Source organism: Magnolia sinica, chromosome 12, assembly GCF_029962835.1.
Source record: "Magnolia sinica isolate HGM2019 chromosome 12, MsV1, whole genome shotgun sequence".
Lineage (NCBI taxonomy): Eukaryota > Viridiplantae > Streptophyta > Magnoliopsida > Magnoliales > Magnoliaceae > Magnolia > Magnolia sinica.
Window position 1 is genome coordinate 83,271,194 of NC_080584.1, and position 144,179 is coordinate 83,415,372.

The 144,179-nt window shown below is 39.8% G+C and overlaps 8 protein-coding genes across 8 annotated transcripts in view; 4 read left to right on the forward strand and 4 right to left on the reverse strand.

Annotated features, from left to right (window-relative positions):
• Positions 1–5,021, reverse strand: part of LOC131221927 (uncharacterized) — a 13,828-nt gene extending 8,807 nt beyond the window's left edge. Inside the window, exon 1 of the mRNA XM_058217233.1 lies at positions 4,638–5,021. Coding sequence (XP_058073216.1) covers positions 4,638–4,889 — 252 coding nt within the window. The 5' untranslated portion in view covers positions 4,890–5,021. The remainder of the gene's footprint in view (positions 1–4,637) is intronic.
• A 7,483-nt stretch (positions 5,022–12,504) lies between these two features.
• On the reverse strand, positions 12,505–29,465 carry LOC131221931 (uncharacterized). The gene is made up of 6 exons (XM_058217235.1): positions 29,098–29,465; positions 18,739–18,918; positions 17,144–17,225; positions 15,176–15,283; positions 14,089–14,247; positions 12,505–13,005 (listed from the first exon to the last, which is right to left on the reverse strand). Exons 1-6 carry the CDS (start codon positions 29,347–29,349, stop codon positions 12,809–12,811), a joined length of 978 nt encoding a protein of 325 aa, XP_058073218.1. The 5' UTR covers positions 29,350–29,465; the 3' UTR covers positions 12,505–12,808.
• A 12,195-nt stretch (positions 29,466–41,660) lies between these two features.
• Positions 41,661–44,050, forward strand: LOC131221934 (uncharacterized). The gene is made up of 2 exons (XM_058217237.1): positions 41,661–41,901; positions 43,095–44,050. The coding sequence occupies exons 1-2, from the start codon at positions 41,661–41,663 to the stop codon at positions 43,883–43,885; spliced, it is 1,032 nt and encodes a 343-aa protein (XP_058073220.1). The 3' UTR covers positions 43,886–44,050.
• Positions 44,051–46,797: 2,747 nt separating this feature from the next.
• On the reverse strand, positions 46,798–50,718 carry LOC131221933 (receptor-like protein kinase THESEUS 1). Its single transcript, XM_058217236.1, has 2 exons — positions 50,447–50,718; positions 46,798–49,762 (listed from the first exon to the last, which is right to left on the reverse strand). The coding sequence occupies exon 2, from the start codon at positions 49,734–49,736 to the stop codon at positions 47,220–47,222; it is 2,517 nt and encodes an 838-aa protein (XP_058073219.1). The 5' UTR covers positions 49,737–49,762; positions 50,447–50,718; the 3' UTR covers positions 46,798–47,219.
• A 25,615-nt stretch (positions 50,719–76,333) lies between these two features.
• Positions 76,334–95,521, reverse strand: LOC131221935 (uncharacterized). Its single transcript, XM_058217238.1, has 3 exons — positions 95,347–95,521; positions 95,179–95,244; positions 76,334–76,635 (listed from the first exon to the last, which is right to left on the reverse strand). The coding sequence occupies exons 1-3, from the start codon at positions 95,389–95,391 to the stop codon at positions 76,588–76,590; spliced, it is 159 nt and encodes a 52-aa protein (XP_058073221.1). The 5' UTR covers positions 95,392–95,521; the 3' UTR covers positions 76,334–76,587.
• A 20,379-nt stretch (positions 95,522–115,900) lies between these two features.
• LOC131220341 (uncharacterized) lies at positions 115,901–116,311 on the forward strand. The gene has a single exon (XM_058215288.1). It carries the CDS (start codon positions 115,901–115,903, stop codon positions 116,309–116,311), a length of 411 nt encoding a protein of 136 aa, XP_058071271.1.
• A 3,855-nt stretch (positions 116,312–120,166) lies between these two features.
• On the forward strand, positions 120,167–121,078 carry LOC131220342 (peroxisome biogenesis protein 7-like). The gene is made up of 3 exons (XM_058215289.1): positions 120,167–120,336; positions 120,412–120,719; positions 120,834–121,078. The coding sequence occupies exons 1-3, from the start codon at positions 120,167–120,169 to the stop codon at positions 121,076–121,078; spliced, it is 723 nt and encodes a 240-aa protein (XP_058071272.1).
• Positions 121,079–126,554: 5,476 nt separating this feature from the next.
• LOC131220344 (peroxisome biogenesis protein 7-like) lies at positions 126,555–127,106 on the forward strand. The gene has a single exon (XM_058215290.1). It carries the CDS (start codon positions 126,555–126,557, stop codon positions 127,104–127,106), a length of 552 nt encoding a protein of 183 aa, XP_058071273.1.
• Positions 127,107–144,179: the final 17,073 nt, after the last annotated feature.

Below are 144,179 nucleotides of genomic sequence, written 5' to 3' on the forward strand. Positions count from 1 at the left end.
TATTACAAATCAATCAATAATGTATTTAAGATAATAAAAATTCCACCGACAAAGATTAGGTATAAAATAGCAAAAAACAAAATCTACTAAATACCCCTAAAATCTCCAATTATATCTTCCACATAGCCCCCTATTGTATACTTCAACAAATGGCAACTGTGATCTCTAATATTCAAGCTCCAAATTTAACAAGAAACAACCCAAAGTCAGCGCATGTTGGGCCCTATGTGGGCTGTGGACCTACATAGGGCCTACATCACTTTAGAATCTAAATGATTAAAAATTAGTCATACTAAAACAGAGTATATGGAGTGCAATATTAGTAAAAACAGGAGTGGAAACTAGGAATTCGTTATGATTATTGACCAAGAAGTATCTATAGACAACCCACACAGGATGAGCAACTTAATGTAAGGCCTGATGCGCATGAGGCTTTGATCCCCGCATCCCCAATTCCAACCCTCGAGAGCTGTACCCAAACCTTAGCCTGGCCTTACCCCAAGCCTAAGCCAAGTCCTACCTCACAACCTAACCCAAATCTAGGCCTAAAATAAGGCCCAAATTCAAGCCCAAACTCAGGCCTAAGATGCCTAGATACCCTTAAACCCAAACCACTCCAAAGACCAAAATTCCAAAGGGGTACTCAGGGTCTACCGGTGCTCCCAGTCAAATTTAGGAGCATTCGATGAGGTGGGTGGCGCATTATGTGCCGCTTGCCACATGGATGACTGCGCATTTTGAGGTGCGTTTAGGTGGAGGAGAGAGTTCTACCCCCACGGCCCCACCCAAGAGTGGTGCACCTGGACCCGAATAACCAAAATATCATTAGAACTGACCCTTTTACTCTCCATACCAAGGTATTCAAAATCGGTTACGTAATTGCCATAATGGCCCTTACATAATAGAAACGGTCATAACCGTTACACGTTATAGGGTCGAAACGACTGTTACAAAAAAACAAGCCATAAAATTCCTATAATGGCCTCGTAACAGCCCATAACAGACCCATAACGGTTTTGTAACAATTTTTTTAATAAAAAAGGGTCAGAACGGCTGTTACAACCCGTATCATAACAATAACGATGGTGACCGTTACAACCACTGTTAGCATTTTGGAACACCTCCATACCACACTCTTTAGCCAATGGGAGAATGCCATGTCACACCCTCATTCCCATAACCAATCACAAACCTCCACTTCATCTTTTTCTCCTAAACTTCACCCAAATCTCCAAAATGCCACCCACTTACAACTATAAATACCCATCCCCTCTTCATTTTATCCATCCATTACACACTCATTCTCTACACCACGTCCATGCCCAAGCCATCCCAACTGTCAAGTGCAGATCAAGCTTCCTCCTCAACCCTTGTGACACTCCATCCATCCACCACCCCCATAGCCCTCTTATTGAATACCCCAGGCTACTAATCAGCTACATTCATTAGATCCATCATTTCCATATCTAGCATTTGCATCATTGCATCTTTTCTAACCTCCCCTACTTCTCCAGTCTATTTGAGTGTATGCTCTAGGGCTTGCCAATCCACCCGGATCCTGCCACATCAAAAATTCAGATTGACTAGAACATTTCCTTTTCTTTCTCGTCTCTCATAGGTAAATGGGTGTTGGAGAATCGCTTGTGTTCAATCCCTCACTCTCACTCCTGAGTGGGACACTGCATCATGCATCATTCATTCAATTTTTCTTTTCTTTATCATCTTTCTCAGGGAAACGGGTCCTGGCAAATTGCCTGAGTTTGATCTCTCACTTCCACTACTGAGTTAGAGATTTCATTATGCATCATTCATCCTCATACATCATTCATTCATTTTTCTTTTCTTTTTCACCTCTTTCAAGTATGTAGGTGTCGGCAAATCATGTGTTTGATTTCTCGCTCCCAATCCTAAGTTAGACACTCATCATTTCTTTCATTTCCAGACATCTAAAAGTTAAGTCAATCAAATCCAATAAATCCCACAAAGTAAATATTGCACTTATGTGCGGGCGGAGAGGTGCCTAACACCTTCCTTCTCCGTCGCCGAGGTCCCTTGGATAGAATCTCAGGTTGTAGATTAGGAGTTGATGGGGACATCACATGCACATGCACACACGCGACGCCCCCTATGCATGCACGCAAGGAGGAGGGCCCCACCGTCGATCTGTCTCGATGACGATGTCCCGGGAGGGCTTCCTAGTTAAAAGACGAAATTTTGGTTCATTGAAGTGGGCCCGATAGTCAAGTAAAGCCCATTATGGGATCTCATGATCGGGGCCCGCTAGTCAGATTAAGTTCATATTTTAGGTTTTGCTTATTTATGTTATTTAGAATATCATGAACGCTTTAAATTTCTTTGATTAGTTTTTATTTTGGTTTACTTCATCACCAAGTAATAGGTTACGCACAAGGCGCGAGTTTTGGGGTATAAGGTTTTCTTATAAATAGGCATATCTTGTAGTTCTTTTGATTTATTGAAGTTTAATAAAAATTCCTGCAAGTTTTTTTTTCTCTCCGAGTTTCCGAGTTGTGGAAAAATTCAAGTGGGTGTGAAGCCCTCCCTTTTCGAATGGCTAACTACCGTGGTGCGAAGCCACATCTATCCCTATCCATCCCTACCTTCTTCCATCCATATATCTCACCTTCTACAACTGTCCTCGCCTCGAATTTATCAATTTTGCAGCGGATCTTCTCCCTACAGCCAGTTTTCAGAATTTGGCCCTGCAGGAGGGCTGAAACTTTGGCGGAGCACCGTGCACAGCTTGTAGCTTGGATCGCCCTGAAACTTTGGGGGTTTGGAGCCCACCCCTGGCCGACCAGGGCTAAGGAATCGGTTTCTGGGTGTGGGACCTGCTCACACGTGCAGCCGGCTAGTGCGCACGTGTGTCAGGCCCTGGCCTGCTGTCCGCTTGCGGAAATTATCTCCCGGTTTAGGTTTTCTCTTATTTCCCCCTTTTCATACTTATTTTCATAAACCCTAACCCTAGATTGCATTACCCTTAATTTATTTGCCTTTTTTTTTTACCTTAGGGTTCCTTGAGTTGAAATTAGTGAATCCCTTGGATTAGGGACTGATTATTGTGCATGTGTGGATGATTATTTCTTATTTTTGAGTATCGTTTGGTTCATAATTTTTATTGATTCAGCCCTAACATGTGTAGACCTAGACCCGCATAGATTCCTCTTAATTGAATGTTTGGACTTTCATGTGGGATATGGAATTTATGTAATTGTTTCTGAACTAACATGATCTTAAGCCTGAAATCTCGCACATCATATTTGAATTTCATGTCCTTCATCAGGAGTCATAATAAAGCAAGGGATCTTCGATTCTCTAGTTTTTAAAGATATTGTAGGGTCTAGCCGACTGTGGAAATCTGAGTTATTTAGCCAGTGGCAACTCTAAGTCAAATGTTTCATATCTCGAGTCAAACTACAAAAGCACAAGAACAAAAAGCTTGAAAAGGGCCCTCGTGAGTGCGATCCTATCGTCCGACATTCACAGCACTTTCAATATCTTGGGTAAATAGTTCATGAGAGTGGAGGGATTGAGAAGGATGTCGCCCATCAAATGAGTTCTATATGATTACCATGGACCAATCAAACCGAAGAGGAAATTTTATAGGATAGTTATATGACTAGCCATCCCTTGTGGGACAGAATGTTGGCTAGTTAAGGAAGAACATATTTATAGGATGAGTGTAGCTGAAATGAGGATGTTGAGAAGGATGAGTTGCAAGGCGAGGAGGGAAATAATCAGAAATGAATGCATTCGAGGAACTTAGGATAGCACCAAGAGGCAATAAGAACTGAACCGGTTAGGAGTGAATTGGTATAAGTTGAAGGCATTAAAAGGGTACATGGAAAGCTCAAAAGGACGTGGGTGGAGGTAGTAAGAAAGGACTTGATCAACTATTATCTAACTGAAGTTATGGCCATTGATCGAGTGGATTGGCGGAATATGTTTCGTATAACAGACCCAATTAGTTGTGATGAGGATGATGATGATAATAGTATTATTCTTGCTGCATTCTTCAAGACATATATTGAAACAAAACCATTCTCTATCATAGCTTCACCTAATGCTTGGTATTATACAATGCTCATCCAAGAGTGTGTACAGTACCTTCCGGTTTTCAGTTGGGAGCTACAGTTCAATGTTCCAAACAGCAGCTGTGATGAGGGCCACTGAGCCTGGATGGCCCATGCACCAAAATCTCCAGATTGGCCGATCTTGGATTCAGAAAAATTGGCCTTTTTCTAGCTGTGTGTGGCCATTCACTGCATCTCTTTTCTGAACCGTCCATGTGTGAGGCCACCGTATTGAATATTCACGATTCTTCAATCTACAAGATTTTTGGTGCATCAGCCATCTGAGATGGGCCCCTTAACATCAACGGTTTGGATCAGTGAAAGATGAGTTCCACTTGTACAAACCAAAAGCTCAATCTGAACCGTAAAAATATTCCGCACGAACTTTGTATAATATCTCCAACAAATTAATATAAATGAAAAGAACAGAATTCCAATTTTCGAATGGCATGCTGCGTCCTACCGCGGGCCCACCATATGAACTGCTCTGATCACAGAGGGTGGGTCCCACGGTTTGGTGACCGACCTGCAGCCATAAGAGAGTACCTGATCGCCGATCTTCCACCGGCTGACATCTTTCCCGACGGATTCAACGGTTCCAGAGCACTCAAGGCCCGGATACGGGCTCGTTCCCTTCGGAGGCGGATACGATCCCTTCCGCTGCAGCGTATCGGCCCGGTTCAACGCGGTGGCCTCGACCTTTATCAGGACCTCACCGTCTCCGATTTTAGGGTTTTCAACCTCTTGAATCTGGAGGACTTCCGGCCCACCGGGGCTCGTGATGACGACAGCCTTCATCTTTTCCGGCGAGATTGACAGAAAACAAGCGTTGGGATTAGTTCCGGAGGCCGAAATTCTCGCCTGATAGGATTTCCGGCGATCGGAATTTGAGAGGTTTGGGGGGGTTTTAAGGAACAGAGAGTGAGGAGCAAGGAGAGATGGGTCGGCAGGAAAGTCAGAAGCAGTTAAAATGATACTCTGGCCGCGGGTGACGGTTGATACGCTGGCACCAAGAACACGTGGCGAGTAAATTGTGTAACCCATAAAATCTAACATTCTTTTACGTAAATAAGAAGGGCATTTGATATTTTTCATTTTTAGTCGTCCAATGAATGCTCGCGGATTGGCTGGTGTACCTCACACCAGCTATATAACTGTTGTACTGACATCAGCAAGTTATGCGTGTCTGATCATGAGGCATGTGTTATATCCAGACCTTTCATCCATTTTAAGAGCTGGTCTTAAGGCTTGAGATGAAAAATAAGACATATCTAACCATCAAGTGAACCACACTGAAAAAAGCTACGGAGGATTGAACGTCTACCATTGAAACCCTTTTTGGGATCCCAAAAGTCTTGGATCAATATGAAATTTGTTTTTTCTCTTCATTCAGGTCCCTGTGACCTTATGAACAGATTGGATGGAAAATAAATGTTGTAGTGGGCCTTATGAATTGTTTAACAGTGAAAATCATTATCTCCAATGCTATAGGTGGTCCAGGTGATCGTAGGATATGATTCAGTTTTTGATAATGCTCTACAATTATCTCTAAAATTAGATAAAAGAAATAGATATAATAAATACATCACGGTGGGGCCCATCTAACTATGATCTACTTTAAACTGTTTGTACAACTCAGGAGCTCGAGGAGCGTGAGTGCTCGACTTCCCACAACACGTACGTACAGCAATTATATAGCTGGTGTAAATATGAATTCGGATGGGGACAGTGACCCACCGCTACCGACGCGGATGCGGTTTGGCACCAGCCAGCTAACTAACTGGTGTCAAAGCTATTTAGCCCAACCAGCCCAACCACAGTGTATGTGTTTTATCCGTGTTTATTCGCTCTAATTTATTTTAAGACATGAGCAATGAGTTGGATGCAAAGCTCCAGTGTGGCTCATTATATATATATGCCTCACGAGTTCCGCCCATGAGGTTGAGCTATGTGGGCTCCACCGTGATGTGTTTCGAACATCTACCCCGTCAGTCAGATGCACCATTCCATCGTGGGTGTAGGTCTCAAAAATCAACTCAATTCATGACTTGTGTAGGCCACACCACATACAGAAGTGGGGAGGGGCCGTGTACCATTAAAATATTCATAATCATTTTTTGGGCCCACCGAGATGTGGTTTGCAAATCCAGCCCATCCATTATGCGTGTCCCACTTGTATGAGGGTTCAGACCAAGTTTCAGTAGCATTAAAAACTCAAGTGGGCCCCACCAAGTGCCTTTATATGCTTTAACGGTATCTTCACATGATTTTAGATGGTATAACCCACCTGAGTTCCGTATACGATTGATTTTTTGGATATCCCATAACTTAGAGGGGACCCATCAAATGCATAATATTGATGGTTGACACGCATCACGGTGGGGCTCACACAGCTTGACTTGACAGGGGCCCACATAGCTCAACCTCATAGTACCTTTTCCCACATATATATATATATATATATATATATATATATAGATATATATATATATATATATATATATATATGAGTAATACTCACACATAACTAGTTGGACATTACATTTTCATCAAACTAGCCATGCATTTAATGAAAGTGATCCCTCTTAATTAATAAAAGTAATCACTTTCATCGCGTATTAATTTCATTTTGGCATGGAAAAGGGGTCATGCCTTGGGTGGGCCAATATTGTGTTAATGTAAAATCAACCTCAACCATACGTATGTCACCTCATATTAGATGAAGGTCTCAAATTTCAAACCCATCCTTTAGTTCGGGTCAACCATATGATTGGAAGCATTGTACATGAAAAGGTTCACCCATTAAACCATTTCTTTTGGTGTGGCTCACATAAACTATCTCCATTGGTGAATCAAGGGTTAGCCTAATTTCTTGATTCTGTGACTATAACTGGATTATAATGGTTGGAGTGGATCTCACATGCATATCAAAGTCGGCCCATAAAAATTCAGATGTGGGAGTCCATGTGGTACCTGTTCCCAACATACAGCCACTTGGCATAATTTAAGATGATAATCAATGCTCGTAATGCTGGGCAGAGAAGAGAAGTGACGTTATTTTGGTAATTAATCCTTGTGATGCCTGTGGAGAAGTGATTTAAACTTTGGAAAAGAGCGGCCCGTTCGGGTCAGCCCACCATAGTGTTAATTTGAAATCTACCCCGAACATCAGGTGGGTGACCTCACCTTACACCTAAGGTTCAAAAATCAAGTCCATCCTTTTTTCAGGTGGACCACGCAGCTGGAAATAGTTGATAAAGAAAAGCTCACCCTCCAAACTATTTACATTTGTGTGGCCTATTTGAAAGATATATGGAATTGAATTTTGGGCCCTAGGCCTAAGATTTAGTGTGGCATCTAATGAGTGGAGTGGATTTGATATAATCTTCATGGTGGACCCTATAAAAATCAAGGGTGGACGTCTCTATTCCAACTATTTTCCTCGGTGTAGTCCACCTTAATCACAGGTGGGCTTGATTTTTAAATTCTGTACCCGATGTAAGATTACACATCTAATGGTTGGAGTGGATCATACATACGCATCAAGGTGAGCCCCATAAAAAAATCAAGATAGTGCGTCCACTTAAATTCTTTTTTCCAATAAAAGTCGAAGTTGGAGTACTGTTTAATGTCCAGCCACCACATATCATCCAACCTTTTATGTAAATATGACATCCAATCCGTCTAAGAGATTGGTCCATTACAAGCATTACTTTTTGTAAAATACCACAACAACCATATATATAAGCCAGTAGGCTAAACCCAATTTGGTTGATTTTAATAGTGGGAATTTCTATCTTAACTATTGATTTAGAGTGGGTTGCATACAGTTTCACGGCGAAGATGGATTAGAAAAAGCCCAGTCGATGACAGAAGTGATTCGGACAGTCGGACCTTAGATCAGGAGTATCTCACAATCGGGACGAGTTATCAGGCATAAAATATATGATTTTGGAGTAGAACAGGCCACTTTAGCCGGCCAACCCCTTGTTTTTACTATAAATAGTAAGTTTTAGTTTAATTATAACTGTTTATCCGTTAGGCTTTAGGAGTTACGCTCAACGCGAAAAGAGCTTGGAAGAACAGCTTGGTGAAGCCAAATAGGACACTTGCTATTTTTAGTCGAAAACCTTGCACACTAGTAGACATCACGACCGTCTATAAATAGTAAGTTTACTATTTATAATAAATTGGTGAATTCTAAGAGTTTTAGTTGTAGTTTGCTTCTGATTTCTCTCCCATTACTTGGTATCCTTATTTAAAGGACTGTAAACTTGTTTATTTTATAGAATTTTATTTTCTATTTTGCTTGCTTTCTTTCTCATGAATTCGAAAAGCCTTCGTGAAGAGTCTAAAAAAGTTCCGTGGATTCGAAACAGTTATCCTCTCAAGGGAGACGGTGCTCAACCTCGTCACATTCATTCCTGTGTCAACTATCTACCATGGTGTAGCCCAATCAAGTGTTGAATCTACCTTACTTTTCATCCCTTCTCCAAACATGAGGTGGCCCATGTGATGGACGGGATAGATCTACTCCACATGAATTCTTTCCTTCTAGGTCTGCGAAAGCAACGGCCAGTTACCCTTAGGAAGGTCATGCAAACTTTATACTAATATTTGGGAAGAGGAGATGTGTGAAGGGAGAGTAAATGTATGATGGGCTATATGCTATTATAGATTTGGACCATCCAGCTCAAAATATCCATACATCAACATGCCAGGGGCAAAAAAGGAATTTGATGTTCTTATGATCAATCATGTCAAATACTTACGAAAAGTGTTGGTTTTTAATAAAATAGTCCAACGATCCAGATTTAACATGCATACGTGCTTTCCCTTGTACTTTCTTTACAAGTGTAATGTCTTAGTTTTTGGTACATAATTATCTTTAACGTGTCTTAACTGATGAATGGCCTAGATCTTTGACACATGAGTCACTTTACATGACCATGACAAGCATTCTAAAATCCCTCAGTGTAAGCACATGTATTATATAAAAGAGAAAGAGGAAATTTTCTTATTAAATGCATGGCTAGTTGGACGAAAATGCAATGCTCAACTAGTTGTGTGTAAGCATTGCTCTCTCTCTCTATATATAGAGTCATGCTCACCCATGCACCCATGCACATGGGCACATTTGCACACTTGTCATGGGTGTCTAATCTGAATGGTCCATGTGATGTGAAATCCCATAAAACCCCAAAGGACAAATTTTCAATCTAATCTAAAATTCTGATGGGCCATAGCAAAGAGAAAGGCAAATCAAGGGAGGAAACTATTTTCATTTTTCATGGCCCACCAAAGTTATGGATCAAAGTAAAACTTGGGCCTAGGGGGTTTCATGAGGTGCTTCTTCACATGGACGGTTCAGATTTTGGATCCACATCACGTACGATGGGTTATCAAAAAAGTTGGCACTAGTTCATATATATATATATATATATGGGAAAAGGTACTATGCGCTCGACCTCACAATAAGCTCCCGTGAGGTTGATCTGTGTGGGCCCCACCGTGATGCGTGTCAACCATCAACACCGTGCATTTGATGGGTCCCCTCTAAATTATGGGATATCCTAAAAATCAACCGTATAAGGAACTCAGGTGGGCCATACCATCTAAAATCATGTGAAGACACCGTTAAAACATATAAAAGCACTTGGTGGGGCCCACCTGAGTTTTGAATGCTGCTGAAACTTGGTCTAAACCCTCATCCAAGTGGGACACACATAATGGATGGGCTGGATTTGCAAACCATATCTCGGTGGGCCCAAAAAATGATTATAAATGTTTTAATGGTGCACGGCCCCTCCCCACTTCTGTATGTGGTGTGGCCCACACAAGTCACGGATTGACTTGATTTTTGAGACCTAGGCCCACGATGGAATGGTGCATCTAACCGATGGGGTAGATGTTCGAAACACATCACGGTGGGGCCCACACAGCTCAACCTTATGGGACGGACTCGCGAGGTCAAGTGCATAGTACCTTTTCCCAGCCAAACCACTGGTCGTGCTGGACAGAGGCCACCATAATGTATGTGTTTTATCCTGCCATTTATCTATTTTGCCATCTCATTTTAGGACATGAGCCTAAAAATTAGGTAGAGCCAAATATCAGGTGGACCATACCCACCATTAAAAACTTACTGGGGCCCACAAAAACTTCTTGTCGGACTCAGGTCAACAGCAACTGTCCATTGCCAACCCTAAGCTAGGTTCTTATAATAGAAGAATTTTGAAACACAGGCCATCAACAGCAAACATAAAATGGTTTTGGATCATTGAACCCCAGCCATAGTTTTAGACTCTGAAACCAGACTCTACTCAACAAAACTCAAAAGGGCTTTTCTTACAAAAGTGATATTTCCATTACCAATGAAACGAGTCCATGGATGACAAAAACAATATCAGTTTAGTTGGGGAAATGCAGTTAGAAACAGCTTCCACAAAGATAGTGGGACGCAATCTATCATCCCACTTCGAGAGATGCAGCTTCTGATCATAATCTTAATCAATGTCGTCGATTCAACCGTGGAATCACTCGTGCCCATGTTTGGGTATCATCCGCAGATGAAAAGATTCTACTTGGAGTCGTTTGGATGCCTGTAAATGGTTTAAGTGGTAAATGATTTATAAGTGTAAGTTATTCATAGCCTATATTGTTTATAGGTAAATGTATATTTGTGTTGAGATCAACTGTAAATTATTCTTGTAAATGGAGAGGCAATTTTTGAAAATATAGCCATTAGGCTACAAATGAAATCACAGCTTTTTTGCTTTGAAATCTAATGAGGTTGAAAGCTGTAAATAATTTGCAGCCTGTCATTTATAGGCATCCAAACATAGACTGTAAAACCATTTACCTGTAAATCATTTACAGTTAGCCTCATTTACAGGCATCCAAACAACTCCTTATATTCCATTCTTGTTTCAATTTGTATGGAATGGGAAATATCTGGCGATCGCTGTACCAAAATGAGAATTGAACAAAATGCAGCCCAACCCATCATTTTTGTGGAAGTCGAGCCGATTTGTACATCACACACAACTCAGATGGTCGGAGACATGAAATCCTCTTCGAAAAACAAAATTAAATTAAAAAAGCCATAAAAATAGAACGAACCGCAACTGGTTCAACTGGTTATTCTCCACATTTCTATTTTAGGTGACTGTTATGCGACATTGGCTGGCACTGAAGATAGACCCTACATCCTTTTATCAGGATCTCTCCAAAATCTCTAATACCATGTTTGACATCTATAGAACCACATCCAACTTCCAAAATCCATAGTTTAACCAGTTCGGAATGCGGGATTACGAGGTATTGAATTGCCTTACATGAAATTAACACCATTATTATACAATGATAATATGGCTGAACTACCATGGTCTTTTTACCATCCAATCTTGCATTTGGGATTTAATTCTTCCTTCGGGAAAAATACTGTTTTACATGAAACTAGCATTTGGTGGATACTAGAATTGTAATCAATGGCCAGATTTTGCAACTGATGTCGATCGCCTATATTTATATGCAACTTGAGTGTCACGTGTAAAGGGCACATATAGATGAATGGCATAGATAAAACACATGCATCAATGTGGGGCCCACAGCTTTAGTGAATTTCAAAATCCACCAGAAATTTGGTTGTATCGCTTATTGGGATTGGAAAGTCAAATACCTGAATTAATCTAATCCTTCCCATTGATTCCAAATACCAGATGGAACATAGATTGAACAACTGCAATTCCATACCACCTAATCCCACCAATCCCACATTCCAAACGAGCCTTAAAATCTTGAAGACTTGACTGGACTCAATATCAACTTGGCACATCACTCAATTAAGAGTCATGTTGAGTCTGGACTTAGGCTAGGTCACCAGCGAGTTTCACAGTGATTCTACTAGATTTCTGGCCGAGTTCATAGTTTCTAGCCGAGTCAAGCCACGAGTTTAACAACTACGTCAACGCCCTGGGCTCCAATATCCATCATCATAGCCTCTCCCTACTCCAATATCCATCATCATCATAGCCTTCTACCTGCAATTTGGATTGGGAGTCCACCTTTTAATGGTTGATTGGTAACATTTTTACCATCCAACAGACAACACAAACAAAGTGGGGCCCACCTCATGACAGGTAACTGCAGCCAGAGCTCCTTTTCTGGACGCAATGGGTTAGCATTACTTATCCATTTGTTGGAAAAGCATCGACATTATGCATGTGCGATGGATGGTCCCGATATCAGATTACAGTCAGCTGATATCTTTGTCTACGGTGGAAACACAAAAGTATATCTAAAAATGTCAGTTGAGTTTGGATGATCTTGGGAGTGAATAGGAAAGGAGGGAGAGAGAGAGAGAGAGAGAGAGAGAGAGAGAGAGAGAGAGAGTGTTTTGAAGAAAAAAGAATTTTGAAGAAAAAAGAGTTTTGTGTGTTAGGGCCACAATCCCTCACACACCTGTTATTATAATGCTAGAAATACAAAAACATACTCCACAAAAGCACACACCCAAAAACATGAAAAATACATACATCACTTGCACTCTCTATACTCTCCCCCTGTTCACTATAGTATTTCTGATTAATTGTATTCCATCTCAAATATTGTTGCAGAAGTCTTCATTTGAGATTTTGCAAATGAAGCTAAAATGCTTATGAACAGGTAGAAAACCATGCCAAGGTTATTGGGGTACCTCTGATATTCTTTTCAGATCATGGAATGAGCAGTATCTTGCCTATATGCTTGCTACTTTCCATTAGCCCATGGGCCTCTGCTGCTTTAGCCAATGGAAAAGACTTGTACACCACAGGCTTCACCTTGCCTGCTGCAATGGCGGGCCACACGTTCTTCTCCACCTCGCTGACAATCACCGCTTTGTTTTCAAGGCTTCTACTCCTCAATCCCCCGGCTGTATAGCATAACTAGTTTAGAATATCCAAATGGGCAAGGCTCCAACTTTCACATGCTGAGGATAATGCATGCCAATCCAGATTGTCAAAATGGTGGGCCCCAATGTGAATAGATCCCTATTTAGGAAATCTAGCTAGAATAGAGAATACTGTTTTATCAACCTTGTTCAGCTAAAGATGCGTTTGGATACAATATTGAATTTGGTTGCAATTAGTAGTCTAACAAAGTGAAAGTAGCTAGGGCCCTTCAATGGGTACCTGGACCCACAGCTACCTGATGAGCCCCGCCTGATTTTAACAGGTCTGGGTTCCATTTGCTGGGCCTGTTAAGAAAAAGAGTCAGGTTTCAGGTCTCACCTTTTGGACCCGTTAAGAATCAGGTCTAGTCGGCCAATGGTTGGGTCCATCATATCGAACCAATTAAAGTCAGGTTGTGTTGGGTCCAGGTCAGGTCCACCTAGTTTCAAATTTTAATTGTAAAATTATAAATATGCGTATATATATGTAATATATATTGATTATTCTAGCAAAAGAAATGAGGTTTCCTGAGCCACACACATGTAAGAGAGACCGTTTAAATACCACACAGATGTCAAATGGCACGTGTGCAATCAAATCAATCCATTGGGAGGGGTCCTAACCATGTAACTGCTCTTATTTGTCCCAAACCCAATTCAAAACCTAGATCCAAAGTCCCGATGGATACCCAAACTCAATCAAATCCAGGTCTAGGTCTTCAAGATCTAGACCCGGACCCAGCAAGACCCGAACCTAGTTAGCTTGGGTACGACTTACAAGTACCATACGAGCTGACCTGAACCCAACTCATTCACCACCCTAGAAGTTCCACAGAGACCATCAGATCCGGATTATAGTCTCCATGCTTGCCATTATATCAAAGGTCTGGTTTCCAAATGGCAATTATACTATAGGATAGTTAATGAATGTGAGGGCTACTTCTCATTATGAAATATGATTCCTAGGGAAAATAATATAAATTGTCAATTTTTTATTTTTATTTTTCCACTTGTGCATCCAAAAACAGCCCAAAGCAAACTCAAGAAGTGTTAATTCTTCAATACCTTGCACCGTAAGACGCCTTAGAAGCAAACATGAGAGGTTTACTTCTGTAGCCACACCACCCAAGAAGCCGATGATGAAAAGCCTTCCATCAACATTTAAGCTGCTGAGGTTTTGTTGGAAGTAAGGGCCACCAACATTGTCTAATATGACATCCACACCTGACATCAAATATTTAAATGTTTGAGACAATGTTGTTAAAATCCTACGATTTACGATCTACAATATATGATTTGAGTCAAATCATAAGCAAAATTATTTGAATTCCACCTCGAATCCCTTTTTATAGGAATCCTATGATTCTATAATTTGAATCTTACAATTTACGATTCAAATCCAGTTTTATGATTCTAATTATACTCATTCTCTTCTATTTTAAGCTTTGCTTGGCTTTCATTTTATGTTTTTAAATTGGTGGGGGCTTTAAGAATTGTATAGAAAAGGTGAAATATTTTATTTGTTCTTTATAAGATATTAAATGATATATATTCTCATCAATGTTAAATTATGGAGCTTTTGTTAAAATGATTTCCTACTTAACTGGTCAAAACACCAAATTGATGTATGACTTATCTAGAATATTTTCATGGATGGTTACGATCATGTTGACTTATATGTATTGTGGAATGATGTTTAGAAATGAAAATATCTTTTTTCATCGGTCAACAGTATTAAAGACCGCTTTTCCAACGTGATTCTGCACTCAAGAAAGGTAACAAGAACATAAATTATTAAAGAAACCTTGTATGTTTCTTAAGGGAATTCTTGAAAGACAAAAAATTAAAAGAAGGATAAGAATCCTTTTTTTACACTATCATGACATGGTGATTACTTGATGGTAAAAGGAAGATTGATGATGTTTTTTTTTTTTGAAAAAAAAAAAAAAAAACTGATTTATTTACAATTTTCATTTTTTTTTTTTTTCAAAATTTTAAGAAATTTATTTTTTTAAAAAATCTTACGATATATGATATGATTTGCAATTTGATATGATTCAACCCCTATTACGATTTGCAATATGATAATGATTTTAACAAATTGGTTTGAGAATGCATTCGAAACTTTAAATGATGAGGCAAGCAAACAGACCTTTCCCTCCTGTTTCTTCCTTCACCCGCGCAACAAAGTCTTCGGTCTTATAATTGATGCAGACATCAGCACCAAGATCCTTGCAAAAGGCTAGTTTTTCTTCACTTCCTAGTAAACAGAAAAAGTGTTACAGTGTAAGAATCAAGGATTGGATAGATACTAGGTATAGATAGAGAGTATGATATCTGGTGGTGTAGGAGCTACACCATAGGCTGTTTGGCTGTTTGGGTAGAGGAACTACACCATAGGCTGTTTGGATGGTGGGTAAACTGTTAGACAGGCTGTGTTAGACAAGCTGAAACATACCTTGTATAGACCTTGTATAGCTAGCATACCTTATATAGTTGGTTTTCCATAGGTAGATGATTCTAATTTTATTTCTTTCCTTGTATAGATGCTGTAATCTCTATATATTCAACCCCTTTGGGTTGTATCAAATATACAAAAGCTTTCAGCTCGTCTCGGTTTACATGGTATCAGAGCATCACTGATCCAAATCCGGCACCACCTGTCAGATCCGACCACCCTGTGCCGTCTGGCCACCCCTGTTGCGTCGTCCGATCATCCCTCTGCTCGTCCAAGCACCATCTGCTGCTCGTCCCGCGCCCCTGTTGCAGATCCAACTATCCCCTGCTCTTCCGAACGTCCCCTGTTGCAGATCCGGCCACCTCCTGCGCGTCCGACCGTTCATCCGACCACCCCCTGCGCGTCCGACCACTCCTGTTGAAGATCCGACCACCCCTGTTGAAGATCCGACCACTCCTGTGGGATCCTGGTCAGCCAGCGTAAATATGCTAAGGATCTTCTCGCTTTGGCATCATTAACAGATCAGAAAACAGTTCAGACTCCCTTAGAACTTAACATTCATTATGGCCGCGACGATGGTGATCTACTTGCACAGCCCGACTTATACCGTCGTTTGGTTGAGAGTCTGGTTTACTTAACTATGACTCGCCCTGATATTGCCTATGCTGTCCAAGTCGTCAGTCAGTTTGTTTCTGCTCCTCGGACTCTTCATATGACTGCGGTGTTACGCATCATACGGTACCTACGTAGAACTCTAGATCGATCACTGTTCTTCTCCTCCACGGCGACTCTGGACCTTCGTGCTTATTCGGATGCTGATTGGGCTGGTTGCGCTCTCACACGAAGATCTACCACTGGCTACTGTGTTTTTCTCGGCACTTCTCTCATCTCTTGGAAGTGTAAGAAGCAGGCCACTGTTTCCAAATCAAGCACAGAAGCCGAGTATCGAGCGATGTCTGCTGCATGTAGTGAGCTTGTTTGGTTACGTGGACTTCTTTCCGACTTGGGCATTCCTGTGCAGAATCCTACTCCACTCCATGTTGATAATCTCAGTGCCATTCAGATTGCCTCTAACCCGGTTTTTCATGAACGGACGAAGCATATTGAAGTTGACTGTCACTTTATCCGTGAGAAATTTCAGTCTGGGCTCATTTCTCTACCACATGTTGCATCCCATGATCAGATTGCAGACATTTTCACCAGGTCCCTAACTTCTGCACGTCACTCATTTCTCGTTGGCAAACTATTACTTGTCGATGCCCCGCATTAGTTTGAGGGGGGATGTTAGACAGGCCGTGTTAGACAAGCTGAAACATACCTTGTATAGACCTTGTATAGCTAGCATACCTTATATAGTTGGTTTTCCATAGGTAGATGATTCTGATTTTATTTCTTTCATTGTATAGATGTTGTAATCTCTATATATTCAACCCCTTTGGGTTGTCTCAAATACACAAAAGCTTTCAGCTCGTCTCGGTTTACATAAACAGGTAGGTCCCTACTGGTGTTAGGGTGATGGATGAGGTTGAGCATACATGAATTTTGGATAGGTGGGTGTCACAGCTAACACAGATGCATCAAAGAGTAGTTATAATGGATGGAGAGGAGACTACACTAGATGGAAGAGGTAGCAATACAGGCAGAACATCTCATGTTATGTACCTGCTGTGACAAATACCCGCGCTCCTTGGTGTTTGGCAAACTGAATTGCAAATGTGCCTATTCCGCTCGATCCCCCATGAATCTGAAAAATATATGGTTCAGTTCACAAACCTATGCAACAAAAACTTTTAGTTAAAGAAAAAAAAAAATCATGCTGGAATTACAGATGAAAGGTCAGACAATTAGGATTATCAATGGGATGGGGTGGCCCATCGAGCTTTCGGGCTTGGCCATACCTCAGCCTAAAATTTAAACCTGTTTATTGATCAGGCCAGGCTCGTTTAAGGTTTCAAGTTTCAAGGGCATTTTTGTCAATACCAAGTATGATTGCACATGCCAAATGAACACCTAGACCTTGTGCAAAAGAGGATGACCAGGCTCGGGCTTGGGTCGGACTCGGCCGGGGCATGCATAATCATCATAGGCTCGGCCCTGTTTACCTTGGCCTGTCAAGGGCCCGGACAGACTCAGCCTAGGTTTACTTTGCAAGTCAGGCTTGAACAGACTAGTGCTGTAAATGGGTACCCAATGGACCCGACCCGATTTCAATGGGACCAGGTCCCATTATTTGAACCGTTAAGATATCGGGTTGGGCTAGGGCATCATCCTTTGGACCCAGTTAAAGACAGATCTAGCTGGGTTCAGGCCGGATCCATGTAAAGTCAGGTTGGGTCTAGTTAGTTTTAATAGTAAAATTATACATATTTAATATATACTGATTATTCTAGCAAAAGAAATGAGGTTTCCTGACGCATATGCATGAGAACCCATTTACACAACATGCACCTCTCAAAGAGGCATTTGTGTGTGAGATTGAATCCATCCATTAGGTGGGCCCAACCATTTAAATGCTCTTATTTGTTCCGAACCAAACTCGAATCCTCGATCCAAAGACCTAACGGGTACCCAATCCAATGAGATCCAGATTTGACTCTTCCAAATATAGACCTGGACCCAGTTAGCCCAGGTATGAGTACTATAAGACCTGACCCATTGACAGCCCTAGGACATACCTCGGCTTGGCCGGAACCTGGCCAGTTAACAGCCCTACAGACTGTTAAAAAAATATCCAATTTTGACAATACTCTGTTGCATCATGAGAAATGCAAACTGATAGATTTAGAATAAGTGACAATAGCAGTTTAGAACTACCTAAGATATTGATAAAGCACCTAGAAGATGAAGTTATGCATATATGAGGTTCCATGTATAAGAAAATGGGATTCAATAACATAAGGGCTTTTCTTTTTTGTGAAAGATGATGGGATTTAATTAAAGAAGGTGAGCCAAAAGCTGGCGCAAAGCCAACATAACATAAGGGCATGTTTGGTTAAGGAATTAAAGCATTCCAATTTCCTCTGATTCTAAGGAGGGGAATGTCACTCCCAAGCATCCGTCTTCTCTGTATGGATGAGGCTGAATCCATCTCTCATCTCTTCCCGCAATGCTAAATGAATTTTAGAAATGCACTCTTTTTGGAAACAAGAGTACTAAACAACAGCCAAATGATTAGCTGATGGTGGTGAAGCACACCTGCTTTGAGAACCAAAGTAAATCTTCTGAGACTCAATCCACATAAAGCCTAAATTATTTACCAGGAAGGTTTCTCCTGTGGATAGCCTGCTTATCATAAAAACTGTCGACCACACTGTACAAGCCACTTCAGGAAAGCTCGCAGCATCTTTCAGAGAAACACCTGGTGGAATTGGAAGAACTTGTCCAGCTGGAACAGCTACCTTTTCTGCATACCCTCCTCCACTAAGAAGAGCACACACCTGAAAAAGACATTCCATGGATAATCACAACATAAACACTGCACAAAATCAGCATTTACAATAAAAGAAACTATGATGCATAGATAAAACATTTTCTTCCCAGGATCAATATGTTGAATTTGAACCCACATCAATGTTTCTATACCTCGACATCCAATTGAACCATGGGCTCAGGCCATTAATTATATATAACATGAAATACCATATGATTATGACTCGTCACTATTTTAAAAAATCAAACTCAGGTACTAGACATATTCTATTAGATTGTACAATCTGTAATTAAGATCTCTGAGTTGTGATTATATCATAGTCTAGTAGATAATTAGATTTTGCATATCCAGCACGTATTAGAGCGGCGGAAAATTTCGCAAACCATTGGCGAGAAGCTTGTTTGAGCCCTTTCGGTGGTTAAGTTCCAAGTTGGGCATTCTTAGTTCTCACTCTCCAACTTGAGGGAGAGTATTAGATTGTACAATCTGTAATTAAAATATCTAAGTTGTAACTAGATCCTAGTCTGGTAGATAATTAGATTTTATATAGCTCATATTAAGATTTAGCTATTATAAAATTAGGCATGTACATCTCTATAAGAAAGTGTCTCCATTATCAAAATTACCCAACTTTACATATTCAAGGTTTAAAACTTGGTTTGAGAATGCAACTGATCCTGGGATTGGACCGAAGTCGCTTGGACAAAACCAAGAAAAGAAAAAAAGAAAATGAGACTGCTTCAACTTCATCCATATCGTTACCAACTTGGACCGTACCGGTCTGACTCGCTCCACATCTCATCCTGATTCAAACCAGTCAGACCAAATTGCCCAATTTTAACATATAGGTGGTCCAACCCAGACCGGTTCCCACCAAAATTGATGCCACCTGAGCAATAACAAGTCATACAGAATGATATTTAAAACCATAGGGATAGTAGATAATAAACCCAAATATCCAACAATATCTACATGACCACTTGTAGAAAACATAACCATCCACAATCATGCAATTATATGGGAGATGACATATCCTTTTACTCGGATAGGGCATGCAAGGATCAAACCCTTAACCAAAAGGTCACAACTTGCAGTAGCAACACAGGATTATCCAATTGAGCTACACATTCAACCTCGTATCCATCTTAATAATAAGGCACAGGTATGACATTGAAAGATGAATGTTGGCATGGTCCGGCCAGCAATTAGATCAGAAATTTTCATGCATTTACCAAAAAAAAAAAATGAAAAAAAGATTTGGATTGGTTCGTAATCAAACTACAAAATAGATATATGAACTAAATAGGATCGTTCGCTGGAATGGGATACTGATTCTTTTATCAGATCCCAATGGGATATTCAAATCCACTGAAGATGTAATAGGTATTTGAGACTGATCAGCTTCAATTATGACTGAGGATTTCTATCTGCATCCATAATAACTGCACAATCTGATTGTTTGCTCCAAATAAAGTGGAACTTAACCAACATTGGACATTAACTCTCAGCCAACTTAATTATCATAATTGATTATCTAAATCAATGATGCATCCAAACACAGAGACAAGTCAAAGAATACCTTCAACACATCATACCATATGATTTTTATTTTTGGAGGAATTATATGATCCTTGGCTCAAGGATATCTATAACATTGTCAGATCTGAGTTACAACATCTGGGACCTGATTTTGATGTCCATGACTATGAATAGACCATGCTTGAAAAATCTCTTTGAATAGGCAAACCTAGCCCCTTAATCAGTGGCCTGCAAATAGATGTTAGGCACAAAATAAAGCTATGGTTCAACTCACAGAAAAAGATCAACAATTGGATGGCTAGGATCTTCCAATCTGGGAGACTTTGGGACAAGGCCTATCAATTGTGGATAATGGGTCCGATCATGGATTAGGTATGACCCCAAAGCTTCCAGTTTTTCAGACAAATGACTGAACATAAACAGTAGCAGCATTTCTTTTGTTGACTGTCTATTTGCAGCCAGTGTTCGAAATATCAGTATCGCATTCTTGGGATACGGATACATATTGGTTATCGCATGGGATATATCGGTTGTATCGTGTAATGTATCTTTGTTGTTGGAAACATGGGGAAACATTGGGAAATTGGTTGAATTTTTCAATAAAACTTTAGTGATTGTTAAAAAAGACATCAATACATATAAATCAAAACCTTACAAAAAACAAGTACACATAATAGGTTTTCTTTGTATGGGGTCCTAATCTACGCATTGTCTAACTGAATTGATGCAAGTATATTCATATAATTTATAAATGTAAGAAAATGTGTGGAAACACAAGCAATACATTCACAAGCAAAAGAAGAATCACTAGATTAGGTTACATACATGCTTAATTTTACGTTTGGACACAAAGATTGCAAACGATTTGCAAGAAATTGGGAAATTTTGATTTTTTTCAATTTTTCGCAACTCGGCATCTCTTCCAAATCTCGAAACTCCCAATCCATGATTTTCACAAAACATGAAAAATCATGGATTTGTATCAATTTGACACTTAATTTAACATGATTTATAGAAAATAAAAGGATCGGAATTTGAAAATACTCACCAGATCAAACATGTGGGATATATCGCACTACTTGTGCATTTCGTATCGCATAGGTGGGATACAAGATATATCGTGGGATATACTGACTGATATCGTCAATATTTAAAACACTGTTTGCAGCCAAACAACCAATGCATTAGGATGGCTGGATACTCTTATCGAAAAGATCATTGGAGCATGGGGTCCATCCAATGTTGGACCCAGCATATTTAACAGTCTGGATAACTAAACATAGGCCTCACTTCTACAAATTTAGAACCATTGATATTGTGCATATCCAGAGGATTCATGTTATCTTCCTTATTGGAACTTAGGGCCCGAGGATACTATTACACATCCTCAAGCAGAGGATCATATATTCCTAATTATTTTATCATTCATAGTATTCTTCGCTATGGTTTATGGAGGGGTGCTTTATGGTGCAACCCGGTTATTGAATCAATGAGATCTCGACATCCGACTCGCAGAGAAATGAACACGTATATGCTCAATATTAAAGTAGAGAGGGAGAAGTAACTTTATTGATATTTCAATTTCTTGGCTTAAAATATTTACAGAAACTAAAACTCAGGGAGATGTGGAATGCCTGCCTCTTACACCACACCCCCTTTTATAGACCCTAGAAATAATCCCTATCAATCTTTAATGAAAGTTTCCCCTGATTAGATTGATTTCAAATCAATCTTAATCGATTGCAAATCAATCTTATTTAAAATAATAAAAATTCAACTAACAAAGATTTGGCCTAAAATAACAAAAATAAATCTACTAATATTCTTAAAATCCTTAGTCATATCTTCCACATAGCCCCCCTATCTTCCACAAATGGCAACTGTAATCTCTAATGCCTCTTACACCACACCCCCTTTTATAGACCCTAGAAATAATCCCTATCAATCTTTAATGAAAGTTTCCCCCGATTAGATTGATTTCAAATCAATCTTAATCGATTGCAAATCAATCTTATTTGAAATAATAAAAATTCAACTAACAAAGATATGGCCTAAAATAGCAAAAATAAATCTGCTAATATTCTTAAAATCCTTAGTCATATCTTCCACATAGCCCCCCTATCTTCCACAAATGGCAACTGTAATGGCAACTGTAATCTCTAATAGGCTCCAAATTTCACAACAAACACTCAAAACCAGCACATGTTGGACCCTACAAGGATTATGGGCCTACATCACTTTAGAATCTAAAGGATTTAAAATTAGTTGGACTACAACAGAGTATATGGAGAGCAAAATTAGTAACAATAGGAGCAGAAACTAGGATTTACTTATGATTGCTGACTAAGAAGTATCCTACAATAACCACTTTCAATATCTTGGGTCAATAGGAGTGAAGAGATTGAGAAGGATGTCGCCCATCAAATTCAAGCTAGGTGGAAGAAATGGAGATGTTCCTCTAGAGTTTTGTCTGATATAAGATCAGCCATGATTGTGGGATAGAATATTGGTCAATTAAGGAACAACATGTTCATAGGATGAGTGTAGCTGACACGAAGATGTTGAGATGATGAGTTGTAAGCAAGGAAGGATAGAATTAGAAATGAATACATTTGATGAACTTAGGACTAGCACCAAGAGAAAATAAGATGGGAAAGTAGACTCAGATGGTTTGGTTATGTGCAATGGAGACCATGAACTACACCGGTTAGGAGTGAATTGGTCCAAGTTGAAGGCTCTAAAAGTGAGAATGGGAGGCTGAAAAGATGTGGGTGGAGGTAGTAAGAAAATACCCAATGACCCATGGTGTAATTGAAGTTAGGGCTGTTGATAGAGTGGAATCGTAGAATAGGATTTGTATAGTCAACCCGGATTCCTTGTGATTAGAATATGATGATGATGATGATGATGATGATGATGATGATAGAATTCTTCACTAGATTCTTCAGGAACTGTACATTGTAACAAAACCATTCTCTATCATATCTTCACTTAATGGTCGGTTCCAAACAGCTGTTGTGATGAGGCTTCACCTGGATGGCCCATGCACCAAAATCTCCAGATTGGAAGATCCTGGATTCAGAAAAATTAGCCTTCGTTTGTTATATGAGGCCACCCTATTGAATAGTCATGATTCTTCAATCTACAAGATTTTTGGTGCATCAGCCATCCAAGATGGACTCCTTAGGGCTCCTTTGGATCGTAAGTCATTTTGCTTAAGCTACTTAAGCCTTCGTAACTTATCTTGGTCTCTACTTATCCAACAAATAAGTTTGTTTCATAAACAACATACTTATCAACCAAAAAGTAGAAAAGTTTGTTTGGTTTATAACAACACAAGTAATTTTAAATTTTAATTTTTTTAATCTCTCTCATTTTTCTCTTTTCTTCCATTTTTATAAATACATTTCATTAAAATCTCTTCCAATTTTTACTTATCTATCTGGGGTCCAATATTAAGATCCCCCTTCTATCATGTGGGGCCAAACTTTGATGTGAACTGTTCATCATGTTGGGTCCACCTTTGTCATATCTTCAATGTGAACTGTCCATCATGTGGGGTTTATCTTTAATATAGACCATCCACCTTGTAATGCCCACCTTCCATGTGGGCTATCCATCGTATGGGGCCACCTTGGATGTGGGTTGCCCTTCATGTCAGACGTTGGATGTGGATCATCCATCATGCGAGGCCCACCTTTAATGTGGATCGTCTAGCATGCAGGGCCCAACTTCATAGTCTCCATCATGCTCAGCCACCTTGGATGTAGGCCATTCATCATAAGGAGCTGACCTTAGATGAGGACCGTCCATTACGTGGGGCCCACCTTGATGTTGGACATCCATCATGTGAGGCCCACCGTCAATGTCAGTTGTCCATCATGTGTGGCCCACCTTTAAGGAACATGACCATCATTTGGAGCCCACCTTTGATGTGAATTGTCCATCGTGTGGGCCTCCCTTCGTAGTGGGTTGTCTATCATGCATGACGGACCCGCCTTGGATGCAAATCATTCATCTTTAGGAGTTGACTTTTGATGTGGACCATCCATTATGTGAGGCCCACCTTGATGTGGGTCATCCATCCTGTGGGGCCCACCTGCCCATCATGTGGAACCAATCTTTGATGTGGACCGTCCATCATGTAGGCCCCACCTTTGATGTGGATCGTCCATCATACAGTGCCCACCTTTGATGTGGATCGTCCATCATATAGTGCCCACTTTAGATGTGGGTCATCACCATTTGGGGCTGACCTTTGATGTGGACCATCAATCATGTGGGCCCACCTTGATGTGGACCATCCATCACGCGGGCCCACCTTGATGTGGATTATCCATTATGTGGGGCCCACCTTCAAAGTGGGCTAGGCCCGCTTTGGATGTGGGCCGTTCATCATTAGGGGCTGACCTTTGATGTGGACCATCCATTATGTGAGCCCACCTTGATGTGGGTCATCCATCATGTGGATTCCACCTTTGATGTGGGTTGTCAATAATGTAGGCTCCACCTTTGAAATGTGGGTTGTCTATCATATGGGCCACTTTGGAATATGGACCATTCATTATTAGGGGCCGACCTTTAATGTGGATTGTCCATTATATGAGCCCACCTTGATGTGGGTCATCCATCATGTGGGCCCATCTTTGATGAGGACCATCCATCGCATGGGCCCCACCTTTAATGTGGACAATCCATCATGCAGGGCTACCTTTGATATGGACCGTCCATCACATCGGGACATGAGCAAGAGAAGGAAGGAGAGAGAGAGAGTTATAAAGTAAGAAGTTAAAAGCAAGACATTTTTACTTACCGCTACAAGTTTAATCTAATAAGCTACTTTTACAAAGGTCTTTGTTTCAATAAAGCTACCTCATTAATCCATATAATTATCATTCCACTATCTTCTGTAATGGTTGTCATGACAGCAAATGGGTGGGCAGCTTGAGTGGGCCCCATCGTAATGTTTATGTAAAATCCACCCCAACCACCAGGTGCATCACCCCATGTTAGGCCAATGGCCCAAATACCATTTCCATCTTTGATCCAAGTGGACCACATGATTGGAAATGGTGTGTGAGGCAACACTTGCCCTCCAAACCGTTTCCATTAGTGTGGCCCACATGAATTACTGATGGGTATGATTTTTGGGCCACAACTCTAAATTTTTATTTGATATCTAATGGTTGGAGTGGATTTCATATACCTATCACAGTGTGCCCTCTAAAAATCAAGGGTGGAAATCTCTCTCCCAATTGTTTCCTTCGGTATGGCCCACTAGAATCACACGTCAGCCTAATGTTATCTCATCTCCTAATATAAGGCTAGATATGTAATGGTCTGAGTGGATCTTACATAAGCATTAAGGTGGGCCCAGTCAAAATCAAGAGCAGCGTAAATAATCTCTGTAAAGTTGGAGAAGGACACTAGGACTTGATTTTTGGTTAAGCCCGTGCAAAATCCTAAGCAACTCGGACTGACTTGTGATTTAGGTGCACTACCCTAAAGAAAAAAGTTAGAAGAGATCCACCCTTACTTTTACAGGGCCCACTATGATGATTGTATGAAATTCACTCCAATCATTAGACGACACACCAAAACTTATGCCTAGGGCCTAAAATTCAAGATCATCCATGATTTTGGTGGGCCATACCTAGGGAAATAGTTTGGAGGGCAATTGTTGCCCAGTGCACTATTTTCCATTTTCAATCATGTGGTATAGATGGTGGGGGTGATTTTTACGCCCTTGGCGTGACATATCTAGTGGTCAGGGTGGATTTTACTTAAATATAAGGGTCAAGCCACCATGATGTATGAGTTTTATTCATATTGTTAATTGATTTTTTCATATTATCTTAGGGTATAATCCCAAAAATGAAGAAGATCTAAGACTCAAGTGGACCACACTACACATTAAATTCCTACCATTAAAAATTTTTGGGAGCAGCAAAAGTTTTAATCAGCAGTGATATTCATATTTTCGTTTCATCTAGGTTTAGATGACCTTATGAACAGGTTGGATGGAAAATAAAAATCATGGTGCGACATAAGAAGATTTTAACAGTGGGCTTCCTTATCACTGCTGCTTCCTTTGGTGTGGTCCACTTGAGCTGTGGATCTGCCTCATTTTTTTGGATTAAACCCTTAAATGATGTGGAAAAATAGATGAACAGTACAGATAAAACCATAAGCCTCAGAACCCTCGTTGTTCGGAGCTTGGGACAGGCGGGTGTAAGCACCGAATTCGCGTCCCTGCTTATGTGGAGAGATATACTTGTGCCAGTGGCTATGTGGGACCGGCAGGGATATTCGTGACAAATCCACTCCGTCCATCTGTTTTAAAAGACCACAATAGGACCGGAATAAAAAAATAAAATCAGACAGATCCAAATCTCAGGTGGGCCATACCACACGAAACAGTAGGGGATGAAGGTGTGGGGGTGACAGGAGTTTTGTATCTTGATGATATTCGTGTTTGCAATTTATCTGAGTGGTTATAACCCTGTGAACGGTTTGGATGGCATGTAAATATCATGGTCAGCTCCAGGAAGGTTTCAACGGTGGACGTTTCCTTTCCCACTGTTTCGTGTAGTATGGCCCACCTGAGTTTTCGATCTGCCTGTTTTTTAGGCTCCTATCCTATTGTGGTCTTTTAAAACAGATGGACGGAGTGGATTTATCATAAATATCTCTGTGGCCCCACACAGCCCCGATCACAATCATATCTCTGTGCCTGGGTAACAGCCAATCCGCTCCTCTACTTATGGGGTGCATCCAAAGACCCTCGAAATCAACCGTTTGGATCAGTGAAAAATGGGCCCCACTTATACAAACCCAAAGCTCAATTGGAACCGTACAAATATTCCGCGCGATCGTTGTATTATATCTCAAATTTCGAATTTTAGCATGGCATGCATGCTGTCTCCTGCCGCGGGCCCACCACATGAACCGGTCTGAGAAATCGGAGAGCGTACTGAGTAACGCAGTACGTTAAACTCTGTGGGGCCCACCATGAGATATGTGTCTTATCCACTCCGTCCATCCGTTTCACCATCCAATTTTAGATTATGAGCCAAAATTGGAAGGATATCCAAAGCTCAAGTGGACCACACCACAGGAAACAGTGTGAATTGATCATCTTCCATTGAAATCTTAACGGGACTCACAGAGGTTCGGGATGAAGGAAGCGGATTGGCTGGTGTACCACACACCAGCAAACTAGCTGGTGTGGGTACATACATCATGGTGGGGCCTACAGAGCACCGAACACCAGCCACAGGGCTGGTGGCAGGGGGAGTAGCCAATCTGTTTCCGGTTCAAAGGAGATCAAAGTTACATGGCCCACAATGATGTATTTATCATATCTACACCGTTCATCCATTTGAATAGATCATTTTAGATCTGATCCCAAAAATAATTAATTTCCAAAGATCAAGTGGACCACACCACAAATAGCAGTGAGATAATGATTCTCACCATTAAAACATTACATGGATGAATATAAAAAACAAATATCATATTGATCCAATATTTCCGTGACCCCATAAGGGTTTCAATGGCCAGCATTCAATCCCCTACTGCTTTTTACAGTGTGGTCCACTTAATTTCTTGATCTGTCTTATTTTTCAGCTCAAGCCTTACGACGAGCTCAAAAGGTGGACGGACGGTTTGGATATAACTCATAACTCATGATGGGACCCACAGAACGACGAGCTCAAAAAGTGGACGGACGGTTTGGATATAACTCATAAGTCATGACTAAGGATGGGACCCACAAAACTCGGTCAACACACCAGCCACATCGGTGGTGTGTGGTACACTTGAGCTTTGGATGACAAATAAACGGAAACGGATTGGCTAATACCCTGCCACCAGCCAATGGCTGGTGTTGGGTGGTCTGTGAGCCTCACCATGATGTATGTGTTTCATCCATTCCATCCATCTATTTTTATAGATCATTTTATGGTACTACACAAAAAATGAGGTATATCCTCATCTCAAGTGGACCACATTAGAGGAAACAGTGTTGAATGAACGTCGACCATTAAAAACTTTTTGGGGGCCATAAAAGTATTGGATCAAGCTGATCTTTGTTTCTTCCCTTCATCTGGGTCTTTATGACCTAATCAACAGATTGGATGCCATATAAACAGTACAATGGGCCTTAAAAGGATTTAAATGATGAATATCCAATCACTACTGTATTCCTGTGGTGTGTTCCACATAAGAATTATATCCCTCTTATTTATAGGATGGAGCCCTAAAATGATCTTTAAAAATGGATGAACGGAATGGATGAAACGCATACATCATGGTAGGGCCCACAGACCACCGAACAACAGCCACGGGCTGGTGTCAGGGGGAGTAGCCAATCCGTTCACTGTGGGCCTGGGAAGGTTTCCACGGTGGAAATCATTATCCCCTCTTTTCCTGTGGTGGGGTCCACTTGAGCTATGGATATGCTTCAATTTTGGGCTCAACGCCTAAAATGAGCTGAAAAAACGGATGGACGGTGTGGATAAGCCAGACACATTCACGGTGGGCCCAACAGACTTTACTCAGTACGACGAAGGGTACTGAGTTACTCAGTACGCAATCCGAGTGGGTCCCACGGTATGGTGACTGGCCTGCAGCCTTGAGAGAATACCTGATCGCCGATCTTCCATCGGCTGACGTCTTTTCCGACGGATTCAACGGTTCCAGAGCACTCGAGGCCTGGATATGGGCTCGCTCCCTTCACAATCGGATACGATCCCTTTCGCTGCTCGGCATCGGCCCGGTTCAACGCGGTGGCCTCGACCTTTATCAGGACATCACCGTCTCCGATTCTAGGGTTTTCAACCTCTTCAATCTGGAGGACTTCCGGACCGCCGGGGCTTGTGATGACGATAGCCTTCATATTTTCCGGCGGGATTGACGGAAAACGAATGGTGGGATTGGTTTCGGAGGCCGGAATTCTCGCCTGAGAGGATCCCGGCGATCGGAATCTGGGAGGTTTGGGGAGGGGGTTTGACTTTTAAATGGGCGAAGAGTGAGGAGTGAGTAGGGAAATGGGGTTTGGAGACTGGTATATGGAAGTCGGAAGCGTAGTGCGTAGTGCGTGGAGTGCACACCACCGACTTCGGTGGTGGGTTGACGTCACCAAGCTTCGTGGGCCACCATGATGCATGGCTGGTGTACCACGGGAACGGATTGGCTACTCCCCACTAGCCTGGTGGTCGGTGGTCGGTTCTCTGTGGGCCTCATCATGATGTATGTGTTTCATCCACACCGTTCATCCATTTTTACGGATCATTTTAGCAGTTGATGCAAAAAATTAGAGGGATATAAATCTCATGTGAACCACACAATAAGAAAACAATAGTGATTGGCCTCCAAAGGCCCACTATACTGTTTATTTGACATCCAATCTGTTGATTAGGTCATATAGACCTAGATTATAGGGTAAAAACAAATATCAGCTTGATCCAAAACTTTTATAAGCCTTAAAAAGTTTTTAATGGTCCATGTTCATTCAACACATATTCCTATAATGTGGTACAATTGAGATAGGGATATATCTCATTTTTTTCCCCATGCCCTAAAATTATCTATAAAAATAGATCGACACCATGGATAAAACACCTATATCATGGTGGGGCCCACCCATCAGCCATTGGCTGGTGGCAGGGGACTAGCCAATCCGTTTCCGTGTACCACGTACCACCAACCTGGCTAGTGTGTGTTGACGGCGGGGGATTGAACGTCTACCATTTAGACCCTCCCAGGGTCACAGAAATTTTGTATATGATATTTATTTTTCCTCTTCGTTTAGGTTTTACGTGAACTTATAAACAATTTGGGTGAAAAATAAATATTACAGTGGGTTCTACGAAACTTTCATCGGTGAAAATTATTACCCCTACTGTTATTTGTGGTGTGGTCTACTTAAGCTTGAATATGACTCATTTTTTGGATTAAGATCTAAAATGATTTCACTAAATATATAAACAGTGCAGATATGATAAATACATCATCATGGAGGCCATGTAACTTTGATCCCCTTTCAGCTATTCATACAACTTCCGAGGTGTGGAGTGTTAGCGCTCATCTTCGCAAGACATGTACCACAGCTAGGTTGGTGGTGTGCCGTACACCAGTCAATCCGCTTCGGCATATGGAAGAAATCGGATTGTGTACTGAGTAACTCAGTATACTATTATGGTACTGAGTAAATTCAGTCAGGCCCACCTTGAATGTATGTGGTCTATCCACACCGTCCATCCATTTTTCCATCTAATTTAAAGGGTTGAACCCAAAATTGAAGTATGTCCAAAGATTAAGTGGATCATACCACGGGAAACAGTGGGGATAATGATTTCCACTGTTGAAACCTTGTTAAGCCTTACGGTAATGTCTATTTGTCATCCAACCTGTTCATAAGATCATACAGACATGGATGAAAGGAAAACACAAATATAATCTTGATCCAAAACTCAAGTGGGCCCCAAGAATTTTTCAACTATAAACATTTAATTCAACTGCTTCTTATGGTGTGGTCCATTTGAACATTTAACATGCTTAATTTTAAGGCTCAAGCCACAAAATCATCTGATAAATTGGATGGATGGAGCAGATAAAATACATAAATCATGCCACACCACGGACCTTAGTGGTGTGTTAACGTTATTGAGTTCCAGCCCCTCCCTAACGTACGTGCCATTCTGCAATATCGTTTTAAGAGGTGGCTGCTTGTACCAAAATCTAATTAACCATTTTGATATTGCCACGTCACATGGTACGAGGGGTATTAAAAAAGCATGTACTGAAGATTTGGGGATCACCTCATGCCTACAACACTGTTACCGGTATTTCAGTTCTCCATCCGTCGGGGTTTACAGTAGTTCCAGCCATGTTGATCCTAAAGCATGTTATTATTTTATCTATCATAAGTTATGGTCCATGAGGTATAATCGTTCACATAAAGGTGGCACGTGGCTGGGAAGTTGTTCTCTCGTCTCGTCTGGAAATCTAGAAAACAAAAGCAAATGTAAGAAAAAGACCCTCCAAATCCAAAAAACACAATTATCCATCCAACATAGGTATGTGTATCTAGGTCTAGTTCTTCCCTACCTACAAGCAATGGACCCTTAACATAGATTTAAACTCGATTTGTTCCTGCACACTCGCCGGACCGATTTTAGGCCATAGTTAATAGTTGTAATTCCCTTCTATCTGCACTTACATATCGGATCTGAAAGAATACCTTAGCTTAGGTATCCACTAGCCTACGCTCATATATTAGGTCGACCTTAATTGTAATTCTCGGCATTGTCTCTGCTTCGCTCATCATCACACTACTCTTGGAAGCACCATGCTGCTCTCAATTAGGTAGGCGATCCTGTTTTAGTGGTAAGATATTCATCTCTTTTCCCCTGCATCCATCTCTTTTATTTTCTATTTCGACCATACAACTATTGTACCTTCAAAATTTTAAAACAAAAAAGAGTTCATTAAGAGGAAGAGCCCCAACCTCCATCAATCGCTTGAGTAACGAATGCACAACAGTTGATTGAATGGACAAACGGTCAAGCCACGACTAGGGACTCACTCTATCTTGACGCCAGGGGTCGGTGATGTCATGCCCCGAAATCCGGACACAGAGTATGCACCCTCAGATTCAAGTTTCAGTTCGTAACTCGTACACAAAGTGTACTAATTTAATTCCTTAATCAGTTTAATCAGAGATGATAATTATATTTAGTCTAAGTTCCACCATAATCTCAATCACACATACGTAACACTTAGTGTCACGCCCCAAAATCCGGGTACAGAGTGTGCACCCTCAGACCCGAGTTTTGGTTCGTAACTTATACACAAAGTATATCAACTTAATTCTTTAATCAGTTTAATCGCATGTGATATTTACATTCAATATAAAGTCCACCATAATCTCAATCACACATACAAAATACATAACACCAATCAACTAAGCATTTATAAATCTTAATAATCCTTAAAATAAAATAAACCTTAAAATTATTCATTTATTATACCATTATACTATAATGATATTTATTCCATGCTAATATTGGTCCAAAGAAATAAAGCTAAATAATTCCTTAAAGTCGCAAAATAAATACCAGTATGTATTATTCGTTAATTAAGTTGTGCTAACAAAATAAAACATATAATTAAAAATTTTCTAATGCAGCCACTTCATCCTCAGATAAGTATGGCCATGATTCAGGTGGGTCGTGTTCAGGTACAGTAGATCCTTCCGGTTCTTGCGCCACGTCATCTGCTAATGGCTCCTCTGTATGGTTTTTTCATCAATAAAAAAATATAAGCTGGCCAGGCTTAGTGATATAACCCAGCATGGTTCATAATCATAATAATTAAAATAATGCAAAAATACATGTACAAAGATATGAATGTAAAATGAGGTATGAATGCATCAGATGGGGTGATCGTCCATCTACTTAGGTTGGAGGTCGTCAACCCGCATCCACCCGTTGGGTAGGCTTCCACCTTTCGGTAGGCTTGGGCATAGCCCGCATCTGGTAACGCTCTACCAGGATCGGCATTTCTTCCAGGAGGGCCCCTAGGATCGACCATGCATTATGCAATGCAATGAATGAGAGATGATAAATAAATGCATATTTTTCCTATTTGGCATAGTTGTCTCAATTAAAATATTCACATATAAATTTATCGTACAATCATCATATCAAAATATTCAAACCAGTAAATAAATCAAATAATCACAATGATTTATTTTAATTTTAATGAATTATGAGACAAGTTGGGTCACTCACCTGAGTTTGGTAGTATTGACTCTGCAATGTAATTAGGTTGATTTGAAGGTCGGGGTCCTATCAATTATATCAACGGTATTATTATTCATATATTTGTATTCCATGGTGGGGCCCACCTTTGATTAACATCCTAGTGGCCAGATCCAAAATAATTAAATAATTCAAATTTATATTCTATTTTTTTCTCCCTCATAAGATTTTAAAATTGAATGATAATTACTTGATCAGGGTGGTCCATCGAATGGTCAGATCATTCAGATTCTTAAGGTCTTGTCATGTTTTACCTCTATGCATTTGAGGAGTGGTGTGGATCTAACCAAACATTCACCTATGGCCCATCTTGACCTTCTACGCCAAGTGATAGTAACACTTGCGCAAAATATCCAAGATTCCTTTATCAAACACTTCTACGTCTAACTAATGTGACCCATCTGATGGTTAGACGATCATCCATCTGCTTGGGTTGGAGGTCGTCAACCCGCATCCACCTGTTGGGTAGGTTTCCACCTTTCGGTAGGCTTGGGCATAGCCCACATCTGGTAACACTCTATCAGAGTTGACATTTATTCCAAGAAGGGCCACTAGGATCGACTATACATTATGTAAATGCAATGAATGATTGATGATATGTAAATGCATATTTTTCATATTTGGTATAATTCTCTTCATCAGAATATTCACTTATGAATTTAGCGTACAATTATCATATCAAAATACTTAAATCAGTAAATCAATCAAACAATCACAACGATTTATTTTAATTTTAATGAATTATGAGACAAGTTGGGTTACTCACTTAAGTCTGGTGGTATAGACTCTGTAGGGTAATTAGGTTGGTTTGAATTTCAAGATCCCATCAATTATATCAACAATATTATTATTCATATATTTTTATTACATGGTGGGGCCCATTTTTGATTAACATCTTAGGTGGATTCAAAATAATCAAATAATTAAAATTTCTATTTTAAATTTGTATCTTTTACTTTCTTTTTAAGATCGTGAAATTGATTGAAAATTATTTGATCGAGGTGGCCCATTGGATGATTAGATCATTCAAATTCTTGAGGTCTTGTCATGTTTTGCCTCTACACATTGGATGAATGGTGTGGATCTAACCATACATATACCAATGGCCCATCTCGACCTTTTATGCCAAGTGATACCAACACTTGTGAAAAAAATCTAAGATTCTTTTATTAAACACTTCTAGATCTAACTAATGCGGCTCATCTGATGGTTAGATTGATCTGAATATTAGAGCCCTTGTATATTTTGGCCTTAGGGATCATATGATCTGTACAGATATAATCTAATTCGATCAGATTGCACTCATTAAATTTATTCGTACAATAATACTGAACAGATCTAAAATCATAAAGCATCACTTTGTTAAAATTATCTTTACACACCCATACAATGATCATGTGGATGATCCACACCATCCATTACATAGATCAAGAAGAAATTAATAACATAGTAAAAATTAAAAAGATTTAATGATTAGAACTTACCTGATCGAGCCTTCTTAGAATCTTTTCTCTCTTTTTCTCTAGGGCTTCTTATTTTTTTTCTATTAAGAAGAATCCTCTCGTATCCATTTTTTAAAGAAACTTTTTTTATTAAGATAGGATGAGCACATCCTCCCTTATCCTGAATTTTAATTATTTTTTTATGACATTTGATATATATATATATATATATATATTTCTTATTACTACTTCAAGAATCAATCTCTAAACCTCTCTTTCAACTAAGAATATCTCTACCAACTCAACTATTAACTTATTCTTAATTTTTTATTTAAAAATAAAATCTTTAAATATTTAATTTAGTTTTTTTTTTTAATAATGTATCAAAATTTAGGGTTGTTACAGGTGGTCACAATTTGAATAAGATCTAATCAGTTTTAGCATGCCTGCAACTTTCGCATGTGTTCCGCGTGATCGAATTTGAGACCCAATATCATTTTGGCATGCCCAGTGGAACATGTGTGCAGTTGTCAATTGAAATTTATAACAAAATGAGTAGATAATTTACTCAAGTTAGTGAGGATATTGAGGAACATGATCTCTGACAAGCTCATGAGGCATTCACAATCTAGGTTGAACTAGAAGTCCCTAATCCTTCGCTTCCAACAATTGGGTTGGGGTTAAATCGGGTTGGATTGCATACAGAGGAATTTGGATTAGGCACCTCATATTGGAATTTGGGTTAGGTCCTCCTAAGGTTGGATTGGGTTGGGTTGGGGTTAACCCTTAACCCAATCCAATCCAACGCAAACCACCCACTCACCTAATTAGCACAACATGATAAGCTAATCAGTCTCAAATTACCTAATTTTGTCAATCATCCCTCACAATTAGTCCTTTCTTGATTGCAATATATCTGTTGTTCATCAAATGGACCACACCCCCATGGATTAAATGAAGGTGTATTAAACAGTGCCGAGGCTGAGAGAATATGTACAATAATGTTCAGCCGTTTAATTTGTAAAAAGTAAGCCCATTTTTCGTGATAGAACATCTACATGCCAAAAGTCACCATTAATGACCTAGCATCAAATATCCCCCTGATTTGAGTAACCCGGATGTGGAATATTTGCATTTAAATGTTTAAATTGTCAGATCTCAAGTTTAATAAGTTGGACTTAAGCTAGGGTCTAATGAAAGGACATCTTTCAACCATTAATGTGTACATGACATCAAATCAACATCAAACTAATTTACTGAGTTGACAACATAATGAGAACTACTTTGTGTAAAAATATATCATGTTGACTTGTTGCAGTTCAATTAGATATGAGGCCACATGTGTTAATAAACAACCCATATTTGGTCAAATGTGTATGATTAAGATAACGACAGGTGTTTCAGAGTCATACTTAACTCGAGTTCGATTGAATGCATGTAGCCTCAACAACCATATCAGTCGTGGGATCATACCTATGGATGTTAGGGCTATCAATGGGCCGGCCCTAGGGTTAGCCTCAACCCAAAATTTGAACTGTTTTGGGCTGGGCCTACTTAAAATTTTGATTTTGGCATGCCCGAGCCCGGCCCATTGACAACCCTAATGGAGGTTGATTTGATTGTCAAGCCACCAATGTTGCATCGATCAGACATTTGGAAAGGAGTGACTAGTCCTTCAGTGGAATTTTTTTAAAATTTTTATTTTACCTTGAGCCAATAACATTTCTTTTAATGGTGATCACAGTTATTAGGTTTCTCAGTAAAATAGTAATGGACAAATGTGATTAAAGTAAAGACACATGGCCTTTTTTTTTTTATTGATTTGTAAACTCATAATTATAATCAGTAAGAATATAAAGTAGAGAAAATAAAAGATAAAATACCTACAACTGTCCATATATACTAACAATCGAGGCATGTGGATAACATGATGTGACTCGTGTTAACTTTCAAGTACGAACTCAGTTGATTAGGGATCCAACGACAAAGGTTGTAGATATTTACATTACTCCTAAACGTACTGAAATGATGACGAATTAAATTATGCTAAACTATGAACTTACTACAGTAGGGCTGGATAAAAGTGGAGAAATTAAGGCTAAAACTAAAATAAACAATATTGCGAGGTTGTGTGTAATGGTGAGGGCCAAGAGCTCTTTGTTGAGTGTTGCTTATTTAGGCTTAGAGAGGCGGTGGCTAATTTGAGGTTTCATTTTTAATCCTTGAAGGTTATACGGCCGTATACCAGCCGGACTCGAATTCTTCATCGTGTGCCCTAAATTCTTTCTAATTCCAGATGAACCCATTTCTTAATCCTTCGTAGTCTTTGTGAAAGTTGTTTGTGCAATTCAATCAAACACGAGCCCACACGTGTTAACGAAGGCTCGTATTTGGTTTAGTTAGGATAGTGCATACGTGCTAGATTCATACTCAAATCGCGTTCAATTGAACTTTGGTGACCCCAATGTTGAGATAGACCGATTAAGACCGAATTTATGGGATTAGTCGCCTTCGTCAACCAAATAATGTTACAACAATCAAGTGATTTTATAGTGATGAGGGTTAATCTCTCTAAATGTGTACTTTTTACCTTGCATTAAGGACTTTTCTTCCAATAGTGATAGCAAGCTTTCTTTTCTCAATAGAACAATGATGAATAGAAGATTTAAAACTAAAACCTAAAAAATATCAATTTTATTCATAAGTATTTGAAGCTCAGTACAATTAGCAGATGAACAAAATAAATAGAGAAGTAAACAAAAGACAAATACATGTGATCGCCTTTATAGAAAAACAATCGAGGTATATGGTCAACAGGATGTGACCGTGGTGTGATCTTCGTTGATCAAGGATTCGACGATGGTAGGTCATGGATATTTATGCTACTCCTGAGTGTATTATAACGATGGTAACCTAAACTCCGAATATTCTACAACATGGATGGGCAGAAGTTAAGGAACTAGAAACTAAGATAAGCAGCGTTGTCTTGTGTAAATTGATTGTGTTTGACGTGGCCTTGGAGCTCTTCATCACGTCCTTATATAGCTTTGGGAGGAAGCAAACCCCCACTGGGTTTCCTTGTTGGTCCATGATCCTCAACGATCATGGTGTGTAGTTGTTTTCTAATCATCTTAGCCTAGCCAAAAAGATCTTCGCATATTATAGTATGAAACTATTTTTAGATCTGGGTCCTTACTCTTGCCCGGGCAGTAGACTCTTAGGAGTTTCAACTCCCGGTCAAGGGTTCGAGTACCCATAGGTGGTGAAATTCCACCAGCGTGAGTGTGTGGGGTGTGTGTGCGTGTGTAAAAGGAAAAAAAAACTATTTTTAGATCTCCTTACTAGCATGATTGCGGGGTTCTATGGACATTACAAGATCAGTCTCATTGGACCTGGATTCATCAATGTGTATTTGGTTTCTATCCACTCTGAGACAAATCTGCTTCTCGAACCTTCATAACTATCATGAGAGCACTGATCATCTCTAAGAGGATCTTCCATTTTGGCAGGATTGTATGAAATGGCATTGCCAAGCATATCTAGATTGTGATAAGATCCCTATCTTGACGAGTCTTTATAAACTTTGTCAAGCAAGCTGTTTCGATCACACATGCCACTCATATTAAGGCTATGTGTCATTCGTTGTAGTGTCTTATTTGCATACCTGCGTATAGCTCTGTGTCATTCTACATTTGGCAAGTGACGTGACGCAAAAGGAAGTAGGGCAAAAGATATCCTTCATACGCAAGTAGGATTTTTTCCATCATTAAGTGTGTAGTGCTCATACATAGCAACATCTTATTGGTTTACGTAAATACTTCAAGATGGTTGTAAACAAGGCATCATCTCTGAGAAAATTTTCTTTTCAACATGATATTGTGAGATGGATTTATTGTGCATATCTTGGATCACAAGATCTCCACCATCAATGAGGCTTTATACAGCTTGTTGAGTACGTTGCTCAGTCACACACGCCAAAAGTGTGATGATTACATGTCCCGCTTTTCTCAATTATACATGTGTGTATGGTTCTAAGTCGTTCTGATTTTGACAGGCTATGTGTTACCAAAGGCAGTGGAGTCGAGAGATATTCTTGGATCATGAGTATATTTGTGTCCATCATTTATACACAGTGTCAACACATGACAACTTTTCATTGAATTACACGAACTATGCCAAGATAGGTGTAAACATAACTCGTTATTTAGACCAAACTTGTATTTTGGTATTTATCAATGCCTACACATTATTTTCACGGTCTCCCCATCTGATTAGCATATATGGTTGATTTCTTAAATACAAGATCCTTATGGTGGGGCCAACCTACTGGAAGGATTGGATAGCACATGCACTTAAAAATGTTGGAAGTTATCTGCTAGGTGGACCATACACTGTAGTCTACCTGGTTGGACTTGAGACCTCATTTATAAATAACATTATTTAATTATTAAATATCACGTCCGGTTAAGTAAAGACTCATTCGAGCCTACGAGTTAACCTGATCCAACTAGACATTGAATTCGAGTTGAGTTCTTAAGTTTTAAAACTATCTTTCTGGCTTGGATTATATATATGGCACTTGCAACACGTAGAGAAAGGAAGGGAGAGAGAGTGAGAGATATGAGAGAGATCTTGCAAGGGAAATGGTGTGAACCAGACATAGAAAGAGGGTGCATTCTACATAAAGAGGAAGGAGGAATGGTGACTGAGGCATATACTTTTATGTTTTAAATTCCTTCCAATGTCCTTTTAAAATTCAAAATTCAAATACTTATTGCATTGGTAGAATTATTCAAATTTTTACTACGGATTATTAAAAAGATCCCCTGTTGTAATTGAGGATTTTGTGTCTTTTATAGTCCCATGTTTAACTCAATACTCTCTCTCTCTCTCTCTCTCTCTCTCTCTCTCGTTAGGCAGTCTACCACTCTCCTCCCTCGTTAGGCACTCCAATACCCCCCTCTCCAAATCCCAACTTTCAAAAATACCATTGTACAAAAAATTCTGAAGTTTCCACCAGAATCTCCAGACTAGACTTTGCTGAATTAACACCCACCTGGAAAGTCATTGCAAGATTATTATTAAATGAGGGATTTTTATACTCTAGCCGCATATGACACTTGATATGCAAGCACTCAGAACTTATACACAAGGCATGCGCATTAACTCAAAGTAAACCGACCAAATTGAAAGTTAGACCTGTAGAATAATCCTAACCTCTTCAGTGGACACTTATTTATTGAAATAAGACCATTGGACATTTTTCACTCTTAACTGTCCAATAAATACCTACCAATCCAATAATAGGATAACTAAGTGTAAAAAAAATTTCAGGATGTATCTGAATTGGTACTGATAATCAGGACAGTTTAATTTGAATTACTTGTATTACACACATGCAATTTCTAAGTAATTTATAAGTGCCTGTGTATCATAGCACTCAGCCAGAGTATAAAAGTTTTTTCTTAGAATAAATAAACAAAAGAAAAAGGGAAATGGTTTTTGCTCCGCCAGGCTATGATGGTTCATACACATGCACTAAAAAATTGTAGATATTGTATAAATGTCACTCAAATCAAACCTTCATAAACGTGGACCCCACTCTGGATGGCTGATAAATGAACTGAAAATGATGTCCCAAGTGTTGGATTGATGGGAATCCAATGGACGGTTGAAAGCAAAAAATGGGAATTAATCAGATGCTAGGATCTGCATATGAATCTGATTTTAAGGAAACGGCCTATATCTACAGTATTCTAATTTGAGTTACATGGATGACACGGACAATTACCGAAAGTGTGTGTGTATGAGCTATCACAGTCTGTCGGAGTATCAAATTACTCCAGTGGATCTGAGTAACCGCCGAACTTGGTGGATCCATGCCTGTGGGGCCCATCATGATGTATGTGTTTTATATTTACACCGTCCGTCCATTTTGCCGGATCATTTTAGGTTATTAACTTAAAAATGAAGTAGATCCAAATCTCAGATGGACCACACGGCAGGAAATAGTGATGATTGAAAGCCCACCATTAAAAATTTCTTGGGGGCCACAAGTTTTCGATCAAGCTGATATTTGTTTTTTCTTTTCATCCAGGTCAGTGTGAACTTATCAACAGGTTGGATGGCAACTAAACATTACGGTGGGCCCTAGGAAGCTTTTAATGGTGGGTGATCAATCATCATTGTTTCCAGTGAAGTGGTCCACCTGAGATTTAGATCTGCTTCATTTTTGATCTCAAGCCCTAAAATGAGGTGGAAAAATGAATGGACGGTGTGGATATGAGAAAATTACATCAAGGTGGGCCCCACAGTCAGGAATCCCCTGAAGCAGCGTCCCTGGGCAGATAGATTGAGGCTCTACAGGGATAGGCACCCCAATCCAAAATGTGGGACCCACTTCAATCTGTGGCATAGCCCCAAAATCAGATTGATTGGATGACCATATCTTCTAGTTATTGGATATCTTGTCAGTTTAACCACCCATTGTATGATCCCCATCAAGAAACTTAGAATGATCTAATTCCATAAAAAATTCCGGGTTCTGGCCCATCTGCAGTGGGGACCACTATTTGGACGGACTGGATTAAGATATATGCATGGACAAGATGTAGATTTTCTACATGCATGCGTATGGATCATCATGGTCCATGAGATCATGAAATGCCTCCTACCAAGTTGATAGTAATATAAATTCAACGACTCTATTTTTAAAACCAATCAGAATCCCAAAGCTCTGACTTCCATCCAAATGCTTAAAAAAATCCCACCAAAACCTAGTACCAGTGTCAAAGATCCAATGCAACAAAAACCCATGTTTTGGATTTGTATAAATAGCAAGAGAAATCAAGCAAAAGAGGAATCAGTTTCCTTCTATGATTCTATCAGTTTGATTCTCTGACCTTCTTCTGAAGTTGGTGTCTGTTCATTTGAGGTAAGGGATGAAGATGAGCAGAGGATCTTCTTCTGCTATTCTTCTGCTGCTGTTCTTTGTTTCTGCTGCAGCTGCTGCGCCAGCAGCTTCTCTGCCACGGCAGAGTTTCACCTGCACTCGAAAGAGCAGATGCTTCCTTAAGAAGATCAGGTGCCCGCCCGAGTGCCCGCTAGCCAAACCACTGGAACCGAAAGCTAAAGGCTGCTTTGTCGATTGCAATTCACCCAAATGCGAAGCTATCTGCAGAAGTAAGAATCTCCAATCAACCTTCTCTTAGCCTTTTGAAAACAATGCCGTTTTGTCGACAATTTGTATATGTGGGGCCCACTTGATCTGGTGGACCCCATCTTGGCAATGTGGGTCATTCCTTGATATCCCCTCTATCAGATGATCTTAGCCATTTATCACAACCATTAGTCTAGAGTTAACAGGGCTACATTCTTCTAGTGTGGATATGACAGGAGTGTCTCCTGTCCACCATGGCCCCATAGTGGGGCCCACCCAGATCAACAGTTTAGAAAGACCAGAAGAATTGTTTTCCTATGATCTGAGGTGACTGGGATCTTTCTCCATGCGCAGGATCCTGTACATGTGGGGCCCACGGTTCCATCGAGTGAAAACCTTTGTAGAATTTTGTTCTCTCCCGACCGTCTATTTGGAAGCACCATATCCTATGGTCGCGATCTTCTAATCTGGAAGATTTCGACAACCCCATCCATGGTGGGGCTCATTCGGATCACCAAACCATGGGTCCTACACAGCATTATTCATTTATTACTGACCATACGTCTGTTGATAAGTGGGCTGATAATCCCTCCTGATTCTGTTCCTCTGGTTCAATCTGCCTGTGTGACATTCCTACTTTCAGGTTTGATTTTCAGATGGTTGCCACCATCCATCAATTTCAAGCAATATCTCCACATTCGTTCTTTTTTCTCGGATACATGATCAGAACTTCATCTGGGTTTGAATCCTACTGAAAGGTCCACTCACTAATAGATGATCAGAACTTCATCTGGGTTTGAATCCTACTGAAAGGTCCACTCACTAACAGATGATCAGAACTTCATATGGGTTTGAATCCTACTGAAAGGTCCACTCACTAACAGATGATCAGTACTTCACCTGGGTTTGAATCCTACTGAAAGGTCGACTAACAGATGATCAGAACTTCATCTGGGTTTGAATCCTACTGAAAGGCCCACTAACAGATTATCAGAATTTCATCTGGGTTTGAATCCTACTAAAAGGTCCACTAGAGATTAGAAAACAAGATGTTTGTTTTCTCCCATTGAGGAGATCGGCAAATAAAGAAATGGTTGATATATTCAAGATAATTACGTATTTACAGTCTCAATTCATCCCATTTCATCAGATCTGGGATGTGATATGATTCCGAAGGATGAACTAGATGATGCTAAGAAAAGTCTTTTTGTTGCAGATCGCAAGCCAAACTGCAACAGTCCTGGGGCTGCTTGTTTCGATCCCCGCTTCATCGGCGGAGACGGCATTGTCTTCTACTTCCATGGCAGGAGCGACGAGCATTTCAGCCTAATCTCTGACACCAACCTCCAAATCAATGCCCGTTTCATCGGCCTCCGACCCACTGGTAGATCCCGAGACTACACATGGATTCAAGCACTAGGAATCATGTTCGGTTCCCATAAATTCGCCCTGGAAGCCAAACGGACTGCAAGATGGAATGATGAGGTGGACCATCTCCAGTTCTCTTACAACGAGAAGCTGTTGATTATACCCGAAAGCCATCTCTCCGAGTGGAAGTCTTCAGACGATATTCTGACGGTGGAGAGGACAGCAAGCAGAAACAGCGTCACCGTCACTCTTGCTGAAATTGTGGAGATTTCTATAAATGTGGTCCCAGTGACTGAGGAAGACGATCGGGTCCACAACTACCAGATACCATCTAATGACTGCTTTGCGCACTTAGAAGTGCAGTTCAGATTCTTTGGCCTTTCTTCGAAAGTTGACGGTGTTATAGGACGAACTTACAGGCTGGACTACGAGAACCCGGCGAAGCCAGGGGTGGCGATGCCGATGGTCGGCGGGGAAGATGAGCACAGGACTTCGGTGCTCCTCTCTTCAGACTGCAGATCTTGCATTTTCTCTCCTGCTGATGGTGCAGCAGGAGAGAACTCGACGGCAATGGATTTCGGGACATTGGATTGCACCAGCACTCTAGGCAATGGAAGTGGAATAGTGTGCAGGAAATGAATGGTGGAGAATTCATCCATCTAAATCTAATGAAAATATCGGAAATGTTCACTTTCATTCCAAGTACATCAACTGAAGAATAAGATTCCAAGTTTATCTTTGTTTCAACTACCATGTATCCGATAGCTATTGATTAGAAAATTAATGAAAATGTCTTAATTTCTAGTTCTATTCTATACTGTCAGAAATTAGCATTTGGATGCACCATGCATCACAATTGGCGGTTGTCGGGGCCTTACTCGCCAGGAAGGTATGATTTGCATTTGGGGTGGCTCGGAAAATTGAAGCCACAACGAGCATGCTTTTATTTTCCAGCTTTTTCTACCACAAATGTCATCGTTAATCAGAAACTCTTATGATCACTGTGAATTCTGGTCAATGGATTCAGAACACATGCACATGCGAATCAACTAAACAAAACCCACCATCAATGCATGTAAACTTGATCTGCTCATTGGTCCTGGCATCGATGGTCATGATTGCATATATCAGAAGATGAGATGGCTTTTGATCTCGCATTTCAGCGACCCTTCCCTCAGTTTCTCTACATGTGAAGGATGTGAAATTGGGTTTTCCGATTTCCCAAATCACCATGCATCGAATCGTGGAGTTTGTAACAACAAAAGCGTTCATCTGAATAGGTGAATCATGTTACCATTGTTGGTCCTTTGGAGCTCCAAACTCCTCTCTTGAATCTTCTACACTCCTCTTTGTTACAATCCCAAGGGTTTGACACATTCACTAGTCCTAAGGTTTTTGGCGTATTGGTTAGGTTAGGTTCTTAGCAATTGATATCAGAGCCAACACCACGCCCAGTGTTCGAGTCATAGAAGGGGTGACCTATGGAAAGGGCAACTTGGACCAGAGTGAAAGCCACCACGATATAGAAAGGGCTACCTAGATAACCAGAGTGCAGATGCATGGTAGTTGCACTCTGGTTGTCCAGGTAGCCCTCTCCACTCATGGTAGCTGCACTCTGGTTGTCTAAGTAGCCCTCTCCATGTTGCAGTGGCTTTCACTCTCGCCCAGGTTGCCCTTTCCACAGGTCACCCCTCACTCTAGTTGTCCAAGTAGCCCTCTCCACTCATCGTAGCTGCACTTTGGTTGTCCAAGTAGCCCTCTCCACGTTGCGGCGGATTTTACTTTGGCCTAGGTTGCCCTTTCCACAGGTCGCTCCTTCCATGACTCGAACACAAGATGTGGTGTTGGCTCTGATACCAATTGTTACGAACCTAACCAATACGACTAAAAGCCACATGATTGATGGAACATGTCAAACTAGGCTATTAAACCCTTGGGATCACAATACTCTCCCTTGATAGCACCAAAGAGAACAAATGCAAGAGTTGGAAAGGGATTGGGAACCAGGATCCAATCTTGTGGATGAGGGATGAGAGTCCTCACCCATCACAAGTTTTCTCTCACCTCAATCTCTATACTCAGATAACACCACACCCACTAGGACTCCTTGTAAATGATAAACAAGGATAGTGTTGCGGTCTCAATCATGTTTACACAATCACCAATAGCGCATAACATTACATATAGAAGGGCCGATCTGATTTGATCAAAACCATTGATTGGCAATGGCGTGAAAAACAGAAGCCTAACGAGATCAGTTAATGCCTTTCAACTTGAGCATAGAAGGCGCATCGAAAGTCCTCTCAACTTTCTATTGCTTATTCACTAATCCCATCAAAGAGACCATGCAACAAATGAACTCTCTGATTTCATGGGCTTACTCTTTGCTTTGGCTCTCAAATAATTGAGATTAGATGAGCTTTAAAGAACCAAGTTTGTTAAAAGTCCTAGACTACAAAATGGGCATGTGAGCGACTTTAGAGGAGTTCGACTCTGACACAGAAGGCCTGAAACATATCCCATTTGTGTCGTGCCACTAACCTATCATGTGGCCCTTGGCATGCTGCATCTTCCAATCGCATCCTAGGTCAAAGTGAATTGAACTATAGATATTTCAGTCTAATCAGGCGGAAAAATTAGTGGTGCATCTTGGGTGTTGCCAGGGTCGATTGAGATCTTGTTGAGAGCCTGGCACAGGAGAGGAGGGGGTTTGTTAGGGACTCACAGATGGAGAATAGCACCGTTGGCTTTTCTATGGTTGGTTTGGCTTGAAAGAAATATTCAGATTTCTAGAAATGAGAAGAACTTAGCTCTGAGAGTCCTCAGTTGGGTCTTACTTTGTATTTCAGAGTGGCTCTCTCTCTCTCTCTCTCTCTCAAAAAAAAAAAAAAAAAAAAAAAAAAAAAAAAGAAAAAAAGCATCCTAGTACTCATATCAAGCAAGTAGCCCTCAAATTGCAGTTGCATTCATTTCAATTCCAATTCGAAGTAACATAATCATTATTTAGATTCGTGTCCTGAACTATGAATGCTAAGAAAGCAAATCACGATTTGATTATCCATTACTAAGTAAAATTCATTTTGATAGTGATCCAAACAAGCCCCTAACATACATAGTACCCAAATTGAGGGTGAAGTGGCAATCCTACTTAAAACAGATGAGCATCTGTTTCTTTAAGTTTGTTTGGTGTGGGCCCAAAAATGTTGCACATGCTTCCAATGTGTTGGCACATGCTTCTGCTGTTTTGACGTAACTTTAGGTTTAGGTGGAAATCAAGTTCCTGCACGAAAGAATCCGACGGCTTCCTAACATAATCTCACCAAGTGGGTTGAGATTCACTAAGGTAAGAACAAAAATGAATAGCAGAACTACAACTAAACAAATGACAAAATCAAGTATAACCCAAACACCATACAATCTCTTTCTTATAGCCCTTAAAAGGAATTCAAATCACGATTTGATTATATCCTTGAAGACGTACAATTCATTTTGATAGAGCATCCAAACACTATACAAGCATTTATCAAGAAACAATTCCATTGAAATTCTGGTAAAGAAACAAAGATGATAAGCTGCTCTTTATTTTCTTCAATCAGCTTATGAATAGAGAAGTATATAAATTTTCATAACCAGTACAACCCATATCTAGTAAATGCAAAGACTCCTAAAGGAGTTTGAACTCATGTTATTTCAAAGATAAGAGAACAGATAAATCCATCCAAGCGTGACTTCAACGCAAAATTCTATGGACTTTCCATCGCAATCAATGAAATTATATTACAAACCAGAACAAATCATCCAAATTTATATGACAGAGGAAAATCATGATTCAAACCGACAAAATAGAAATTGAAAATACCTTCCATTTGAGCAAAGATCGCAAACTTCCGCTCCCATGATTTAATCAAAGGAGACTTGGTCAGATGTGGGAACGGGACATCAATGTCCGGAATGAAGAATGCTAGGTTCTTTTTCACCTTCCTCGAGGATTCACCAGCTGCGAGAAGACTGCGCTGGTGGTCACGTCTTCAGCATCATCATCGGTTCCTGAGTGCGCTACATCGATCATGTTTATGCTATTATCGAACGGTTGAAGCGGAATATCAGCAATATGATTTGTGCTGTTCTCATCAATGTCAGTGAGTGCGGAGGACGTCTCCTCAAGCTGGAGAGCGTACTCGAGATTCCACAGAACATCTCCCATAGTCGGCCGATCGACGCCTTGCTCCGCCAGGCATTTCTCAGCTGTTTCACCAAACTTCCTAAGGGATGCCGGACTTATCTTCCCCACCAAAGCTGGATCCATGATGTGGTCCAGCATACCCTTCTTCTGCCAGGTCATTGCCCATTCTGCGATATTGACCTGCTCCCGCGGGAGAACGGGATTGAGGGCAGGCCGTGAGCAGAGGACTTCCATCAGAACAACCCCGAAAGAGTAGACATCGGATTTCTCTGTCAGCTGTTGCCTTCGGAAGTACTCGGGATCTAGGTAGCCGAAGCTACCCTTGACAGCCGTGCTCACATGGGTCTGATCCAATGACGGGCCAGTCTTTGAGAGGCCAAAGTCTGCAACCTTAGCTACAAAGTTCTCATCCAAGAGAATGTTGGTGGTCTTCACGTCCCTGTGGATAATGCTCTGGGCTGCCCCAGTGTGAAGATAATGCAGCCCCCTTGCAGCTCCGATGCAAATTTCGAGCCGTTGTTTCCAAGAGAGTGATGGAAGTTCTGTACCGTAGAGATGGCTTCTCAGCGGCCCGTTCGCCATGTACTCGTAAACAAGAACCATCTCTGACCGCTCGTCGCAGTAGCCGATCAGAGAGACCAAATGGCGATGGCGAAGCTTGGATAGCATCTCAATCTCGGTATGGAATTCGGCGAGTCCTTGCTCCGATCTGGGGTTCCCTCTCTTGATGGCCACATATATGCCGTCGTCGAGTGTCCCCTTGTAAACCTTACCGAACCCACCGACGCCAAGAAGCAGGCTCTCGTCGAACTTGTTGGTTGCGTCCATGATTTCCTGAAACGTGAAGAGACGGCCGAGATTTGTGGAGGCCAAGGAGACGCAGCTTGCCGTCCCACTCTTCTGAGAGATTGTGGAACCTTTGGTCATGGTTTGGGAATTTCCATATAGAGGCAATGACAGCCATGGATGGCTGGGGTGAGTACTGGTCTTTGATTTCCGGGCCATGAAACACCACCAACACAGAGCCATAAATCCCATAGCAACTGCAGCTCCCACGACAGACCCGATTACAATTCCCGTCTTGCTCTTCTTGGAGCGTGATTTAAGAAGAAATCCATCGACAGGAGATGGCCCATCTAAGCTTCCCGCACCATTGCTGATTTTCATGATCTCCAATCCATTCAAAATTGCATTCGCGGTGTTGGCCATCACATCCGGGCCCACACTAACATACATTGTGCTAGAATTGGTCGAGGAATTGGATATGAAATCCTTGTAATATGGAACCGCCAAGCCGCCGGTCTTGCTAGAAAGATCCAAGCTCGCGATTGCAATGTCGGAATTGATATAGACATTGAAAACGAGATCATTCATGGCCATGCTGACTATATCGCAGAAGTGTAGGCGGACCAAGTAAACGAAGGATGGATCAACGGAGAAGACCCATGTGACATTGAAGTTCAAATTTGCAACGTTCGGATTTCCCATCGCCTCCGCAGTCGCGTAAACCAAATTCGGTGCCGTTTCGGCAGTCACTCCGGGAGGGTATTTTATCGTCCCTGGACTTGCAGACACATTCACGGCAGAGCTATTAACATGGAGGTACTTCACATCATTTTCCCAAGTTCTCCCAAGCGTATCATTCTGAGGTGTAAGCAGTGGCCCTCCCATGTTCAACCGATAGATGGTCTCGAGAGCGACTTCAGAGAGGCCACTGAACGGAGTGGCCGGTGACAAATCCAATGCCTGATCAGGAATCAAATAATCTGGGACTGAAACAACTTCAATTGCATTCACAAATGTTATGGAATTATTCGACGGCACGAAATTGATGGACAGCGAATCAGACGTCACATTGACAATATATTCCTTGAACAGATACGACTGATTCTGGTTCTTGAAGGTGAAGTTATTCAATAGGACGAAGTTTTCCGTGACGACCGTGAGCGGAGCGGACCTCAGATCGTGGCCGGAATTGGGGAGAGGGTGGAAATAGAGGCGGACCCAATGCCGGCCCTTTTGCCGGATATCGAATTCATAAGAAGACGGTTCGGTGAAAATCCGCAGTGACCGATAGATAGGAGATGGGGCACTGAAATCAGTGGCAGAGAAAACAGTATCTCCCTCACTTTTTAAGAGGAAGGAAGATTGGAATGAATCAGGAACAAAAGCCTGGCCTTGAAAGGAGACATTTTGTGAAGAGCCACAGGCAATTAGGAAACTGTCAACAGGATTGAATGCAGCAGAAGAGCCATGAACAATGAAACCAAAGAACACAACAGCAATCACCAAACTCATCCTCATCATCTCCTACAATTCTAGAAACCCAAATCCTACAAAACCCAAATTCCAAAATAAATATATAAAAAAACCCAAATTCTCAGAAAAGATAAAAGGGAAGAGAAAACCAAGATCCCCAAATTCTCAGCTTCAAAAAAAAAAAAAAAATCTCAAGAACCCAAATCCTCAAATGCCAACTTCCCTAAACCCCAGAAAAATTTAATAAAAAATCCTACAAAAAAAAAAAAGTCTCAAAAATGTTAATTCTCAAAATCCAGTCTTCAAAATCCAAAACGCTTAAAAACTCAGATTAATAAAAGGAAAGAAAAGAACAGAATTTTCAAGAACTATAGAATTCGAAGTTTCTAAAAAAACAATATCCAGAATCGCCAATGCTCAAAATCTCAGACCAAACAATGCAATTTCCAATCCTCCAAGATTTAGAAATAAGAAAAACCAATTAAAAAAATACAGATATTTCCAGAACTGTAGAAACCAACAAAAATATAAATGAAGGAAGAACAAAGATCAGATCTTTTTCAGTAACCCATTCTCAAAATCACATATCCTAAAATACCCACATGAAAAATTCAATTTCCAACCCCTATACTTCTAATCCAACAAGAACAAATTCAAAAAAAGAAAAAGAAAAACGAAAAGCTCGCTTGAACTGGAAAAACACACAAAGACACAGTTAAAACAAGAGCAAAATCAGATCTTTCTCAGCAATTCCATACCTCCCTCTCTCTCTGTCTTCAGTCCAGAGTAGAAGATCACGAGCCCAATGCCAACAACAAATCTAATCCGTTGAATCTTCTCAGCAGCAGCTGAAGACAGCTCTTTCCAGCTAATCCAAAATGGGCCCTGTCATTTTACAGAAGAGCAGATGGGACCCACGAAGAGGCGTTGAAATCCCATCATCAGCCGTTTCTAATCAGATCTTTCTCACTCTCGTTAAAACAGCTGTTGGTTTTTTTTTATATTTTTATATTTTTAAATTACAGAAACCGCCATGAAAGCTCTGTAACTGAGCTACGATTCTTCTTTTTTTTCTTTTTACGCACGTCGCGTACGTACGTACCGTCGTTACTTTCCTAAATGTGAGGTACACGAATTAACTTTCATCAAATCCACACCGTCCATCAGACGAATCAACCTTCATTTTTCCTTGATACCGAAAATCACATGGTTTCAATATCAGGTGGGCCAACCCTTAAAATTATACCCAAAATATTTAAATTAGTGTAGCATGGCCCCCTGAATTTCTGAATAATGTAATTTTTATGTAGTTATTTCATTCTGATTATTTATATCAGATGAATGGATTGGATGGGATAGAAAAAACACTGTGGGCTCTAAAGAGAACTAATGGTGGGCATCCCATCTCAAAAGTTTCGTACTGTTTGTGGCCCAAATAGATGTTTTATTTTATTTTTTAAAATTTTTTATTTAAAAATAATGTATATTACCTGATGGACGGTTTGGATCTTATTAAATTTTCATCCACGTGTTCCCATTGCGCGAGGTACCTTTCACAAGTTACGCTCGCGCGGCTCTTTTTTCTATCTAATTTCTCGTTTTCTATTGAGAGAGCAGTAATCTGATAGTCTGCCGGAGCATGGTTTTTTTATGGTCATGCATCACCGGATATGAACAGGCAGAATGTGTGGTACTCAAATTGAACGGCCCAGATTGTATGAAAATACGTAAATGGCTTATATCCATAAAATCAGATTGATCATATGTCCCTAATATCTAATTAATGGACACTAGTCTTTTGAATATGGATTGTAGATTTCTGTCCATTAAAACAGTGCATAGATGTCCATAAATCATAAGGTTTTATTTTTAATTTACGGTAGAAATATATTCATTCCCAAGATATGGACGGTTTATTTTACTTACATATATGACACGTGTACAATTTCTCTGTGCATGTGTATAGATTACCATACTCTTCCATAGCATCAATGTTTAATAAGATAGGGGAGCGGGGAAACGGTGGGTGGGACCCACTTTTACGCGGTTTCGTATACAGCCGTAGAGAGATTGTTCTAACGGCGTGATGTGACGGCAGGATACCGAAGACGGCCACCATTTAGACGATTTCGGCGCGGAGGAGGAGAGTAAACTAACGGCGTTAATACCAGGGAGTTGATCGGTACACTGGCGGAGTATGATAGTCTATAGACATGCACTCAACAACCATGCACTTATCATACACCCAATTCAAACTAAGCCGTCCAAATAGTGGGCCAGATTATATGGGCGTGTCTCACATTAGGTGTATCTCTATGTTTCTTACCAGGCGTTTGATCTAACGGTCCTGATTTTCCGAGGTTCCAAATTGGTCACACGTGGGGCCCATCGTTGGATTGTCCAGATGATTGATCTGATAGGCAATCCATAATATTGGAAAATCCTAACCCTTCAATCTTGTGGTTTTTTTAATGGTTGGATGTGAATGGTTGCTGTATCTTTTGTTATTGAGACAGGTCCCCTAAAGGCTTTGTAGGTTATGCCTAAAGTACAAACAAGGCAACGCGTGGGGCCCATCGTATTGTATGAATGTCATCTAATCCATCCATCGTGTTCATCCTCTCATTTTCTATTTCTCTTATGAAAGTTTAGCTGATGAAAAACTCAAGTGGGCCACACTACAGGGAACTGTAGGGCTAGGTATGCCAACCATTTAAAAAACCTTTTAGATCGCGTACAAGATCACTCTATCTTATATATGACATCCAATCCATTCGGAAGATTCATCTCCATCAGGATCAATGAAAAACGTCCGTTCTAATCTCAGGTGGGCCACGCCATGATTTTGGAGGTTTTAGGCTTGACTTTACATGGTGTGGTCCATTTGCCCTGAATTTTTTGGAGATAAAGGGTGTACATTGAGTTGAACTGAGTCGCCTTAGCCCGACTCACCTCAATTCGAACTCGGCTTGGCTCAAATCTTGAGCTTAATTAGCCAGCTCAGCTCAACTCATTAACAGCTCGGGCTAGCCGAGTTTGAGCCAAGATTGAACTGAGTTCATCTATCTAATATATTCACAAACACCTGAATTATATCTTCAAAATCTTATTGGATTTAAGACTGCAATAATAATATATTTTTTATAATAAAAAAAAGATATTGGTTTCATATACATACATTCCTTGCCCCTAGCCACACCTCATTGGGTCGTTACATCAAACATTTGGTAAGCAACATTAACATTTAAGTAATTGGGTTACCAAATTTGTTTAATTCAAGTTTGATTTGTGTTGATGCAAAAATCTAGTCCATCCTCTTTAGATCTTTGAGTACCTGTACAAGAAGAAGACAAAGGAGACCCTGCCTAGAGCAGGGGACCCTCCGATGCTAAAGTTAAGATAAGAATCTGGGTCTTATCATATTGAGGGGATTTGGGAGAGAGTTTTTACATACCTTTTCACCCTTCAAGTGTCTCTCATTTATAAGAGAGGGATGATCCCGCTGCATGGGGATTCTCTCACTGATTTCTAGGAGATTTGATTTAACCGTAATCTTCTTACGGATGCTTCCGGATCCCGAGATCCTCAAGATCGAGAATCCTTTCCCGTGATTTTCATAATGGTATTTAAGCTTACACCGTTTCTTCCTCACTCGGCTCGGCCTTGACCAACTCAAGTAACAGACAAGTCTCGATTGACTGCAAGGATAAAGCCTTCTGCCCCCTGTCAGACGGAACAGGATCGGCTTATGGCTAACGTTCTTCCTTAATCCGATACCCAACACTGTAACCAGCCTCGTATAGGTCGGTTTTATGGTCGATCAGGTTGCTTTTAGCTTCAGGGCCTTAATCGACATCTTTAAAAATTGTTGCCGCGTTAATCGAATCAACTTTATGTATCTTACTTTGTCTATGGCTCCTGATCCTTAAAGTCTTGGTCGGGATTCATTTCTCAAAAATCCGAGCTAAGTCTCTCTTCTAGGCATTATCTCGTACGTTGCCTTGGACTATCGGGCAATGTTGATAGAGTTAGTCCATTCCATAACTAGGTCTCCAAATTTGGTGTTTTTCCCTCAACAATTTGAACTGGGTTCGATTTGAACCGAGTCAAGCTAGGCTATCTTGAATCGAGATCGAACTCATTTTCAAGCACAAAAAGCCAGCTCAACTTGTCTGGAACTCAACTACGAATAGAGTCGAATCGAGCTTTTTGAAGTCAAGTGGAGCGAGCTCACCGAGCTAGCTCGGTTCGTGTACACCTCTCATATAAGTAGAACACGATGAGGTGCACATGATGGACAGATGAGTTGCTGTAATGCATACATCACGGTGGTGTGGCCCACTTGAGTAGTAGATCGGGATGATTTATCCCTGAGAGCTAACGTAGTGGGATGCACCTGATGGACGGAGTGGATGTCACGCACAGAGCACGGTAGGCCCCACAGAGCTCGGATGCTGTACCCCCGTCAGGAATATCGTGGACTTGAAAAGGCAAAGGTAAGAAATAGAAAATAGTTAACGGTCTATTATCATGACGTAAGGTCCTGAAAATTATTATCTAAGTTTATTTAATAGATATGATATTCAAAAAATGGACCATCAATGATACGATCTACTACATGGACGGTTCTGATTGATATATTTTCAAGCTACGTGTCATATGGTGAAACGGCTCAACCGTATTCCTGTGCTACCTACTCTACTGTACCCTCTCCCACGTGGAAGTATCTCCGAGGAACAACCCATGTGCCAGCGCACGTCTGTGAGCTGTATTAGCTATTTGAGAAGAGATTTGATACTCTGCCAGACCATGATAGATGATGCGCAGGCACTTAGAAATTGCTTAGTTGGAGTACAGGAAATTGAAATTAAACCGTCAATATTATGGGTCCCATTTTAGATCGATAAATTAATGGTGTTTTTGTATTGCCTGACGATTTGATTTGTGAAGATTTTAAGGGACGGTTGAAATAGAAACAATCCAACGGTCCTGATTCAACCAAACAAGTGTCCATGAATCAGATTTTGAAATTTTGACCTTCCGACAGTGAGTTCCTGTACTTCTGTCGGTTTCATTGAGCTAATTTATTCCACGTATGCAATTTCTGAGTGCCTGCGTATCAAGCCTCCTGCGCAGCCGGAGTATCAAGCGTCCTGCGAGGATTTTGAATGGCGAATCTTGCCGCCCGTGCTCTCCACCATGGGATGATCTAGACCGTTCAATGTGAATGTCCAGCTACAGATGGGCCACCAAAAAACCCCACTGATCATAGATTCTCACGTGCCAATCAAAGGTGAGTTATACGTGCTTTCCGGACCGTCTTTCAAGATGTCCACCTCTGTATGGACGATCTTGATCTCTGATCAGTGAGATTTTTGACACATGGCCCAATTATGGTCTTAAAATCAATATGAACGGTTCGGATCATCACGTGGTGTCACATAAGTGGGGAAACATCTCAGATATATCTTACCGAGGACAGGCGCACTATAACGACAGACCAACGCCATTTATTTCACTCACTGCACCGGCGGTACCGTTTAGACGGCCGTTATACTGACGTCAACTTTCGACCGGATGACGCGGGAGCCGTGATGGAGTCACGAGAAATGGACCGAAGGACGGTATATTGTCTCGACGACCGTTACGTCTGACGTGGACAGCGACCGCGACGGAGAACTATTTAATACTCCGGCTACGTGTACTCTTGATACACAGGATCATAGAAATGGCAAACGTGTGCTACGTTAGCTCAAATAGTGAAGATAATCTGCACATATCTTTTCACATTTCTAAACTCTGATTCGTGGACACTTTTTTGTTGAAATAGGACCGTTGGATTTTTTCTTTTACAAAATGTTCAACAAATGTCTACTAATCTTAAATTAATATAATAAAAATAAGTCTAATGTTTTAATATATAATATATCCAAACTATTAAAAATAATCTGGACGTCTTATTTAAATTTATTTTACGCTATATATGGAATTTCTAAGTGCATGTGTATCATCCATAACACTCTGCCAGAGTATCAAAATTCTCTCTTTCTACAAACGGCGCTGTAAAGGCACATGGCCGCGAACCAACGACGTCGCTATCGACTTCCTTATTTTAGTGACTGATTAGTGCTATATCCAGACGCACACAACTTCAAGCGCTAGGAGAAAACGCACCACACGTACCAACATGTCCACATGTATAGAATCTTGTACGTTCATATGAAGTTTCCGATCTTTCTAGTATTTTTGAATCAACAATTCCTTTTATAATCATCCGATTCACATATATATTAAAATCTAATGTAGACCGTTGGTTTTGAGTTTCTGTGTTGAGATCCTTTTAAAATAATATTTTTTCTTGGGGGATGTTTTTTACCGTGGGACCATCCAATGAACGTCAAGGATCGTAAACTCGTGTGACAAAATCGCACATGCGGTGGTTTTATTAGCCGAGATTGTGGATGGGGTGGTGGACTCGCACATGCGGTTGTTTTCTTAGAGAGTGGTGTATGCCTCGAGCCAGGCTGGGAAAAGCTAGCTTGACTTCTGCAGTGTCCCAGGGCCCCATCTGGACCGTCCATCAAGCTACCCCCGTGAATGCAGCCGGACGGCCCGTTGAGAATTTTTTCCCACCGAAATGTCTTCGAGTAGTAGGCTGAGATCGTGCCTACAGCTTATGTGAGGGGAATGACTTTACTAGCATCAGATCCACACCGTCCATCTGGTACAATACCACTTCTATGGTTTTGATCGAAGGAATCGGGCTTATTCAACACTTAGGTAGGCCAAGATATAGGTAATTATCCCTAATACCTCAAAATTCCTTGTTTTGGCCCACCTGAGTTTTGGGAATAGCTTATTTATGGGGAATGTTTCATCATGATGGGGCAAGTTAGATGAATGGATTGGATGAAATGTAGATACCAATGTGGGCCCGCAAAAAAACTAACGGTGGGCATAGCATCCCAACTGCTTCCTATGGTGTGGATTTGACTTGGTGTTTGTTAGAAATCCACTATGTCCATCCATTTTGCCATCTTATGTTAGGAGCAGAAAAGGAGGGGAAACGGATTGGCTACTCCCCCTAACACCAGCTCCGTGGCTGGTGGTTGGTGCTCTGTGGGCCCCACCATGATGTATGTGTTTCATCCATACCATTATATATTTTTACAGATGATTTTATTTCTTGATCCAAAAAATGAGAGGGATATAAATCTCAGGTGGACCACACCACATGAAAACAATAGTGATTGGATATCAACCATTAAAATCCTCCTAAGGCCCACTATACTTAGTTTATTTAACATCCAATCTGTTGATTAGGTCATACAGGCCCAGATGAAGAGAAAAAACAAATATCAGCTTGATTCAAAACTTTTATGGCTCCCAAAGTGTTTTTAATGGTCGACCCTCATTCAACACTGTTTCCTGTAACGTGTTCCACTTGAGATTTGGACATACCTCATTTTTAAAATGACATGTAAAAACAGATGGATGGCATGGATGAAACACATACATCATGGTGTAGCCCACATAGCACCGACCGCCAGCCATTCGTGCCAGGGGGAGTAGCCAATCCGTTCCCAAAAGGAGGTAGATCCAGTCAAGTGGGCCACAGTAAAAAGTGGGGAGGAAAATGCCTTTGATGTTTATATTCCATCCAAACCGTTCATAAGGTCATTCCCACTTGGATGAAGTCATAACACAACCATCCAAAATTTCTGTCTGTGGCTCACTTGAGTTCTGGATTTTACTCGTTTTGGGCTCATGGCCTAGTACAAGCTGGAAAAAGATGGGCAGGTGGATTTTTCACAAATATCACGGTGGGCCCCACACGGACCTCCAAAAGTCAGGGTACAAGCTCACCAGCATCTGTCGCCCGATGGAGCCCACATGCACCACATGGGTGGGCCATCATGCTAAACATTTCGGTGAGAGGATGATCCTAGCTGTTGATTGGTGGCACTCCAATGAGAGGATGAAGACCAGATGTCAACGGTCCACATTGCATTGATGGACGGTTGTCCTTTGAACTAATAAATAGGGAACGGATTGGCCACTCCCCCTGACACCAGCCAATGGCTGGTGGTCGGTGCTATGTGGGCCCCACAATGATGTATGTGTTTCATCCATGCCATTCATCCGTTTTTATAGGTCATTTTACGGTATGAGTCCAAAAATGGGGTATATCCAAATCTCAAGTGGACCACATTACAGGAAACAGTGTTGAATGAGGGTCGACCATTAAAAACATTTTGGGGGCCACGAAAGTTTTGGATCAAGCTGATATTTGTTTTTTCTCTTCATCTGGGCCTGCATGACCTAATCAACAGATTGGGTGTCAAATAAACAGTATAGTGGGCCTTAGGAGGATTTTAATGGTTGATATCCAATAATTATTATTTTCATGTGGTGTGGTCCACCTGAGATTTATATCCCTCTATTTTTTGGGATCAAACAATAAAATGATATGTAAAAATGGATGAACGGAATGGATGAAACACATACATCATGTTAGGGCCCACAGAGCACCGACCATCAGCCACGGAGCTGGTGTCAGGGGGAGAGTAGCCAATTCGTTTCCCAATAAATACAGAAAAATGCACTGGGAACATAAATGCCCACACGTGTGCCAGCTAGGCACAAGCTTGCAGGAACCTGGACGTCGATAGGTGGGTCCCACTTTAAATGTACCTTAGGGAGATAATCCAGCGGCTGCAATTATCAACTTGTGGAACGATGAAATGGACGGTTAGGAAATCGGTTCTGTACTTTACGTGCATGCTTTTCTCAGCTAATGAGTAGGCCAGCCTGTCAACAGCAGATTCGGTGAAGCCGGAGAAATACCACTTCTGTGTGGTGGTGACCGTGGGGCCCACCTTGATATATATTCTGTATATCCACGCCGTCCATCCGTTTTTTCAGCTCAATTTAGGACATGAATGCCAAAAACAAAGTAGATCAAAATGTCAGGTGGACCACACCAGATGAAACAGCGGGGAGTGAATGGAAACCCTAAAAAATCCCTTGTGGATCCTGCTGATATTTGTAATTTCCCTTAATTGAGGTCTGTGTGACATTATCAACAGGTTGGATGGGAAATAAACACTACGGTGGGCCCTAGGAAGTTTTTAATGGTGTCTGTTCAATCAAAACTGTTTCCTATGGTGTGGTCGACCTGAGATTTGGATCTTCTTTATTTTGTGGGATATATAATAAAATGATCTGTAAAAATGGATGGATGGCTTGGATATACAACAAATATATCAATATAGGCCCCACCGTCACGACCTCACCAAAGTCGTGTTTTACATGCCCCACCGAATCCACTTTCCAGCCCGTCTTCGTACTTCAGCTGGACCGCAGCTTGAGGTTGTAATATTACTGGAATAAAAGGTTGACCCGACCCACTGTAAGTCTCGAGAGGTGCTTTTGAGAAGTTGAAATGACCTAAATGCCCTTACCTGTCTGTTTTTTCCACACCCAGCTGGTAAAGAGTAGAATAGTGGGGCCCACCTGATGTACGTTGGACATTTGATGATTGGACCAAACGAAAAAATAGGACGCGGATTGACTGGAGACACGGTTTGCCTGAAAGGTCCCATGGTCGGAAAATGTGGGGCCCACAAGGATGCTTACGACAAATCCACACCGTCCATCAGTTTCCCAAGACCGTTTTAGTATATGAGTTCAAAAATCAGGTAGATCCAAAACTTAGGCGGCCTCACCAAAGTTGGTATTTAGATCGCCCCCACCGAATTCACTTTCCAGCCGGTCTTCGCTCTACAGCTCGACCGCAGCTTGAGGTTGTAATCTTACATGAAAGAGTCCAGGTCCTTTGTTTGCGTCCAAGCAAGCAAAATTGTGGTTGTTGCAATCTAATTGGACCATACTATTACACACTGCATTGCTGATTGCCACGGATCAATGATAATATAGGAAAGTAAGAAAGACATGCTTGACGCAAATAAAAGATCATTACTGAAAAAAAAAGAAAAAGAAAAAAGAAAAAAAGAAAGAAGAGAGCTTCCGATTGGGCTAGGATTTATTAAAAAGGAAAAAAAGGAGAGAAATCCAGACTTACTTGGGTTTCAACGGTGCTCGATCAGCATTGGATTGAAAGCTACTTGCAGTTGCATGTGATTTCTCTATTTCTTCTCTGTTTTCTTCTTTCTCTTCCGCATTCTCTCCCGTTTCCTCTATGCTTTCTTCTTTCTCTTCTCCTTCTCTCCCGTCTTGAAACTAGAATCCTTCTCCTCCTCCTTCTTTTCCATCTTGAAACTAGAATCCTTCTTCTCCTTCTCCCCCATTTTGAAACTAGAATCATTATCCTCTTCCTTATCCCCAATTCTGAAACTCGACTCGTTACGATCGAATTGAGCCGAGTTCTCAACTCGCTCTCCTACTTTCGGAAACACGAATCGTTTTACTCTCGACTCGAAACTCACTCTACTTCTCCTTCTCCAAAAAACTCGAATCGTTTTTTTCTCGACTCGTTAAAAATCGTATTGAATTAGAAAGACTTTTAAATAGAACATCTCAAGTAAGTTACCATTTAAGCGGGAATACTCGTATGATTTTGAAACCTCCTTTCTTTCTAGACACGTGCCGATATTTTAAATATACTGTCTCAAGTTAGTTATTTTGAGCGGGAATATTCACACGCTAATCAATAGGTTGGTTTTGATCCAACCGTTGAGATAAATCTTGATTTTTATCTAACTGGTCCAAATTAATTATAATTATAGCTTTAATTTTTCGATTTTGAAACTTCCAGATATTATCAGGAATTATGTGCACAAAACTAAGGCATATCAAATGCTAAAGTGGACCACACCCAATAATAAGCTTGGTTGCATTAAATGCATAATGCCTTAAACGCTAAGAATCATCTGTGATGTGGTCCATTTCAGCGTTGAGTATTCCTAATATTTGCGTACATAGCTTAAAGTGATCAGAGAAAAGGGATAGACGGCATGGATAAACAGATACATGAAGGTGGGCCCGCCCACGGAACTGCCCGTTCGGGGCTAGAGACGGGCAGGGTAGGACGCAACCCAGACCAGCTTTCGATTGGGCTTGTTTCAATTTTTTTTAAAAAGATTCTGAATCCTCTGTTTGCGTCAAAGCAGAAAAATTGTACGGTTGTTGTAATCTAATTGGACTGTATTATTACACACTGTATTTAATACCGCATTGCTGAATGCCACAGACCAATGATGATACAGGAAAGCAGGAAAGTAATGCTTGACGTAAACAGAGGATCCTTACTCACACAAAAGAAAAGGAAAAAAAGGGAGAGAGCTTTCGAATGGGATAAGATCTATTAGAAAGAAAAAAGGGAGAGAAATTCGAACTTACCTGGGTTTCAACAATACTCGATCAACACTAGATTGAAAGCTACTTGTAGTTGCAGGAGATCTCTCTATTTCCTCTCTTCTTTCTTCTTTCTTTTCCTCCTTCTCCCTCGTTTCCTCTCTGCTTTCTTCTTTCTCTTCCTCCTTCTCCCCCGTCTTGAAACTAGAATCCTTCTCCTCTTCATTCTCCCCCGTCTTGAAACTAGAATCATTCTCCTCTTCCTTATCCCCCATTCTGAAATGACTCGTTAATATCGTATTGAGTCAAGTTCTTCACTCGCTCTCCTACTCTTGGAAGCACGAATCGTTCTACTTTCGACTCGAAACTTACTCTACTCCTCCAGAAAACTCAAATCGTTCTTTTCTCGACTCGTTAAAGATCGTATCGAGTCAGAAAGGCTTTTAAATAGACCATCTCAAGTTACTTACCATTTAAGCGGAAATACTTGCACAATTTTAAAACCTCGTTTCTTTCTAGACACATGTCGAGATTTTAAATATACCGTCTCAAGTTAGTAATTTTGAGCGGGAATATTTGCACGCTAATCAGTAGGTTGGTTTTGATCCGACCGTTGAGATAAATCTTATTTTTATCTAACCGGTCCAGATTAATTATAATTATAGCGAGAATTTTTCGATTTTGAAACCTCCAGACATTATAGGGAATTATGTGCACAAAACTGAGGCAAATCCAACGCTAAAAGTGGACCACACCTAATAATAAGCTTGGTTGCATTAAATGCACAAAGCATTAAACGCCAAGAATCATCTGTGGTGTGGTCCATTTCAGCGTTTTGTATTCGTAATATTTGTGTACATAGCTTAAAATGATCAGAGAAAAGGGATGGATGGCATGGATAAACAGATACATGAAGGTGGGCCCGCCCACGGAATTGCCTGTTCGGGGTTAGAGACAGGTAGGGTAGGACGCAACCCAGACTAGCTTCCGATTGGGCTTGTATCAATTTTTTTTAAAAAAAAGTTTGAATCCTCTGTTTGCATCAAAGCAGAAAAATCGTGGTTTTTGCAATCTAATTGGACCATATTATTACACTCTGCATTTAATACTACATTACTGAATGCCACGGACCAATGATAATACAGGAAAGTAGGAAAGTCATGCTTGATGCAAACAAAGGATCATTACTCATAAAAAAAAAAGGAGGAAAGCTTCCAATTGGGCTAAGATCTATTAGAAAGAAAAAATGGAGAGAAATCCGGACTTACCTAGGTTTCAACAGTACTCGATCAGCACTGGATTGAAAGCTACTTGCAGTTGCAGGAGATCTCTCTATTTCCTCTCTGCTTTCTTCTTTCTCTTCCTCCTTCTCCCTCGTCTTGAAACTAGAATACTTTTCCTCCTCCTTCTCTCCCGTCTTGAAACTAGAATCCTTCTCCTCCTCCTTCTCCCCCGTCTTGAAACTAGAATCCTTCTCCTCCTCCTTATCTCCAATTTTGAAACTCGACTCGTTAAAATCGTATTAAGTTGAGTTCTCGACTCCCTCTCCTACTCTCGGAAACATGAATTGTTCTACTTTCATCTCGAAACTCATTATACTCCTCATTCTCCCGAAAACTCGAATCGTTCTTTTCTCGACTCGTCAAGGTCATATTGAGTCAGAAAACCTTTTAAATAGACCATCTCAAGTTAGTTACCATTTAAGCGGGAATACTTACATGATTTTGAAACCTCATTTCTTTCTAGACACATGCCGAGATTTTAAATATACCATCTCAAGTTACTTATTTTGAGCGGGAATATTCGCACGCTGATCAGTAGGTTGGTTTTGATCCAACCGTCGAGATAAATCTTGATTTTTTTTATCTAACCAGCCCAAATTAATTGTAATTATGGCAGGAATTTTTCGATTTTGAAACCTCCAGACATTATTGGGAATTATGTGCACAAAACTAAGGCAGATCCAATGCTAAAGTGGATCACACCTAATAATAAGCTTGGTTGCATTAAATGCACAAAGCATTAAACGCCAAGAATCATCTGTGGTGTGGTCCATTTTGGCGTTGAGTATTCGTAATATTTGTGTATATAGCTTAAAATGATTGGAGAAAAGGGATGGACGACATGGATAAACAGATACCTGAATGTGCCCCCCCCGAATTGCCCATTCGTGGCTAGAGATGGGCAGAGTAGGGCGCAATCGGCGTCTTCCACCTAGACCAACTACCGATTGAGCTTGTATCAATTAGAATTTAAAAAAGAAAAAAAAAAGAAAAAAGAAAAAAAAAGTACGAATCCTCTGTTTGCGTTAAAGCAGGAAAATTGTGGTTGTTGTAATCTAATTAGAACGTATTATTACACACTGCATTTAATATTGCATTGCTGACTGCCACGGACCAATGACGATAAAGGAAAGCAGGAAAGTCATGCTTGACCCAAACAGAGGATCCTTACTCCAAAAAAAAAAGGGAGAGAGCTTCCGATTGGACTAGGATCTATTAGAAAGAAAAAAGGGAGAGAAATCCGGGCTTACCTGGGTTTCAACAGTACTCGATCAACATTGGATTGAAAGCTACTTACAGTTGTAGGTGATCTCTCTATCTCGTCTCTGCTTTCTTCTTTCTCTTCCTCCTTCTCCCCCGTCTTCAAACTAGAATCCTTCTCCTCCTCCTCCTCCCCTATCTTGAAACTAGAATCCTTCTCCTCCTCCTTATCCCTCATTCTAAAACTCAAATCGTCAAGATCGTATTAAGTCGAGTTCTTGACTAGTTTTCCTACTCTCGAAAACATGAATCGTTCTACTTTCGACTCGAAACTCACTTTACTCCTCCAGAAAACATGAATCGTTATTTTCTCGACTTATTAAAGATCGTATTGAGTCAAAAAGGCTTTTAAATAGACCATCTCAAGTTAGTTACCATTTAAGCGGGAATACTCGCACGATTCTGAAACCTCCTTTCTTTCTAGACACGTGCTAAGATTTTAAATATACCGTCTCAAGTTAGTTATTTTGAGCGGGAATATTCGCGCGCTGATCAGTAGGTTGATTTTGATCCAACCGCCAAGATAAATCTTGATTTTTACCTAACCGGTCTAGATTAATTATAATTATGACGAGAATTTTCGATTTTCAAACCTCTAGACATTATCGGAAATTATGTGCACAAAACTAAGGCAAATCCAATGCTAAAGTGGAACACACCCAATAATAAGCTTGGTTGCATTAAATGCACAAAGCATTAGTGGTCCATTTCGGCGTTGAGTATTGCTAATATTTGTGTACATAACTTAAAATGATCGGAGAAAAGGTATGGACGGCATGGATAAACAGATACATGAAGGTGAGCCCGCCCACGGAATTGCCCGTTCGGGGCTAGAGACGGGCAGGGTAGGACGCAATCGGCATCGTCCACCCAGACTAGCTTTCGATTGGGCTTTTATCAATTGGAAATTTTTTTTTAAAAAAAGAAGTCTGGATCCTCTGTTTGCGTTAAAGCAAGAAAATCATGGCTATTGTAATCTGATTGGACCGTATTATTGCACACTGCATTTAATATTGTATTGTTGACTGCCACAGACCAATGACGATATAGGAAAGCAGGAAAGTCATGCTTGACGCAAACAGAGGATCCTTACTCATAAAAAAAGGCAGAGAGCTTCCAATTGGGTTAGGATCTATTAGAAAGAAAAAAGGGAAAGAAAATCGGGCTTACCTGGGATTCAACAGTACTCAATCAGCACTGGATTGAAAGCTACTTGCAGTTGCAGGAGATCTCTCTATTTCCTCTCTTCTTTCTTCTTTCTCTTCCTCCTTCTCCCCTGGTTCCTCTATGCTTTCTTCTTTCTCTTCCTCCTTCTCCCGCTGTTTCCTCTCTGCTTTCTTCTTTCTCTTCCTCCTTCTCCCCTGTCCTGAAACTAGAATCCTTCTCCTCCTCCTTCTCCCGTGTCTTGAAACTATAATCCTTCTCCCCCGTCTTCAAACATGAATCCTTCTCATCCTCCTTATCCCCCATTCTAAAACTCGACTCGTTAAGATCGTATTGAGTCAAGTTCTCGACTCGCTCTCCTACTTTCGGAAACACGAATCGTTCTACTTTCGACTCGAAACTCACTCTACTCCTTCTCCTGGAAACATGAATCATTCTTTTCTTGACTCGTTAAAAATCGTATTGAGTCAGAAAGTCTTTTAAATAGACCATCTCAAGTTAGTTACCATTTAAGCGGGAATACTTGCACGATTTAAAACCTCCTTTCTTTCTAGACACATGTCGAGATTTTAAATATACCGTCTCAAGTTAGTTATTTTGAGTGGGAATATTCGCACGCTGATCAGTAGGTCGGTTTTGATCCAACCGTCAAGATAAATCTTGAATTTTATTTAACTAGTCTAGATTAATTATAATTATGGCGGGAATTTTTCGATTTTGAAACCTCCAGACATTATCGGGAATTATGTGCACAAAACTGAGGTAGATCCAACGTTAAAGTGGACCACACCCAATAATAAGCTTGGTTGCATTAAATGCACAAAGCATTAAATGCCAAGAATCATTTGTGGTGTGGTCCATTTCGGCGTTGAGTATTCATAATATTTGTGTACATAGCTTAAAATGATCAGAGAAAAGGGATGGACGACATGGATAAATAGAAACATGAAGGTGGGCCCACCCACGGAATTGCCCGTTCGGGGCTAGAGACGGATAGGGTAGGACGCAATCGGCATCCTCCAACCAGACCAGCTTCCGATTGGGCTTGTATCAATTAGAAATTATTTTTTTGAAAAAAAGTTTGGATCCTCCGTTTGTGTCAAAGCAGGAAAATCGTGGTTGTTGCAATCTAATTGGACCGTATTATTACACACTGCATTTAATTAATACTGCATTACTAACTGCCACGGACCAATGACGATATAGGAAAGCAGGAAAGTCATGCTTAATGCAAACAGAGGATCCTTACTCACAAAAAAAGGAGAGAGCTTCCGAATAGGCTAGGATCTATTAGAAAGAAAAAAAGGAGAGAAATCCGAGCTTACCTGGGACTCAACGGTACTCAATCAGCACTAGATTGAAAGTTACCTGCAGTTGAAGGAAATGTCTATATTTCCTCTCTGCTTTCTTCTTTCTATTCCTCCTTCTCTTCCGTTTCCTCTCTGCTTTCTTCTTTCTCTTCCTCCTTCTCCCCCGTCCCGAAACTGGAATCCTTCTCCTCCTCATTCTCCCTCATCTTGAAACTTGAATCCTTCTCCTCCTCCTTCTCACCCGTCTTCAAAATAGAATCCTTCTCCTCCTCCTTATCCCCTATTCTAAAACTCAACTCGTAAAGATCTTATTGAGTTAAGTTCTCGACTCACTCTCCTACTCTCGGAAACACAAATCGTTTTACTTTCGACTCAAAACTCACTCTAATCCTCATTCTCACAGAAATATGAATTGTTCTTTTCTCAACTTGTTAAAGATCGTATTAAGTCAGAAAGACTTTTAAATAGACCATCTCAAGTTAGTTACCATTTAAGCGGGAATACTCGCACGATTTTAAAGCCTCCTTTCTTTTTAGACATATCGAGATTTTAAATATACCGTCTCAAGTTAGTTATTTTGAGTGGGAATATTCGCATGCTGATTAGTAGGTCGGTTTTGATCCAACCATCGAGATAAATCTTGAATTTTATCTAACCAGTCCAAAGTAATTATAATTATGATGGAAATTTTCTGATTTTGAAACCTCTAGACATTATCGGGAATTATGTGCACAAAACTGAGGCAGATCCAACGCTAAAGTGGACCACACCCAATAATAAGCTCGGTTGCATTAAATGCACAAAGCATTAAACGCCAAGAATCATTTGTGGTGTGGTCCATTTCAGCATTGAGTATTCATAATATTTGTGTACATAGCTTAAAATGATTAGAGAAAAGGGATGGACGGCATGGATAAACAGATACATGAAGGTGGGCCCGCCCACGAAACTGCCCGTTCGAGGCTAGAGACGGGGAGGGTAGGACGCAATTGGCGTCCTCCATGCAGACCAACTTCCGATTGGGCTTGTATCAATTAGAATTTTTTTTTAAAAAAAAGAGTCTGGATCCTCTGTTTGTATCAAAGCAGGAAAATCGTGGTTGTTGCAATCTAATTGGACCGTATTATTACACACTGCATTTAATACTGCATTGCTGATTGCTACGGACCAATGACGATATAGGAAAGCAGGTAAGTCATACTTGACGTAAATTGAGGTTCCTTACTTTACAGGAAAATAGGTTGACCCGACTCACTAAAAGTCTTGAGTGGTGCTTTTGAGAGGTTGAAATGACCTAAATGCCCTTACTTATCTTTTTTTTTTTTTGCCACACCCAGCTGGTGAAGTGTAGAATAGTGGGGCCCACCTGATGTGTGTTTGACATTTGATGATTGGACCAAACAAAAAAGAGGACGCGGATTGCCTGGAGACATGGCTTGCCTATGTCCCCTTGCTGCACCAAAGGTTTTGTGGTCGGAAGATGTGGGGCCCACAAGGATGCCTATGACAAATCCACACCGTCCATCCATTTCCTAAGACCATTCTATTATAGGAGTCTAAAAATTAGGTAGGTCTAAAACTTAGGTGGGCCACACCATACGAAACAGGGAGATTGAATGCTCACCATTGGAAACTGTGGGAGCCATAAAAGTTTTGTATACCGATGATATTTGTAACTACAATTAGAGGTAGGCATCGAGTCGAGTCGGACAGGATTTTTTCAAGTACCTAACTTGAACTCGATCCGATCCGAGACCGAGTCCAGTAGGGCTGACTCGATCCAATCCGATTTCTTGCTGGCCTGACCTGAACCGAGTTCGACTCAGTTAGGAAACCAAGTCAGATTGAGTTGGGTATGATTTAAATCGAGTCTTCTGTTTTATTTTATTTTATTGAAATTTTTAAAAAAATGAAAAAAATTTAAAAAAATTGTAAAAGAAAAAGAAATTAAGGATAACTTTCTTAAGTTATTAAATAACTAATTTTACATATATTTAAAATATATTTGAGAGAAATAAAATCAATTAAAAGCAATTAAAATATATATGCATATATTCAATTAAATAACAAGTGCTTGAATCTTTATTTTTCAACATCCAAGAGAGAGAATGTAGGGGAGAGAGAGAGGGAGACCGGCCTGGAGTCGGATCAAGATGGGTTGATATACAAGAAGCACGATCGAGCTCGAAAATACACAGAAAAATAAATAATAAAAAAATAAATGGAACCTACCTGATGAATGGAGGAGGATAAACGGTGAAGATGGGTTGTTGGGCTGCTGAGTGGCCTGGATTCGGATCAAGATTGGTGCAGCGCTAGGTACGGTTAGGGATTTAGGGTTTGGGTAGAAACGAAGGTTTTTTTTTTTTTTTTTTTAAAGTAAAAAGATACTTTATAGTACTAGAATCTGGATTAGATCGGATCGGATTCCAGATCAAATTGGATCTGATCGGATTGGCTACTGACCCGAACTCGACTCGTTTTGTGGTCGGATCTGAGTGGATCTACTTGATCCGACCCGACCCTAGCTTTCGGTTCAAGTTGAATCAGATCCGACTAGTTTGATCGAGTTGGATCCGACGAGTCGGGTCAGATCCTGCCCACCTCAAACTACGTTTTATCTGATTGGTAATGACCTTATGAACATCATCATGGTATGCTTTAGAAAGGTTTCAACGGTGGACATTTCTGTTCTAATTGCTCTGCGTGGCTTTGGCCACTTGGGTTTTGATTCTGCTTGATTTTTGGAATTCTGTCATACTGTGGTCTTGCCAAATTGAAGAATGAAGTGGATTTGTCTATAGTTTAGGACCACCGGAACCCAAGGGCACAAGTAAGTAAAGTTGTACATGAGTCGATCCGAGTCGAGCTTGGCATAGCTCAGCTCAGTTCTAGCTCAGCTCAGTTCGGCCAATAGCAAACCCCAGCTCGAACTCGGCTTGGCTTAGTCTTCGAGACTATTTTGCAAGCTCGGCTCTGTTCAATCAGCAGCTCGAGCCGAGTTTGAGCCCATACGGAATTTTATCAAACACCTGGAACGCATCTTAAATTTCTCATTGAATGAAAAACAGTAACGTCATTTCACACGTATTTCATCAAACACTCGGCATGCAGCAACAAAATCAAACAAAATCAAACACCCAACAAGTAGCATTAAAAGAAAACACCTAGCAAAGTAGCATTAAAATCAAACACCCAGCATATCCATTCTTTCCTTGCCAACACTTCGTTGAGTCATTTCATCAAACACTTGGTGAGCAACATCCATATCAAAATAATTGAGTTACCAATCTAATTTGACTCAAGTCAGTTCGATCCAAGTCGAGTTGAGCTCGAGCAAACTCGAACTCGGCTCAAAATTTTTTCAAGCCCCAAAAACCAACTCAACTCGGTCTGAATCTAACTTCAAGTTGAATTGAGCGAGCTAACCGAGCTAACTTGACTTGTGTACAACTCTACAAGTAAGTCAGGTCCATTGTAGGGAGACTGAGACGGGACTATGTGGGGGCTATCGTAACGTGTGTTTGATAGAGCATGATGGGAAAAATGAAGCTGATCCAAAGCTTAAGTGTACCATACCACATGACCCGTAACGTATGTATTTCATAGATCATGATGCTAACAATGAAGTAGATTCAAAGCTCAAGTGGACCACCTCACATGAAAGTCACGATTAAATGCATACCATTGAAAACTTCCGGGAGTCACAAGAAAGTTTTGGGTCTTTGTAATCTTATAAACATGTTAAATGGCAAATAAACATCATGGTGGGCCCTACAAAGGTTACAATGGTGGGTGTCATTATCTCTGTTCTCTCCTATGGTGTGGTCCACTTAAGCTTTGGATATGATTCAATTTTTGGCTCATGACTTAAAATAATTTAGCAAAACTAATGGAAGGTGTGGATAAAACACATCACAGTTGACTATATAGAGTCAAGTAACCTGACAATGGGCGTCCAATAAAGATCAAGCGAATGAAATCAGCAAATGTACTACACATGAAATTAACTTTTTGGCTGTCATACATTGTTTTTAAGAGTGCGGCCTACCTAATGATGGGATCAGATCGGAGCTTTGGTTATTACCATCATCATCTGCAATGGTTTTGCTGAACCAGTTAAATCTTACACATGCACCACTTTGAGCCCTAGAGCATAACGAGGAAATGAAAAAGATAAACTAAAAAATAAAATAAAATAAAATAAAAGCAAAAACAAAAAATGAATTTTGAGTTATTTTTTTTAAAAAAAAATACCCTTATAATTTTGGTTTCTATAGTATTTATAATTATTCCAAGAAACGAAGTGGGCTAGCTTATTTTAACATAGCATATTTTTTAAAAGGTAAAAGAAAATTTTTATTACCAACCAAAGCAAGATAGGTTTAAAAAAAGTTGCAAGAAATGCAAGAGATGCATCCAACACCTACACCCACATTTAGAGAAAATAAAATAAAATAATAGAATGCCTATCAATGATGTAAGCTTTAAGTGTAAAAAATGTGTACGAATAATATTAAAAATGATGGTTCACACCAAAATGCACTGATTATAGCATTCGGCTCATTAATACTCTCCTTCTTGTGTGGTTTAGATTTTGGGTTATTTTAATGCATAAAAAAAAAAAAAAAAAACCCTTGTAATTTTGGTTTCTATAGTATTTATAATTACCCCAAAAAATGAAGTGGGCTATCATATTTTAATATAGTATAAATTTTTTTAAGGTAAAAGATTTTTTTTTTATTATGAAGTGATATAGGTTTAAAAAAAGTTGCAAGAAATGCAAGAGATGCATCCAACACCTACAGCTAAATTTAGAGAAAAAAATAAAATAATAGAACGCCTATCAAGGAAAACGAAAAGGAAAAAGATGTAAGCTTTAAGAGTAAATAGTATTAACAATAATGGTGGCTCATTAATACTCTCCTTAACAATGATGGTTCACACCAAAATGCATTAATTATAGCATTTGGCTCATTAATACTCTGCTTCTTGTGTGGTTTAGATTAACATCGATAGGTCCTAATGATTAGGACCATTGACTTCTTAGTTTCATGTGATACACAAGTCCCAAGTAATCTTGTCAAACATTTCCTATCACAATTTATTACGGAGCTTGTTCATACAATGTGAGGGCCATTGGATCAATGATCTAGTCCATCGAATAGTAGAACCTACTTATACAAGCTTACATATCATGATCACATACATTAAAAACATATAATTTCCCTAATTACATAAGTCCCATTTGGTTATTACCAAATTAAGTTTTTTTTTGATGAAAATAATTTAACACATGCACTACTTGAGCCCTATAATATTTGGACAAAAAATATAAACAAAAAAGTTAATTTTGAGTCATTTCGAGGTTGAAAATGCCATAGTAATTTTGGTTTCTGCAGTATCTACAATTATCCATAAAAAACAAATTAAGTGGGCCAGCTTATTTTAATATATAAGTATAATTTTTTGAAAGGAAAAAGATTTATTTATTTTTTATATTACTAATTGAAGTGAGATATAAGTTAAAAAGAAGATATAAGAAATACGAGAGAATCATCTAACACCCACGCCCAAAGCTAGAGATAAAACAAAATAGTAGGACGCCTTCTAAACTAAAGAATAAGGGAAAAGATGTCAGCTTTAAAAGTAAAATATTGTATACGAATAATATTAATAAAGATGGTTCACGCCAGAATGCATTGATTATAGCATTCCGCTCAGTAATACTCTTTCGGTTGTGTGGTTTAGATTAACATCGAATGGTCGTAATGATTATGACCATCGACTTCTTAATTTAATGTAATCCATTGAAGTTCAAGTATATATGCTTGTCAAATGCTCCCTGTTACAATTTTATTTTATTATTATTATTTTGTTTTAAACGCACAATCTTATACACACACCTAGGGGTGTACATCGAGTTCAACCGAGTCGAGCTGGCCTCAGCTCGACTCGGCCCGGCCACTGGCTGACCTCAGCTCGGCTCGGTTCGGTCGGCCAAGTTCGCCATTGAGGCATTTCCACAAACATCTGAACTGCAACTTCAAAATCTTACTGTTTTATAAACAAAGGTAATGGTTTTACAGATGTTTTATCAAACACTTTCTAAGTAACATAAAAACCAAGAAAAACAAAGAGAAAAAGGCTATTTGTTTTATGTACATACCTTCCTTACCACCAGTCACATTTCATTGAGTCATTTTGTCAAGCAGTTGGTGAGCAACATCAATGGCAAAGTAATTGAGTTACCGAACTGGTTCGATCCGAGCCGAGCTGAGCTGGGGCCTGATCGAACTCATTTTCGAGCTAAAAAATCAGCTTGAACTCAGCTTCGAACCGAGTCGAATTGAGCTTTTCAAGTCGAGTCTAGCGAGCTAACCGAGCTAGCTCGGTTCGTGTACACCCCTACACACACCTCACATGGGCACTCGAAACCATGACCTTAGCGATGAAATGGACTGCCTACCATTGAGAGGCTTGGGTTGCATCCTAGATAGAATATTTGAACCAACGACTAAAATGAAGTGAATCCGGGTTCTTATCCCTACCTCAGTGGTGGATTCTCAGGAATTTCAACACGAGGTATAGGGTTCAATACCCATAGGTGGTGAAATCCCACTACGGCCTGAGTGTGGTTGTGCATGTGTTTAAGGGGGGTGCGTGTGTCAAAAAACAAAAACAAAAATAAAAAAAGTGAATCCGGCTCTTTACCAACTATGGTAAATAAAATTTTCTACCCGTTGGGATTCATCATGGAGCATGTCCATCCAATCTAAGGCCCATCATATCAATGATCTAGTCCATTAAATAGTAGATCCCACTTGTACAAACTTACACATCATGGTGCCATGCATTGAAAACTTATAATTTCTTTAATTATATAAGTTCTTATCACCAAAGTTCTGTTCTGATGAAACATTTTAAACGCTTATGTCTAACTAAGGGCAATTTAAATAGGCTTTTTATTGTACCGACAGATGTTGGTTATCCTCTTTGAACAAGCCTATGTAGCTTGTGTATGTGATAGGACATTAGCACATGATGATAAGCAAGCACACATATATTAATATTGATGCATGTATCATTTGATGGTTACTTGAAGATGCACGGTAGCACATGTCAGCCGGTGAAATATGTGACATTTGTAAATATAAGTATTGTCACATGTGCCACATAAGCTCACCTGTTGCAATGTCACACATGTGTCATGCATGCTACATAAAATGTAGCTACTCCATGTATTTTATAGAAAACGAGTTAAAAACTAGGTTATGTAAATCCACAATCATGGCTAATTTTCTGAACTACCTTACCAAATAAGTGTCACTGTTTGAAAAATGATTGTGGACAACTAATGGATATATGTTTTGTCTAGACAAGACAGAACTAAAGTGACCCTTATTTATTATTATTATTATTTTTCCAATCTACTATACATAAGAATGTTAATAACCATTTGGCTTTGAGTCTTAATGCATAGCTCAATGGTAGATGCACCGCGTTTCAATGTTGAAGTCATAAGTTTAAGTGCCCATATGGAGCGTGGGTGGGTGTGTAAAAAACATTAAAAGGTGTTAAGAAACATTCAATCTTGTGTAGGTGTGAATGGGCTTTGCAGGCCCATCTGGCTGCTTTGGCTAATCTTGGGCCCAAAATTAGATCCTGTTTGTTAACTAGGCTAGGTTTGGTCTGCTCTAAGAGCCCATTGCCCAGCCCATTTAAGGTTACAAAAATCAAAGCCCATTCTTGTTGCATGACATGCATTGTGAGGAAAACCCAATAAAAAGCTTGAATGTTGCACAAGTGGAGAGCTGTACTTGGGCGTGGGTCTTTTGTTTTGGCCCATCTTGGCTTGGGTTGGGCTCATCCCTAGGTTTTATTATGTGAGCCGGGCTTGGACTGATATAAGCCTGCTGGATCAATGGTCCTGATCATTCATTAGTGAAGATACTAGTGACGGGCCCACGTAAGTGGTTTGTAGCAATTTAATTTTTATGAAGATTGGTAATCATCTTATGTAGGTGTGGTTAGAACATTCAAGTATAAGTCAAATAATCATGGGCCCCACAAATTTGCATCAATATCGTGAAATCTAGACCATCCATTCAGCAAATCCAGCACGGGATGGACGTGTGTGAACTCGACAATCATGCAGTTGCGAAGGTCACTTGGACCTTCCAAGTTGGGGGAAGAGTAGGAGTTTCTTTAGCAAGTGGTGGAGAATTGGATCAGAATTTTTTATTGTTATTTTTAGCACTGAGTTGTTGTGAGAAAAATCAATGGTGAAGATGCATGATTCGAAGGAGTCTGACATCCAGATTATAGAGAGATGTGATTGGCATGGGGTATAAAGAAAAATGGGGAGAGTTTCTTTGAAGACTTACGCTATTAGTTAATACTGAAAAATCGATACAAAGCAAAAGAAAGTAAAAAAAAAAACAATAGTTATCCAATGATACTTACCACAGTAGCTATTGAAACATGGATTTTAATTTTGAGTTCTTACTTGGATAGAAACTTAAAATTACAGGTTCAGCACATTACTCACCTAATTTCCAGTGCTAAGAATTCAAATTATGAAAGTGATTGGCACAGGATCAATGGAAAACTATCGCATTAAAGGAAAACACTTCCTTTACCGTTGTTTGGCATTGAATCAATGATTTCTAAACATGGCCTTAGTTATTGAAGGATGAAGAGATGAGAGACTTTTAAGACCTTTGATGCATGCTAAGTGATGTCCTTCTCCTGTCCTAAACGGCAGATATTGGATTCTGGAAATGTAAGATGCTGAAAATAGACTGATTTGATATCACCACTTAATTAGAATTAGCAAAAAAGCAATATCCCCATGCATAATATGGATTCCAAACAATCATAATCTACATGTGAATTGAGTTGAATTACTTATCCAACTGATTCATTTGGATTGACATGAAGGCCCAACTTCATTGCATTGCCAGAGAATCTATGTTGTATACTTAAAACAGGTTGATAAATCATAACGCAGTAGCGCATGGCCATACCCAACAAATGTATGATGTGCAAAAGAAACAAAGACAACGGCCCCCACTTGCTCCTCCATTGTTAGATTGCTTCAGTTGCCTGAAATTTCTGTTGGAATTCAAAATGGCATCATCTTCAACTTCTCCGCTGGAGGAACACTTTCTTAATTGGAACAACAATTCCATAGAACGTTGCCCCTTTTGCAATACGTTGGGTGTTCTGCAAGGAAAGGAATAACAGAATCTTCATGGATGTCCAGATTTCCTCAGAGGCACTGCAACATAAAAGGGATGATCATCTCGAATGAGCGTCTTCGTCTTCGCTATCTCAAAATTTCATAGGAATATTAGCTTCAGAGATTGAGGGCTTCGTCTTCGCTATCTCAAAATTTCACAGGAATATTAGCTTCAGAGAGTGAGGGCAAATGACCCAACATAGGCAGGTTAACCACTTTGTTTAACTGGGCAGGTTTTTAATCCTTCTTTGGACTTTTGCATATCCGCCTCAACGAGTCTTTGGATCTTTTCTCCGGCTCCATCACATGTCCTCGTTTTAATACAATTGATATCAATGAATCTCTGGGTCTTTTCTCCAGCTCTATCACACGTCCTCTTTTTAATACAATCGATATCAATGAATCTCTGGGTCTTTTCTCCAGCTCTATCACACGTCCTCTTTTTAATACAATCGATATCAACGAGTCTCTGGGTCTTTTCTCTGGCTCAATTACACGTCCTCTTTTTAATACAATGGATATCAGTTGCACAAAAAAGGGAAAATGCATCCCTTGCACTAGCATCAACATGGTTTTCACATTTTCAAGCACTGCAAAAGGATTGGAGCCTCTTTCTTGTTTTGAAGGTAAGCTAAGGTTTCTGAAAGTGGGGAAGGATCTACCCTTCTATTAACAGATAATAATATCATGCCCTCTAGCAGACACAAGAGCCCCATGGTGGATGGGCCATAGCCCCAAAAATTGCTCGTATGAGATCAAAACCTTACTACTGCAGCAGTACTGAGGATTCCAGGATTAATGGTGGACAGCTGAAACAAATCGATGATCAATGTTCCACATACGAGCAGGAAGCCCTCCAATTGGGTGACCAGAGTTGTGGGACCGGTGTCATATTGGCGTGGTTCCGCCATGATCGGGCCTACTAGAGTGACAGTCCGGACCTCAAAGGCATGCCATGCCACCCATGGTGGGATGGAGTGCATGACTACCACTACCTGAGAAGAAAAAACTAGTGTACATGTTTAGCACTGGAATCTTATTTTCTTAAAAATCATTTAAGAAGGGCCAAACAGGAAAGCGCAAAATTATTCTTGAAGTAAAAAAAAAAAAAAAAACATTGTCTAAAAATTCTCCAATGTGTTCGACCCTATGGCAACAGATTCTTCCTATGAAGAGGAGAAATCTTCAATGAAATGTTGAGCCCGCAAGAGTTTCCTGGGTCTACTCTGTCATTATGGTAAAAAAGAAAACACACTTTTGGAGGTTTTTCTTAAGCCCCAAAGAAGAACAAAAACAAACTGCAGATCCCATGCACTCTCCTTTTAATGATGGCCCTTTGCCTCAGCTTTTTGGTGGGACTTTGCCTTCGCCTGACAAAAGCAAACAAGAAAAGTGAGTGCCTGTTTATGGAGTAGAAACAGATTTTTGCTTCATTGAGGAAAAAAAAAAGAATTAAAAGAATGTGATTTTCAAAATGATTCTGTATAAGTAAATGATTTTTTTCATAAAGGATGGCTACTGCATAGCAACTTTGAATACGAACAGATCTATGAATTAGATCACGAAATGAAAGGCGCAGACAAAGATGGGCCATCAGAGGTGGCTTGAGGTGGTTGTAGCCTATGTTTACCTGATTACAGGTACAAGTATTGAGTATGAGAAGGGTCAGGTATAGCAGATTCTTAAAATCAGATCTCAGGATATGGATATTCCAAAGAATGGTTATTGTTCATAGCTATAATGACTATAATCATGTTAAAATGCTTGCCTAACAATATCAAAAATTGATTTTGGTGCACAACTGGTACTGTTTGCTATAATTCAAAAAAAAAAAAAAGTAAAAAATCTCTGGAGTTCAGCACCCTACTAGATTTGGATTTTGAGTCTTCACGAAGAGCAACCCTAATCCTAACCCTAACCTGAGTATCCAGCTCGGATACTCCAATTTTTTCCCCAGTCGAAACTCGAGTTCAAGCTAACAAATTTTATTTTTTTTTCCATATATATAACTAAGAGTAATGATCAGAATCCTGAATTTTGAAAACAAAACAAAAAATTTAAAAAAAAACGAAAGGCAGTTGTGGCTCATTTCCCAAATCTTAGTTGCTTCTACCCAAGGTGCTGATCTGCTTCGAAATAATTTTCCAGCTCCTGATTACTAGCATTTCACACTCATACTGAAATTTGAGAACAGCCGCTTTGCTTCTTCCACTCGCACATTATGCAACTATGATCCAAAATGCTATATATACATTTCTCATACGCAGAACTAGGGTTCATAATCTGTAGCAGGTATGGTACTTGCTACAAGCCAACTCACCCATCTCATTTCCTAAGAAGCACCTCCAGACAACCCTACCCTAAGAAGCACCTCTAGACAACCCTACCCATGTCCTTTACTAAGATGCCCCTCATACCCATTGGTCCCAGATTCGCATGGGAGCATCTGTCAATAGCTCACAGACGACCACTGAAGAAGCTCCCCAAAATGGCTTAACTCGCCCTTTTCATGCCCCTCGTCTAATGGTGAATGAAATCACTAATTCCTAAAAGTTAAGACCCCAGAATTCCTTTGAACAAAGGGCATTATGAACAAGCATGGCTCAAATTTTCTCAATAACCATGAACAGTATCCCTTCGCCTCTAAAGATTTTGTATTTCTTTCAAGCCAAACGATCCAAAAAATGGTAAAGGGAAAAATCCTCCAAACAATTTACCTCTTAACCCAAAAGAGACGGGTGGTCATGAGACAAACAATCCAACACCCCTTGCAGCATCACCCAATTGACATGTAGATTTTAAGAAAGTACCCCCAAATGCTTTCAACCATATTGCAATGGAAAGAAAGATGGTCAATAGTTTCTTCATCATTCAAACACAACCACGCGTGAGCTAAATGATTCCCATGATTTTTTAAGGGCTCATGTAAGAATGTTGTCGACCACTTCAACCCGACAAAACCCCACAAAACGCATGATTCTAAGAGGAGCACCCAAACCTTAAATTTGGAGACGAGGTCACTGTCTGATACTGTGCTTGAAGAGACTTGACCAAGAAGCTCCCATTGAGTTCCCCTCTTCCAACACGAATCACCTACCACTTGAGGAACAGAGTTGGAAATAATTGAAAAGTGAGTAGCAATCGATTGGATTTCTTCATCCCAATTTCTCCAAAAAATGAATGTTCTATATTACCCTCAATTCTTTCAACAGACTATCCCAGTTGCCCATCATAATCCTGTTAAAGGAGGCATTTGAACAGACTAGGGAAAGCAGTAACCACTCCTTGCCTATCCACAGATCTTCCGAGGATCTAACCAGTAACCTTTCAGTGCTACTCTTAATGAAAACCATTTGGTCATCAAGTTACAAATTCCTGTTGAAATTTTGTATACTTAATCACCCAAAGTCCTTTCTAATCATTAATTAATGAATTAATTCGTGTTATTTTCGACAATACTACTGCTTCCCTAAAAGTTCAACTGTTCCTTTGCTTTCATAATCCAATAAACTGGAATTGGCTTTCTAGAGAATTGCCTTCTCATAAAATTGGCCTCCCAACCATGCTTCAAACAACAGTGGGTTGCTCTCTCAACAGATCCTAAGTGACTGATCACTCAGGACTATTTTGTTACAAACAACAAACTGGAGACAAAGGAACTTGCTTCGCCAAATAAACAGTAAAATCTGATTTTATTTTATTGAAGCGTAACGAATTTAATTTATTAACAAGTTGAATGACACCAGTCAAGCAGCAAAGAATACAACCCCATCAAACTTACAATATACATCGAAGGTAGAAAAGAAAAACAAACCCCCTTTACAACCCCAACCACAACCCAAATTACAATCCCAACATAGATCTCAATTCCTTTGCATTTACATTTTTCATCCCTGATGCCCAATCCATAACATCCCTCTTAGAAAGCCACACCTTTTCTTTGCATGGTCCTTGCTTGTTTAGGAAGCATCGCCCATTTCGCTCCCTCCATATGTTCCAAAACACTGCTAACAACAAAAGCTCCCATATTTCTCCCTTTTCCTTCGGAAGATGGGTGTCATGCCAGGCCCAGAACACATCGAAAACCGACCAGGGTGTCGCCCATATGATGCCAAAGGATGTTAAGAAGGTGATTCAGACTCGTCACGCAAAGGCGTAATGGATGAATAGATGATCTACTGATTCTGCTTGGTTCATGCACGAGACATATTTGGGAGAATCAGACCTCTTTCGAAGATTGTCTATAGTTAAGATACAATTGCATCCAATCAGCCAAGCAAAGGATGCAACCTTCGGGGCTACCCCATAGCAAAGGATGCCCGCTTCTCCCTCTTCATATGTCTTTGAACCTCGTTCCAACTCAACAATTGGAATCTCTTCTTATCCTCTGCTCCTTGCTACAAGAAGTCCCGCCTCAATTTTTCAAGCCTTGAGAGCACTAAAGCCGGACATTTGAATAACGACATGAAGTACAGAAGAAGATTTGACAAAGCCGCTTTGATGATTTTAGTCAATACACATGGTTTCATCCTTTGAAGCATAAATAAATTTTCTTCTTTGTCATACAAGCTCTCATCGGATGGTTGAAAATCAACTTGTATGACGCATGGCAATGCAGGTGAGTTTTTTTCCACAGCCTTTTATTTCATCCATCTGCCCATGGTGACGTTTTCTTCCACAGCCTTTTCATCTCATTTATCTGCTCATGGGAGTCACAGGATGTCTCCTGTATTGTTGCATGAAGTGTTAAAGCGTAGCAGCAACAAATTCAGGTGAGGGAGTGAGGAAGCACTTGTTTCAAGTGTTAGCATGCATAAACATCTAGGAAGTGAGACTGGGAGTATGAGTCGAAAGCATGATTTGAAGGGGTAGTGGCAATGGGTTAGTGGTTTGTGCCTCATACTCAACAAAATAGGATTGTTGCCCAAGCATCAACAAAGTGCAGAGATAAGGTTGACCTTTTGCATAGTAACGTCCTTTTTTTTTTTTCCTTTGGTTGAAGCCTTCTCCCCACGACCACTTTCCTCATCAATCATCTTCCTACCCTTAATGATTGTCCCTAGAGTGTTCTTTTTTGTCAACTTGCTGATTATTTCTTGTAATTACAGTCTTGGCGTGTCCCTGCTTACCTAATCTCACCTCCTTTCCATAGAACCCCAATTGATCCCAAGTTTCTTCCTTGTGTTTTTCTTAGGTTTGGTATCTCAAAGGTTATCGCTATCTTCATCCACAAACTGGGCAAGTGCTTATCTCACGTCAGGCTGTGTTTGACGAAACTTACTTTCCTGATGCTAATGGTCACTCTACTCTTCCACCTCACAGGGAGCAACAAGTTTAGTTACATTGTTTCTCTCCCGTCTCTAACGTCATTATCTCTTCTTCCTCCACTTCAGGAGCATAACCTCCTACAACCTTCATAACCCATGGAGATTCTTCTTGCGTCCTCCGAAAGGAACCTAGTAACAGTAACTGCCAGTGTAATGCCCAGCACACTGGCTGATACAAAATGAGCTATATCAGCCAAGCAGCCCTATAACAGCCAAATTTTTTACAGAAAAATAAAAAATAAAAAATTTGAAAAAAACAAAGGTGAGAATTCCAAATATGTATTCTTTCTTGTTTTGCATCTGCATTTGATGGCGTAATGGACCATTATTTAGTAAGAGAATGTTGTCTCGGGCTGCGTGAGTACAAAGTAACCCAACTTACTCTGAAAGTCTTCTATTTAATATTCCAAATATATAATATCAAGAATAGTCTACATATATAATATCAATACACTAAAGATTGTAAGTCCACATATGAGTCATGATGAGCTAATGAACACTGTCACCCATTTTGAGTACACTTGAACGGCCCAAAATTCGTGTGATCTGTGGGATTCATATGACTATCGCATATCCCTAATCATTATACCCATTAAGAAATTTGATGGAAAAAAATAATAATAATCGGATTAGTGCCAAGCCATTTTGAGTACACTTGAACAGCCTAAACTTTGTGCAATCCATGGGATTCATCCCACTAGTGCACATCATTACGCATCATTTCCCTCAAGAAATTTGAGGAAAAATAAAAATAAATTTAGATTACCATTCATCTCAAAAATAGAAAATACCCAAAAAATGAAAATTGCTCAAAATCCCTTTTTAATCCATTATACTACAAATAAGTTATTCATGCATCAATGTAAGCATCAATGCAGGACACATTGAGAAAACTTTAAAAAGAAAAAGAAAATCATTGAAATTTTGAAAAACAATTAACTCTAAAAAAATGATGCAAATATATTCCCAAATTGAACACAAATCTAGCAATATTTTATCACTTTGGTCATAATCATGTTGCATCAACACACATACAACAAGAAAATAAAAAATACCCAAAAATGAAAAATGCTCAAAATCCCTTTTCTAATACATTATAATAAAAATAAGTTATTTATGCATCAATGCAGGAAACATTGAGAAAACTTAAAAAAGAAAAAGAAAATCATTGAAATTTTGGAAAACAATTAACTCTTAAAAATAAAAATAAAAAAATGATGCAAATATGCCCAAATCGAACACAAATCTAGCAATATTTTGCCACTTTGGTCATATCATGTTGCATCGACACACATACAGCAAGAAAATCAAAACCATGGATTTTTTTACCTCGTTTTATTTTCCCCAAAACTAGCTTCGAGCTTCGATTTGTCAATTCGAGCTCAAATCTTGTGTTTTGACCTTGCAATAATCCCGCATCACTCAAAAATGAGAAGAAAAATTAAAAAAAAGAAGAAGAGTAGAACAGCCCTCTTAAGGCTTAAATGCATGTATCAAAAGTGCCATTTTTTATAACAGGTAGTTTCGACCCCTTGTAACAATGGTTGTTGTTACTATTATATATCAGCCGAAACGTAACCATTTTTTCACACCTAGGTCCTTCATCTTATCCCAACCTCTAAAGGTATATCATCATCAGTAGTAATCGCCTTCTCCCTCCCCCACCTACCATCCCTCTCTCTTCCCCACCTTCACTTCATTCATCCATGCCAACTCACTTGTGTACTCGTCAGGCATTGTCATCTCTTCCGCTTATTCATCTCATTGCTCCGCTTGCTCAAACTAAGGCCCATTATGAGACCAAAGTTCAAACCTTTTACCCACATTGCTACCTCTATGAGACTATGCCTCCTCATCGGCATCAAGCAATGATGAAGATGTCTACTCTCTATGCCAACAGAACTTTGACTCTTGTCCCCAAACATCACAATATGAATGTTGTCGGTAATCATTAGGTCTATCGAATTAAGTATCATGTCGATGGTCCAAGTGAAGGCTACAAAGCTCATCTTGCGGCCAATAAGTATAAACAACATTAGTGTTTTAAACAGCTTATGCTACATAGAATAGCTTAGCTTTCAACCTGCGTAGCTCATGAAAATAGCCTAAGTCGTGCATAGCCTACGCTACACACTACATAGCTTACACCACAAATTATTTTTCATTAAAACATTAAGATCAATTATTTTCAATGCTTTGTTAGATTTTCATTTTCTAGTAAAAATTAGTTAATGTTTTGGTTGATTAGTAAAATAATATAAGTAATGATATTAAATCATCTATTGCAATTCCTTTATCTATAAACTTAATCTTTGCCCTATTTTCCTATTATTTTAGCCTGTGTTTGGTTGCACTTGCACCAAATATTGATGATATTATCAATATTTGGTGCAACCTTAATTAAGAATATGGAAGTAGCATGTAGCTACGCCTCATGCTTCAAAGGGGTGAACACCACGTTACATGCTATGTCTTGAATCTTGATTTCAGCGTTGAGTATTCTTAATATTTGTGTACATAGCTTAAAATGATTGGAGAAAAGGGATGGATGGCATGGATAAATAGATACATGAAGGTGGGCCCGACCACAGAACTGCCCGTTTGGGGCTAGAGACGGGCAGGGTAGGACGCAATCGGCGTCCTCTACCCAGACCAGCTTCCGAATGGGATTGTATCAATTAGATATTATTTTTTTCAAAAAAAAGAGTTGGGATCCTCTGTTTGCGTCAAAGCAGAAAAATTGTGGTTGTTGCAATCTAATTGGACCGTATTATTACACACTACATTTAATACTGCATTGCTGACTGCCAAGGACCAATGACGATGAAGGAAAGCAGGAAAGTCATGCTTGACACAAACAAAGGATCCTTACTCAAAAAAAAAGAAGGGAGAGAAGGGGGAAAGAAATTTGGGCTTACCTGGGATTCAAAAGTACTCGATCAGCACTGGATTGAAAGCTACTTGCAGTTGCAGGAGATCTCTCTATTTCCTCACTGCTTTCTTCTTTCTCTTCCTCCTCCCCTGTCTTGAAACTAGAATCATTCTCCTCCTCCTCCCACGTCTTGAAACTAGAATCCTTCTCCTCTCCTTGTCCCCCGTCTTGAAACTAGAATCTTTCTCCTCCTTCTCTCCCGTCTTGAAACTAGAATCATTCTTCTCCTCCTTATCCCCCATTCTAAAACTCGACTCGTTAAGATCGTATTAAATCAAGTTTTTAACTCGCTCTTCTACTCTCGGAAACACGAATTGTTCTACTTTCAACTCGAAACTCACTCCTCCTCCCAAAAACACGAATCGTTCTTTTCTCGACTCGTTAAAGATCTTATTGAGTTAGAAAGGCTTTTAAATAGACCATCTCAAGTTAGTTACCATTTAAGCGGGAATACTCGTACGATTTTGAAACCTCCTTTCTTTCTAGACACGTACCGAGATTTTAAATATATCATCTCAAGTTAGTTATTTTGAGCGGCAATATTCGCACGCTGATCAGTAGGTCGGTTTTGATCCAATCGCCGAGATAAATCTTGATTTTTATCAAACCGGTCCAGATTAATTATAATTATGGCGGGAATTTTCCAATTTCAGAACCTCCAGACATTATCAGGAATTATGTGCACAAAACTGAGGCAGATCCACCGCTACAGTGGACTACACCGAATAATAAGCTTGATTGCATTAAATGCACAAAGCATTAAACGCCAAGAATCATCTGTGGTGTGGTCCATTTTAGCGTCGAGTATTCCTAATATTTGTGTACATAGCTTAAAATGATCGGAGAAAAGGGATGGCCGGCGTGGATAAACAGATACATGAAGGTGGGCCCGCCCACAGAACTGCCCGTTTGGGGCTAGAGACGGGCAGGGTAGGACGCAATCGGCGTCCTCCACCCAAACCAGCTTTCGAGATTGGGGTTGTATTAATTAGAAATTAAAAAGAAAAAAAGTTTGGATCCTCCGTTTCTGTCAAAGCAGGAAAATCGTAGTTGTTGCAATCTAATTAGACCGTATTATTACACACTACATTTAATATTGCATTGTTGATTGCCATGGACCAATGATGATATAAGAAAGCTGCTTGATGTAAACAAAGGATCCTTACTCAAAAAAGAAAAAAGAAAAGGAGAGAGCTTCCGATTGGGCTAGGATCTAATCCTAGCCCAATTGGAAGCTCTCTCCCTTTTCTTTTTTTTTCTTTTTTTTGAGTAATGATCCTCTGTTTGCGTCAAGCATGACTTTTCTGCTTTCCTATATCGTCATTGGTCCGTGGCAGTTAGCAATGCAGTATTAAATGCAGTGTGTAATAATACGGTCCAATTAGATTGCAACAGCCACAATTTTCCTTCTTTGACGTGAATAGAGGATCCAGACTCCTTTTTTTTTTTTTTTTTTTTATAAAGTCTTTCTGAATCAATACGATCTTTAACGAGTCGAGAAAAGAACGATTCGTGTATCTTGGAGAAGGAGGAATAGAGTGACTTTCAAGTTGAAAGTAGAACGATTCGTGTTTCCGAGAGTAGGAGTGCGAGTCGTGAACTAAACTCAATACGATCTTAACAAGTCGAGTTTTAGAATGGGGGATAAGGAGGAGGAGAAGGATTCTAGTTTCAAGATGGGGGAGAAAGAGAGGGATTCTAGTTTCAAGACGGGAGAGGAGGAGGAGGAGAATGATTCTAGTTTCAAGACGGGAGAGAAGGGGGGAGAAGGGGGAGGAGAAGGATTCTAATTTCAAGACGGGAGAAAAGGATGGGGAGAATGATTCTAGTTTCAAGAAAGTACCCCCAAATGCTTCCAACCATATTGCAATGGAAAGAAAGATGGTCAATAGTTTCTTCATCATTCATACACAAGCATGTGTGAGCTAAATGATTCCCATGATTTTTTACGGGCTCACGTAAGAATTTTGTCAACCACATCAACCCAACAAAACTCCACAAAACGCATCATTCTAAGAGGAACAAGAGCACCAAAACCTGAAATTGGAGACAAGATCACTGCCTGATACTGTGCTTGAAGAGACTTGACCAAGAAGCTCCTATTGAGTTCCCCTTCCAACACAAATCACCTACCACTTGAGGAACAGAGTTGGAAATAATTGAAAGGCGAGTAGCAATCAATTGGATTTCTTCCTCCCAATTTCTCCAAAAAATGAATGTTCTGTACTACCCTCAATTCTTTCAACAGACTATCCCAGTTGCCTATCATAATCCTGTTAGAGGAGGCATTTCAACAGACTACGGAAAGCAGTTACCACTCCTTGCCTATCCACAGATCTTCCAAGGATCTAACAAGTAACCTCCCAGTGCTACTCTTACATGAACACCATTTGGTCATCAAGTTACAAATTCCGGTTGAAATTTTGTACACTAAATCACCCAAATTCATTTCTAATCATTAATCAATGAATTAATTCATTTTATCTTCTACAATACTGCTTCTTCCCTAAAAGTTCAACTGTTCCTTTCCTTTCATAATCCAATAAACTGGAATCGGCTTTCCAGAGAATTGCCTTATCATGAAATTGGCCTCCCTACCATCCTTCAAACAACACTACAACAGTGAGTTGCTCTCTCAACAGATGCAAAGTGACTGATCACTCAGGACTATTTTGTTACAGACACAAACTGGAGACAAAGGAACTTGCTTCGCCGAATAAATAGTACAATCTGATTTTATTTCATTTTATTTTATTGAAGCGTAATGAATTTAATTTATTAACAAGTTGAATGACACCAGTCAAGCAGCAAATAATACGACCCCATCAAACTTACAATATACATCGAAGGTAGAAAATAAAAACAAACCCCCTTTACAATCCCAACATAGATATCAATTCCTTTGGATTTACATTTTTCATCCCTGATGCCCAAACCATAAAATCCCTCTTAGAAAACCATGCCCTTTCTTCCCATGGTCCTTGCTTGTTTAGGAAGCATCGCCGATTTTGCTCCCTCCGTATGTTCCAACACACTGCTAACAACACAAGCTGCCATATTTCTCGCTTTTCCTTTGGAAGATGGGTGTCATGCCAGGCCCAAAACATATCGAAAACCGACTAGGGCATCACCCATATGTTGCCAAAGGATGTTAAGAAGGTGATTCGCTCTCGTTGCGCAAAAGGCGTATGGATGAATAGATGATCTACCAATTCTGCTTCGTTCATGCACATGAGACATATTTGGGAGAATCAGACCTCTTTCGAAGATTGTCTATAGTTAAGATACGATTACATCGAACAAGCCAAGCAAAGGATGCCCGCTTCTCCCTCTTCGTATGTCTTCAAACCCCGTTCCAACTCAACACTTGAAGTCTGTTCATTTCCTCTGCCCCTTGCGACAAGAAGTCCTGCCTCAAATTTTCAAGCCTTGAGAGCACTGAAGCCAGACAGTTTCTTTGTAGGTGACAGGACCAGTTCCAATCACTAGTATTAGACTAGTGGCTGTCAGGACCAGTTCCCAAGGTCTTTGTTTCTTTGTAGGTGACAGTTTTACAGCTGTTGCAGCTCCAAATATAAGGAAATCACAAGCCAGTTAGCCCATTGATTTCCCATCGCATCAAATATATATTAGAGCAAATTCTGCACTTGGGAATTGAGGTTGTTCTCTTCTTCCTTTCTCTCTCTTCTTCTTCTTTTTTTCTCTTTTGGCCAAACTCTAAACCTGCTAAACCCTAGCCTTGGTACTTTCCCCCATTCCAAAACCCTATATGCTAGCTGCCACCCCCTGCATCCCAAAGACCCTAGCTGCCACCTCAAACTTATAGAAACACTAGCAACCACCCTCTATTGCCCTAAATCTTACCACCCAATCCAAAACACTTAGGACCCATTTGGATGTAGCAAAAGCTTTGGCCACATAGTTGTCCAAGATAGCCTGTCAGGACATTGTCCTGCTTGTTTGCAAACATCCTGGAATAGAGAAGGATTATATGCATATGTAAACTAGCAAATGCATGCTGATTTTAGATTGATGGTGGCACATTCGGGCGCACCTAAAGATTGATGGTGGTGGAACATTTGGCTCATGTGGGGTGCTTGATGATGGACGATGGCACATGTAAACCATATATGTGTACATTGAAGACTCATTTGGATGGAACTAAAGTTGTCTCTTGGATTATCAGTCATTGGGAGCTCTATCCCTAGTTTGCCAATACCCATATTTGCACCATTGCAAAGAAAAGCTAGGATAGAGACTTCCTCAAAAAATAAGAATGGCCCATCATTAAAAGGGAGAGGATAGTAAGTCATGCTTAGTAGTTCTTTAAAGTACACACTACCGTTTGTTGTTTGGTATACAATAATCCTATGTACCACATGTGTCATCTTCAAGCTTCAAACACCTCACATCCACATGTGCCACATTCAACCTTCAAGTACCCCACATGTGTGACATGTCACATGTGTCAATGTAGACATGTGCCACATGTGGCCATCTTCAATCACTCAACAAATACCAGATGTGCCAACATCGATCTTCAAGGGTCCACAAGTGCCACCACTGATCTACAAGCAGCCCATATGTGCCACATTTGCTGATGTGACAATGCTCACATGTGCCAGATGATCCTTCTCTATTCAAAGGTGTTTAACAAAGAACATGCGGGACAAAGTGCCTATAGGAGGCTATCAAGACAGCTTTTATTGCAACCAAACCAGCCCTGACACATTGGCATGTGGGGCCCTTTAAAGGTGAGTGTGGCACATGCAGCAAATATGCAACACTTGAGGCTGACAGTGACAAATGCAACACATAGGCACATGTGATGCATGTGTACCAAAGAACATTCACCAATGTACCTTAATAAACTGCTACGTAAGACATGTTAAAGTCAACTTTTAAGAGGACTGGTTATCCTCACTTTTTGGGATAAGTTGTCAAACTTTTCTTGGCATCAAACCAGCGATAGAGATCCCAAAGGTTAATTGTCCTAGATAGCCTATACGGGGCAAAACTTTTGTTGTATCCAAGCAAGCCCTTAGATCCATAACAAATACCAACCATACATATATACCAACTTTTTAGATTTACACCCCAAGGACCACATCAACACCTTTAGAGCCCTTGCATCCTACCCATACACATCACAAACCTTCATATTAGCTTTCTCTAACTCCAAACAATAACCCTAAACCCTTAGATCTTCACCAGACATACCCAAACTTTAAATCTAGAAAACTAAATAAGAAACATCCACTTCCCTAACCCTAACTCTGTATAGTCTACAGCCCAAAATCTTCACCCCTTGAACCTTAAATTCTTACATCAACCCCTCCACAAAAATCCAGCCCATCCAACACTAACAAATCTCAACCATACAACCTCTGAACCTTAAATCTAGAGCCATACATTAAAATGCTCCCCATACAACCCCATATTTTAGCCATAGGAACCCTTTAAAACTCTTAGACATGCCCTCTCAAACAAAATCTAGCCTTTATATCCCAACCATACACCCTCTAAGCCTAAAATTCTACGCCATCTAAGCCCACATTAGCCTTTAAAGCCCAAACATTCAGCTAATAGCCTTTTTAAACCTATCCAGTCTCATTGTTGGGATGTCATCAAGAGGAAGATATAATGTTTCATACAATCATTCCAACCTGAACTCTCATCCTTATTGTGAGCATTCTTATTCATCACCTGATTCATATACGGATTACCATAACTATGACATTCGCATTTGTTACCAGCCCCACCCTAGATTCTTATCCGCCTTCCAAAGTGTCTGATGACAATCCATATCAATACCCCTCCCAGTATTACAAAAGAAAGCAGCAATATGGTAGTTATTAAAAAACACTCCTATCAAAAGGAACTCTCGAATCTCACTGAAAGCAAAGAAGGTTAAGTTAGACATGGGAGGGGGAGGTAAGAAACCCAAGGAGGATATCAGAACACTAGAGGAGGTAATAGAGAAAATTGTCAAAAAAAAAAAAAAAAAAAACCTTGGACAAGTTCAACCAAACTTGGGTGGGGCAACGACAATAAAACTAGAAAACAAGGAACCTCCCACTGATTAATGATTCTAAGGTCAGATCAACTGCGGGATCAGAGAAAGTTCCAACTGAATTATAAAATCCGTTTACAAATGACACAGCAACAGGGACCAACAGATCAATGGATACAAATAACTCGATAGTTAAGGATATGGCTCGATTCTTAAACATACTTGCAAGCTCTATGGAGATCAACTCCCCTCTACCACCTCCACCGTGATCAGAGGAAATAATCAAAGGCCACCAGCAACCAAGACAATGTTACATTGACAGGAAGATGATCGAAAATAGCAAATGAAACCAGGATCAACAATCAAACATTCAATGCCCATGAATCCACTGTTGCAGAAGAAGTGGGAGGTTGATGCACAGGATTCAGGACATGGAGGAACCCAAAGAAGTGAAAAGAGGAATGGCGTGATATATGGTGCCATGCTCTGAATGAGACACTGAGCTGATGCATAGGCCTTCACCATTGATTATCACTGAAACCGAAGAACAGCTGCTACAAAGGTGGGGCCTTAAATTGATGGTGAGTTCTTTTTTAGAAATCTTTCAAAAAAAGAACAAAAAAGAAAAAGGAAAAAAAAAAAATTTCTTTTTTAGGCCGGCGGGAATTATGGCAAGTAGATCTCCTATGATCACATGAGTGATAGATTTAGAATTATCTTCATTCATTTTTAGTTTTGTCTCTTTGAATAATTAGAATTGACCAATCTACTCAACTAATGGCTTATTGTGAAAGCATTTTGGTCCTCCTACATCTCTCTTTGTACACGTAACTCTTCTTTTGTATATTTATTCAATACAAGAAAGTGATTTTCTTTGAGGGTTTGCCATGTTTTCTTTCCAATCTAACGTGTTGATAGTTTGTATTTGAGAGGAGTGTGCGATCACTCTTGTTTTAGACTAGTGAATCCGTCTTCATTTCTTTGTCAGTCATTATTGTGCAACTGTTCTAGCTCTAGATTTGAGGAAAATCCCAATCTAAATCAGCCCATATATTACCAATTGTGTCAAAAGGGGGTTTAGCTAAATCGGCCCATCCACGTCAGCAGCAAATACTCTTTAGTCAAGCAGTTGAGTAGGGAACAATAGCTAAGAACCTAGGGAAGATGATCTCAAGACAAATGCAGGGGGAGTGGAGAGGCAAAAGTGGTGAAGGAAATAGGTGAAAGTGGATGGGAAGTGGATTGGGTACAAAAATGAAAATGGAAGAAAATAGGTGAAAGTGGCACTCAAAAGTGTTGAAGGATGTGCAGGGAGGAAAACTTGATGGAAGCTTCTTGAAAACCATCAACAAAAGGTCAATCATCACTGAAATTTCAAAATGTATGGCGTACAGATGGAATCTGCTGGATGGTGAGTTCTCAAATAAATGTACGAATCAATTAGATTAGTGGATTGAGTTGGCTTCTCATGCAACTGTGGCAAGGGTGTTAGCTGTCAGCAAGTCATGTTAAACCTAGCAAAGCTGGTATGCAAGGTCAATGGAGGGGAACAAGGTCATCTGGGTGAGGATTTAGGACCCCTCTTGAAGCAAAGGTTAGAGGAGGTGATGAAGTTTTCATCACCACCTTGGCGATCCTTCCATATACACCATATATCTAGTTTTAAACAGATCAGTCCATATCGAGTATTGACAATGTTGGGACTTGGGAGATATCCAAATCCATTTCCACTAAACTTGCTCCAGTACGAAAATTGATACATGACAATAGCCAAATGGTCGAATTCTCAATCTCAATGCTTCAAGAACTGATAAATGCAATAATTTTGAAATAAATGACTAGATTCCCAAATTTAGATCTTACTACACGAGCTGGATAATATTGCAAAATCCAATCATAATTAAGCATCGCACCAACCATACAATAATACATAAAACATCACACCCTCATATATAGAACTGGGCATGTTTGACCCGATCCGGTGGATCCGACCCGAGCCGACAGCCTAGATCGGTGCGGATCGAGTTAGGCCATTCAGATCCAATGTTTTTCAAATCGAGTTCGGATCGTGGTCAATCCGGACCGATCCGATCCGGAGTGGATAAAGCACACACATCATGTCATGAGCCCTCTCTATCTCTCTCTCTCTCTCTCTCTCTCTCTCTCTATGTGAATGTAGGTGGGCTCATGTGAACAACAACATACCTTGCACCACGGGCTCACCTTTCACCACCCCCACTCTCTTCTTACCTTTATTTATCCTACTCTTGCGAGTAGGATTCCAAATCCTACCCTCCCCACGCATCAATGTAGAATGTATACGGAGATCTGATCCGTTGATCATGTGTACCCCCATCATGCATGCTCTATGGCATGAAAATAAGACCAGTCAGGGCATCATTTGAGCCACATGCACATCAAATACATACCATCTGTCTACCTTTTAAACAGCTCATTTCATCTCACATGGGAGTAGCCAATTTGTTCCCCTATATAGCTACTGTAGGTACGTGTCGTGCGAAGACGAGCATTGACGCTCCTCGAGCTCCGAGTTGTACGAACGGTTTAAAGGAGATCAAAGTTATATGGGCCCCACAATGATGTATTTATTATATCTATACTGTTCATATATTTTTAGAGATCATTATAGAGCATTATCCAAAAAATGAATAATATCCAAAGATCATCTGGACCACACCACAAATAGCAGCAGAGATAATGATTTTCACCGTTTAATAATTTGTGTGGTCCACTTGATAGTTAGATCTATCTTATTTTTCGTCTCAAGCCTTAAGACGAGCTCGCCAAATGGATGGATGGTTTGGATATAACACATAACCCATGATCAGACCCACAGAACTTGCCAACGTTAATATGCAAAGTGCACGTCAACACAGCTAGCGGCCTCAAGCTCCAAGTTGTACGAACGGCTCAAATGAGAGCAAAATTACATGGGCCCCTCAATGATGTATTTATTATATCCATTTTTCGTGATCATTTTCGAGCATTTGAAAAAAAAGTTAAATCATATCTAAAGCTCAAAGGGACCGAATCGTACCCAACCCGATCCGACTCAATTTCCCTGACCAAGTCGGACTCGGTTCGGGTCAGGCCAACCGTGCATCGGATCGGTTCGAGTCAGATGTCCCGGACTCGGTCCCGAATTGGATCGAGTTCGGGTCGGGCTATAAAGATTTCGGACCAAATCGAGTTGGACTGAATCCAATCCGACTCAGTCCGATGCCCAGCTCTGAGCATAGCATCACACCATGCTTATATTAAGCATTGAAACTAGTAAGTTTTGAGGAATCACTCCCTCAGAGCGAGAGAGTCTCTCTCTACACTAGCACTTCTATTTTTCATGCAACATTCATGAAAGAGTCCTTTTCCATGTATATGCTCGCCCAAATCAAAAGGAACTCTAATACAATTATATAACCCTTGCATTCATCAACTCTAATCCTAACTATCCATTTGAATAAAATATTAAAAATGATTAAAATATTCCTAAATCCCATCACAAACATACAGGCCTTTTGCAAATCAATAATAAGCTCATGACCCACTTAAATGATGTCCAAATTGCATGGTTTTGGGCTCATTTGAAAGCTAACTCAATACACTTTCTAACGAAACCAATTTCATGACATTCAAATGTTGTTTGATACCATAAAAGTGACCAATGATATTAGGGACAGAAATACTATATGTAAAATTATTCGACACGTCATGATATCTATTGCTCTAACAACCAATAGAATAATAAATCCTATGCAGTTGGAGACTAGTTTGACTGCATAATGTGTGGCTTCCACTAACAAAGCTGTGTGGGTTCCAAGAATCGATCAGATCATTATGAAGGGCCACAACTATGTAGACAAATTGTAGAGCCCCAATAACCCATTAGGAAAATCATGGGGCCCAATCTTCGATCAAACATATTGTGGGGCAACTCCAAGGATTTCATGGGATCCACTCATAAGGCTTGCATTAAACTACTGGTGACATTTTTTTGAAAAGTAAAATACTTGTGACATTTAAGTCTCCTTCTTTTGAAATCTAAAAATGGGTTCTTAAATGACATTGAAAGTCTCCTTCAAGTCACACAACACACCATATTATTTATCACGATTGTCATAAGAAAGGGTTATGAAAAGACTTTTGTCCTTCACATCATAATAAGCATCATCATGACACGGTTCAACCAAAACAATCTTGAATTTAATCAAAAGAATCACACATAACCGCATGAAGCAATTTTGATCATCAACAGCAGCTTCAAGGATCAAATGGTTCTTTTAGAAGGGAATTCAGAACCCTGGGGGTTGATCTTTGTATTCAATGAAATTAGATTCCTCAACTCTCAGTTAAACATTTCGTTTCCCATCTAGGCAGTGAGGCTAATTCCATTGCAGATGAACTGGTCAAGGCTAGTGTCAGCCTCTCATCTAAGTGTCAGCAATCTTATTTCCATCTTTTATCTTTTTTAATAAATATTTGCAATCTCACCAGCAATGCTATCATACGCAATCATATGAGCACCTATGCCATCACATATGCCATTTTGGACCTGTGGACTGCCTATGTCACGGTAGCATGTGTGGTCATTGTGCCATTGAGGCTTATGCAGTCGCACCATAGTTATGCAGTTATGCCATTGTGTACATAGTATGCGATGGTATAAACTCCCAACGGTTAGATTTCTGACTGTTGAGACTTTTTTTTTGCTTCAATTTCTCTCACTTTTTGCCTATAGATAGGCTCTCTCACCAGGCACCCCCCCTGCTATTTTCATAAATCTCTCTCTCTCTCTCTCTCTCTCTCTCTCTCTCTCTTAAAATGACATCAATAAAGCTATAATAAACAATTCCCAATACTTATAATCTTTTACATAATTTTTCATATATTTTTTCATTTTTCCTTGAATTTTCCTTTTTTATTCTTTTTTTTTTTAAAAAAAAGGGGTTGTGCGATTGCATAAGAGCATGGCCCCCTTGAGTCGAATGGGATCACTTATGCCATTTGACAACATTGCTCACCACCCACCCACGAGTCCCACATAAGCGACATAAACAAGTTCAAAGATGAATTCTTAGCAATGATTATATGTTTCAGTAAACCCTAATTCAAGAACTTAATCACTAAATAGTTACCAGCAAAGAGGAATCATAGGGCCTTGAACCTCATCAACTGTAGAGTTTGCAAGGGCATAGGATTCTGTAAAGGTGGGCCTCATCTTTCAGGAATCCACTCCATTAATCTGATGTGCCCAACCACAGACATCAGATGCCCCAAGAATGTCACTGATGATAATATCACGACTTAAATCGTTGACCCATTGTCCACTGAATTCACACCACTGCCATATCCTTTTCACAAATTGAACGGCTAAGATCTTTCAATCTAGGAGATAAACAGGGAACCCCCATCAAATCCATGGTCCAGATCACCAAAGCATGGGCCCCACCTGTACTAAATCCTGAAATTTGTACTAAGCATCAGGAACCGGGAATCAATGAAAACGAAATCCCTATCGAGTAATCCTAACAAACGGTCACGATATCGGAAGGTCATTGAATCAATGTATGAAGCAGATCTAATCATATAAATCAAGACGAACAGCATAGATCGACCGGAATACCTTGAGATAGGAAAGCTTCATGCTTCCATAGACGAGACCGAAGGTGAAGGCCGAAGCACGAGCTACCTGCAGAGGAGGGGATAGGAATTGAGATGAAAAAACCAAGGAGGAAAAAGAAAAATGAAAATCGGAGAGGGAGTAGAATGTAAAAATCAGAAAGAAATATACCAGAGCGAGAGTGCTAGTGCCGGAATAAGGGCCTGGAGGTGCCATCGGAAGGTTTCGGTGTATGCGCGGCGGCGAAGATGAAGGAGAAGGGAAAAAGATGTGAGGGGAGAAAGGTCGCTGAAAAGCCCTAAAACTCTCTCTCTCTCTCTCTCTCTCTCTCGCTCTCTTTCAGTCTTACCTCCTGGAAGTGTTGGACGCGGATTGCGGGAGCCCAACACCACGTAGATAGGTGGTGTCTGGATTTTATGGGGCCCACCGTGATGAATGTGTTTTATCTGCGCCGTCCATTCGTTTTTACAGCTCATTTTAGGGCATGAGACCAAAATCGAAGCATTTTAAAACTTCAAGTGGACCATACTACAGCAAACGGTGGGGATAATGACATTAGTCGTTGAAACCTTCCTACGGCCGTACTGGTGTTTACTTGATATCTAACCTCTTCGGAAGGCCACTACTGACTCAACCATGATACATGTTTCAAGCTCATCTTAGAGCATTACCCAAATAAAATCGGAGCATATCCAAAGCTCAGGTAAACCACACCACAAACTACATGAAATAGTGTGGATAATTACATCCACCGTTGAAACCTTCTTGAGATTTTTTTTCTTTTTTCATCCACCTATTGGAGGAAAACACAAATACTATCTTGATTCAAAGCTTATGCAGCCTTAAGGATCCCTACTATTGCTCGGGTGGTAGACTCTCAGGAGTTTCAACACCCGGTCAAGGGTTCAATTATCCATAGGTGGTGAAAAAGCATGAGTGTGTGGTGGTGTGTGTGTGTGCGTAACAAAAAAAAAAAACCTCATGCAGCCTTAACGAGTTTTGAATGGTAAACATTTAATCCGTACTTCTTATGGTGTGGTCCATTTAAGCTTTGGATTTATTTTAATTTTGGGCTCAGATACTAAAATGAGCTGACAAAATGGATGAACAATGTAGATAAAACACATACACCATAGTGGGGTGTTGGCGTCACACACAAAACCATGTCTAACATGATCTTAAACTTCTATAGCCTGAAAATGTTTTAAGCATAAGGAGTTCAATCCCCACTATTTCTTATAATATAGTCTACTTGAGCTTTAAATATGCTTCAATTTTAAGCACATATATACATACGAATGATATGAATAAAATAAATACATCATGCTAGATTTAAAAGAGTATAAGTAGTGTTCTGGTGATGCGCAAACTACATCCAAAGAGTTATGGTAACACCAAGGAAAGTCGACTAAGAAGTCACTCACCATATGCCAACTTGGTAGAAGATGAGAGTTAGTCATTTGTTACACCAGTCTAGAAGTTAGTATTATTGTTAATTAAAAATTAGTATTGTTGTTAATTAAAAAGGATTTTTTATAAAATATTACTTAATTATTTTAGAAATTACATTTTGATGCCATTTTTAAAAATAAAATTATTAATGTACCTTAATAATTAGGATAATTTTCATTTTAGTACCTTACTTTAAATTAAAGAAAGTCCCAAGTTTAACAGGTTGTATCATAAGTTATGATCCACCCAGCAAATGACTCTCGACTTATTAGTCATTAGTTAGGCTAGTCTAGAAATGTTGATTAAAAAGATTTTTTTATAAAACACTATCTAATTATTTCAAATTTTACATTTTGATGTCATTTTTGGAAAATAAAAAATAAAAATCATTAATATACCTTAATAATTATGACAATTTTCATTTTAGCACCTTATATTAAATTAAAGAAAGTCTCAAGTCCAACAAGTTGTACCATAAGTTATGATCCACCTACCCCACATGTTTATCTAGATAGCTGAGCTGGGTTGTCTATCTTTGTTCTACAACGTATTTAAGTCCTAGTGTAGAACATGTGTTTGATTTGTGGATCATTCATCTAGTTCTAGTTTAGGCAAGTTCCTAATTACTAGCTACATATGGAGGGGCCTACCTGATGAACAACTCAAATCGTACTCCTGCAATTGTACGTTGGCCCAACAGGCTTTTGTGCCTGGCCAACCTTGGGTCGGGCTTTGGCTGGAGTAGTAGGCCCGAGGGTTTGGTTCGGACTTAAAATTTCGGCCCGCTTCGTAATCGGACCGGGCTTCAACTTAGCCTTCTAAAAGGCTGGCCCGTTATTATTTAAAAATTAAAATTAAAACCCCTTATTTTAAAAAATTCTCCTCCCTCTAGGAATTCAAAAATCAAAATCTCTCTTGCAAAAGCTACCTAACTGAATGTCCAGTCCTTATTACCAAAGCAGTTTGCTTAGTGGTGTGTTGATGTGGCAAAGTTCTGTGGGCTACCATGATGTATGTGTTCTGTCCACACCATCCATCCATTTCACGAGATCATTTTAGAGCATAATCCTAAATATGAGGCTTATCCGAAGCTTAAGTGGACCATACCACATAAATCATTGGCAATTGAACTTTTACCGTTGAAGCCCTTTGGGGACCACAGAAGTTTTGGATCAAGCTCATATTTGTGTTTTCCCTTCATCCAAGTCTGTGTGACCTCATGAATAAGTTGGATGGCGAATAAACATTATGGTGGGCCCTAAGAAGGTTTCAACAATAAGCATCATTGTCCAATTGCTTTTTATGGTGTGGTCCACTTGAACTTTGAACATGGCTCATTTTTTGGATCATTCCCTAAAATGATCTCACAAAATGGATGAATGGTGTGGATATACCACATACATCATGGTGGGCCCACAGAACTTTGTGGGAACTTTGAATGGCTTCCACTCTCATCTGCAGCAATGGCACTTTATTTTATGTGTTTCATCTCAAACTAGTTAAATAATGTATATTGTTCTAATAGTGGTGCTCCATGGGCTCCACTATAATGTATTTGTTTTATCCAAGCCGTCCATCCATTTCCGTATCATTTTAGGGCATAACCCAAAAAATGAGGCAGATCAAAATCTTAGACGGACCACACCACCAGAAAAAGCAGTAATTCAACGCTTACCATTAAAGGCTTCCAAGGGCCACAAAAGGCTTCCAAGGGCCACAAAAACTTTGGATCAATAAGATATTAGTGTTTTCCCTTCATCCACTTCTTTTTAACCTAATCAACAAGTTAGATGTCAAATAAACATTATAGTGGGCCCTAGGAAGTTTTCAATGGTAAGCTTTCAATCACCATTATTTTCCTGTGGTGTGGTCCACCCAAGATCAAAAGCTTTGGATCAATAAAATATTTGTGTTTTCCCTTCATCCACTTCTTTTTAATCTAATCAACAAGTTGGATGGCAAATAAACATTATAGTGAGCCTTAAGAAGCTATCAATGGTAAGAGTTCAATCACCATTATTTTCCTATGGTATGGTCCACCTGAGATTGAGATATGCATCTACCTCAATTTTGGCTTCAAGCCCAATAATGATCTAGAATAGATGGATGACATGATAAAACACATACATCACTGTGGAGCCCACAAATCATTGCCTAGTAATAACATTGCTACTTATAATGTCCTCTAAATGACATTTCAATGACCATGAGGACAAACCTTTAGGTTCTGTCTAGAAAATGGGGTTTCTCCTTCCTTTTCACTATCACAACCATCAAGTTCTCAATGATAACCCGGCCATCGTCGGTGCCTGTGCCAACACTAACATTGTCGTTAGCATCACCACTCTAATGATGACATTCTCTCTTCCAAGATTTAAAGGGCTCGATCATGGGTCTCCACCAACATCATCACGAATATCATCCGCATTGTCATTTATTCCAGTGAGAAGACCCTCATTGTCAACCTCCTCCTGGCCATGAAAAACATCCACCAAGCGCTCAAGTGAGCTAGGATCACCACTATCAAGGCTTGAAATTTTCAAATTTTCACTATATATATATATATATATATATATATTGCGAAATTGCGAAATAATAATTATAGGAGGTTTAATTTCAGGCTTGGGCTCAAGCCAAGGCTTCTATAAACAACCCAAGTCAGGCCTTACATAACTAACCCGGGCCGGGCTCAGGCTCAGGCTGGAATATTTTGGCCCGTTACATGCCAAGCCTGGGCTCGGGCTTAGGTTGAAAAATGCAGGCCGGGCTTTGACATAGCTTGGCCCGTCGACACCCCTAACTAATACCTACAATTCAATAGTGCAGCCAAACAAATGCTGAACTTTAACTAGGCTAGGCTATTTGGACCCCATTAAAGCAAGCCCTAGCCTAGACCAATTTGTTATTGGGCCAAAACTTTTAGGCATGAGCTAGAATGACGGGCGCAATGAAGCACGAACCTCAGCGGGCTAGTGCCTAGCTAGGACATCTTAAGTGTAACCCGAACGGGAACCATTGGTTAGCATTGGCCCATATATGGTCCGGGTTAGCACACATGTATAGATAAGGGACTTGGATGGTTGGACCATTTATAAGAGAGAGGTCCGTTATAGGTTTACTTATTTCCTTCGCCTGTATATGAGTCTCGGTCTTCACTTCAATCGATCACGTAGTGCAATCGGCATCGCATTGGTGTTCTGTAAGGATAGGTGGTTGGAAAGGAAGATTAGAATCATTTATCTATCATTATTTTCTCTTTTAAGCATGAATAATGGCTCTAACAAATTAGTGATCTAACTCATGTGTTCACGATGCTTGTGGTGCCCATGTCATAGCATTTTTTAGCACTAACACCATCAATCTGCATACTCATGGCCTCTCTATCCTAGCCCCTAACACTCTGTTCTTACTTTTGGCGCATTTCAGGAGAGAATCAAAGGAAGATCAAAGGATAAGATCAAGACCCATCTAGTCTCGAGCCGAGAGGCGAACCGGTGTTTGTTGGGGGTGATTGTCAGGGTGACTCATGGTGTTGAATTGAATGCGGTCCGGTCGAATTGGAGTCAAGTGGAATGAATCACTGGGCAACTTTGTAACTTTTAAGTTTTAGAAAATGAGAGGCGGGACAATGAAATTGAGATGTGACTTTGGCTAAGCCCATACTCATTTAATTCCTATCAAATGGATGGTTCAAAGTAAAATAGTGAGTTGTCCAAATTGTATAGGATAAAATTAGTATCATATATTTTTTAGCTTTTAATTTTTTGAATAATAATCCATCCCCAACTGAGATAGTGATTTGGGTGGTCTAGATTGCCATTCAACTACGCTTTGCATATGGTTGGATTGCTCTACTATTTTGAAATAGTGATGAATTATCGTAATAGTTCGGCCCATAATAGAAATATCAACCATCACTTTCATCCATGGTAATGAAAATAAATTCTCTCCTTGCCCAAAACAAATTAGATAATGGTTTCCCACTCTTTAAAGTAATGAAATTGCCTCTCTCTCTCTAAACAAGCAACAACAGCCAAGAAAATCACTTTCTATAAAAATGAAAATGTAGATGGATTTTTAGCACTTCTTACTAAAGGAAATAACATTGAGTGAAGAACAACCCAAAGAAAGTTAGTTTGCCCATACGAATCTATAATAAATCATGTATTTTGAGTGATGTGGGCCACCATGGTGTACATTGGAGATTATTCCCCGTGGCATTCCCTTAGGCATGATACAAGTCACTTAAGAAAGAAAAGAACCAACCAATAATCCCTACACCAGGGATTATTGGGGAAGATGGCCCCAATTCAATACAAGGGAATGGAAGAGAACCTTCCCTATACAGATACCACTTATGCATATATCCTTCATTGCATTCGTTGATATGGAAAAAAGGAAAAAAGAAAAAATAAAAAATAAAAAAAAATAAAATCCATATATCAATCCCAGTTAGGTGCTAGAGCTTCAAACCCATTGATGGCAAACTACTATCACGAAAATCCATGAATGCAAATCTGAAAAATAAATTGAAAAAATTAATTATTTCCTCCTACTTAACATGTGATGATGCATCAGATAGTAGGGATGGTACAAGATTCGTGCACGATATATCAAGTAGTTCAACAGGTCAGTCCTCACTAAGTAGGCCAAATATGTACGGTCCATAGTCCATCAAGCCACCAAAAAGACTTACGCGTGAATGCGTCCGAAGAAAATTTTGAAAAAAAGAAGGAAAGAAAAACAATAGTGGAGATTTGATTTCTATAGAAAATACATTTCTCCCTTTTTCACTTTTTTTTTTTTTTTTATTTCCTTTCAATTTCAATGAATTGAAATAAACCTTAACGGAAAAATAATAAAAAAATAAAAAGAAAATTAGAAAGAGGATAAAGCAAAAGGGAAGGCTAACCATGTAAGTAATCTTTAGTTCGATTGATAGGATGGTGTCCATTAATGGTTTAGTTGCTAGGAATTTTCCTTTGGAGAGAACGTCATATCTAATAAAAGCTTAAAAAACCTAACAAAGACCTGCACCTCTATTAGAGTTCATATGTAGCCAAGAGCCTAGAGTCAAAAATACAATTTTACAACTATAATGTACACTTTCAGAAGAATTAATTCTATGTGCTAGAGATTGGCCCACCTCAAAGTGAGAAATAATGATACAAAAACTCATCTTTCCCACCCATGAATTACATGTGCAGCTTAAGGAAACAATGTTAAGGGAGGTAATACATGGAGATCACATGGCGCAAAAATCAGCATTAAGCGAGCTTCGCTAGCTAATTCAGTCTGTATCAAGGCCAAATTGATCTCCACCATTGATCATTGAGCAACCCATGATAATGACACTTGGAGGCCTATATTTCAGCCATCGTGCTAGGAGGAAACCCACTCATATCACATGAGCACTTAATCCCATGATCTTAGTATTGAAACAGAATCTATCCATCATTGGCACCGAGCCATAGAGTCGGATCCAATTCATTTATGTATGAATAGTGGGCCGTGAGTCCTATCTGAGAGACCCACTCAACATAGTTTAATTCATTAGAGAGGTTTTAATCAAGTTTTTAATTATTTACATAAAATTCAAGTTTTCTTAAAATTTATATATATAACATATCTTTCAGCTCACTTTTTAAGCCTAAATCAATATCATAACAATATGAAACAATTACTTATTAAATTTATTATCTTTCTAACGAGCTTAAGATCATACAATTTCAATAATATCAAGTCACTTGCAAATGTGTCTCTAGCAGTTAAACCAAGACATCCACAAAAGTGAGAACATGGGACGTGTGAGATCCAAGTCATTCATTACATATGAGCCCTACTGTTCATGTGCCTAGCTAGCATGCTCATCAAGTGTAACTCCACGTAAGGTTTAGAAGAGAAATCTTCCATTTATTTCCATATGATAGACCTCTTGCAAGATTGATTGTTGCCATAAATCCTGGTGAAGCAAATCTGGCCATCAAAACTATTGGATTAATGAATGTTACAGTGGATCATCTAGTCAGTAATATTCAGCACTCTAACTGAAGAATTGGGGCCCCAAGCAAGGATGCATCCTAGCTTTTGAGCATGCATTTACATAAGAAGATCCCAGTGGCTGATCTTTGGGCCTTTTCTTCATCTTTGAAAAAATAAAAATGCTTAATGTGGCCCCTTGTGTTTCTCTCCTTAACTCTCTGTAGGCCACAAATTAAAAAGTTAAGATTGTCCTATTGAGCAGAGCGGTGACCTGTCATTACTCAAATCCACAATAGATGTTGCATGTCTAATAATTTCTCACAAAGGAAACCCAAATAATAAGATAAGTGGTACCATTAAATGCCTGGTGGGATGACGTTTGTACCTTCAATGTCATAGGAAGGCAGGCAGCAAATGATTACTGACCAAAATGGGCCTAACCCAGAGACAATCAACGAGCAAGAAGCCGAAAATACAAGCCCTAAATGGGTAGGTGGCATGAATTAAGACCAAGATGAGTAGAGATTGATTCCAAGGGGGCAAGTACAACCATAGCCCCCTTGTGGTTGGCTGCAACGACATGCACTTTGACCTATTGGAAAGCAGCAATGACAGATTCTGGAAGAAGCGTACATTCCATGGTGGTCGGGTTACAAACACAGTATATGACATCTGAACCCATCAAATGCACCATGTTGATGTTGGACACACATCATGGTGGGGCCCCACACAGCTCGACCTTGGCGCGCACACACACACACATATATAAAGAGAAACACTAGCTATGCACTGGTTTGCACGTCATTACTTGCAAACTTTTAGATTAGGTCTTACAGATGATGGAAATAAACAAATATCAGTTTGATCCAAAAATTTGGTAGCCCCAAGAAGTTTTTAATGGTGAGAGTTCAATCAACACTGTGTGGCTCACTTGAGATTTTGATCTAACTCAGTTTTGGGTTCATACCTTAAAATTATTTTTAAAAATGTATAGACGGCGTGGATTTATCATTAACATTTTGGTGGGACTCACCAAGCATCCCAGCGGAAAAATTTCATGTGAAAAGGCTTCCACCGTATCCTTCAAAGAGTTAAGAATAGAGTGAAGAGGTATGCTAGAAAACGAAACTCGCTCTTTCAAACTCGCGCATAAGAGCGCCTTCATCCAGACCGTTTGCCTTATCCGATGGTTGATAGCAAAGTTTGTACGTAACTAGGTACGAACATGTGTAGCTGAGCATTTTTTCAAACACACACACACAAGGTGGCTTCCCTTGTAGGTTTGTTATGTTGAGGTGTAGGATAGGCACAAGATCTTTTTTGTCTTATCCAGCGCCTAAAGGATGTAAATTTCTCAATAAAGAAAGTACCGTGGTAATATGCATTGCATATTGTCCCACATTACGTATGCCCTCACTGGGTTTTTTTTTGGGTTAGCTTGTTAGTGCACACCCACTATCCGTACATACTCCACTGATAGCCACCCCCATTACGGAATGGATCTCAAGGCCTCAAGTGTTGAAACGAGGTGTCTCCACTAAGTCTACCAGTTAAGCTACATGGATTTTATATATATATATATATATATATATATATATATATATATATATATATATATATATATATATATATATATATAAATAAAGGAAGAGGAAAAATAAATGTGACCAAAGCATCAGTGAGTCACATCAAGAGGAGATGCCCATGTTTAATTTGTAATGGGCCTGGCCAGAGGGTTAAACTGGCCTCCATGAAGATGTTTCAATAGGTATGGATTGCATTTGTGTGTACACAACATGGTTTGACTGCTCTCAGCACTGTGGCCCACCTGAGGAAAGGACCGTTATCATTTTTTGGCCCCTGGCCAAAAAGAGGGGGCCTGAGGTGGGAGGGGACGCCGTGCATAATTATGGCGGGAACCTTACGAGTGAATTATATATATATATATATATATATATATATATATATATATATATAAGGTTCTATGCAGTCGAGCTCATGGGAACTTCCCATGAGGTCGAGTTGTGTAGGCCCCACTTAGATGCGTGTCGAACATCAACACCGTGCATTTGATGGGTCCCCTTTAAATTATGAGATATCCCAAAAATCAGCCGTATACAAAACTCAGGTGGGCCATACCATCTAAAATCATGTGAAGACATGCCTAAAACATATAAAAGAACTTGTTCGGGCCCACCTGAAATTTGGATGCATTTGAAACTTGGTCTGACCTCTCATCCAAGTGGGACACACATAATGGATGGGCTGGATTTGTGAACCACATCTTGGTGGGCCCAACAAATGATTATGAATGTTTTAATGGAGGGTAACCCCTCTCAACTTTTGTATGTGGTGTGGCTCATACAAGTCACAGATTGACTTGATTTTTTAGCCCTAAGCCCACCATGGAATGGTGCATCTGACTAATGGGGTAGATGCTTGACACGCATCCAGGTGGGGCCCACACAGTTGAGCTCATGGGAACTTCCCATGAGGTCGAGCTGTGTGGGCCTCACCTGGATGCATGTCGAACATCAACACCGTGCATTTGATGGGTCCACTTTAAATTATGAGATATCTCAAAAATCAGCCGTATACAGAACTCAAGTGGGTCATTCCATCTAAAATCATATGAAGACATGCCTAAAACATATAAAAGAACTTGGTGGGGCCCACCTGAAATTTGGATGCGTCTGAAACTTAGTCTGACCCCTCATCCAAGTGGGACACACATAATGGATGGGCTGAATTTGTGAACCACATCTCGGTGGGCCCAACAAATGATTATGAATGTTTTATGGAGGGTAACCCCTCTCAACTTTTGTATGTGCACATTGACTTATTTTTAAGCCCTAGGCCCACCATGGAATGGTGCATCTGATTGATGGGGTAGATGTTTGACACACATCTAGGTGGGGCCCACACAGCTTGAGCTCATGGGAACTTCCCATGAGGTCAAGCTATGTGGGCCCCGCCTGGATGCGTGTCGAACATCAACACCGTGCATTTGATGGGTCCCCTTTAAATTATGAGATATCCCAAACATGAGCTGTATACGGAACTCAGGTGGGCCATACCATCTAAAATCATGTGAAGACATGCCTGAAATATATAAAAGAACTTGGTGGGGCCCACCCGAAATTTGGATGCGTCTTAAACTTGGTCTGACCCCTCATCCAAGTGGGACACACATAATGAATAGGCTGGATTTGTGAACCACATCTCGGTGGGCCCAACAAATGATTATGAATGTTTTAATGGAGGGTAACCCCTCTCAACTTTTGTATGTGGTGAGGCCCAAACAAGTCACAGATTGACTTGATTTTTAAGCCCTAGGCCCACCATGGAATGGTGCATCTGACTGATGGGGTAGATGTTTGACATGCATCTAGGTGGGGCCCACACAGCTTGAGCTCATGGGAAGTTCAAGTTCTATGTGGTCGAGCTCATGGGAACTTCCCATGAGGTCGAGCTGTGTAGGCCCCACTTGGATGTGTGTCGAACATCAACACCGTGCATTTGATGGGTCCCCTTTAAATTATGAGATATCCCAAAAATCAGCCATAAACGGAACTCAGGTGGGCCATACCATCTAAAATCATGTGAAGACATGTCTAAAACATATAAAAGAACTTAGTGGGGCCCACTTGAAATTTGGATGCGTCTAAAATGGTTGGGAGTGAATTTGACTACATTTTCCCAATATCTGAATAACGAATATACACAGAAGTTGGTGTTGCCATATCTTTACAATCACTGCTCAGGTGTTTGGCATTTCTCTAATAACAAATCTATTTGTGTAAGCAGTTTAGATGATGAATTATGGCAAACTTTCAAGGGATAAACGCGAAAAACTAAAATTACAAGCATGTGAAAATCATATAAAAGCAAAGACATCAGCATAAATGGAAAATTTTGAGGTATTTCCATACCAAACTAGGCCGTCTTTCCCATGTTGGTTCTGTAAGGCTCTTTTTATTTATGGAACTTCAGAACTTCCTATACGGTAGGCATCAACAATTTTAATACAGGGAAAAGGCACTATGCGCTCGAGCTGATGGGACCGTCCCATGAGGTCAAGCTATGGGAACCACCGTGATGCGTTTCGAACATCTACCCCATCAGTCAGATACACCATTCCATCGTGGGCCTAGGTCTCAAAAATCAAGTCAATCCGTGACTTTTGTGGGCCACACCACATACAGAAGTGGGGAGGGGTCGTGCACCATTAAAACATTCATAATCATTTTTTGGGCCCACCGAGATGTGGTTTGCAAATCCAGCCCATCCATTATGTGTGTCCCACTTGGATGGGGGTTCAGACCAAGTTTCAGCAACATTCAAAACTCAGGTGGGGCCCACCAAGTGCTTTTATATGTTTTTGGCATGTCTTCACATGATTTTAGATGGTATGGCCCACCTGAGTTCCGTATACGGCTGATTTTTGGGATATCCTATAATTTAGAGGGGACCCATCAAATGCACGGTGTTGATGGTCGACACGCATCACGGTGGGGCCCACACAGCTCGACCTCACGGGAGCTTATCGTGAGGTCACGAGCGCATAGTACCTTTTCCCTTATATATATATATATATATATATATATTAGGAATTGATTGTTCCCTTAATGCTTTGGTCTAAGAATCCTAAAAAAAAAATAAAAAATGAATGACTTTCAGGCTCTGTTTGGATGGTGGAAAAAGAAAAGAGAAGAAAAAAAAATCCAATAGTTTTCCCCATGCCTCTCCAGATAAGTTGATCTCCTATTACATTCTGATGCCAAATATATAAGTAATGTGAAGATATTTTATATGAGAAATGAAAAGGAAAAAACATATCCAGAGAGAAATGGAGAGATAGAGCACAAATCAGGCATGAAAATTTAAATAGGTTATATGAAAGAATACTATTTATCTAACATTGAACTGTCCAAAATGAGATAATTTGAGCGATTTTCATACCTTAAAAAACATACCATATCTATGTTTGGCCACATAAAAGTTCTTAAATGGTCAACTAATTATCTAACTCACGATAATAAGCTAAGCAAAAAGTAATGTAATCCATACATATTATGCTAACTATCTAATGAACAATAATAAACTAAGCAAAAAAGCATTGTAATCCATACATATTAAGCTAATTATCTAATGCACAATAATAAGCTAAGCAATAAGCCATGTGATTAGGTTTAGCCATTTAATTCTTAGGGATTAGGGATTAGGGTTTAAGGTTAGGGTTTAGGGGTTTAAGGATTAGGGTTTAAGCCTTTAGGGTTTAGGGATTAGGTTTAGGGTTTAAGTTTTAAGGTTTAGGGTTTAGGGATTTGCAGTGAAGGTAGTGAACACATGACAATCTCAACCTTTAATACATGATAACCTTGATCCTTAAAACAAGACAACCTTGACCCAAACAATCTTGAGCCGTAACATATGACAACCTTGAGCCTTAACATTTGACAATCTCGACCTTGATAACCTCGACCCTCAACACATGACAACCTCGACCTTGGCCCTTAACACTATAAGGATATCGTCTTTGGTGTCCACCATCGCACATGTGTAGAATCTACTCCATCCATTAACTTTATAATTTCATGAAAGGCTATAGTTGGAAGCATGATCAACATCCGTCAGGCACATTGACCGCATCACTAGAAAATTGTTCATATCAAATGAACACCATTATAAGTTATTAAGTTTTGTGGGCCACAAATATCACGTTAGCAAGTAGTTAGTATCTTTCCATATAAGTAAATGACTACAAAGAAAATGAATGGATTTGATATATATTTCATAAGCCCAATAACAACTTCCATTCATGTCACTTTCTCAGGATGGAATACTACGTAACTTATTTTTCACTTAAAAACCGTACAACTACTGATCTATGAACAAGGGCAATTTGGTCTAAAAAACTGTTCAAAACTTGTCAAATGACTACCTTCAAAATATTTGAAATTTTCCTTCGATTTCAAGAATTTAACCATAACACAATGCTAGTACGGTTAAAATCCCTATGCCTGAAATACAAACCAGTACAACCCTATCTGTCCCTTCTCTACTCTCTAAAGTTCAAATAAAACTTGAGAGTAGGGAATATTAGAAAATGACTTCCTTTAACAAGTATCTCCCAAACACCTAATAATCCAACTAATCTCCAATTGTCAACATTAGCTCAACATTAGCATTCCCTTGCATCTCAGCATGGAAAACTCAAGTTCAGGCTAGACTAATGGCTTATTTGGCATCTCTACTCTAATTTAACAAGAACTTTTCAAATGAGAGCTACTCTAATAAACTCTTTTTGCTTTCGCTCTTGTTTTAAATAAGCTCATCAGCATCAATGGTCCATGTGGCAAATCTAGGGTGAGCCTGAGCAACGTAACAATAGCGATATTATTAGTTACGTACTTATATATATATATATATATATATATATATATATATATATATATATATATATAGAGAGAGAGAGAGAGAGAGAGAGAGAGAGAGAGAGAGAGAGAGAGAGAGAGCCTGCATAACGAGCCATGCTCAATCTTGATAAAATATCAAGCGAGTTGCTCGCATCCAGAAAAATCGGACCCTTCATGGGCTTGAGCCCATCCAATTGATCTTGGCTCATAGCTTGTTACAACTATCTATGATTTGCTAGTGCAGGTCATGCTCAGCTTAAGGTCAATGGTCCATGTGACAACTCCAGGATGGGCCCGGCCATTGTCACAATATACATACGTCTTGCATGCCATTAACATAAACAGACTGTACAATGGACCAGGCTCAATCTTGATAAAATATTAAGTGGGTCGCACTCATCCAAACAATTAGACCCTTCATGGGCTTATGTTAGCTTGGGTAAGGTAAAATATTAAGTGGTTTGATTTCATCCAGAAAATTAGACTCTTCATGGGTTTATGTTGGGTTGGGGTTGGGCTTGGGTGGACTCCATTGATCTTGCTTACAGCTTGGTAATACTAGCTATGATTGACTAGCTCAGACCATGCTCAAGTTAGGGTCAATGGTCGATGGGTAAATCTTAAATGAACCTGGGCTACATAACAATAATGATATATTAGTTATGTATGTGTATGTATTACATTTCATTAACAGGTATAGACTGCATTACGAGTGAGGCTCAATGTTGATGAAATAGTAAGTGGTTTCTCTCATCAAGAAAACCGGACATTCATTCCACAATGTTTCGAAGGGAGATTATATAGTGGACCTAAAGAACTGCAATAGGGTAGGGCCATCTACCTTCGATACGCATATTGTAACATCCTGGATTTTCACTGTTTTGGATTTTCAAAAATCCATCATTTTTTAAATTTAATTAACCTAAATATTACTTATTAACCATTAGCACTCAATGTTAGTGTATATAAGGGTGGTACCAGTAAAGAACCGCACCAGTCCGATTAATCAGCCGTAGGAAGCCAATGAATCCGCCCGATCACTTGAACATCAGGTGTAGTGTAATGTCCCGCCCAACTAGAATAGTGTCCTGGGGCGTCCACATAGGATTTGCCACGGGACCATTCGTTTAAGTCACTCGTAGTGAGGTATCACAAATAAATTAGACCAAGATTAGCCCAATTGAATAGACCAGACGGGTCCTGATAGAACCTGGTGCGGGCCTCCAAGCCAGATGACTGTTAACACCTAGCGACAGCCCGTGCAGGCTATACCGCGACACAGGAAGGTCAGAAAATTATAAAAATTTAGGGGAGCATAGATCTCACTGGGCTTGGGGACTATCGCGGACCACGGACCCAGTGGACACCTAGAAGTGGAATCTGGCACTTGCCAGATGTGCCCCACCAATGCCAAAATTGGAATCTGACACGGGTAAATAAAACTGAGATTTCAGGCATTTCAGCCGTCGAATTTCTTCCAAATTTACGGTAAAGGTCTAATGTATTTTTCTACACCCGTCCACAAATTCTGGGACCCGATTGTGGAACGGTGACCGTTGATCACAAATCAGACCCGTGCGATCAAACCCCATATCCGATCGACCTTAAATTTTGCATGGCCCTTCAACGGGCCATGGAGCACCCATCCTATAAGTTTCATGGCCAGAGGGCCACCGTAAATGCTCCGATTTTCTAAACGAGATCTATACCGCTTGTTGGTGGGCCACTAGTTCTAAAACTATAGAATAATGCCCGTCTCACTGGGCTTGACATCCATCATGGGAATCGGACCTGGGTACTGTCCAGAACCGGTCAATTTGAGCCGAAGGACGAGTGCATGAGAAGTGCAAATATCCTAAAGGAAGGAGTTGAAACTTAAGTGAATTGAGTCGTCCACTCTTATGCAAAGTTGAGGATTTCGGACTGTCGGTTTGTGACCAAACTTTACCCGTGGAGAAAGGATATTTTCCTTCTCATATCCATATAGCCGCGGCCCTGATCGACTATCGGTGACCGTTGAACAGACTTTTAATCATATCTGTCGATCGACGCGTCCAACTGGCAGGCCGATCATATTCATACGTAGATCATCATTAGGGCCAATTATCCAACGATGTATATCAACTTGTACAACCCATAGTGGGCCCTAGAGGCTAGAAAAACCCTCCCATAGGGTTAGTATAGTAAAAACCCAACACTTGGGGCCATTTCCACCAAATCTGGCATTATAAAAGGGCCTCATTTGGGGCACCCTTCTCCCCATACGAAATTGCCCTAGAGAAGGGAGGAGAGAAGAGAGAAAAGGAAGAAGAGGAAGAGGAGAAAGGAGGAGAAAGAGAGAGGAAGAAGAAAGGAAATGAGTATGTGGTAGGAGGTGGGGTCCAAAGAAGTTCAACCTTGCAACTCTCTACCCATTCTCCAAGGAAACCTCTACCAAACCCACCCATACCATGAAGCGGAGATAAGAATGGTATATTTCCCTTCAATAGAGCAACTTAGTGTAGATTTCTAGACATTAATGTTGTCTTTCTTGATTTTGATTTAGGAAATGGTGGTTTTACCCAAATTCCCAAACCCTAAGATATCAAAGAATGGAAATCTCTCCTTAAGGTGCAGACTAATATCCTTAGGTGGCCAAGCACCAATTATAGTTGGAGTTTAATGATTTTGTTTGCTTGGTATGTTGTATGGAAGAATCTAGAGGAACCTAGGGATGACATATTGTTGGAATTGTATGAATTGCATGTTTATTTCTCTTTGATGTTAATCTTGTCTCTCTCATGATCTAGTGTATGGATGATTACATGCTCATGTTTGGTTGATTTCTTCTTCTCATATGTGTTGCTTCATCTTGTGTATGATTCTTTTGCTCGTATGTATTTGATCCCTTGAGGTGTAGGAAGTGCTTAACTTCCTCACTAACCCACGCTACACACATACACCTTATTCATGTTATTAATAGTTTGCTTGCTAGAGAAATTTGAATTGTATGTTGAGCAATATGAGAACATGGGGTTGAATATGCTTGATGTTACATTGATAGTTGACATGCTATGAGTCACTATTCCTACCCTTGGGTTGGTCAGGAACACGAGGAGAGCGAAGGTGGTTCCTTTAGTAGGACCACATTGAGGCTAAACCCATGGGTTTGGGCGAGTACGTGTGGGCGACAGTAGTTAGCCTACATGGGTCACTTGTACCCGATGTTGTTCTGCTACATACTTGCCTAGGCTAGTACGGTTTAGTCCACTAGCTGACCCACCTAGTTTGTTAACCTTGTTTGCTCTCATATGTATGGAAACTGGAACACCCTACCACCGTTGTAGCCCATCGATACTAGATGAAATATTGATCCACAGTCTTGTGAGCCGGGCATGGTGGAATGGGACACTGTGTCCGAGCTGTCGGCCTACGCTGGGGTGACGCGCCTCCCCGTAGTAACCGCGAACGATCCCACATTCAGCACCCCCCATGTGTTTGAAGTCAGGGATGGGGAAAACCCGACGGGGTCAAGGATCGCGGGGTCTCGGCCTCACACATTGGGGGGCCTTGGCCTCGCAACTAGTTCAGGGCATTTGATACGTGGGGTGTATCAGATTCCCAAATCTGCTGGATGAATGGACTTAACTAAGAACTCGGTTAACATCATCATTGCACGACATTAACTAGGTTGGCGACTTGGCAGTCGAGGTCGCTCTGAGGGAGTGTTGACATATGCAATCGTTAGATGGAGTCGCTCGAGGGAGAGTTGTGGCGAGGGCATACATCATGTCATCCACTATGCATGTGCATTAATAAGATTAGTTAGGTGTTTGTGAATGGTTGCTTTTCATTAAATTATTATTATAATTGATGCTTATTACAACTTATGGCTAATAGCACCCACTGAGTTGATTACTCACTCCCACTCTGGGACGGTGTTTTAAAACACCAACCAGACCCGTTCATAGATGCAGGTGATACAGATTTCGTAGAGCCTAGTGATGCGAGCCTCGAGGAGGAGGACGAGTTCTCTTACTTTCAGCTGATGGATGGTTCCCCGTCGGCCTAGTAGACAGGATTTGGATCGCTGAGTTGTGGACTCAGCTCTATTCTTTTGGACATGATATTCCTTTTGTGATTTTGTTGGGCAACGCCTGGTGCGACCCTTTTTATATCCTTTTGGACCTGTATAAAATGATCTATTTTCATTTCAGCTGACTTGTGTGATTGTGCTTCATGTTCCAGGAAATTTCAGAATGCGCATTTAGACTAGATTAATCGCATATTAATGAAAACTGGTTATAAGTGACCCCGGGAACTGGGGAGTCAAGCGTATGCACGACCCCCGATTTCTAAGGTGTTACACATATGCTGGAATCATGTAATGAAAATCGGGCCCACTCACATGCAGGGCATAGCAGGAATGGTTTATATCTCAAAAATCAATACCCGTTAGACCATCACACCCATTTGATCTGTGGCCATTAAAGTGATGGTACAAAATAGAAACATTTAATGGTATGCAACGGGTTTTAATTTTAAAACATATGCCATGGCATATAAACAGTTTATCTGAGTAACAATTCGGTTTCAATGTCATATAAACATGCTCCAGGTGGGAAACGGATTGGCTACTGACCCTGCCACTAGCCAAGGGCTACTGGTGGGTGCTCTGTGGGCCCACCATGATGTATGTGTTTCATCCATTCTGTCTACCCATTCTTCCAGATCATTTTATGATATGGGCACAAAAATAAGGTTGATCCAAATATCAAGTGGACCGCACAATGTTGATTTTTTTTTTTAAAGCACACGCGCACACAAACCACCACACACTCACACCGTAGTAGGATTTCACCACTTATGGGTACTCAAGCCCTTGACCAGGTGTTGAAACTCCTTAGAGTCTACCACTGGAGCAAGAGGAAGGACCCTCGCACAATGTTGATTGAACGCCCACCATTAAAATCTTCCTGCGGGCCACAAAACTTTCATATCAAGATAATATATTGTTTTCCCTTCATCCATGTTGTATGACCTAATCAATAGGTTAGATGTCAAATAACCATTACAGTGGGCCCTAGGAGGTTTTTAATGGTGGACATTCAATTACTACTATTTTCCCATGGTGTGGTGCACCTTAGATTTATATATACCTAAATTTTGATATAAAGATCTAAAATTATGTTTCAAAATGGATGGACCGCATGGATAAAATACATACATCATGGTGGGGTCCACATAGCACCGACCACTAGCCACCTGGCTGGTGGCAGCTTTGGTTTGGCTGGTATACCACACACTACCATGTGTTGATGTCACCAAGTTATGTGGGCCCCACCATGAGATATGTATAATATCCAAACCATTCGTCCATTTGGAGAGATAGTTTTAATGCTTGAGCAAGAAAATAAGACAGTTTCAAAGATCAAGTGGACCACATTACTGAAAGTAATGGATAAGTTTTGATCAATCTGATATTTTTATTTTCTCTTCATCCAGATCTGCGTGACCTTATGAATAGATTGGATGGAAAATAAACATTATGGTGCCCTAAGAATATTTTGAGGGTGGGAATCATTTTTCCTGATATCTGTGGTGTGGTCCACTTAAGCTTTAGATATGACTCATTTTTGGGATTACATACCAAAATAATCTGGCCAAATGGATGGCTTGTGTGGGTATAATATATACATCATCTTGGGGCCCACGTAACTTTGATATCCTTTTAATCCAGGCTTGATGAGCTGACACGCTCGGCTGCAGCTCCACGTGCACACGAGTGAAGTCGGTGTTGTATGGTACACCAGCCAATTCGCTTCCCTACATGAAGTTCCTGCACTGGGAGGCTAGGTGGGACCCTCTGTGATGTTTTTGAGAAATCAACCCTGTCCATCCATTTTTCCAGATCATTTTAGAACATGATAAAAAAAATAAGTGAGATTTAAAACACAACTCAGCCACACAAGAGGAACCAGTGGGGATTGAAAGATCACCGTTGAAACTTTATATGGCCACCGAAGTTTTGGATCATGCTAAGATTCTGTGTTTTTAGTTCATCCCAGTGGAAATGACCTTATAAACGGTTCGGACAACATAGACACATAAATTAAGGTTTCAACGGATGATATTTGTTTCCGCACTTTTTCCCGTCGTGTGACCAGCTTAAGTTTTTTATTCACCTCATTTTTAGTACAGTATCCTAAAATGAGCAACAACAATGGATGGACAGGGTGAATTTATGAAAAACATCACGGTGGACCCCACCTATCAAAATGCACGTGTATGTATTATAATTTTTTGTAGGGTATTAAAAGATTCAATTCAAGAGAGGGAGGAAACGGTATTCTTGATGTTTAAAATTTTGAAAAAGAAGAGACCAAAAGTAATTTACCTTTCAAAAATCAAAACACATCCAAGATTCAATACATCATCGTCCTTAAATCAAAATACAAGATCTTATCGAAGATTCAAGACATTATCGTCCTCAAATCAAAACACAAGAGCTTGTCTAAGATTCAATACATCATCATCCTCAAATCAAAATACAAGATCTTGTCCAAGATTCAAGACATCATCATCATCCTAAAAAAAAAAAAGAGCTTATCCAAGATTCAATACATCATCGTCCTCAAATCTAAACACAAGAGCTTGTCCAAGATTCAAAACATCATCGTTCTCAAATCAAAACACAAGAACTTGTCCAAGATTCAAGACATCATCATCCTCAAATCAAAAGACAAGAGCTTGTCTACAATTCAATATAACATCGTCTTCAAATCAAAACACAAGAGCTTATCCACGGTTCAATACATCATCGTCCTCAAATAAAACATAAGATCTTATCCACAATTCAATACATCATCATCCTCACGTCATTCTACTACGGAATGGGCTTCAATGGCGTAGCTGTGAAATTCCACCCGTCTGATCATCGGGTCGCTTTGGTTGTCAAAAAAGAAATTGCAGGTGCTTCTCTTATTGACACACATGACTTCCAATCAACCGACCACCCTCTCACAATATCAGAGATTATCCAAGATATCAATGATTTCTCATGGTGCTCATCAAAACTGCATGATTCTTTGATCTCGGGTGCTAAAGATGGGACTGCATTCCTCTTAAATGTGAATAGTTCTAAACTAATTAAACGCTTCAATGCACACATCTCCCGCATTACCTTCATTGATTTCAACCTCACAGATTACACTTTCAACACAGCGTCATGGGACAAGACTGTTAGGCTGTTGAAAATCGATGAAGAAAACTGCAAACTAGTTACACACATCCTGATTGTATGAGGTCAGTTAAATGGAATCCCTATGAGAAAAGTCAGCATGCCAGCGCATCTCTTGATGGAATATAAAGGCTTTGGGATGTCAATGGGAATGCGGCTACACAAACCATCCATGCCGACAATTCGCCGATCATGTCCCTTGACTGGAACTGTTAAGGTTAACAGATAGTCAATAACGCATCGGGAGAAAACTGTGCCGAGGTGTGGGACATCAGGTTGCTCAAAGACCCCTTTAAAGTCCTTAGTGGCAAACACACAAACAACGTATGCCTGGTGAAGTTTTCGCGGCACAAGAAGTACCAAATCGTTTCTTGCATGTACGATGGGAAGATTGTTCTTTGGGATTATGGTCCAGGGAATCATGATTCAAAGACGACAATGTACGATGATAATAAGGGTGTTGTGCGGGGCCTAGATATGAGCAGGATAGAGGACGGATTGTTGGCAAGCACCGGATCTGACGGTCTTGTTCGCACATGAATCTACATTCCGCCAGATATTTGAAATTCGCTACATCTTCTTGTCTTTCTTAATCATCTTATACAAAGTACTACTTCTTCTCGTCTTTCTTAATATTCTTGTAAATAGCATATTCAACAATATTATTGTACATAGTATATTCTAATGGATTTCTAAAGGATTCAATGTTTTTCATTAGTGCAGAATATTTGTTTTTCATCTAAATGTAGTTAATAATAATTATGCATTGGCGATCTAGTTTATAAAAATTACAACTTTTCAAGACTAGTTTAAAATCTTAGCAAATTCTCCAATACATATTACTGTTAGATACAATGAGATGAAACTCATTTTCAATTAACAACTAGATGAGGTCTATGTTTGCTAATTCATCTAATTGGGGATTGAAAGATCACCGTTGAAACTTTGTATGGCCACCAAAGTTTTGGATCATGCTAAGATTCTTTGTATTTTCAGTTCATCCCAGTGGGGATGACCTTAAAAGCGGTTCAGACGACATATAACTATAAATTAAGGTTTCAACGGATGGTATTTCTTTCTGTACTTTTTCCCGTCGTGTGACCTGCTTAAGTTTTTGATTCGCCTCATTTTTAGTACAGTATCCTAAAACGAGCTACAACAATGGATGAACGGGGTTGATTTATGAAAAGCATCACGGTGGACCCCACCTATCAAAATGCATATGCATGTATCATAATTTTGTATAGGGTATGAAAAGAATTGATTTGAGGGAGGGACGTCGCAACAGTATTCTTGATGTTTAAAATTTTGAAAAAGAAGAGACCAAATGTAATTTTCTTTTCAAAAATCAAAACACATCTAAGATTCAATACATCTTAGTCCTCAAATCAAAACACAAGAGCTTGTCGAAGTTTCAACATATCATTGTCTTCAAATCAAAACACAAGAGCTTGTCCAAGATTCAATACATCATCGTCCTCAAATCAAAACACAAGAGTGTGTACAAGATTCAAGATAGCATTGTCCTCAAATTAAAACACAAGAGCTTGTCCACGATTCAATAAATCATCGTCCTCAAATCAAAATACAAGAGCTTGTCCAAGATTCAAGACATTTTCGTCCTTAAATCAAAACACAAGAACTTGTCCACGATTTAATACATCATTGTCCTCAAATCAAAATACAAGAGCTTATCCACGATTTCATACATCGTCGTCTCCAAATCAAAACATAAGATCTTATCCACGATTCAATACATCATCATCCTCATGTCATTCTATTACGGAATGGGCTTCAATGGTGTAGCCGTGAAATTCCACCCGTCTAATCATCGGGTCACTGTGGTTGTCAAGAACGAAATTGCAGGTGCTTTTTTTATCGACACACATGACTTCGAATCAACCGACCACCCTCTCACAACATCAGAGATCATCCAGGATATCAATGATTTCTCATGGTACTCATCAAAACTATATGATTCTTTGATCTCAGGTGCTGAAGATGGGACTGCATTCCTCTTGAATGTGAATAGTTTTAACCCAATCAAACGCTTCAACGCACACATCTCCCGCATCACCTTTGTTGATTTCAACCTCACAGCTGACACTTTCATTACGGCGTCATAGGACAAAATTGTTAGGCTGTGGAAAGTCGTTGAATAAAACTGTAAATTAGTGTACACACATTCCGATTGTGTGAGCTCAATTAAATGGAATCCCCATGAGAAAAGTCAGCATGCCAGCGCATCTTCCGATGGAATATTACGGCTTTGGGATGTTAACGGGAATGCGGCTACACAAACCATCCATGCCGACGATTCGCCGATCATGTCCCTTGATTGGAACTATTAAGGTTAACAGATAGTCACCACTGCATCGAAAGAAAACTGTGCCGAGGTGTGGGACATCAGGTTGTTTAAAGATCCCTTTAAAGTTCTCAGTGACAAACACACAGACGAAGTATGCCTGGTGAAGTTTTCGCGGCACAAGAAGTACTAAATAGCATCTTACTCGTACGATGGGAAGATTGTTCTTTGGGATTATGGTCCAGGGGATCATAATTCAAAGACGACAATGTACGATGATCATAATGGTGTTTTGCAGGGCATGGATATGAGCACGATAGAGGATGGCCTATTGGCAAGCACCGGATCTGATGGGCTTGTTCGCACATGGATTCACATTTCGCCGGATATGTGAGATTCCTTACCTCTTCTTGTATTTCTTAATCATCTTGTACAGAGTACTACTTCTTCTCGTCTTTCTTAATATTCTTATAAATAGCATATTCAACAATATTCTTTTACATAGCATATTCCAATAGATTTTTAAAGGATTCAATGTTTTCCATTAGTACAGCATATTTCTTTTTCATATAAATATAGTTAACAATAATTATGCATTAGCAATCTTGTTTATAAAAATTACGACTTTTCAAGTCATGTTTAAAAACTTAGTAAATTCTCCAATACTTAGTTCTGTTAGCTACAATGAGATGAAACTCATTTTCAAGCAGCAACTAGATGAGGCCTATGTTTGATAATTCATCTAGTTGGGGATTGAAACATCACCATTAAAACTTTGTATGGCCACCGAAGTTTTGGATCATGCTAAGATTGTTTGTGTTTTCAGTTCATCCCAGTGGGGATGACCTTATAAACAATTCGAACCACATATAAACATAAATTAAGGTTTCAACGGATGGTATTTCTTTTCGTACTTTTTCCCATCGTGTGACCTGCTTATGTTTTTGATTCGCCTCATATTTAGTACAGTATCCAAAAACGAGCTACAACAATGGATGGACGGGGTGGATTTATGAAAAACATCACGGTGGACCCTACCTATCAAAATGCATGTGCATGTATCATAATTTTGTACAGGGTATGAAAAGATTTGATTTGAGGGAGGGAGGCAACAGTATTCTTGATGTTTAAGATTTTGAAAAAAAAGATAGCAAATGTAATTTTTCTTTCAAAAATCAAAACACATCCAAGATTCAATATATCCTCGTCATCAAATCAAAACACAAGAGCTTGTCGAAGATTCAAGACATCATCGTCCTCAAATCAAAACACAAGAGCTTGTCCAAGATTTAACACATCATCGTCCTCAAATCAAAACACAAGATCTTGTCCAAGATTTAAGACAACATCGTCCTCAAATTAAAACACAAGAGCTTATTCACGATTCAATTCATTATCGTCATCAAATCAAAACACAAGATTTTGTCCAAGATTCAAGATATCATTGTCCTCAAATCAAAACACAAGAGTTTATCCACGATTCAATACATCATCGTCCTCAAATCAAAATACAAGATCTTGTCCACGATTTAATACATCATTGTCCTTAAATCAAAACATAAGATCTTATCCACGATTCAATACATCATTATCCTCATGTTATTCTATTACGGAATGAGCTTCAATGGCGTAGCCGTGAAATTCTACCTGTCTGAACATCGGGTCGTTGTGGTTGTCAAGAAAGAAATTACAAGTGCTTCTCTTATCAACACACACGACTTCCAATCAACTGACCACCCTCTCATAGCATCAGAGATCATCCAGGATATCAATGATTTCTCATGGTGCTCATCAAAACTGCATGATTCTTTGATCTCGAGTGCTAAAGATGGGACTACATTCCTCTAGGATGTGAATAGTTCTAACCCAATTAAACGCTTCAACACACACATCTCCCACATCACCTCGGTTGATTTCAACCTCACAGATGACACTTTCATCACAGCGTCGTGGGACCAAACTGTTAGGCTGGGGAAAGTCGATGAAGAAAACGGCAAATTAGTCTACACACATCTTGATTGTGTGAGCTCGATTAAATGGAATCCTGATGAGAAAAGTCGGCATGCCAGCGCATCTTTCGATGGAATATTACGGCTTTGGGATGTCAACGGGAATACGGCTACACAAACCATCCATGCCGATGATTCGCCGATCATGTCCCTTAACTGTAACTGTCAAGGTCAATAGATAGTCACCACTGCATCGGGAGAAAACTATGCTGAGATGTGGGACATCAGGTCGCTCAAAGACCCCTTTAAAGTCCTTAGTGGCAAATACACAGACAAAGTATGCCTGGTGAAGTTTTCACGGCACAAGGTGTACCAAATCACTTCTTGCTCGTACGATGGGAAGATTGTTCTTTGGGATTATGGTTTAGGGGATCATGATTCAAAGATGATAATGTACGATGATTATAAGGGTGTTGTACAGGGCCTGAATATGAGCAGGATAGAGGATGGCCTGTTGGCAAGCATCGGATCTGATGGGCTTGTTCGCATATGGATCCACATTCCGTCGGATATGTGAGATTCCCTACCTCTTCTTGTCTTCCATAATCATCTTGTACAGAATACTACTTCTCGTCTTTCTTAATATTCTTGTAAATAACATATTCAACAATATTCTTTTACATAGCATATTTCAATGAATTTTTAAAGGATTCAATGTTTTCCATTAGTGCAGCATATTTATTTTTCATGCAAATGCAGTTAACAATAATTATGCATTGGCGATATAGTTTATAAAAATTATGAATTTCCAAGACTAGTTTAAAACTGTAGCAAATGCTCCAATACATATTACTGTTAGCTACAATGAGATGAAACTCATTTTCAATTAGCAACTAGATGAGGCCTATGTTTGCTAATTCATCTAGTTGGGGATTGAAAGATCACCGTTGAAACTTTGTATGGCCATCGAAGTTTTGGATCATGCTAAGATTCTTTGTGTTTTCTGTTCATCCCAGCGGGGATGCCCTTATAAACGGTTCAGACGACATATAAACATAAATTAAGGTTTCAACAGATGGTATTTCTTTCCACACTTTTTTCCATCATGTGACCTGCTTAAGTTTTTTATTCGCCTCATTTTTAGTACAGTATCCTAAAACCAGCTACAACAATGGATGGACGGGTGAATTTATGAAAAACATCACAGTAGACCCCACTTATCAAAATGCATGTGCATGTATCATAAATTTGTACAGGGTATGAAAAGATTCGATTCGAGGGAAGGAGGCAACGGTATTCTTGATGTATAAAATTTAGAAAAAGAAGATACCAAATGTAATTTTTCTTTCAAAAATCAAAACACATTTAAGATTCAATGCATTATCGTCCTCAAATCGAAACACAAGATCTTGTCGAAGATTCAAGACATCAGTCTTTAAATCAATAGACAAGAGCTTGTCCAAGATTCAACACATCATCGTCCTCAAATAAAAACACAAGATCTTGTCCAAGATTAAAGACATCATCTTCCTCAAATCAAAACACAAGAGCTTATTCACGATTCAATACATCATCATCCTTAAATCAAAACACAAGATCTTGTCCAAGATTCAAGACATCATTGTCCTCAAATCAAAACACAAGAGCTTGTCCACGATTCAATACATCATCGTCTTTAAATTAAAACACAAGATCTTGTCTACGATTTAATACATCACCGTCCTCAAATCAAAACATAAAATCTTGTCCACGATTCAATAAATCATTATCTTCATGTCATTCTACTACGGAATGGGCTTCAATGGTGTGGCCGTGAAATTCTACCCGTCTGAACATCGGGTCGTTGTGGTTGTTAAGAACGAAATTGCAGGTGCTTCTCTTATCGACATACATGACTTCCAATCAACTAACCACCCTCTCACAACATCAGAGATTATCGAGGATATCAATGATTTCTCATGGTGCTCATCAAAACTACATGATTCTTTAATCTCGGGTGCTGAAGATGGGACTGCATTCCTGTAGGATGTGAATAGTTCTAACTCAATTAAACGCTTCAACGCACACATCTCCCACATCACCTCGGTTGATTTCAACCTCACAGATGACACTTTCATCATAGCGTCGTGGGACAAAAATGTTGGGCTGTGAAAAGTCGATGAAGAAAACTACAAACTAGTCTACACACATCCCGATTGTGTGAGCTCGATTAAATGGAATCCCCATGAGAAAAGTCGGCATGCCAGCGCATCTTTCGATGGAATATTACAGCTTTGGGATGTCAACGGGAATGCGATTATACAAACCATCTATGCCGACGATTCGCTGATCATGTCCCTTGATTGGAACTGTCAAGGTCAATAGATAGTCATGACTGCATCGGGAGAAAACTATGCCGAGGTGTGGGACATCAGGTCGCTTAACGACACCTTTAAAGTCATCAGTGGCAAACACACAGACAAGTATGACTAGTAAAGTTTTCGCGGCACAAGAAGTACCAAATCGCATCTTGCTCGTACGATGAGAAGATTCTTCTTTGAGATTATGGTCCAGGGGATCATGATTCAAATACGACAATGTACGATGATCATAAGGGTGTTGTGCAGGGCTTGGATATGAGCAGGACAAAGGATAGCCTGTTGGCAAGCACCGGATCTAACGGGCTTGTTCGCACATGGATCTACATTCCGCCGGATATGTGAGATTCGCTACCTCTTCTTGTCTTTCTTAATCATCTTGTACAGAGTACTACTTCTTTTCATCTTTCTTAATATTCTTGTAAATAGCATATTCAACAATATTCTTTTGCATAGAATATTCCAATGAATTTCTAAAGGATTCAATGTTTTCCATTAGTATAGCATATTTCTTTTTCATGTAAATGTAGTTAACAATAATTATGCATTGGCAATATAATTTATAAAAATTATGACTTTTCAAGATTATTTTAAAACCATAGCAAATTCTCTAATACATATTACTGTTAGCTACAATGAGATGAAACTCATTTTCAATTAACAACTAGATGAGGCCTATGTTTGGTAATTCATCTAGTTGGGGATGGAAAGATCACCATTGAAACTTTGTATGGCCACGGAAGTTTTGGATCATGCTAAGATTCTTTGTGTTTTCAGTTCATCCCATTGGGGATGACCTTATAAACGGTTCGAACAGTATATAAACAAAAATTAAGGTTTCAATGGATGGTATTTCTTTCCGCACTTTTCCCCGTCGTGTGACCTGCTTAAGTTTTTTATTCATCTCATTTTTAGTATAGTATCCTAAAACGAGCGACAACAATGGATGGACGGGGTGGATTTATGAAAAACATCACGGTGGACCTCACCTATCAAAATGCATGTGCATGTATCATAATTTTGTACATGGTATGAAAAGATTCGATTTGAGGGAGGGAGATAACGGTATTCTTGATGTTTAAAATTTTAAAAAAGAAGATACCAAATGTAATTTTTCTTTCAAAAATCAAAACATATCCAAGATTCAATACATCAATGTCATCAAATCAAAACAGAAGAGCTTGTTGAAGATTCAAGACATCATCGTCCTCAAATCAAAATACAAGAGCTTGTCCAAGATTCAATACATCATCGTCCTCAAATCAAAACACAAGAGTTTATCAAAGATTCAAGACATCATCGTCCTCAAATCAAAACACAAGAACTTATCCATGATTCAATACATCATCGTCCTAAAATTAAAACATAAAATCTTGTCTAATATTTAAGACATCATCGTCCTCAAATTAAAACACAAGAGCTTATCCACGATTCAATACACCATCGTTCTCAAATCAAAATACCCGAGCTTGTCCACGATATAATACATCATCGTCCTTAAATCAAAACATAAGATATTATCCACGATTCAATACATTATCATCATCATGCCATTCTACTACGGAATGGGCTTCAATGGCGTAGCCGTGAAATTCCACCCGTCTGAACATCGAGTCGCTGTGGTTGTTAAGGAAGAAATTGCAGGTGCTTCTCTTATTGACACACACGACTTCCAATCAACCGACCACCCTCTCAAATATTAAAGATTATCCAGGATATCAATGATTTCTCATGGTGCTCATCAAAATTGCATGATTCTTTGATTTCGGGTGCTGAAGATGGGATTACATTCATCTGGAATGTGAATAGTTCTAACCCAATCAAATGCTGCAACGCACACATCTCCCGCATCACCTCCATTAATTTCAACCTCACAGATGACACTTTCATCACAACATCGTGAGATAAAACTGTTAGGTTGTGGAAAGTCGATGTAGAAAACTGCAAACTAGTCTACACACATCTCGATTTGTGTGAGCTAAGTTAAATGAAATCCCCATGAGAAAAGTCAGCATGCCAGCGCATCTTTCGATGGAATATTACGGTTTTGGGATGTCAACGGGAATGCGGCTATACAAACCATCCATGTCGACGATTCGCCTATCTTGTCTCTTGACTGGAACTATTAAGGTCAACAGATAGTCATCACTACATCAGGAGAAAACTGTACCAAGGTGTGAAAAATCAGGCTGTTCAAAGACCCCTTTAAAGTCCTCAGTGACAAACACACAGACGAAGTATGCCTGGTGAAGTTTTCGCAGCACAAGAAGTACCAAATCATTTCTTGGTCGTACGATGGGAAGATTGTTCTTTGGGATTATGGTTCAGAGGATCATGATTCAAAGACGACAATGTACGATGGTCATAAGGGTGTTATGCAAGGCCTGAACATGAGTAGGATAGAGGATGGCCTGTTGGCATGCACTGGATCTGATGGGCTTATTCGCACATGGATCCACATTCCGTCGGATAAGTGAGATTCATTACCTCTTCTTATCTTTCTTAATCATCTTGTACAGAGCAATACTTCTTCTCGTCTTTCTTAATATTCTTATAAATAGCATATTCAACAATATTCTTTTACATAGCATATTCCAATGGATTTCTAAAGGATTTAATGTTTTCCATTAGTGCAACATATTTCTTTTTAATGTAAATGTAGTTAACAGTAATTATGTATTGGCGATCTAGTTTATAAAAATTACGACTTTTCATGACTATTTTAAAACCTTAGTAAATTCTCCAATACATATTACTGTTAGATACAATGAGATGAAACTCATTTTCAATTAGCAACTAGATGAGACCTATGTTTGCTAATTCATCTAGTTGGAGATTGAAAGATCACCGTTGAAACTTTGTATGGCTGCCGAAGTTTTGGATCATGCTAAGATTCTTTGTGTTTTCAGTTCATCCCAGTGAGGATGACCTTATAAACGGTTCAGACGACATATAAACATAAATTAAGGTTTCAATGGAGGGTATTTCTTTCGGCACTTTTCTCCATCATGTGACCTGCTTAAGTTTTTTATTCACCTCATTTTTAGTACAGTATCCTGAAACGAGTTACAACAATGGATGGTCGGGTGGATTTATGAAAAACTTCACGGTGGACCCCACCTATGAAAGTGCATGTGCATGTATCAAGATTTTGCACAGGCTATGAAAATATTCGATTCGAGGGAGGGAGGCAACGGTATTCTTGATATTTAAAATTTTAAAAAAGAAGATACCAAATGTAATTTTTCTTTCAAAAATCAAAACACATCCAAGATTCAATACATCATTATCCTCAAATCAAAATACCAGAGCTTGTCGAAGATTCAAGACATCATTGTCCTCAAATCAAAACACAAGAGCTTGTTCAAGTTTTAACACATCATCATCCTCAAATCAAAACACAAGAGCTTGTCCAATATTCAAGACATCATCGTCCTCAAATCAAAACATAAGAGCTTATCCATGATTCAATACATCATCCTCTTCAAATGAAAACACAAGATCTTGTCCAAGATTCAAGACTTCATCGTCCTCAAATCAAAACATAAGAGCTTGTCCACAATTTAATACATCATCGTCCTTAAATCAAAACACATGAGATTGTCCACGATTCAAAACATCATCGTCCTCAAATCAAAACATAAGATCTTGTCCATGATTCAATACATCATCGTCATCATGTCATTCTATTTCGGAATGGGCTTCAATGGCGCAGCCGTGAAATTTCACCCGTCTAAACATTGGGTCGCTATGGTTGTCAAGAAAGAAATTGCAGTTGCTTTTCTTTTCGACACACACAACTTCCAATCAACCGAACAACCTGCCACAACATCAAAGATCAACCAGGATATTAATGATTTCTCATGGTGCTCAAAACTGCATGATTCTTTGATCTTGGGAGCTGAAGATGGGACTGTATTCCTCTGGAATGTGAATAGTTCTAACCCCATCAAACGCTTCAAAGAACACATCTCCCGCATCACCTCCGTTGATTTCAACCCCACAGATGACACTTTCATCACAGCATCGTGGGACAAAACAGTTAGGCTGTGGAATGTTGGTGAAGAAAACTGCAAACGAGTCCACGAACATGCCGATTGTGTGAGCTCAGCTAAATGGAATCCCCATGAGAAAAGTAAGCATGCCAGCAAATCTTTCGATGGAATATTACATTTTTGGGATGTCAATGGGAATGTGGTTACACAAACCATCCATGCCGACGATTCGCCGATCATATCACTTGGCTGAAACTGTCAAGGTCAACAGATAGTCACCACCGCATCGGTAGAAAACTGTGCCAAGGTGTGGGAGATCAGGTCGCTCAAAGACGCCTTTAAAGTCCTCAGTGGCAAACACATAAACGAAGTATGCCCGGTGAAGTTTTGGCTTCATAAGAAGTACCAAATCGCTTCTTGGTCGTACGATGGGAAGATTGTTCTTTGGGATTATGGTCCAGGGGATCATGATTCAAAGACGACAATGTACGATGATCATAAGGGTGTTGTGTAAGGCCTGAATATGAGCAGGACAGAGGATGGCCTGTTGGCAAGCACCGGATCTGATGGGCTTGTTTGCACATGGATCCACATTCCGCTGGATTTGTGAGATTCGCTACCTCTTCTTGTCTTCCTTAATCATCTTGTACAGAGTACTACTTCTCGTATTTCTTAATATTCTTGTAATAGCATATTCAACAATATTCTTTTACATAACATATTCCAATGAATTTCTAAAGGATTTAATGTTTTCCATTAGTGCAGCATATTTCTTTTTCATGTAAATGTAGTTAACAGTAATTATGTATTGGAGATCTAGTTTATAAAAATTATGACTTTTCAAGACTAGTTTAAAACCTTAACAAATTTTCCAATACATATTACTGTTAACTACAATGAGATGAAACTCATTTTCAATTACCAACTAGATGAGGCCTATGTTTGCTAATTCATCTAGTTGGGGATTGAAAGATCATCGTAGAAACCATGTATAGCCACCGAGGTTTTGGATTATGCTAAGATTCTTTGTGTTTTTAGTTCATCCCAGTGGGGATGACCTTATAAACGGTTCAGACAGCATATCAACATAAATTAAGGTTTCAACGGATGGTTTTTCTTTCTGCACTTTTCCCCGTCGTGTGACCTGCTTAAGTTTTTGATTCGCCTCATTTTTAGTACAGTATCCTAAAACAAGCTACAACAATGGATGAATGGGGTGGATTTATGAAAAACATCACGGTGGACCCCACCTATTAAAATGCATGTGCATATATCATAATTTTGTACAGGGTATGAAAAGATTCGATTCAAGGGAGGGAGGCAACGGTATTCTTGATGTTTAAAATTTTGAAAAAGAAGATACCAAATGTAATTTTCCTTTCAAAAATCAAAACACATCCAAGATTCAATACATCATCGTCCTCAAATCAAAACATAAGAGCTTATCGAAGATTGAAGACATTATCGTCCTCAAATTAAATCACAAGAGCTTGTCCAAGATTCAACACATGAACGCTGGGAGATCAGCGCCCACGCTTTAGGTGATTTATTTTTGTCTTTGCTTTTTTTTTTTTTTGGTGTGGGGGATGTAACTTTTGATTGTAAATTTGGAGTCGCCACTAGCCACTTAATCTTCAAAATCCTATAGTTGGCTAGAACCTGTGAAATGTCTAAGGCAAGAGAGATCCGAAAATTCTCTTGCCTTATATTGACTCCTAGACTGCGATCCGGGATTCCGAGTAAGGGACCTCGGTTACAAAGAGGGAAGGTGTTAGGCACCCTCTTTGCCCATACGAATGTATGGTCTCTAGTTGGTGAAGTAAGAAATCTCAAGGGATGAATGATATGGTTAGAGTAAAACTAGGCACACATGGATGTCTGATGTAAAAAGATTCAGGATTCCGACGAGCCACAGAGCATACGTCCAAAAAAGTGTCTAGAAAGGCGGATATGATAATGCTTATGTAAATATAAAAAAAAGTGGACTAGATCACTAGAAATTTCTAGTATGACAGGATCTAATGTACGGCAAGTCACAGAGCATACATTCACTAGCAATCTAGAGAAGCAGAGGGGTTGAGAAAAGAAGAGATGTTATGATAAATGCTTGGATAAAGGAAAAATGAAATGATCTTTGGCTTGATCTCGAGTTGGCTAAGACAAAAACTACACTATAATCAATTCAGGCTAGACTTGTGGGTTGAGATGGTTGGGAGGAGGCTAAGGGGGTAGCTAAAAAAAATCAGATCTTGGAGGATTGGAGCTCATTCTCACCTTTACTCTCTTCCTCTATCTCCCTCTCTCTCACTCTCTCTCACTTGGAAATTTGGAATGAGATGTTGTTGTTGTGTGAAATGCGAAGAGGAGAGGGCTATTTATAGCCTTTTGGGATGACATTGTGGTAATTGTTGGGTTTGTGAAGGGTAAAAGCTGACATGGCAGCTTGGGATTGGTTGAGGAGAGAGAAATGTCATGTGGCATGCTCTTATGGGCTCTTGGGGGTAGGTAAAAGGGTAAATAGAGTGAACTACAGAGGTAATTTCATATGAAAGTTGACTTTGGGACGAGGGACAGCTGTGTGCCCAGAGGGGACACCTGTCGGATAAGGAGCGGCAGTCGAATTAAGGCCAGCGGTAGTCAGACTACCGTCCAGGCTGGGTTTGGTTCGGGATTTGGTCGGTGGGCTCTCTTTAATGTTTTGGCTCGACCCAAAGTCTTCTTTCTGGATTTTAGCTCAAAATGGTTGGGTGTATTTTCGAGGTTTGTACTGATTCGCATGTACGCTCTGGCTTGGGTGATGGTTTAGGGTTTGGGTTCGGGTTTGAGATAGGATAAGGCTAGGTTTGGGGTTATGGTTCAGGTTGGGTCTAGGCTAGGGTTATGGTTTAGGCTAGGTCTAGGGCTAGGGTTAGGGTTATGGTTCAAGCTGGGTCCCGCGATAGGGTTAGGGTTTAAGTTTATGATATGATCAGGATTTTCGGATTATTCTAGTTCTTTCGAGATACTAGCCTGGGTGGGATGTCTACGGATGCCACGACACCCCACCATTCTGGTCAGAAAAGGGTAGTGGTTCGAATCTGTTACCTGCCATTATATCGTTGTCAGTTGACTGTTTGGAAAAGAGATGACTCACACATAATGATGGTTGATGAAAACGTTGTGATTGTCCATGCGCGTTCTGCGGCATTACGGGTCACGAATCACAACCCTTTCATGTCAGATTTATTAATAGCATTGGAAGGTAAGTATGAAGAGTAGGGCCTCTATGCGTCAATGCGGCTTCATGAGGATTGCTGTACTTTTTGTATCTTTCGTTTCCTTTGCTACGTAATCACTCTAGGAGTATTTGTTCCGTTTGATGGTCAAAGTGGTTAGCTACCCTATGTGTTGATGTGGCCTTAAGGGGAACTCACTATGCCGACTTCGACTCGATCAAACTTTCCGAACATTCCGGACTAGATATGTGCGGGTAATCTTTTGTCATGGGTCTGCTAATTATGATACTTTGGTTACAATGGATCTTCTTCACTTTGAGTTTGATTATTCTTACCAGAGATAGATCAAGTCACTTTCACTTGCCTTCGACTCGTATGATTGTCCAGATATGGAGATCGGGCCAATCGTACTTGTATCATATACGGATTCGATCATCCTCCGGGGAGACCGGAAGAGATCGAATCTTATTTTGCTGCTTATACTGACCGCAACTGGAGAATATGGAAGATTCCTCAGTGTACTGCGTGCCACGTGCGTTTTTTGAAAATTTTTGTTTGAAAACTATTCTCTTTGGAACTAAATTCCGTAGGGATTTTATTGAAAATATTTTTGGATTTTTCAAAAAATATTTTTGAATTTTTTTTAAAAATATCCATTCGAACTCGCGGGTGGGTGTTGTCGTCCGATTTTTATTTGCGAAAATTAAGCAAACAGTTGCGTTGCCTCCACTAATGAACTTATGTAGCTAATGGTGTTTATTAGAGATATTTTTTGAGATTTTTGAAACATCCATCCGATCTCGCGGGAGGGCATCGTCATCCGGCTTTTATTTGCGGTTGATAAAACAGGTGTGTTGCCTCCATTGATGAACTAATGGGGCTCTAACCATGATTTATTGCATTTTTTTATTTTTCTTTCCTTTTTTGCATTTTATCATCTCATTTTATCAAAGATTCTCAATTTCTCGTGAGATATTGGGATTATCTCATGAGAAGGATCCCCTTTTCTCCTTTTTCGGCTTTTGTCCGCTGGTCCTGATGGTGATCCGACCGTCCCATCTATTCAAAGGGGACAGGCGTGCTGTCCCACACCCATCTGGTGGTGGGCGGTAGTCCGTCTACCACCTGACACCGGTTTGTCTAGTGGTCCGGCACCAGTGCTGGTCTGAGCATGGTGCCTACTCCCCTATTTCAGTTCTTCCTCCAATCTATCAAGGGACGCCATTGTTGCTCCCTGGAAGCTTCGTTGTGGTGGATTTATGCTCCTTTGAAGTCCTTTCCTTGTTCTACTCCTTCATCGATCCTTCCAGGTGGCTTGTGTGCTCACTGGATTGAATTTTGTTTGTGTTTTTGCTGGATCATGCATGTGGAGTATTTGGAGGGTCCATTTGTGGCTTTGGATCTTCTTCTTGGACATAGGAGGGTTGTGATCAGGACCCACTAGGAAATCAATACTAAGACCTCAGTGTTGAAACGAGGTATCTTTCACTCAGTCTACCACTTGAGCTATGGATCAAGGTGTGAGTCAAGTCGTTCTTCGATCCAAGCAACTCATGTAATATATAGTATATATTCACGATAGAATTATATTGCTGTTATACATTCCTTCAAGTCTAACTCAAAATCAACATACGAGCCAGGTGTGAAATTCTATAACCTTTTTCAGCCTTATATGACCAATACTAGGGCTGTCAATGGGCCTGGGCTGGCCCGACACCTTGGGTCGGGCTTAGGCTGGAGTAATAGGCCTGAGGGTCGGGTTCGAACTTAAAATTTTGGCTCGTTTCATAATTGGACTGGGCTTAGACTTGGCCTTCTAAAACCCAACACCCAGCTCGGCCAATATTTATTTAAAATTAAAATCCCTTATTTTAAAAAATTCCCCTCCCTCGTCCAAGAATTCAAAAATCAAAATGTTTCTCTTCCCAAGAATTAAATTGAACCAGTGACACTGTCAGTAGTGGTGCTCCATGGGCTCCACTATAATATATTTGTTTTATCCAAGCTATCCATCAATTTTCCATATCATTTTAGGGCATAACCCAAAAAATGAGGCCGATCAAAATCTTAGATGGACCACACCACTCAAAAAAGCAGTAATTTAAGGCCTACCATTAAAAGCTTCCAAGGGCCACAAAAAGCTTGAATCAATAAGATATTTGTGTTTTCCCTTCATATATCCAATTCTTTCTAACCTAATCAACAACTTGGATGGCAAATAAACATTGCAATCAATTGTAAGCGTTCAATCACCATTGTTTTCCTGTGGTGTGGTCCACCTGAGATTTGTATCTACCTTATTTTTGGCCTCATGCCTAATAATGATCCAAAATGGATGGATGGCATGATAAAACACATACATCACTGTGGAGCCCAAAAATCATCGATCGCCCTGTAATATCGTTGCTACTGACAATGTCCTCTAAATGCCATTTCAATGACCACGAGGACAACCTTCAGGTTCTTTCTCGAAAATGGGGTTTCTCCTTCCTTATCACTCTTCTCCCCTCTAATTTTCAATATATATTACTTCTCGTGAGGTCGAGCTGTGTGGGCCCCATTGTACTGTCTCTCGGACATCAACACCGTGCAGTTGATGGGTACCCTTTAGTTTATAGGATATGCCAAAAATCAGCCATACAGGGAACTTCGGTGGGCCATACCATCTAAAATCATGTGGAAACATGCCTAAAATATATAAAAGTACTTGGTGGGGCCCACCTGAGTTTTGGATGCGGTTGAAACTTGATATGACCCCTCATTGAAGCGGGACACACACAATGGATGGTCTGGATTTGTGAACCACATCTCTGTAGGCCCGATAAATGATTGTGAATGTTTTAATGGGAGGGTAACCCCTCTCCACTGTTGTATGTGGTGTGACCCACCCAAGTCATGCATTGACTTGATTTTTAATCCCGTGGCCCACCATAGAATGGTGGGTCTGATTGATTGGATAGATGTTCAACGTACACAACCATGGGGCCCACACAGCTCGACCTCAGGGGAAGTTCCCATGAGGTCGACCTCATAGTACCATTTCCCATATATATATATATATATATATATATATATATAATTTGCAAAACAATCATAATAGGAGGTTTAATTTTAGGCTTGGGCTCAAGCCTAGGCTTCTATAAACAACCCATGCCGGGCCTTGCATAACTAACCTAGGCTGGGCTTGGGCTTGGGCTCGGGCTGGACTATTTTGGTACACGCCTGGCTCGAGCTTGGGCTTAGGTTGAAAAGTGCAGGATAGGCTTCGACATAGCTTGGTCCGTTGACACCCTTAACCAATACCTACAATTCAATAGTGCATCCCAACACATGCTAAACTTTAACTAGGCTAGGCTGTTGGACGCATTAAAGCAAGCCCAAGCCTAGACCAATTTATTATTGGGGTTGAAATTTTATGCATGAACTAGAATGACAGGCCACAATGAAGCACGAAACCTCAGCGGGCTAGTGCCTAGCTAGGACATCTTAAGTGCAACCCGAAGGGGAACCATTGGTTAGCATATATGGGCTGGGTTAGCACACCCTAATCCATAGCTCAGTGGTAGACTGAGTGAAAGATACCTCATTTCAACACTGAGGTCTTGGTATCGATTCCCTTGTGGGGGTGGCTAACAGTGAAGTGTGAACTGACCGTGGGTGTACTAACAAGCTAAAAAAAAAGAAAAAGAAGAGGGCCAAGTTAGCACACATGTATAGATACGGGACTTGGATGGTTGGACCATTTAGAAGAGAGAGGTTGGTTATAGGTTTACTTATTTCCTTAGCCTATATATGAGTCTCGGTACTCAATCGACCGTGTAGTGCAATCGGCATCGCATTGGTGTTATGTAAGGATAGGTGATTGGAAAGGAATATTAGAATCGTTTATCTATCATTATTTTCTCTTTCAAGCATGAATAATGGCCCAAACAAATTAGTAATCTAAATAATGTGTTTTTGATGCTTGAGGTGCCCATATCATAGTATTTTTTTATCACCAACACTATCACCCTCCATACACATGGACTCTATATCCTAGCCCCTAACACTTCATTCTTACTTTTGGAGCAATTCGAGAGAGAGAATGAAAGGAAGGATAAGATCAAGACCCATCTAGTCTTGAGTCGAGAGGCGGACTGGTCGTTGTTGGGGGTGATTGTCAGGGTGACTCATGGTGTCGAACTGAATCCGAGTCAACTCGAATGAATCACTGGGCACCTTTGTAACTTTATGTTTTAGAAAATGAGAGGCAAAACAATGAATTTGAGATGTGAATTTGGCTAAGCCCATACTCATTTAATTCCTATCTAATGGATGGTTCAAAGTAAAATAGCAAGTTGTCCAAAGTCTAAAGGGTAAAATTAGTATCATATATTTTTCAGCTTTTAATTTTTTGAATAATAATCCATCCACAACTGAGATAGTGATTTGGGTGGTCTAGAATATTGCCATACAACTACGCCTTGTATATGGTTGGATTGCTCGACTATTTTGAAATAGTGATGAACTATCGTAATGGTTTGGCCCATAATAGAAATATCAACCATCACTTCCATCAAAGGTAATAAAAATAAATTCTCTCCTTGCCCAAAACAAATTAGATAATGGCTTCCCACTCTTTTAAGTAATGAACTTGCTTCTCTCTCTCTCTCTCTCTCTCTCTCTCTCTAAGCAACAACAGCCAAGAAAATCACTTTCTATAAAAATGAAAATATAGATGGTTTTCTAGCACTTCTTACTAAAGGAAATAACATTGAGTGAAGAACAACCCAAAGAGAGTTAGTTTGCTCATACGAATCTATAATAAATCATGTATTTTGAGTGATGTGGACCACCATGGTGGACATTGGAGATTATTCCACGTGGCATTCCCTTAGGCATGATACAAATCACTTAAGAAAGAAAAGAACCAACCAATAATCCCCACACAAGGGATTATTGGGGAAGATGGCCCCAATTCAATACAAGGGAATAGAATGCAGATTCAGAACTTACCACTTATATATATATATATATATATATATATATATATATATATATATATATATATATATATATATATATATATATATCATATATAGATATATATATATATATCTGGGAAAAGGTACTATGCGCTCGACCTCACGATAAGCTCCCATGATGTCGAGCTGTGTGGGCCCCACCTTGATGCGTGTCGACCATCAACACCGTGCATTTGATGGTCCCCTTTAAATTATGGGATATCCCAAAAATCAGCCGTATATGGAAGTCAGGTGGGTCATACCATCTAAAATCATGTGAAGACACTGTTTAAACATATAAAAGCACTTGATGGGGCCCACCTAAAATTTGTATGCATCTGAAACTTGGTCTGAACCCTCATCCAAGTGGGACACACATAATGGATGGGCTGGATTTGCAAACCACATCTCGGTAGGCTCAAAAAATGAATATGAATGTTTTAATGGTGCATGGCCCCTCTCCATTTCTGTACGTGGTGTGGCCCAGACAAGTTACGGATTGACTTGATTTTTGAGACCTAGGCCCAAGATGGAATGGTGCATCTGATTGATGGGGTAGATGTTCGAAACGCATCACGGTGGGGCCCACACAGCTTGACCTCATGGGACGTTCCCATTAGTGGAGCATATATATATATATATATATATATATATATATATATATATATATATATATATATATATATATATATATATATATATCCCTCGTTGCATTCGTTGACATGGAAAAAAAAAAAATGCATATATCAATCCCAGCTAGATGCTAGAGCTTCGAACCCATTGATGGCAAACTACTATCATGAAAATCCATGAATGCAAATCTGAAAAATAAATTGAAAAAATTAATTATTTCCTCCTGCTTAACATGTGATGATGCATCAAGTAGTAGGGATGGTACAAGATTCGTGCATGATATATCTAAGTACTTCAACAGGTCGGCCCTCGCTAAGTAGGCCAAGTCTGTACGGTCCATAGTCCATCAAGCCACCAAAAAGACTTACGTGTAAATGCATCTGTGGAAAATTCCGAAAAAAAAAAAAGAGAGAAAGAAAAACAATAGTGGAGATTTGATTTCCATAGAAAATACATTTCTCCTTTTTTCGCTTTTTTTTTATCCTTTCAATTTCAATGAATTGAGATAAACCTTAACGAACAAATAAAAAAATAATAAATAAATAAATAAATAGAAAAATAAAAAGAGGATAAAGCAAAACAGAAGGCTGATCAGGTAAGTAATCTTTAGTTTGATTGGTAGGATGGTGTCCATTAATTGTTTAGTTGCTAGGAATTTTCCTTTAAAGAGAATGTCATATCTAATAAAAGCTTAAAAAACCTAACAAATAGAGTTCACATGTAGCCAAGAGCCTAGAGTCAAAATTACAATATTACAACTATAATGTACACTTTCGGAAGAATTCCATGTGCTAGAGATTGGCTCACCTTAAGGTGAGAAATAATGATACACAAACTCATCTTTCCTGCCCATGAGTCACATGTGCAGCTTTAGGAAACAATGTTAAGGGAGGTAACACATGGAGATCACATGGTGCAAAAATCAGCATTAAATGAGCTTCACTAATTTAGTCTGTATCAAGGCCAAATTAATCTCCACCATTGATCATTGAGCAGCCTATGATAATGCAACACTTGGAGGCCTATATTTCAGCCATCGTGCGGGGAGCACGCGAGCGCACACACACACACACACACACACACTCATACCACATGAGTGTTTGATCCCATGATCTCAATATTGAAACAGAGTTTATCCACCACTGACCCATGGAATCAGCTCCAACTCATTTATGTATGAATAGTGGGCAGTGAGTCCTATCTGAGAGATTGCCCACTCAACATAGTTTAATTCATTAGAGAGGTTTTAATCAAGTTTTTAGTTATTTAGATAAAATTCAAGTTTTCTTAAAATTTATATAATAACATTAGTTGCTTTTAAAATTTATCATCTTTCCAACTACCTCAAGATCATACAATTTCAATGATATTAAGCGGTTTACTGTTAATTTTATAAATGCATTTAGGGCCTATTTGATAGATGCTTAACAATGATTTTTCTCATTTTAGTTAATAATAATTATGTACTAAAGATCTCTTTCCATAACTTTAAAAAAAATAATAATAAAAAAAAAAAAAACAAAAAAAAAACTATTTGGTAGACACCTAAAAATGAGTTTATCTCATTTTAGTCAATAGTAATGACATATACTAATACAATATTACTGTTGAATGAAATGCGATAAACTCCATTAAATAGTTTCTTTGATAAATGTCAATAAATATGAGATTTGAATTTTTCATAATATATAGTTGATTACTTTATTTGTCTTTTTAAGATTGAGTTCATATTACTTAAGTTTTCAGGCTATATGTTGAATGAATTGATGAATAATCATGGGCCGTTTGTATTTGGATTTTGCCGATAGTCATTGAGCCACCCATGTATTGGCTCATAACCAAACCTTTCCTTACATACCCTTCATGGAGAGTCACTTGAAGGATAAAGAGGTTGGGTTGCGTACACCATTTGCATTGCCGCTTCTGATGTCATGAAAGCGACACCCATGTGCATTGAGGAGTCATTATAGGTGGGCCCACATAAATTGAAGTTATGAACATTTCCGTACGATAATTGAGTCAGATCGACATTACCAATAGAATGAGTGGACCTTAATAATCAAGAGCCAAAATGGTGAAATCAAAAGGGTAATTCTCCATAACATTTACTAAGTAAAGAAAGACTTAGTTTTTTTATTTTTTATTTTTTGTATTTTTTACGTGCACCCGACACACACATGCATGCACGCCGTGGTGGGATTTTACCACCTATGGGTATCGAACCTAAGACCTCATGTTGAAACTCCCCAGAGTCTACCACTGAGGTAAGGACTTGAACCCAACGAAAGACTTAGTTCACCCCTCTGATTCTAGCAATGTAAATGATCACTAAAGTCATAGATGAATATAGCAGTTGGAATGCATGAGAGAGAGATGGACCACTTGGATTGCACACACCCTAGATAAGATTGGAGAGCTAGCTTGTATAGACCTAGCCCATTAATATGGTCGACCCCTCTTGGGACCATTAAAGGTGAAGACCATTCTCCCATGGACCATTAATGGTAAAGCTCCTTCTTCCATTACCTAATTCATTTCTCAATTGACTTCACTATTTAATTGGTGGCCCATTAATATTTCCTAATGCATTCACACATATCCATATGACATCTCATTAATATGATTTTAGAATTTTAGTAGGAATGCTGATTGCATGCTGATGTTAGCCCCTAGCAACCATTTTGCTTTGTGGGTCCCATCATGGTGTATATGTTTTATCTATGCCATCCATCCATTTCGAGTCATTATTTTAGGCCGCAAGCCCAAAAATGAGACAGATCCAAATATCATGTCGACCATGATATTAGAAAAAAAGGGTTATTGAACACCCACCATTAAAAACTTCCTAAGGGCTACTATAATGTTTATATACCATCCAACCTATTGATTTGGTCACACATACCGGGATGAAAGGATAACATAAATATTACCTTCATCCAAAACTTCTGTATCCCTCAAAAGTTTTTGAGAGTAGGCATTTAATCATTACCTTTTCTTGTAGTGTGGTCTACCTTAGATTTGGATCGGCCTCAATTTCGTGCTCATTCCCTTAAATGATTTGGAAAAATGGATGCATGGCATGGATAAAACAAATTCATCATGGTGGGGCCCATAGAGCACCTCAAGCAGCAACTTGCTACTGATAAACTAGTGGTTGTCAAAAGTGGGCCCCATATGGCCCATTTCCAAGAGTGTGGCCCACCTAACTAGTAAATTCACTTAGTTTTCTTTCCATGTGATCTTTATGGCGAGCCTTACCTTTGGCATAGTTCAGATTCCTTGCACCTGTGACAAATTGTCAAGAAAGACGGCCCCATACGTGAAAACTTCCATGCATGGATGAGTTCATAATCAATCAAATGCATCTAGTCTATGCTATACCATTTCAAACCTTGGACGGCATACTTGGCAATAAATGCAATTTGACCACTAGCTAGTGGGCCGTCATGGACCATGGATGGAAGGTCATGCTAATATTTCTAAAGTCCTCGTGCGGTATCGATCATATTTCAAAAATACAAAAACATGAATTTAGCCGAATCGGATTGCGTACTGATTTAACTCAGTACACTCTTATCATAGTAAGTAAACTCAATTGTGCCCACCTTGAATGTATGTAGTCTATCCACACCGTCCATCTGTTTTTCCATCTAATTTAAGTGGTTGAGCCCAAAATTTAAGCATATCCAAAGATCAAGTGGATCATAACACAGGAAACAGTTGGGATAATGATTTCCACCGTTGAAACCTTTCTATGCCCTACGGTGATGTTTATTTATCATCCAACCTGTTCATAAGATCATATAGACATGGATGAAGGGAGAACACAAATATAAGCTTGATCCAAAACTTCTGTGGGCTCAAGGAATTTTCAATGGTAGACATTCAATTCAACTGTTTTCTATGGTGTGGTCCACATTTTATATGCTTCATTTTTGGGCTAAAGCCCTAAAATTATGGAGCGGATATAATACATAAATCATGATGGACCTCACAGAGTTTACTCAGTATGCTGATGGTAGCGACTACACAATCCGCTTCCGAATTTAGCTAGCCTACGCTCAAATAAGCCACTTGACTCGAATAAGGGTGGCAATGGGTTCGGTTTGGGCTGAATTGGGGTCAGTGTAAGATTGACCCATTACTGCACAGGCCAAGAATTCTTGTCCAAAAACCGAACCCATGGCCCATTACCCTCTGACCCAATTCAAGCCATTTCATGAAGCTTAACTGGGTCTATTTAATTGTAAATGGGTTTAGATTGACCTGACCCAATGCAACGGATACGGTCATGTGTGTAGAGAGAGAAAGAGTAATGCTATGCTGCAAACAGTAGAGGAGATATATGTGCACGGACGCGGTTTATCCACGCTGTTCATTGCTTTTCGTAGATCATTTTAAGGTGTGATCCAAAAAATGGAGGTCCACAGCTCCAGTGGTCCACACTAAAGGAAGCTACAGTGATAATGACATCCACCGTTGAAACCTTTCTGAGGGCCACCGTGATGTTGTTTTACCATCCAACCTATTCATAAGGTCATGTAGACGTGGATGAAGTGAAAAAACAAATATCAGCTTGATCCGAAACTTCTCCAGCTCCCTAGAAGTTTTTAATGGTGGACATCCAATCCCCACTTTGTTGTCCACTTAAGCCCTATACCTTCCTCATTTTTTGGATCACACCTTAAAATGATCCGAGAAAAATGATGAACGGTGTGGATAAAACAATTACATTAGGTCCCTGCCTAGACGGATTAGGACGCAATCCGCGTCCCATGTGCACACACCATTGCCCTTGTGGCATTGATGTTGCGAGCCTCACCATGATGTACCGGTTATATTCAAACCATCCATCTATTTGGAGAGATTGTTTTAGGGTATGAGCTAAATTTGAGGCTAATCCATTGCTCAAGTGGACCACACCATAGAAAGCAGTGTGGATTGGATGCCGGCCATTGAAATCTTATGGGGGATGCAGAAGTTTTGAATCAAGCTGTTTTTTTTTTTTTTTTGGCGTGATCTTTTGAAGAAGTTCGATTGCAAATAAACATCATGGTGGACCCAAGGTTTCAATGGTAGTTGTCACTATCCCCGCTATTATAACACCCTGGAAATCGGAGGTCATGCATACACTCGACTCCCGAGTTCCCGAGTGTCACTTATAACCGATTTTTCATTAATGTGCGTTTAGTCGAGTTTAATGCGCAGCCTGAAATTTCCTGAAACATAAAGCACAACCACACAAGTCTACTGAATTGAAAGAAATCTAGTATATATACTGGTCTAAAAATTATAAATGGGTCGCACAAGGCATTGCCCAACAAAACCACAAAAAGAATGATATGTCCAAAAAGAATAGAGTTGAGCCTACTACTCAGCGATCCAAGTCCTCCCTATCAAGCCGATGGAGAGCCATCCATCAGTTGGAAGTAAGACAGCTCATCCTCTTCGTCGAAACTAACATCATCCGACTCCTCGAACTCAACACTACCTGCAGCTATGGAAGAGTCTGGTTGGTGTTTTAAAACACCGTCCCAGAGTGGGAGTGAGTGATCAACTCAGTGGGTGCTATTAGTCTTAAGTTGTAATAAGCATCAGTTATATTATGAATTTAATGAAAAACAATCATTCACAAACACCTAACTAATCTTATTAATGCGCATGCATGACGGGTGATATGATGTATGCCCTAGCCACAACACTCCCTCGAGCGACTCCATCTAACGATTGCGTATAACCAACACTCCCTCAGAGCGACCTCGACTGCCGAGTTGCCAACCTAACTAGTGTGATGCGATGATAATGTTAGTCAAGTTCTTATTTAAGTCCATTCATCCAGCAAGTTGAGGAATCTAATAGACCCCACGTATCAATGTCCTCAACTAGTTGCAATGCCAAGGCCTCTCAATGCGCGAGGCCAGGGCACCACGATCCTTGATCCCATCGGGTTTCCCATCCCCGACTTCAAGCACATGGAGAGTGCTGAGAAAAAAGGATCGCTCGCGGTCACTACGGGGAACCGCGTCACCCTAACGTAGGCCGACAGCTCGGACATAGTGTCCCATTCCACCATGCCCGGCTCACAAGGTGGTGGATCGGTTTCAATCTGATTATCAATGGGTTACAATAGTTGTAGGGTGTTCTAGGTTCCATACATCTATGAGCAAACAGGGAGTAACAATCAAGGTTGGTCAGTAAATAGGTTAGACCGCACGAGTTCAAGCAAGCACGTGACAGACGATATTGGGTACAAGTGACCTATGTAGTCTAACTACTGTCGCCCACATGCACCCGCCCAAATTCATGGGTTTAACTTCAGAATAGTCCTACCAACGGGACTACCTTTACTCTCCTTGTATTCCTGACCAACCCAAGGATTTGGTGGTAATGTGTAGCATGCCGACTAACATGGGTTATCAACTAGCATAGGTAATAACATGCATTCATACTTTCCATCATAGAATCCAGATTTTTGCAAGGCAAATGCTAACAATATCATAAAATAAAGGTGCAAGTGTTGTGTGGGTTAGTGTGGAAGGCAAGCATTTCATATATCTCCTAACACCAAAATATACACAAAGGTTAGTGCATCAAACATGTTATGTGGAAAATATTATACATGAACCGAGCAATGAATGTACAAGAAATCATCATTAACATACCCAATTATATTTGAGAAACAACAAGCATTCCATCATCATTCCACATTAATTTGGGGGATCTAAAGTGTAAAGTCTTGTCTAAGTTTTACTAGATTACCCAAATATATCATCCAACAAACAAAATCATTAGATTCATATTAAAATTGGTGCTAGGCCACCTAAGAATAATAGTCTGCACCTTAAGAGGAGATTTCCATTCTTTGAGATCTTAGCGTTTGGGGATTTGGGTAAACCGTCAATTTCTAAATCAAAATCAAGAAAGACAACATTAATGCCTAAAAATCTACATTAAGCTGCTCTATTGAAGGGATAATATACCATTCTTACCTCCACTTCTTGGCATGGGTAGGTTTGGGGAAGGTTTTGTAGTAGCCACCGGTTTGGTTGAGGAAATACCAACCCTATAAGCTACAAGATTTCTCTCACCCACACAAACACTTTCTCCCTTCTTCACTCTCCCTTCCTCTCTTCTTCCTTTCTTCTTTCTCCCTTTTCTCTCTTCTCTCTCTCTCTCTTTCTTTTCTCTAAGGCAAAATCGTATGGGGAGAGGGGGTGCCCAAATGAGGCCCTTTTATAGTATCAGATTTGGTGTAAATGACCCCAATGACTAGGTTTTTACTATACTAGCCCTATGGGAGGGTCTTTCTAACCTCTAAGGCCCACTAGGGGGTATACATGTGGATATACACTGTAGGATAGTTAGCCCTAATGATGATCTACGTATGGACATGATCGATCCGTTATTTAGATGCGCTGATCGACAAATATGATTAAAAATCTATTCAACGGTCACTGATGGTCAATCGGGGACGCGACTATACGGATATGAGTAGGGAAATATCTTTACTCCATGGGTAAAGTTTGGTCGTAAACTGACGGTCCGAAATCCTCAACTTTGCATAAGAGTGGACGACCCAATTCAATTAAGTTTCAGTTCATTCTTTTAGGGTATTTGCACTTCTCATGCACTCGTCCTTTAGCTCGAGTTGAGCGGTTCTGGACAGCACCCATGTCCGACTCCCGCGATGGATATCAAGCCCAGTAAGACGGACATTGTCCTATAGTTTTGGAACTAGTGGCCCACTAACGAGAGGTCTAGAGCTTGTTCGGGAAATCGGGGCATTTCTGGAATGAATTAGGTATTGAGATTTCTCGTGGGTAATAATTAGGGTTTGTATTAATTATGTTCAGAGTGTGGCCTATTTATAACTAGTGAAAGTGGAGATTAGGTCATGATTACTCTGAACCGTCGGTTTTGGGCTAAAGGAGTAACGGGGTTGATTTGGTCTATTATTCAAGATCCGGGCAGATTCGTTGGCTTCCTACGATTGATTAATTGGATTTGTGTGGTTCTTTACTGGTACCTCCCCTTTATAAACTAGCATTGAGTGCTAATGGTCATTAAGTGGTATTATAAGTTAATTAATAAAAAAAAATTCAAGAATTTCTGAAAATCCAAAATAGTGAAAATCTAGGATATTATAGCTACTTTCAACGGTATATTCCACTTGAGCTTTGGACTCGCCACATTTTTTTGATTCATGCCTTAAAATGATCTTGCCAAATGGTTGAGCGGTTTGGATATAACATACACATCAAGCCCCACAAACTTGATGACGCCAAGTGTGGATTGGGTATTACACATGTCATGACCTAGCTCTGTGCGGCTCATCCATTTTGAAAAATCATTTTAGAGCACGCGTAAAAATGAGGCAGATGAAATAATCTAGTGTACCACATCAAAAGAAATAGTAGAGATTAAATGCCTACTATTAAAAATAAAACACAATAAAATAATAAAAAACCATTACCA

Coding starts and splice junctions, on each gene's coding strand:
- LOC131221931 (XM_058217235.1), bottom strand. CDS start 29,349: ATGAAGGCTATCGTCATCACAAGCCCCGGCGGTCCGGAAGTCCTCCAG. Junction 14,248..15,175: donor GGAAGAAACAGGAGGGAAAG/GTCTGTTTGCTT, acceptor ATTTGATGTCAG/GTGTGGATGTCATATTAGAC. Junction 13,006..14,088: donor AAGGCGTCTTACGGTGCAAG/GTATTGAAGAAT, acceptor TATGCTATACAG/CCGGGGGATTGAGGAGTAGA.
- LOC131221934 (XM_058217237.1), top strand. CDS start 41,661: ATGAAGATGAGCAGAGGATCTTCTTCTGCTATTCTTCTGCTGCTGTTC. Junction 41,902..43,094: donor ATGCGAAGCTATCTGCAGAA/GTAAGAATCTCC, acceptor TTTTTGTTGCAG/ATCGCAAGCCAAACTGCAAC.
- LOC131221933 (XM_058217236.1), bottom strand. CDS start 49,736: ATGATGAGGATGAGTTTGGTGATTGCTGTTGTGTTCTTTGGTTTCATT.
- LOC131221935 (XM_058217238.1), bottom strand. CDS start 95,391: ATGGCACCTCCAGGCCCTTATTCCGGCACTAGCACTCTCGCTCTG. Junction 95,245..95,346: donor GCACTAGCACTCTCGCTCTG/GTATATTTCTTT, acceptor CCTCCTCTGCAG/GTAGCTCGTGCTTCGGCCTT. Junction 76,636..95,178: donor TGAAGCTTTCCTATCTCAAG/GTATTCCGGTCG, acceptor TGCTTTTGTCAG/GCGAAGGCAAAGTCCCACCA.
- LOC131220341 (XM_058215288.1), top strand. CDS start 115,901: ATGGGCTTCAATGGCGTAGCTGTGAAATTCCACCCGTCTGATCATCGG.
- LOC131220342 (XM_058215289.1), top strand. CDS start 120,167: ATGAGCTTCAATGGCGTAGCCGTGAAATTCTACCTGTCTGAACATCGG. Junction 120,337..120,411: donor GATATCAATGATTTCTCATG/GTGCTCATCAAA, acceptor GGATGTGAATAG/TTCTAACCCAATTAAACGCT. Junction 120,720..120,833: donor GCCGATCATGTCCCTTAACT/GTAACTGTCAAG, acceptor GCAAATACACAG/ACAAAGTATGCCTGGTGAAG.
- LOC131220344 (XM_058215290.1), top strand. CDS start 126,555: ATGGGCTTCAATGGCGCAGCCGTGAAATTTCACCCGTCTAAACATTGG.